Below are 144,179 nucleotides of genomic sequence, written 5' to 3'. Positions count from 1 at the left end.
CTTGACAGAAGAATGGAATTTCCATTCATTATTTCCACTTAATTTTTGATCTAAAAACAATCCTGAAAGTTTTAGCGGAAAATGAGAATGCTAGGATGGTCAAAGTATTGTTCATGAGAGAATAAAAATACTGCTGAAGAAAATATCTATCCTGACCACAGTTGAAGAGACAAAACAAACGTGAAGAGGCTGGAGTCATCCTTAGTGTAATAATACACAAGTAAGTGAAAAACACAGATAGGCAAAGGGACTCGGGTCAAAGTGATGGGATTGGGTGTCCTATAATAAAATCTGGGATCTAATCTGGTCAAATAATCGAACAGAAAGAAATTTAGTAGACCAGGACTGAGGCCAGGAAAAAAACAACCTCCATGTATCTACTACCTAAAATATATGTCACAAAAAAACAACTACTAAGATACATGAAGAAAGAGAAGATAAAACAAACTATAAATTACCAAGTTTTTTTTTTTTTTTAAGAGGCATATAAGATAAAAAGCAGGTAAAGATACTCTCGCAGCCAAGAAAGAAGATTGAACATTTAAGACAAACTGGAGGCAGATTAGTACTTATCCAAAGATCAAGTCAGTTTAAACCTGTCTTCCAGACATTGTTGCTGTTGTTCAGTCGCTCAGTGGTGTCCGACTCTTTGCGGCCCCATGGACTGCAGCACGCCAGGCTTCCCTGTCCTTCACCATTTCCCGGAGTTTGCTCAAACTCATGTCCATCGAGTCGATGATGCCATCCAACCATCTCATCCTCTGTCGTCCCCTTCTCCTCCTGCCTTCAATCTTTCCCAGCATCAGGGAAACATGGTTTAGCAGCAAGAGGAGCTACAGAATTTCCCTTGGGATTCCCAGCCCTCAGGGCCACGATCCCCACATCCTCCACTATTTTAGTATACAGGGGGCTAGCACAGATTGCCAGACACACAGCTACCTATGATATGAGACAAACACTGCTTACCCTGGGATACTGGCGGTGACACACTTCAGCCAGATGCAGCCCAGTGACCACTCCCAGTCGAGCTGCAAGGCTCTGCAGCAGGAGGCCCATGATGGTGGAAAATAGAACAACCCAGAGCAACTGGAGAAGAACAAAGCCCCACCATTACACTCTTGAGCCAACTGGAAGTTCTGGTTTGGTTGTTTGGCAATGGGAATGGGAAACAGTACACTCAGGAAAGAGCCGCATTCAGCAATCCAATGACCTGAGTTTTGTATCACATTCTACACAGAACTTGCTAGGTCACCTTGCACCTTTCTGAGTTCTAGTTTTTCCCATCTGCTGTTTCACTTTTGTTCAAGGAAACTACCTGGGTAAATAAAATAAAACTAAAAACCAACTACGTGATAAACTAGAATTTAAATACAAATCGAAAAGTACTTTTCATCAAAGTGTCAGAGCCAATGAAGAATCAGCATGTAGCCACCAAGGTTTATATCCAATAGGCAGAGCAGAGGAAAAGGCTGTGATGTGCTGTGTGTGTTTAAAAAGGAAAGAAGTCAAAGTGTTAGTCACTAAGTCTTGTCCGACTCTTTGAGACCCCATGGACTGTAGCCTGCCAGGCTCCTCTGTCCTGGGATTTCCTAGGCAAGGATAATGGAGTGGGTTGCCATTCCTTTCTCCAGGAGATCTTCCTGACCCAGGGATCAAACCCGTGTCTTCCTCATTGCAGACAGATTCTTTACTACCTGAGCCACCAGGTAAACCAAAAGAAGGGATGAGGGAAGAGTTTATGTTCACCTTAAATCCAGCCAGTGCTCCAGACTGCAAATCACATTCAATGTTTCCTGGATCCACAATGCTCATAAGAAATCCTGGTCCCGTGAAAGCCCAGAGTTTGCGAAAGCTAAAACAGGAGTGCTGTACGAGAGAGGAAAACAGAGCAAAATGATTGTCACCTCCAGGGGGAGAATAGATACATGCCTGTGTATGGCTGACTCCCTTTGCTGTCCACCTGAAACTACACAGTATTGTAAATTGACTATACTCCAATATAGAAGAAAAAGTTTTAAAAAATAATAATAAAAAAAAGTGTCTCGGAGAAAAAAAAAGATTATCACCTCCAAACTGCTGATCTAATTTATCTATTATTTTATCACATAAAAGGCAACAATATCAGTTTCATAAGAACAAAGAGTTCAGAAGTGGGACATGGGTGGGTCCAAGTTTCTCCTCCATCTCATCCATTCCTTATCAATAACATGTTAGCTCTCTGTACAAATAAGAGCTCTTGTCTTACCTGCCCTTCCAACAGCCTTTCAGTCTAAAACCCCAGCAATAATAGCAGTACCTCTGTGCTCAAACACTACCCAAATGGGACAAAAGGTACCGTACAAAAGGGAACATGAAAATTTCCCTTTCTGGGTCAAAGAATGCTCACTAGTACAACTTGGCAATTTTTCAAGGGCCTCGGTTTCCTTAAAAGTTTCTGTGTACTCTCTACAAAAATTCAGTCTTCAGAGACTGCTTGCCAGAACTGACTCTGAGGTTGCTGATCCTGAGTTATCCAGCAGACATTGTACATAGGTTTTCCCTAGATAATAATATTTTTCTCTAAGGACCTGTCACTAACCTTCTCCTCAGGAACGGCGATCTTCTCATCAAAGTAGGTGGTAAAGGGCTCCTCTGTGTATACCTCGGGGGACTGTGGAATTGAGGAGTTACTGCGGGCAGGGTTGATGGCACCAAGACTGACAGAGACCCCATGGTCTCCAGAAGCACTCTCTGAATTAACAGATTTGAGAAGAAATGAGTTAAAATTAACAGAATACACTGGTATTAGTAATCATCATAGAAATACTGAAATTAAACCTTTTTAATACCTAAATGCACAAGATTAACCTGACTCTATATCAATTTTTGGTTCAGATCAGTTCAATCGCTCAGTCGTGTCCAACTCTTTGCAACCCCATGAACCGCAGCACGCCAGGCCTCCCTGTCCATCACCATCTCCCAGAGTCCACCCAAACCCATGTCCATCATATCGGTGATTCCACCCAACCATCTCATCCTCTGTCGTCCCCTTCTCCTCCTGCCCTCAATCTTTCCCAGCATCAGGGTCTTTTCCAATGAGTCAGCTCTCTGCATCAGGTGGCCAAAGTATTGGAGATTCAGCTTCAACATCGGTCCCTCCAATGAACACCCAGGACTGATCTCCTTTATGATGGACTGGCTGGATCTCCTTGCAGTTCAAGGGACTCTCAAGAGTCTTCTCCAACACCACAGTTCCAAAGCATCAATTCTTCAGTGCTCAGCTTTCTTTATAGTCCAACTCTCACATCCATACATGACCACTGGAAAAACCATAGCCTTGACTAGACAGACCTTTGTCGGCAAAGTAATGTCTCTGTTACTTTATTTTTATTTATATTTCTAATAAATTAATTTTTGAATAGGCAACACATTCACATGGCTGAAAATTTGAGAAATACAAAATTGCTTATGGTGATAAAGCTCCCTCTCTACCCTCTTCCCCGGTCACTAAGCTCTACGTGAGTTTTCAACACTAAGCTCACAAATGGTCTCCCCCTACTTTCACGCTTCTTTTGTACTGCACTGTGAAAGACACTCAGTCATGTCTGACTCTTTGTGACCCCATGGACGATAGAGTCCATGGAATTTTTCAGGCCAGAATACTGGAGTGGGTAGCTGTTCCCTTCTCCAGGGGATCTTCCCTACCCAGGGATCAAACCCAGGTCTCCTGCATTGCAGGCAGATTCTTTACCAGATGAGCCACTGGGGAAGCCCTCACGCTTCTACTGCCACTTGCCAATTTTTAGAATAATTTTCTTCTAAAATCACTGATGTCTAGGGCTTAATATAGAACATCCCTAGACTAGCCGCACTGATAAAGTGAAAGTGAAAGTGAAGTCTTTCAGTCGTGTCTGACTCTTTGTGACCCCATGGACACCAGGCTTCTCTGTCCATGGGATTTTCTAGGCAAGGGTACTGGAGTAGGTTGCCATTTCCTTCTTCAGGGAATCTTCCTGACCCAGGGATCGAACCCAGGTCTCCCACATTGTAGACAGATGCTTTACCATCTGAGCCACCAGGGAAGTCAAAATCTTAACTTTTAGAAGGAAATTGTCAGGCTAATGGGACACTCCAATCTCTACCCCCCACCCATTCTTTTAGTAGGATTTACTCAAAGGATCATCCTTGGACATGATATCTCCATCAGGCTGCCCCCAAAATGAGTAACTTGCAAAATTCTGCCACATTTCAGGCTAAAAACTGAAGTTTCAGGGAAACCACCAAACAGGAACCTTTTGCCACCTGACTAAAACTCTGGTCTGGAAGAAGCACAAGCTCGAATCAAGATTGCTGGGAGAAATATCAATAACTGCAGATATGCAGATGACACCACCTTTATGGCAGAAAGTGAAGAGGAACTAAAAAGCCTCTTGATGAAAGTGAAAGTGGAGAGTGAAAAAGTTGGCTTAAAGCTCAACATTCAGAAAACGAAGATCATGGCATCTGGTGCCATCATTTCATGGGAATTAGATGGGGAAACAGTGGAAACAGTGTTGGACTTTATTTTGGGGGGCTCCAAAATCACTACAGATGGTGACTGCAGCCATGAAATTAAAAGACGCTTACTCCTTGGAAGGAAAGTTATGACCAACCTAGATAGCATATTCAAAAGCAGAGACATTACTTTGCCAACAAAGGTCCATCTAGTCAAGGCTATGGTTTTTCCTGTGGTCATGTATGGATGTGAGAATCGGACTGTGAAGAAAGCTGAGCACTGAAGAACTGATGCTTTTGAACTGTGGTGTTGGAGAAGACTCTTGAGAGTCCCTTGGACTGCAAGGAGATCCAACCAGTCCATTCTGAAGGAGATCAGCTGGGGGATTTCTTTGGAAGGAATGATGCTAAAGCTGAAACTCCAGTACTTTGGCCACCTCATGTGAAGAGTCGACTCATTGGAAAAGACTCTGATGCTGGGAGGGATTGAGGGCAGGAGGAGAAGGGGACGACAGAGGATGAGATGGCTGGATGGCATCACTGACTCGATGGACATGAGTCTGAGTGAACTCCGGGAGTTGGTGATGGACAGGGAGGCTTGGTGTACTGCAATTCATGGGGTCACAAAGAGTTGGACATGACTGAGCAACTGATCTGGACTGAACTGATCCTAAGACCTGCAGTGAAGAGCTTGAGGAAGGGGGAGTGTCACCCTTGTGACAGGAGGGCTCATCGCTGACTAATCATCAGTGTCCCTTGTGTGAATGGAGCAGGTCTCCATGATATAGTTGGCTGGGGGACAGGAGATGGCGATAATATTTGATGAAACAGAGGACAAGAAGGACAATATGGTAAAGTTCTGTTACTGGCTTAAGCGTAATTCCAAACAAAAATGAGTCAATAACACCAAGTTGTAAATTACCATCTGGCATCTTCTGTTCAGGACCCAACACCGTGGTGGATACCTGAGTGCCTGAGTTCACAGAATAGGATTCTGGAAAGGAGAGAAGAGAGGGAGAGGAATTAGCAAGAACAAATTAAAACAAGTTTCATGACCAGCATTCTGTGACTCTGTATGACTGAGCCCTTACTATGTGAAAAGAATAATTGTTCTACTGAATTAGATAACCTTGGAAATAATCACAGTTTTCAGACTATGATTAGGAGATGTTTAATAGAAAAAATATAAAAGTCTTAATCATATTTTTACTGGCAAGACTTCAAAAGAAAACTGAAGTAAAAGCTATTTGAGGGAAGTGGGCAAGTAGTTGGTAATAAGCATCCACGGGAGACAGTGAGGGACCGCGACACCTGGCGAGCTGCAGTCCACGGGGTCGCAAAGAGTCAGACACGGATTAGCGACTGAACAAGACGACAAAAGCATCCACAGAATGGCTTCGAGGCAGTTTCCCAGTCTCTGTCTTTGTCTCCAGATTAACCCAAATATTTAAAAGACTGACTTCCCACCATTTTGATGGGTTTCTAAGGACAGAGATCTTTTAACTCTCTTTGATCTAACTAACAGCTTAAGCTCATATTTCAAGATTTTGGCGGGGGTCAGGGAGAGGGGGAAGCATCTCAGGAGCACACTGGTAGAAGACAGCCACTGTTTCACAGCCTCACCTTTCCCTGAACAGAGACTTCAGCTCTAAGGTTTCAGGTCTCATTCCCAACACTTCAACGCTGAGAGGAAGATGAATAACCAGCCCCGCCCCCCGCCCCCCAGAGGCACCCGGAGGACAAGGCAGAGTCCACAGACCACCTGCGCTTCTCTCCATCAGCAATAAGCAGCCTGGGAAGGAGAGTGCGAGGATCACCCGGTTAAGTTTAACTGGGGGTTAGAGCGGGGATATCAGTAAGTCCATTGGGCCACAGATCTATGGCATATTATCCAGTCAACTCCATCAATAAGGCTAAATTTTTTTTTAATTTTGATCTACTGATTAAGGAATCTACTTCTCAGTTAAGTTCAAACTTCGAAGGGGAAAGGTAAATAATACTAATTGTTAACCACTCCCCTTGAACCCCAATAACTATCCTACTAAAAAACTGAGGAAGCCTCCCCTTCTCTATTCTTTACTAGTTTTTTTCCACCTTGTACCATTATTGCTCCTGTGAAACAGTGCTCTACTTTTCTTTTTAGATATTCTAGTGACATATTCTGGGACTTCCCTGGTGGCTTAGGCGAAAAGAATCCTTTTGCCAGTGCAAGAGACTTGGGTTTGAGCTCTGGTTGGGAAGATCCCCTGGAGAGGGAGATGGCAACCCACTCCAGTATTCTTGACTGAGAAATGCCATGGACAGAGGAGCCTGGTGGGCTACAGTCCATGGGGTCTCAAAAGAGTCGGACATGACTTAGTGACTAAAACAACAACAACAAATTGACATATTTTGTACCTATTTTGCAAAATTACAGAATTAAGACCTGAAAGGGGTGTTAGATTTCATCTGTATTCTGGAGTGTAAAACATACCACCTCTTGCCAAATTAGAAAACATAATCTTTCATCTCTATAGTCACCAATATCAATAACTTTGTTATAATTAACAGTACCCAAGTCCTTCCTATCAGAGTTTGAGCTACCAGATGGTTTCACAAGCAGACCTCAATGTTGCTGACTAAATCCCACCCCTCTCTCAGCCAGCACCTCACCTAAATGGGACTTACACATCTGACCACTCAGCATACCACTTGAATTCCAATCACAGCACAGCTTCTAGACCCCACTCAGAGCATTTTTACTTTAATTTTACATTAATTCTAAGAAGCCAGGATAACACACAAAAAACTAGAAACCACAAATCCGATCTGGGACTATGGCTCTTACATGGAAAATCGTAGGCTATTTATATGAGATAACTTTCATATACTTCAATCACTCTGAAACATTATTGTGAAGATTATTAGGAATTCCCTGGTGGTCCAGAGGTTAGGACTCCACGCTTTCACTACCAAGGGTGTGAGTTTGATCACTGGTCAAGCAATTACGATCCCACAAGTCACACAGCACAGGCCCTCTCCAACCCACCTCCCAAAGAAGAATATTATTATGGGAGTCACCTGGTGGCATAGTGGTTAGGAGTCCAGCCTTTCACTGCTGTGGCCCAGGTTCAATCCCTGGCTGGGGAACTGAGATCTTGAAGCCACGCAGCATCGCCAAAAAATAAACTAATTAAATAAATAAAATAAAATAGGAAGAAGTGCCAAAATGTCTTGAATGATTTTTTTAAGATTAGTGTTATTAATATTATATTAGTAAGAATAACTCAAGTTTCTAATTGCTGCTCTACTCAAGAAGGACCAATTCAATTAGATTAGTTTTGTCTTGATGATTGATATCTGGTTTCAGAAGGCACAGAAGTATTCAATACATTTGAAGAAGATTCCTATTCAAAACAGGCCTTTAAAGGTTATATTTAAAAAGCAAACAATTGAGACAGTTTTTCCCCAAGAATCATGTGTGAAAGGGTGATAGTTTAATAATTTTAAAAAGAAATGTCTGACCACAAAATAGAATAATTGCAATTAGTATTCTAAGTGATTATTCCCATAATTATTTACAGAACTTTTAAACACAAGAGTCTGATCTTCTTTCTGAAATCTCTCTCCAAGAAAGAAAATGGATTCTAGATTTCAACTTCTTTCTTTTTTCTTTTTTTGCTGCGCTGTGCAGCTTGTAGGATCTTAGTTTCCAGACCGAGGATGGAACCTGGGCCTGGAAGCAAAACCGAGTTCCAACCACTGGACCATCAGGGAATTCCCTAGATTCCAACTTTCTCATCAAAACATTGAGTCAACAACTATAATTTTCATTGCTTGCAGTGTCTAGAGAACATAACTAGAGCAAGGAATGGAGAGTCAGTAGGCTCTGGGTGCTGCCCAGTGTTAAGGTCTCCACGAAAATCCAACACCCATACAGAAGCAGTTGAGTTAATATAAGACCACTCTGCTCTCTAGGACCATACCACCAGGTCACTTCAGTCATTAAATTTCATTAAGAAATAGATCAAGTGGAGATACAAGCAACAAGATTCAACCCTGCAGTACTAGGACAGTTATGATTAACAATGTGCCTTGACTTTCTAGCTCTCCCCCAACCACTAAGTGTCACCTTTTCTTAAAGCCAGTAATTTCCTCCTATCAAACAGCCATCGACAGCAGGGGGAAGAAAAGGCACTCACGGGTCAATGTATTATAACTATTTTATCCCATTCCTTATCAAAAAAGTTTTAAGACTGTTTTACAAGATAAGAATGCTAATTACATTTTCTGTCTAAATGTCAAAAGTCTACATATCCTTTGACCCAGCAATTCCATTTCTAAGAAAGCATACTAAAGAAACTAAAGAATACTAAAGAAATACTTGTACAAGAAGCATCAATATGTGCAAGAATATTCCCCACAGCACTGTCTGTAGTGTCAAAAGACTAAGACAACCTAGAACACTCATAGGATGGAACACCGTAAACAAGGCAGATCTAAGCGGATTGACAGGAAACAGTCTCCAAGATACACGGTGAAGTTAAAGACACTCAGAACAGTATGCTATCATTTATGTAGCAAAAGAGAGACACAGAATATACAATATACGTACAAACAAAATCCAAAGGACATGCCAAAAACTGGTAATGCCGTCTCCAAGAGGAAGGAGTGGAGGAGCACAAATGAGGTCAGGCAAAAGGACCTCTCATGAATATACACTGCATACGGTTTTGCAATTTAAAAAAATTTTGCCAAGTAAATATATTGTTTATTTTTAAAAAACATAAAGAACATGCAGATTTACTCAGTTTCCCAACAAACACCTCAGGAATCTTCTGTTTCTCAATGAACACTTCAGGGATGAATCAGTTCTCTCTGATAAGCGTCTGCAGTGGATAACCAGAGATCTGAAGCTGTCGGTGGGCAGGCATATGTAGCCTTAAGCTTAACTTACTAATACTTTGACTTAGTGTGCAAATAGCCATGCTCTGAAATTGTGATTTGGAAGTTTCTCCTGAATCCAAAGAAATTAAAAAATCTTCCCCAGCAAAGTGTTTCCTCACTCCCTAACCTGGGTTAAATGGCCCTCTTTCTTGCTCCCCCAAGGCATCTGCAGCTTACTATGATCATACCATGTTACCCTGAAAGCATTCATTCCCTGATACTACTCTTGCAACTTTTCTGCAAGTTTTAAATTATATCAACATAAAAAGTTATATCCCCCAACACTTACTGCTGCTGCTGCTAAGTCACTTCAGTCGTGTCCGACTCTGTGCGACCCCATAGATGGCAGCCCACCAGGCTCCCCCGTCCCTAGGATTCTCCAGGCAAGAACACTGGAGTGGGTTGCCATTTCCTTCTCCAATGCATGAAAGTGAAAAGTGAAAGTGAAGTCGCTTAGTTGTGTCCGACTCTTAGCGACCCATGGACTGCAGCCTACCAGGCTCCTCCGTCCACGGGATTTTCCAGACAAGAGTACTGGAGTGGGTTGCCATTGCCTTCTCCGCCAACACTTACCAGCTATCATAAACTCTGAATATTTAATTGACAATATTCCAAGTGTTTTCTTAGCATTTACAAGAACTCTGAAGAATAATTTGGATAGCCTAAACCTGGTTTAAAAATTGCCAACAATAAAGTGTGAAATACTGAGTATTAAAATACATACAATTTCAACTTTTCCCCCCCATGGTTTAAAAAAATTGAATTTAAACTAATATTTATCTTATTAAACTCTCTTATAAAGAGCAAAGTCACCCAAAACCATTTCATTGATTTTAGAGCTGTGTTCAGTGTTGCAAAGGTCTCCCTAAAATTAATCTTAGTTTTGGAGAGGAATGTTTTTTGAACGGTCTTCTAATTCTTCTCCCCTTCTTTCACTCCTTTACATAGATAAAGCTGGAGACAGCATTAAGAAGGAAAAGAAGTTTCATAGGGGCAAACAGAAAAGTGTGCATGGAATCAGCTGATTAGACAAATGCAAACAGGAATATTTAAAGCTGAATGGCAAAGCCACCTCTTCTTTCTCTTGATGTTTCCTCAGCCAATGTTCAGTGTTCAACATGCTGGTGACAAAATGGAAACTGCTGAGACAGGCCTTAAAATCATACCCAAGTTGTTTATTAGAGCATAAAAAGGAGTTGTGACTTAAAAAAAAAAAAAAAAACACAGAATTCCATTTGTTTTGAAGAAAATGTAAAGATGTCCAGATCCTTCTAAAATTCTCTTTCCTCTAAAGGTCTACTTTAAGGCTAAAATACTTGATAATCCTGCTGCTGCTGCTGCTGCTGCTGCTAAGTCACTTCAGTCCTGTCTGACTCTGTGCGACCCCATAGACGGCAGCCCACCAGGCTCCCCCGTCCCTGGGATTCTCCAGGCAAGAACACTGGAGTGGGTTGCCATTTCCTTCTCCAATGCATGAAAGTGAAAAGTGAAAGTGAAGTTGCTCAATCGTGTCTGACTCTTCTGACCCCATGGACTGCAGCCTACCAGGCTCCTCTGTCCATGGGATTTTCCAGGCAAGAGTACTGGAGTGGGGTGCCATTGCCTTCTCTGTTGATAATCCTACTAAACCATTATTTTTAGTATAGCTTTTATATTGTATAAGATGCTCTTCATGAAGGTGAGCTCCTGCCCCTGTATGATTAGGAATCAACAAACTAAAATATTCTGTGTTTCAAACAGAGCTCACTGCTGTCTGAACTTATGGATTTTAATAAGGAATATTACTGGCCATGTTTTAGAATGAGAAACGATAGCTTCCTCTGTTTTTCCATTCCAGGTCAATAAAGAAGCATCAGTTTCTGAGTCTTTCCATCAGGATATTTATCTAATTGATTCTGAAACTCAATCTGCCCCTACTAGGGGTGATGAGAGAGAAACCATGTGAATTTCTAAATTATAATTGAGGATGGGAAATTCAGAATTATTTTTAAAATTTTAATACTAAATAATCCCATTTTTCTTTCATAAAAATGATGTTGATATAAAATGACATAATAAAAAAAGATAGATTGGAGACAGATTACATCTACTTCCTGACAAGCTTCCCTGGTGGCTCAGATGATAAAGAATCTGTCTGCAATGCAGGAGACCTGGGTTTGATCCCTGGATCAGGAAGATTCCCTGCATAAGGGACTGGTTACCCACTCCAGTGTTCTTGCCTGGAGAATACAGGCAGAGGAGCCTGGTGGGCAACAGTCCACGGGGTCTCAAAGAGTCAGAAACGACTGAGCAACTAACACTTTCAATGTCTGTCACCTGACAGAAGAACAAAGGGAGAAGCACCTCTGGTGTTAGTTTAAGAAAAAGGCCTTGAAACTCTAACCCTCTCTACCCTAGTGGTTAATATTTCGGTAAGCTGAACATCACACACAAGCACACCCAGTTCATAAATAGTGCTGCTACGGTACAACATGCTTAAGAGCCTGTGCAGAGCTACTGTACAGCATGCTTAACTCGCTTCAGAGCCTCTCTCTTTCTCTCTCTCTCTCTGACACAATGGCCACTGAGAAAGATCATGTCACTGACTTTTTATGTCATGGTAATAATCTCAAAATTGGAGACATCTCAATTAGTCAATCGGAGAACCACAATTTCAACTCAGCACCAAGTTTGCTGTTTCCACTTGACTTAGACTTTTGAAAATCTGTTTTAAGGTTGAAAGGAATATCTGACATGCAGAACATCTAATGATTAAGAAAAAAGAGAAAGAGAAAATGTTAGGCAGCAAGAAGAGGAGAGGGGGTAAGATACAAGGAGGAAGAGTACAGTTGAAAATAACGTCAACTGCCTCGGTGTCAAAGGCAATAACAGTGGGGAGAAATGTGGCCAGGCTGTCAAGAAGTACTGAGTTTTTAGACAAAAATAATCACTCATCAGCCAGAGACTTTAGAATTAGAATGGCCAAATTAATACCCATTAAATAGGGCTCTTCACTTTCTCTGCTCAGCCCTCTGAGGCTTTGCCAGCTTCCAAACCTCCTTGCCTGCTTATATGTCAGGGCCACTAATATCTTACTTTCAGAAATTATAGCTTGGTCTTTGTTCCTCACAAGTCTCACTTTAAGCTTCTCCTGATTTCCTCCCAACCCAAAGTTCACAGCAGTGTATTTCCCTCTGACAGCCCAACCTGGCCTCCTGTCCTGACACAACTATCTCAGAACACAACTCCAAGCTCTGTAAAAATTTCAAAGACTCCTTTGCCTGAAGTAAGGAAGTCTATTAAACCAGTCTGTACCCACTTCTTACTTCAGAAAAAAATGGTTTGCCCTTATACTTAAGTAGCTTTTCTCTTGCAAATGTGAGGAATGATTACCATTAGGTTACATTCAACTTATTTATTCCAGTGACAGATACTGGCTGCCTCCAATGTAGACTGACCTTACAATTTTTAGCACATATGTTCCTCAAAGTTGTCTGTGATAACAGACTATATATATATATATATATATATATATATATATATATATAATTCTCTAGTGTGTGTGCAAGCATGCTAAGTCACTTCAGTCATGTCCAACTCTTTGCCACCCCATGGACTGTAGCCTGCCAGGCTCCTCTGTCCATGGAATTCTCCAGGCAAGAATACCGGAGGGGGTTGCCTTGCCCTTCTCTAGGAGACCCTCCTAAGCCAGGGATCAAATCTGCATCTCCTGCATTTCAGGTGGATTCTTTACCATCTGAGCCACCAGGGAATCAAGACTCATACATTACTCCTTCTACCATTTGGAACCTGCTGAAATTTCAATAGTTAACTTTCAGCCTCCTTTTATTACCTAGGAATTTTATAGACACTTTATTATTAGTGACAGATGAAACAAAAGAAAACAAAAATAACCCATACAAGATGACCTACTAGCAATAAGAACAAAGACAAGACTGAGAACCCTAATTTTCCAGTGTAAGTCTTTACTGGAAACTGATCCTTATGCTAAAAAATGTAAGTTACTCTGACCTTAAATTAAAAAGGGAAGAGGAATTAGACAACAAATATATTTTTATCATTGCCCAACTCTTTTATATTCCATTCTGATGGTATTACAGTTTATAATTCATGTTTATTGTTTTACTATGTCCACGATATTCCCAATGATACCCGTAGGGCTCTTCCTGTGTCTCCAGGGGCCAATAAACATTAATTGTTCAATACATGCTTGTTAAATTATCAAAAGACTAAATGGCATTGGATGGCTGAGAGAGCAATGGTCTAGTTCTTCTGACTCCTTATATTCTGCACATTTAAATGTTCCCTAACCAGAGAGACTCCCATGATAAAGAAGACAACAATAATAAGGCAAAAGGCTTCCCTTTCGGCCTCAAACACTCCACTCTTTAAAGATGTCACTCCCTGTCTTCCTTATATAAACAGGATTCATAAAGACAATATCCTCCACTCAAACCAAGCCAGTATCCAACTTTCAACACTATGCAAGTACTAAGCTGTCTTTATCCAAAGCTAAATAACTAAGCTTATACTACGTGTGTGTGTGTACTCGAAGTTGCTCAGTCGTGTCTGACTCTTTGCGACCCCATGGACTGTAGCCCACCAGGCTCCTCTGTTCAGGCAAGAATATTGGAGTAGGTTGCCATTTCCTCCTCCAGGGGATCTTCCAACCCAAAGATGGAACCTGAGTCTGCAGCATCTCCTACATTGTCAGGTAGGTTCTTCACCACAAATTAGTTCTGAGAAGCTCTCTGCAATGCATATGGAATGTTTCAGAAAGGCTTGATGAAGCCCCAGAACCTTTTCTTTGGGAACCTCTGCTGCAACAAGAAAATAAAATGGCTGGCCCCTCCTTTTCATATTCCAGTTCTGCTCTCAGGTGGGCAGATTCCCTGGGCTGCTTATATACTTACTTGCTGGCTACTTACTTAGCTCACAGTGTGGGACTGCCTCCTCCTTAAGCTGGTTCTTCATTGTGCAGGCTCGGTCTGACTTTTCCCAGGGCGGCTCCTGTCTCTTGCCTCTATATATGGAGACAAATGCGCCTCCCCTTGGTTAGACAAGGCCACTTACCCTGCTCTGGGCAACACATTGTTAAAGACACCACAGGGAATTTCAAGAAGCAAACCACACCCTTCAAAACATAATCAAATTTCTTCTTTGACCTGTCATGAAAAGGAAAGCATTATATATCTTCGGGAGCTTCCAAGGAGGCTCATAGTAAAAAATCTGCCGATCAATGCAGGAGACAGGAGATTTGGTTCAGTCCCTGGGTTGGGAAGATCCCTTGGAGGAGGAAATGGCAAACCACTCCAGTATTCTTGTCTGGAGAATTGCATAGACAGTGGATCCTGGTGGGCTACTGTCTATATAGTCGCAAAGAGTTAGACATGACTGAGAAACTGAGCATGCACGTGTATATTTGCCACTCCTGGATATTAGCAAACAGTTAATTACATTTAAAGACTTTTATTCTAAAATTTCATCTCTGTCTCATTTTGCAGGTGCGAGAGGCCCAGAACAGCCGTAGCACCACAAGATGAAGAAGATTTCTTCTTTTCAGGACTAGAAGCCATCTCATTACAACTGACCTATCTCTTTGTCCTTGTTCTACAGCAGACAAGTTCCCTAAGGCAAAATGGCCTTGGATTGGGTTGGGCTCAATTTGCCGCCTTCATGGAAAAATAAAAGAAGAAATATGAAATCACCTAAGAACTAACCTGTTGCAGGAAAAGTCCCTGTTGTGGTTTGCTGCTGCTGCTGCTGCTAAGTCACTTCAGTCGTGTCCAACTCTGTGCGACCCCATAGACGGTAGCCCACCAGGCTCCCCCATCCCTGGGATTCTCCAGGCAAGAACACTGGAGTGGGTTGCCATTTCCTTCTCCAATGCATGAAAGTGAGAAGTGAAAGGGAAGTCACTCAGTCGTGTCCGACTGTTAGCAACCCCATGGACTGCAGCCCACCAGGCTCCTCCATCCATGGGATTCTCCAGGCAAGAGTACTGGAGTGGGGTGCCATTGCCTTCTCCGCTGTTGTGGTTTAGGACTCCCAAAATAGGAATTCACTTTACAAGGAGACTCTGTCATAGTACTCCTGTGGCCTTTACTCAGGAACTGCTCCCAACATACACACTCCAGTCTTGCCTGCTGGGTCCCCAGTGCACTTACAGTAACATTAATGGAATCCTTACTATGTGTCAAATACCATATTTAGGACATTATAAACAAGAATTGCTCTTCACAATAAATTTGTGAGGCAAGGACTATAATCTTTATTTTGCATATTAGGAACCTGAGTTTGCGGGAGGTTAAGTAATTAGTTACTTAAGGAGGTAAATTAATTAAAGTTAATTAATTTAACAGCATGTTCGTGGTAGAGTCAGGCTTTGAATAAAAATTTGTTGGATCCAAAAGCCAGCACCCCAACTACCAAATCACAGTGCCTCATCTTACACACCTAAAGCAGTTTGCTTCCATTCAAATCTCTAGCTCAGAAATAATTTCTCTTATAAAATCCTATTCGTGTAAGTTCACTGAACATTTCACATTATCATAATAGCCAACTGATTTCTACATAGATATTAATATGTATCTGTATCATGTGTGGTTTTATTTAAATAGGAGACTTTTTCTTCCATGCTCACTTCCCATCCACTCTCCCAGTATTCTTTTTCATGCTTTTTTTTCCCCCTGAACAACTGCTTGAAATTAACTCCTCCATGCATGCCTACTCAGAAGTTCGGTACTGTCTGACTCTTTGCAACCACATGGACTATATAGCAAGCCAGACTCCTCAGTCCATGGGATTTTCCAGGCAAGAATATTGGACTGGATTGTCATTTCCTCCTCCAGAGGATCTTCAAGACCTAGGGATCAAACTCAAGATCCCAAGACCCCCAAGATGGAACAAGAACCACATCTCCTGTGTCTCTTGCATTGACAGGCAGGTTCTTTACCATTGAGCCACCCAGGAAGCCCCCTCCTAAGTCCTCCCACCCCTCCCTTTTTGTTGGAGGACAGAGGGAACAAAAAGCACCCATCAAACTGAGATGGCATCTTGAGACAGGAAAGCAAGACAGGCAGTTCCATATAATCATGTTTCCGTTTATTACATGGTAACTTATTCACAGGGTGGGATTGGGTGAACAATGATCCAGAAGACCTCAAAACTACATTCCACAACTGTCCATTAGGGCAATTTTATTCTTAAACTAGGGTATGGGGGTAGGTGCTCAAAACAGGACCTGTATTCCCAAGTCAAGACTTATGAATGGGTAACTAGTCTCATGGGAATACATCAGCAAAGGCTGTCATTGTTTGAGGATCAACAGAGCATAGGGGCCACCTGATCCTAACGATTATTAAACTACACCTACTAACTACAAAGCACTTGACAACAGAGAAGTGAGTAACAGCACAGCACAGTCCTGGATTGGGTCAGGGTAAAGACAAGAGGAACTTGGGCGTGATGGCGTCAGTTATGCTAATAGTTATACACATTTCTTACCTGGAAAAAACCCTCATTATTATGTTGTTTTTTTAATTGTTATTATTATTAGTTCCATTAAAACCCCTCCTCTAATGAAGCATTTGCTGACTCCCTCCTCCAGGCAGCATTAGCCCTATATCCTGTCTGCTACACAAGCACTTCTTACTCTACTCTAACACCAACTTATTCTGAATGCATTTATTGAAAATCAATTACCTACCAGGCAGAAGATGGGTGGAACACACGCAATACAAATAATATAAGCACAGCTCCTTAGTGGGTTAATATTTTATGCTTTCTTCTCCCACAAAAATATGAGCTTCTCAAAAGAGGAAATTATCTTTGTACACCTGGTATTAACAAAGTCCAGATATATAAGAGGAGCTCCATAACTATGTATAATCCCATTGTTTTAACATGTTACGGCTCGAGCAATGAAGACTAATAACTAGGGTATATCTGTTTATATTTATGTATCTATTTCCAAAATTGAGTCTTTGTATGTTTGTTCAGTTGCTAAGTCATATCAGATTCTTTGCAACCCAATGGACTGTAGCCCACCAGACTCCTCTGTCCATGAATTTCCCAGGAAAGAATACTAGAATAGGTTGCCATTTCTTCCTCCAGGGGATCTTCCCAACCCAGGGACTGAAACTGAGTCTTGTGATATTTTTATCTATCCTAAAAGTATTCTTGTGATAATGCTGGAATGCACTAGAAGTATGCCCTGTGAGAATGAAGGACTTATTACCCCTGTTTCAAGTGGGAATGCTGTTGGCCTCAGGCATGACCTCTTATGCCTCTCTTAGGCAGCCCACATCAAATAACTGATCTAGGTGGGAAGATGAAGATTCACCCCTCTTCTCCCAACCAGGGACAGCTCTGATGGTTGGCTCAACCTGTATCCTACATCACAGCTCAACTCCTGTGCAGACTGCTTCCTTCCTTTCCTTTAGTGTCTATCTCAAGATCACCTCCAAATAACTGACTGCCTCCATCTTGAAGTTGGTTTCCCTTTTTACTACTTCCTGCATCCAGAAACTAATGTATCTGAAAAAGTGATCTGCACTCCTCTACTTCTCCAACACTCTTTTTTCCATCCTTTTGTGACCAACCCCCTAGAAATTACGTTCTCATTAGCTAAATGAGATCATCGCCAAGTAGAGTCAGAAAACCCACTAACTCTTCAACTCTCTCCATCTTTGAAATGTGATACCATTCCTCTTACAACACTTTCTTTGGCTTCCATCACGCTGTGCTGTTTGAGTTGTTCTTTTTGAATTGTTCTCTCTCCTACCTTCACTGGGACTTTCTTCTTCCTACTCCTCACATGAAGGCATTGCTTAGGTTCACTCCTTCATCCTCTTCTAATATTAAACAACCTGTATGCAATTTCAGTGTAATAATACTGAGGACCCAATCAGCATTAGAGACATTCGTAGGGCAGTGAGAGTAAAAACAGCCTCTTAAGGGTAAAATAGACCTGGATTCCAGGTCAAGCCAACTGAGAAACTGTGGGTAAATCATCAAATCTTTGTTTCGTTTCTTTATCTGAAAGGATGCTCCCTATATTTTTTGTTCCCCAAATGCATCGATGTTCCCTTTACCTCCCTGTCTTTCACATGTTGTGCCTCTGCTGCAGCATTCTGGCTCTGCTCATCCTCCATCTAGCTAATTCCTACTTACCACTGATGTCCCACTTTGCTTTTATAAAAAATAATTTTATTTATTTATTTTATTTTTGGCTGTGCTGGGTCTTCTTTGCTGCACAGGCTTTTCTCTAGTTGCAGAGTTCAGGGACTACTCTCCAGTTGCAGTGTGCAGGCTTCTTATTGCGGTGGCTTCTCTTGTTGCAGAGCATGGGTTCTAGAGCACATGGGCTTCAATAGTTACAGCACATGGGCTCTGTAGTTGCAGCTCCCCAGATCTAGAGCACAGGCTCAATAGTTGTGGCTTATGGACTTAGTTACTCCATGATATGTGGGATCTATCTGGATCAGGGATCAAACCCATGTCCCCTGCATTGGCAGGCAGATTCTTATCCACTGGACCACCACGGAAGTCCCTAATGTCTCACTTTAGATGTTCCTCCCTCTAGGGGGGCCATCCCTGGTGATCCAGTGGTGAAAGTAATGTCACCAGTGGCCCTGGTGGTGAAAGTAAAGTCTGATGCTAAAAAAAACAATATTGCATAGGAACCTGGAATGTTAGGTCCATGAATCCAGGTAAATTGGACATGATCAAGCAAGAGATGTTAAGAGGCTTCTCAGGAGGCACTAATGGTAAAGAACCTGCCAGCCAATGCAGGAGACATAACAGATGCAGGTTCGTTCCCTGGGTTGGAAAGATCCCCTAACTAGGAAATGATCACACACTTCATATCCAAGCAAGTATTCTTGATCCATTCAGTATTCTTGCATAGAAAATCCCATGGACAGAGGAGCCTGTCAGGCTACAGTCCATAGGGTCCCAAAGTGTTGGACAAGACTAAAGCTACTTAGCAGGCATGCAAGCAGAAGACAACAATGAACATCAGCATTTTAGGAATCAGTGAACTAAAATGGACAGGAATGGGCGAACTTAATTCAGATGGCCATTATATCTACTATTGTGGACAAGAATCCCTTAGAATAAATGGAGTAACCCTCATAGTCAACAAGAGCCTGAAATGCAGTACTTGGGTGCAATCTCAAAAATGACAGAATGCTCTCAGTTCATTTCCAAGGTAAACCATTCAATATCATAGTAATCTAAGTCTATGCTCCAACCACTAATGCTGAAGAAGCTGAAGGTGAAAGTTTCTGTAAAGACCTTCTAAAACTAAGACAAAAAAAGCTGTCCTAACCAAGGATCCCACCCAGGCCCCGGGGCCCTAGTAGTGATAGCACTTGAGTGCTAACCATTGGACCCTCAGGAAATTCCTTTGTTTTGGTTGTAGATTACCTGTGATAGAAATCCAGTTCAGACTATGCTCAAAGGGAAGTGAATCACACATAACACAATGGTACAGTGAGTTTGGACAGGGCTTCATCTGGGAACTCAGATAATATCAACCAAGCCACTGTCCACTTATCTCTTTCTTTCTAACGCCCTCTTGCTCTGGGCTCTACTTCAGTCCCAGTGTGGTTTATTCCCAGACAGGTTCTGCCTGCATGGTGGGATGGTGGCCACCACCTGCTCTGGGCTGGTGGAATCCTCACCACTAGCAGATAGGTATCTTTTCCCTTATTGTTCCAGCAAAAATCTCAGGGAGGGCTCTGTCTGACACCTAGCTTGGGTTATGAGTCAAGTCCCAAACCAAAAATAGCGGTCAAGGGTGCCTAGGACACAAGCTGACCATTGGAGTTAGAGGGTGAGGCACCCAGAGTAAAAAGAGGTTGGGGAGGAGTCTTCTCAAGAGGTAGGGTCAAAGATTCAGAATGACCAAGTTTCCAAAGCTGAATAGATTAGTTTAGAAAGACATCTCAGTCTCTTCTATTTAATGTCACCAAACAACATTAGGTTGAGGACACACAAACACACATTTGTTCCATTTCATTTCATTCATATAATACAGCATTGAGGATCTACTCTGTGCCAGATACTATTCTAAACACTGGAAAATAGCAGTGGTTAAGACATACAGGGACTTCCTTGGCATTCCTGTGGTTAAGACTTTGTCTTCCGAATGTAGGCTGTGTGGGTTCAATCCCTAGTCGAGGAGCTAAGATTCCACATGCCATATGGCCAAAAACCAAAACATAAAATAGAAGCAAAAGGAGAAAACTGAAAGCATATCAAATATCTTCTTCACCACAGTGGAATGAAACTAGATATTAATTTCGAGAAGACTGGAAAATTTACAGCTATATGGAGGTTAAAAAAACATGCTGTTGAACAATCAAAGAGTCAATTAAGAAATCAAAAGAGAAATTGAAAGATACCTTGAGAAAAATAAAAAAGGAAATATGAACAAACCTAGTGGAGGTGGTGGAATTCCAGTTGAGCTATTTCAAATCCTGAAAGATGATGCTGTGAAAGTGCTACACTCAATATGCCAGCAAATTTGGAAAACTCAGCAGTGGCCACAGGACTGGAAAAGGTCAGTTTTCATTCCAATCCCAAAGAAAGGCAATGCCAAAGAATCCTCAAACTACTGCACAATTGCACTCATCTCACACGCTAGTAAAGTAATGCTCAAAATTCTCCAAGCCAGGCTTCAGCAGTACATGAACCATGAACTTGCAGATTTCAAGCTGGTTTTAAAAAAGGTGGAGGAACCAGAGATCAAATTGCCAACATCTGCTGGATCATCAAAAAAGCAAGAGAGTTCCAGAAAGACATCTATTTCTGCTTTATTGACTATGCCAAAGCCTTTGACTGTGTGGATCACAATAAACTGTGGAAAATTCTGAAAGAGATGGGATTACCAGACCACCTGACCTGCCTCTTGAGAAACCTGTATGCAGGTCAGGAAGCAACAGTTGGAACTGGACATGGAACAACAGACTGGTTCCAAATAGGAAAAGGAGTACATCAAGGCTGTATATTGTTACCCTGCTTATTTAACTTCTATACATCATGAGAAATGCTGGGCTGGAGGAAGCACAAGCTGGAATCAAGACTGCTGGGGGAAATATCAATAACCTCAGATATGCAGATGACACCACTCTTATGGCAGAAAGTGAAGAGGAACTAAAAAGCCTCTTGATGAAAGTAAAAGAAGAGAGTGCAAAAGTTGGCTTAAAGCTCAATATTCAGAAAACTAAGATCATGGCATCCGGTCACATCACTTCATGGCAAATAGATGGGAAAACAGTGGCTGACTTTATTTTCGGGGACTCCAAAACACTGCAGATGATGACTGCAGCCATGAAATTATAAGATGCTTACTCCTTGGAAGGAAAGTTATGACCAACCTAGACAGCATATTCAAAAGCAGAGACATTACTTTGCCAACAAAGGTCCATCTAGTCAAGGCTATGGTTTTTCCAGTGGTCACGTATAGATGTGAGAGTTGGACTGTGAAGAAAGCTGAGCACCAAAGAAATGATGCTTTTGAACTGTAGTGTTGGAGAGGACTCTTGAGAATCCCTTGGACTGCAAGGAGATCCAACCAGTCCATCCTAAAGATGTTGAAGCTGAAACTCCCATACTTTGGCCACCTGATGTGAAGAGCTGACTCTTTTGAAAAGACCCTGATGCTGGGAAAGATTGAGGGCGGGAGGAGAAGGGGACGACAGAGGATGCAATGGTTGGATGGCATCATTGACTCAATGGACATGAGTTTGGGTGAACTCCGGGAGTTGGTGATGAACAGGGAGGCCTGGCATGCTGCGGTTCATGGGGTCACAGAGTTAACATGACTGAGTGACTGAACTGAACGGAACTGAACATACCAAAACTTATGGGATGCAGCAAAAGCAATACTAAGAGACAAGTTCAAAACGATAGATGCCTGCCACAAGGAACAAGAAAAATTTCAAATAGCCTAATTTTAGGCTAAAAAAAAGAACTAAATAAACTAAACTAAAAAAAAAGAACCAATAAAGCACACGATTAGTAGAATGAAGGAAATAACAAAGATCAGAGTGGCAATAAATAAAACAGAGCCTAAAAAGACAATAGAAAAGATCAATGAAACTAAATATTGGCTTTTTAAAAAGATTTAATAGACAAATCTTTAGCTAGGCTCATCAAGAAAAAAAGAGATGACTCAAATGAATAAAATCAGAAATGTAGAGAGGAGACTTTACAGTTGATACCACAGAAATACAAAGAATTGTTAAGTGACTACTATGAGCCAACAAATTGGTTAACATAGAAGAAATGAATAAATTCCTAGAAACATACCACCTACCAAGACTAAATCATGAATAGAAAATCTAAGAGATAGATTACTAGTAAGGAGATTAAATCAGTTAGGAACAATCTCCCAACAAACAAAAGTCTAGGACTAGAGGATTTCACTGGGGAATTCTGTAAAATATGTAAAGTATTAGTACCAATCATTCTCACACTCTTCCAAGAAACAGAAGAGGAAGAAACACTTCCAAATTCATTTTACAAGGACAGCATTATTCAGATACCAAAACCAGACAAAGATGCACAAGAATTTCTGCATTTCTTAGCATACCATTAAAAAGACAAGCCATGGAGTAGGAAAACATATTTGCAAATCACATATTTGATAATGACTTGCAAAGAATTCTCAACACTCAATAAGAAAATAACCCTATTTTTAAATGTTCAGGGAATGCCCTGGCGGTCCAGTGGTTAGGGTGCCACACTTCCACTCCAGGGGGCACAGGTTCAGTCCTTGGTTGGGGATCTAAGATCCTACGTGCCACACAGCATAGCCAAAAACAATAATAATAATAATAAATAAAACGTTCAGAAGGTTTGAACAGACACTTCAAATAAGATACATAGATGGCAAATAAGCCCATTAAAAGATGCTTGATATCATTAGTCACCGGGAGATGCAGATTAAAACTACAATGAGGGACCACAAGACATTTTTTAGGATGGCTAAGATTAAAAGGATGACCACACCAACTGTGGGTGAGGATGTGGAGCAACTCAACCTCTCATACACTGCTGGTGGTACAACCACTTTGGAAAACAGTTTGGCATTTTCTTTAACAGATAAACATGTACCTACCACGTGACTTACACATTCTACTCATAGGAATTTATCCAGGAGAAAGCATATGTACATGTATAAGACTTGTACACTAATCTTCACAGTAGCTTAATTTTTTTAAGTATATTTATTTCTCTGACTGCATTGAGTCTTAATGCGGCACACAGGATCTTTGTTGTGTCATGCGGGATCTTTTGTTGCAACACAGTGGATCTTTCCTCGAGGTTCACGGACTCTTTAGTTTTGACTAGTGGGTTCCAGGCTCAGCAGTTGTGGCGTGGGGGCTTAGTTGCTCCCCAGAAACTTAGTTGCCTGACCAAAGATCAAACCTGATTCCACTGCATTGCAAGGTGGATTCTTAACCCCTGGACCCCCAGGAAAGTCCCCATGGTAGCATCATTTGCAACAGCCAAAAACTGTTAACAACCCAAATGTCCATCAACAGGTGAGTGGATAAACCAATTGTTATAGATCCATACAAAGGAATACTAAGCAGGAAAACCAACGGATGCATGCAACAATATGGATGACTCTCAATTATGCTAAATGAAAGAAGCCAGACCAAAAAATGTAGATATTGTATGATTCCATTAACAGGAATAGGAAATGCAAACTAATCTGTAGCAACAGAAAACAGATCATTGGTGGCCCAGGAGCAGGGAGGACAGGAAAGAGGGGTTACCAAGAGGCAAGAGGTATTTGGGGGAGGTGATAGGTATATTCATTACTTTGACTGAAGCAATGACTTCACGGGTGTGTACATGCATGAAAATGTAACCAAACTAGACAGTTTAAATGTTTGTAGTTTATTGTATGTCAGTTCTACCTCAAGAAAGCTGTTAAGATGGAATATATATTTATAAAATATGTGTAGGGTATAACAAATAATAATGGCTTACCTGGTGGCTCGGTCTTTGAAGAATCTGCCTGCAAAGCTGGAGACCCTGGTTCCATCCCAGGGTAGGGAAGATCCTCTGGAGAAGGAAATGGCAGCCCACTGCAGTATTCTTGCTTGCTAAATCCCATAGACACAGGAGCCTGGTGGACTATAGTCCTTGGGATGGCAAGAATCAGACACAAATTAGCAACTAAACTATGGTAACAAATAATGAAACAACAGAACATTCTTTGTATCCATCACCTGGTTTTAAAAAGTAAATATTCTTTTTGAAAATTTATATGTTCCCCAACCACCCTAAAACCCAGGCTTTCCTGTTTAAAACATACGGATGTCTGGAAACATTTTTTGATGTAAATAAGCTCAGTAATGTAGTACATGCATAAATATGTGTGCTAAGCTGCTTCAGTAGTGTCTTACTCTTTGTGACCCTATGGACTGTAGCCCACCAGGCTTCTCTGCCCATGCGATTCTCCAGGCAAGAATACGGGAATGGGATCTTCCTGACCCTGGGAAAGAACCCGCATCTCTTACCTCTATTATTGAACTGCAGGCAGGCTCTTCACCCCTAGCAGCCTGGGAAGCCCCAGTAATGAAGTGGTTTGGCACAGTTTGAAGGTGAAATTTGCCCTTTAAAAGATGGGGGGGCCCAAAACAGTGATTTAAAAACACTCCCATTTTTGGATTCAATAATAGTAATCTCGACAGACAGCCTCTGCCGAGAATGCAAAAGGGAAAAGTCTTGCTAACTGTGACCAGACAGGCACGTACTTTCATTTCTTTTTTTAAAAAAAGAGGCATAGTGGGGCAAGATGGAACGGAAGTAGGAGGGGGCATGTAGTAATAACTAGGCTTTGGCATTGGCTTGCTGGTGTGGGTTTTAGCCAGGCTTCACCTACAGATCGTTTTCTTAGGAGGGGTCACTGGAAAACAGGCAAGCTGTGAGTACATTCTGCATTTAAAACTGCAGCAGTAGTCTCCAAGCAGGAATGCTGCTGCGGCTGCTGCTGCTAAGTCGCTTCAGTCGTGTCCGACTCTGTGTGACCCCATAGACGGCAGCCCACTAGGCTCCTCTGTCCCTGGGATTCTCCAGGCAAGGATACTGGAGTGGGTTGCCATTTCCTTCTCCAATGCATGAAAGCGAAAAGTGAAAGTGAAGTCGCTCAGTCGTGCCTGACTCTTAGCGACCCCATGGACTGCAGCCCACCAGGCTCCTCCGTCCATGGGATTCCCCAGGCAAGAGTACTGGAGTGGGTTGCCATTGCCTTCTCCCCAAGCAGGAATAGGGGGTTGTAATCAGCTTTCCTTCTAAGGAAAAGCTGGAAACTTTCTCATTTCACTTCATGAAAAATAATGAGGCAATTTCTGCCAAACATCTATTAATTGGATAAAACAGGTCTCTTGCCCAAGATCTGACTTCAGCTGTGTATTTCCAGCACAGCCAGTTCTTCTTTCCTCTGCAGCTGATTGGCTCTGGAGTGTGACCAGAAACCTACTTCCTGCAATTAAAGGAGTCAGCTCTTTGACTGCTGGCCTGTTTTCTTCTCTTCTGAGTGATGGCGCTCACCATTTTTATCCTCCGGCTGGCTGTCTGCATCCTGGCATTTCCCATGTACCTGCTGGACTTTCTGGGCTTGTGGAACTGGATATGCAAACAGTGGTTCCCCTACTTCCTGGCAAGGTTCACTGTGATGTACAATAAACAGATGGAGAGCAAAAAGCAGGAGCTCTTCAGCAACCTGCGGGAGTTCACGGGCCCCTCTGGGAAGCTCTCCTTGCTGGAGCTGGGCTGTGGCACGGGGGCCAACTTCAAGTTCTACCCCTCTGGATGCCAGGTGACCTGTGTTGATCCCAACCCCAACTTTGAGAAGTTCTTGATCAAGAGCATTGCCCAGAACCGACACCTGCAGTTTGAGCGCTTCATAGTGGCTGCCGGGGAGAACATGCACCAGGTGGCCTCAGGCTCCATGGATGTGGTGGTCTGCACCCTGGTGCTCTGCTCGGTGAAGAACCAGGAGCAGATCCTCCAGGAAGTGTGCCGAGTGCTGAGGCCGGTGAGTGCGGGCATGAGGAGGGCTGCTTAGTGGCAAGCACATCACCACGGGCAGTCCTCCCAATTTCAGTAGATCAAACACCCTAACATAAAAGTAAAGCTACTAGAAAAAATACTGTTGAATTTTTTAAGAAAAAAATCTTGGAGTGCAGAAGAAGCTTTAAAGAAATAGACTGATAGTACATAAATAAATAAAATTTTAGAACTCCTTCAGGGAAAAGAAATAGATTATAAACAAACTTAAAGTACAAAAAAATTATTAAAATATTTGCTAAGGATGATAGACAATGGGTTAACTTCCTTCATATTAAAAGACATTACAAATCAACAACAGGATTCTTCAATCAATTGGGTTTTTTTATTTTTTTTAATTTGTTTATTTTAATTAGAGGCTAATTACTTTACAATATTGGTTTTGCCATACATCAATATGAATCCGCCACGGGAGTACATGTGTTCCCAATCAATTGTTTTTTAAAAAGAGAAAAAGAAGCAAATTACTGGAACAGAAATATAAAGATAGCCAATATGTGATTTAAATGCTTAGTCTTGCAATTAAAGAACAAATTAAAGCAAGATATTTTATAATGGAATCTTAAAAATAAAACTAACAAGTGAATATAACAAAACAGAAACAAATTCACAGATATAGAGAACGAACTAGTGATTACCAGTTGGGAGAGGGGAGAGGGGAGGAGCAGCACAAGGATATGGGATGAAGAGATACAAGCTACTATGTATAAAATAAATAAGCAACAAGGATATATCCTACAGCACAGGTAAATATAGCCATTATTTTGTAATAACTTTAAATGGAGTATGTTGTCGTTCAGTTGTTCAATAGGGCCCAAATCTCTGCAATCCCATGGGTTGCAACACGCCAGGCTTCTCTGTCCTTTACCGTCTCCCGGAGCTTGCTCAAACTCATGTCCATTGAATCAGTGATACCATCCAACCACTCATCCTCTGTCATTCCCTTCTCCTTCAATCTTTCCCAGCGTCAGGGTCTTTACTAATAAGTCAGCTATTCACATCAGCTGGGTAAAGTTTTGGAGTTTCAGCTTCAACGTCAATCCTTCCAATGTATGTTCACGGTTGATTTCCTTTAGGATTGACTGGTTTGATCACCTTGCAGTCCAAGGGACTCTCAAGAGTCTTCTCCAACACCACATTTCAAAACCATCAATTCTTTGGCATTCAGCCTTCTTTATGGTCCAACTCTCACATCCATACATGACTACTGGAAAAACCATAGCTTTGACTAGACAGACCTTTGTTGGCAAAGTAATGTCTCTGCTTTCTAATATGTGATCTAGGTTGGTCGTAGCTTCTCTTCCAAGGAGCAACCATCTTTTAATTTTGTGGCTGCAGTCACCATCTGCAGTGATTTTGGAGTCCAAGAGAAGAAAGTCTGTCACTGTTTTCATTGTTTCCCCATCTATTTGCCATGAAGTGATGGGACCATGCCATGATCTTAGTTTTCTGAAGGTTGAGTTTTAAGCCAGATGTTTCACTCTCCTCTTTCACCTTCATCAGGAGGCTTTTTAGTTCCTCTTTGCTTTCTGCCATAACGGTGGTGTTATCTGCATATCTGAGGTTATTGGTATTTCTCCTGGCAATCTTGATTCCAGCTTGTGCTTTATCTACTTGGTGTTTCTCATGATGTCCTCTGCATATAAGCTAAATAAGCAGGGTGACAATATACAGCCTTGATGTGCACCTTTCCCAATTTCGAACCAGTCCATTTTTCCATGTCCGGTTCTAACTGTTGCTTCTTGACTTGCATACAGATTTCTCAAGAGGCAGGTAAGGTGGTTCTGGTACTCCCATCTCTTTAAGAATTTTCCACAGTTTGTTGTGATCCACACAGTCAAAGGCTTTAGCATAGTCAATAAAGCAGAAGTTTTTCTGGAATTCTCTTGCTTTTTCCACAGTGCAATTCAGTTCAGTTCAGTTCATTTCAGTGGCTCAGTCGTGTCCAACTCTTTGCAACCCCATGAATCACAGCACACCAGGCCTCCCTGTCCATCACTAACTCCTGGAGTTCACTCAGACTCACGTCCATCGAGTCAGTGATGCCATCCAGCCATCTCATCCTCTGTCGTCCCCTTCTCCTCCTGCCCCCAATCCCTCCCAGCATCAGTGCAATAGATGTTGGCAATTTAATCTCTAGTTTCTCTGCCTTTTCTAAATCCAGCTTCAACATCTGGAAGTTCTTGGTTAATGTACTATTGAAGCCTTGCTTGGAGAATTTTCAACATTACTTTGCCAGCATGTGAAATAAGTGCAATTGTTTGGTAGTTTGAATACTCTTTAGCCTTGCCCTTCTTTGGGACTGGAATGAAAACTGACCTTTTCTAGTCCTGTGGCCACTGCTGAGTTTTCCAAATTTGCTGGCATATTGAGTGCAGCACTTTCACAGCATCATCTTTTAGGATTTGAAATAGCTCAACTGGAATTCCATCACCTCCACTAGCTTTGTCGTGAAGCTTCCTAAGGCCCACTTGACTTTGCACTCCAAGATGTCTGGCTCTAGGTAACTGATCACACTATCATGGTTATCTGGATCATGAAGATCTTTTTTGTATAGTGGACAGGGAGGCCTGGCGTGCTGCGATTCATGGGGTCGCAAAGAGTCGGACACGACTGAGCGACTGATCTGATCTGATCTGTGTATTCTTACCACTTCTTCTTAATATCTTTTGCTTCTGTTAGGTCCCTACCATTTCTGTCCTTTATTGTGCCCATCTTTACATGAAATGTTCCCTTGGTATCTCTAATTTTCTTGAAGATGAGAGAGCTAATTCTTAGGTAGGTTGATGAGGAGTCCAGGGCCCTCAAGGAGGAGAAAGCAACAAAGATTTTGTCTACGTTCCTTCATCTTAGTCACATAAGACTTTTTTTTATTTAAGCATACAGCTAATGATTACACAACAAAACAACTTATCTTGCTCAAGGGCTTGTTTTTCCTTAAACTCTGTACTAACGATTACATAACAACATTATATCTTGCTGGAAGACATATTTCTCCTTTTTAAGAACCTTCTGACTAATCCTGTTATCTTAAAATGTTTGTTTTTTGGGGTCTGATAAGACCATTCTCTTGTTAACAACCATTTGAAAAGGTACATAAGGCCTTGATAAGACTAGTGGGGCCCTCTCTGCCCCCTTCTGATATCTGTGTCAGAAGCTTTCTCTACCCCTCTTTCACTGTAATAAAATGTTTGTCAGGAAGCTCTGAGTGGACTAAAGCTGAGTCTCTGAATCTGAAGCAAAATTCTCTCCATTGGAGATCACAAACCCGACACTGTTCACCATTCACCACATGCTGTCAAAGAGATCTCTAGTCTTTCCTATTCTATTATTTTCCTCTATTTCTTTGCATTGTTCACTTAAGAAGGCTTTCTTATCTCTCCTTGCTATTCTTTTAAACTCTGCATTCAAACGGGTATATTTTCCTTTCTCCTTTGCCTTTAGCTTCTCTTCTTTGCTCAGCTATTTATAAGTCCCCTTCAGACAGCCATTTTTCCTTTTGCATTTCCAAAACCACTTTTCGTACAATGATCACCACTTCCTGTACAATGTCATGAACCTCTTCCGTCCATAGCTCTTCACTCTGTCTATCAGATCTAATCCCTTGACTCTATTTGTCATTCCCACTGTATGAGCATAAGGGATTTGATTGAGGTCATACCTGAATGGCCTAGTGGTTTTCCCTATTTTCGTCAATGTAAGTCTGAATTTGGCAATAAGGAGTTCATGATCTGAGCCACAGTCAGTACCTGGTTTTGTTTTTGCTGACTGTATAGAGCTTCTCCATCTTTGGCTGCAAAGAATATAACCAATCTGATTTCTGTATGGACCCTCTGGTGATGTCCATGTGTAGAGTCACCTTGTGTCGTCAGAAGAGGGTGTTTGCTATGACCAGTGCGTTCTCTTGACAAAACTCGGTTAGCCTTTGCCCTGCTTCATTTTGTCCTTTAAGGCCAAACTTGCCTGTTACTCCAGGTATCTCTTGACTTCCTGCTTTTGCATTCCAGTCCCCTATTATGAAAAGGACATCTTTTTTTGGTGTTTGTTCTAGCTATAAGGTCTTGTAGGTCTTCCTAGAACTGTTCAACTTCACCTTCTTTGGCATTAGTGACTGGGACATAGACTTGGATTATTGTGATATTTAATGGCTTGCCTTGGAAACAGAGATCATTCTGTTGTTCTGAGATTATACCCAAGTACTGCATTTTGGACTCTCTTGTTGACTATGAGGGCTACTCCTTTTCTTCTTAGGGATTCTTGCCCACAGTAGTAAATATAATGGTCATCTGAATTAAATTTGCTCATTCCTGTGCATTTTAGTTCACTGATTCCTAAAATGTCGATGTTCACCCTTGCCATCTCCTGTCTGAGCACTTCCAATTTACCTTGATTCATGGACCTAAGATTCCAGGTTCCTATGAAATATTGTTCTTTACAGCATCAGACTTTACTTTTACCACCAGACACATCCACAACTGGGCATTGTTTCTGCTTTGGCACAGCCTCTTCATTCCTTCTGGAGCTTTTTCTCAACTCTTCTCCAGTAGTATACTGGGTGCCTACTGCCCTGGGGAGTTCATCTTTCAATGTCATACCTTTTTTACTTTTCATTCTGTTCATGGCGTTCTCAAGGCAAGTAACTTTGCCATTCCACTGAAGAAGGGTAGAGGGGCAAGACAGGAGTGTGGGAGAAGAGATACAAACTACTATGTATAAAATAAATGAACAATAAGGATATATTCTACAGCACAGGGAAATACAGCCATTATTTTGTAATAACTTTAAATGGAGTATAAGCTATAAAAATTCTGAATCACTATGTTGTATACCTGAAACTAATATTATAAATCAACTACACTTTAATTAAAAAGAAAGTAAAGCAAGATGCTACTTTACCGACTATTCTATCAGAAACTTTTAAGTTCAATATAGTGTTGGGGTAGGTTTGGAGGACTGGATACCCCAGTTGGAAGAAGTGTCCTCTTTGGAGGGCAATTTAATAATATTAAATTTTCAAGTACACTTACTCCTTCATCCAACAGGAATTTATCCTATAGCTATACTGTATAAATGTGCAAAAACTCATTTATATGTGAAAATATTCATTACAGTATTTGCAACACCACAAATTGAAGTGAAGTGAAGTTGCTCAGTTGTGTCCGACTCTCTGCGACCCCATAGACTGCAGCCTGCCAGACTCCTCTGTCCATGGGATTTTCCAGGCAATACTACTGGAGTGGATTACCATTTCCTTCTCCAGGGGATCTTCCCGACCCAGGGCTCAAACCCAGGTCTCCCGCATTGTAGACAGACGCTTTACCATCTGAGCCACCAGGGAAGTAAATACCCATCAGTCAGAGGCTGTTAAGTAAATTTTCACATAGTATAAAGAATTTCTGTGCATCTGTTAAAAAGAACAAGGAAGAGTTACCTATGTTGATATGAAAAAAATCCTCGACTTAGTATTAATTTAAAAGGTAACAAAAACAGAATATTATGTAGAATACAAGTCCATTTGTGTGTGTTGGGGGAAGAATATACCTATATAAGTAGTTATGTTAATGAGAATGATACATAAGAAACTATTAACAGTTACCTCTTGGGAAGGGAATTGGATGAGGGGAAAGAATTATTTTTCATTTTATACCTCTTTGTATAGTTTGAAATCTTTATACCTATATGTAATTTTCACATATTACCTTTATTGGTTATTTAAAAATTAGTTTTACAGTATTTTCTAAATATAGGTGAACATACATTAAGTGTGAACATCTTAACATTTGAATTTACTATTCTAGGGGAAAAGGATGTTCTATAATTCCCAGTTTTATTTTCTAACAGAGGAAGTTCCTCAGGAAGAAAAGGACTTGAAGAAAGTGTTTTGAGACAATAATATACAATCAAATCTAGTATCCCTGGGGTCCCTCTCTGCCCCCACCACAGATAACAGAATCTACACAAGTTCAAGTCACTTATATAAAATGGTGGACAATCTGCATATAAGTTATGCACATCCTCCCACATACTTTAAATCATCTCTAGGTTACTTAGCATACCTAATATAATGTAATTGCTACGTAAATAGTTGCCAGCATGTGGCAAATTCAAGTTTGGCTTTTTTGTAACTTTCTGGATTTTTTCCAGTTTTTTCGATCTGTAGCTGCTTACTTCTGAGGACATGGAACCTATGGATACCGAGCGCTTTGCTGTGCTTAGTCGTTCAGTCGTGTCCGATTCTTGGCAACCCTATGCACTGTAGACCACCAGTCTCCTCTGTCCATAGGGATTCTCCAGGCAAGAATACTGGAATGGGTTGCCATGACCTCCTCCAACGGATCTTCCCAACCCAGGGATCAAACCCAGGTCTCCCACATTGCAGGCAGATTCTTTACCATTTGAGCCACCAGGGAAGCCCAAGAATACTGAAATGGGAAGCCTATCCCTTTTCTGGGGGAACTTCCCAACCTAGGAATCAAACTGGTGTCTCCTGAATTGCAGGTGGATTCTTTACCAGCTGAGCTCCCAGGGAAGCCATTGATACCAAGGGCTGAGGGCCAACTGTAATTCTGTCTTTGGCTCAAGGATAGGCCAACATCAAAATAGTATCTGAAAAATGTCTGATTCTGATACTCACATCCTGGATCCTTCTGTCCTAAGATTGGGCATTAACTGGCACAGTTAGGAGACATTTTGCTTATAGTGCTACTAATCTCACGCTTCTGCAAAGCAAATAATGATCACCTCAGGTTTAAGCACTGAGAATGCTCTTAGGGGATCATATTCTTCCTTTAACTCCTACAAAGCACCCCCTCACTGCTGAATAGAACCAGGGACTTTCCTACATTCTCATTCACCCCATCACGCATTCCTTAACACAGGGACTGTCTTCATGTTGGGTTGGGGAAACAGACCTAGGGAAGTTAAGAAACTTGCCCCACATTACACAGCCAGCAGATCTGACTTTAACGCACATATTCTTCTCACTGCACCACAGTGCTTATCACTGGAGCTTTGTATTGCTCCAACTTCAACATTTCTATCATTTTTGCTGGCTATTCTCCCTCTGCCCATCCCCTAAACACTGGAATTTCTATTTTGGTTCTAATTTTGCTTATTTACACTCCCTGTGCAATCTCATGCCCCCCCAAAGTTTTCAATTATCTTGTACATAGATGGTTTCCAAATCTAAGTATCAAGCTCAGATCTCTCTTCTAACTCCAAATGTTCAAGTCCAGTTGTCTACACAGCAGTCACCTGAATGGGTAACAGGCATCTCTAACATAACCTGTATAACCCAGAGCACATCAGCAACCTCCCAGGCACAGGTCTCCTCTTCTCCTCTGGCCTCTTCTATGGAGAAATTTTTTTTCCACTAGGAAATTTCAAGTTTTCCATTCCTAAACACAGGTCTCATGCTTGCCCACAGAATTAGGGGGAACTCCCTCTCTAAACTCTGCTTTGGACAGTCAAGACTAGGGAAGCTAGAAGAGGCTAAGGAGAATGGGACACTCACCATGGGTTTTAGAGGTACTCATTGGTCCCTTTCCTCCTTCTCCCCGCAAGATGTAGATAAGTAGAAAACTTCTGAAGACTCCTTAATAATGTATAGCTACTACTGTGTCCAAACTTGACCTGGACTGTCCCAGATGAAAGCAGCAATTGCTGTTATATGACAGTTACTTACACACAGCATCCACAGATTGAATAAAATAACTAATGACAAAATATTATCATGAACTGCTTGTAAACAGCCAGTGGGAATTTGCTATATGATGCAGGGACCTCAACCTGGTGCTCTGTGACAACCTAGAGGGGTGGGATGAGGTAGGAGATGGGAGGGAAGTTTCAGAGGGAGGTGACATATGTATACCTATGGCTGATGTGTGTTGCTGTATGGCAGAAACCAACACAATATTGTAAAGCAATTATTCTCCAATTAAACAAATCAAAGGAAGAAAAATGTTATCATGAATTTAGTAAGACTTTTAGATGGCTCCATATTTTTTTTTAAATTTCAACAAACCAAAAATGTATGCTTTTATTTTAAAATTTTTTCCCTATTTTGAAAGTTAATTTGTATTGAAGTATAGTTGCTTTACAATGTTGCATTAGTTTCTACTGCACAGCAAATAGAATGTCTTTTGGATTTCAGTCCCATGCAGATCACCACAGTGCACTAAGCAGTGCTGTACGATATGTTCTCATTTGTTAGGTGATTCAGTTTTTTTAATTACTCCTATCATTTACATTCTGTGACAATGGTACAAAATATAAAACATGGTTATTTAGCACCAAGCAGTGCTTGGCATGGATTCAGATTCCCACAGGTTTGCAAAGCAGAGCCTAAGAACAATTTTCAGATAAAATTAAAGTTTATTTTAAAATGTAATTAAAAGGCAAACAACAAATGGGGAGAAAACATTTGTAGTGTACATAGTCTAACTATACTAAAAGCCTTTACAGATCAGTAAGAAAAAAGCCAACAGCCTATTAGAAAACTGATAATGGACATCAAGAGACAAATCAGAAAAGAAGAAATCTAAACAACCAATAACATTTAGTAAAAGATGTTAGGATTATTAAAGATATGCATGTTATCAAAAATACCACATTACATACCAAGTTGATCAAAAAATGTATCGATGAGCATTTATTGGAAATGGGCACTCATATCTGTTGCTGGTATGAATGCAAATTGCTGCAACTTTTCCAAAGGGCAGTTTGAAAACAGGTTTCTCAGGTGGCTTATTGGTAAAGAATCTGCCTGCCAATGCAGGAGGTGCAGATTTGATCCCCAGGTTGGGAAGATCCCTTGGAGAGGAAATGGCAACCCACTCCAGTATTCTAGCCTGTAAAATCCATGGGCAGAGGAGATTGATGGGCTACAGTCCATGGGGTCGCAAAGAGTTGGAGGTGACTGAGGAACTGAGCACACAAGCAATTTGACAACCTGTATCAACAGTTGGACTTCCCTGGTGGCTCAGTCGGTAAAGCATCTGTCTACAAGGTGGGAGACCCGGGTTCGATCCCTGGGTCAGGAAGATCCCCTGGAGAAGGAAATGGCAACCCACTCCAGTACTATTGCCTGGAAAATCCCATGGACAGAGGAGCCTGGTAGGCTACAGTCCATGGGGTCGCAGGAGTCGGACATGACTGAGCGACTTCACTTTCACTTGCACCAGCAGTTTTAAAAAGGCACAGACTTTTGATTCAGCAACTCTACTTTTTAGCAAGTTATTTATTTGGAAACAATTTTAGATGGTCATGAACACTTATGGGTAAGGATGTTCACTGTAACAGTATTTAGAGTAGTGAAAACCTGGAAATAGTCTAAATGAGAATGGTTAAATAGGAGATGGTAACTTTAGTGATGTGAAATACTGTGTAAAGATTTTGTATTGTTTCTTTTTTTTGTAAAGATTTTCTAAACCATGTTTTAGAATAATACTCAAATACATAGATAAAAGAAAAGATTATAAAATAGAATGTATATTCCAATCCTAGTATTAGGGGGAAAATACATATTCATATAAAAGTACATACAAAATCTTAACAGTAGTTATCTCGAGGTAATGAAAGGTGGTTGACTGTTTTTATTTGTAAACTTTTCTCTATTTTCTAAATTTTCTAAAATAAACATATTGGTGCGACAGTATTACAAGCCTCTGGAGTCAGACAACTCAAGTTAAAAACCTGGTTCTGACATTTGTAGGTTGTATGATGTTGAGCAAGTTGTTTATCTTCTATGTGACCATTTCCTTACCTGTGAAAAATAGGAATGATAATAATATTTACCAAAGAAGTGCATTGTGACGATTAAGTGGATTAACATGTGACAAACAGGCATTAAGGATAGGCTCTTGACTACTTTAAATTGCTTTAAATTTTAGCTATTATTATCTATTCCTCTATGAACAGACAGTATAGACTGGCAGCTCTGTAGACAATCTGACAGAAGATGATACTATTAACCACAACGGTATCGTAGTAAGCTTGGATTTCTCCATGTCTTCTCATGAAGTTGGCCTCTAGGGCCACCGAAATCTGACATTTAGTCAGCTTATAAATATATATAATCTGACATATAATAAATATAATATATAATCTGACATTTAGTCATCTTGTTTTCCCCACACTAAAATCCTTGGTGTATTTTGTTTTGTTTTCCCTTTTCTTTCTCAGAGAGGAGATTTTTATTTCACGGAGCACATATTAGGTTGGAGTAAAAGTAATTATGGTTTTACATTTTTGAAATTTGCTGTTTGATATTAGAATATGTTCTTAAATATGGTTATGTTATACATCATTTTAATGCACATTTCTTGCTTCGTTATTTTGCTAATGACTTTTTGTGTTTTTCCCCCAAAACTTTAAACTTTTTCTTTTGTATTGGGGTATAGCCAATAGAAATGTTGCGGTAGTTTCGGGTGAACAATGAAGGGACTCGGCCACACATATACATGTATCTGTTCTCCTCTAAACCCCCTCCCATCCAGACTGGTACACAACTGTTGAGTAGAGTTCCATGTGCTATACAATAGGTCCTAGTTGGTTATCCATTTGAACATAGCAGTGTGCACTTGACCTTCCCAAACTCCCTGACTCTCCCTTCCCCCTGACAACCATAAGTTTGTTTTCCAAGTCTGTGAATCTCTTTCTCTTTTGTAAGGAAGTTCATTTGTTTCATTTCTTTTTAGATTCCACATATAAAGGATGTCATACAATATTTCTCCTTCTCTGTCTGACTTACTTCACTCAGTATGGTACTCTCTAGATTCATCCATGTTGCTATAAATGGCATTATTTCATTCTTTTTAATAGCTGAGTAAGATTCCATTCTGTATGTGTACCATACCTTCTTTATCCAGTCCTCTCTCAATGGACATTTAGGTTGCTTCGATGTCTGACTATTGTAAACAGTGCTGCAGTGAATATTGGGATGCATGTGACCTTTTGGGTCATGTTTTCCTCTGGATGAATGTCCAGGAGTGGGATTGCAGTGTCATAAGGTAGCTTAATGCAGGAGATACAGGTTTGATCCCTGGATCAGGAAGATCCGCCAGAGGAGGGCATGGCATCCCACGCCAGTATTCTTGCCTGGAGAATCACATAGATAGAGGAGCCTGGTGGGCTTCTGTCCATAGGCCTCAAACAGTCTGACACAACCGAAGGGACAGTACACAGAGTGTAAGAGGCTCCCTTTCCCCCACACCCTCTCCAGCATTTGTTGTGAATTTTTTAATGACAGCCATTCTGATCGGTGTGAGGTGATATTTCATTGTAGTTTTGATTTGCATTTCTCTAATAACTAGCGATGTTGAAAATCTTTTCATGTGCCTGTTGGCCATCTGTATGTCTTCTTTGAAGAAATGTATATTCAGGCCTTCTGCCCATTTTTTCAGTGGGTTGTTTGTCTTGAAGCTGTTAAGCATCATAAGCTGTTTGAAAAGTTTGGAGACTAATCCCTCAGGGGTCACTTGCAAATATTTTCTCCCAATATGTAGGTTGTCTTTTCATTTTGTTTATATTTTCCTTTGCTGTGCAAAAGCTTTTGAGTTTAAGTAGGTCCCAGTTGTTTATTTTTTGTTTTGTTTCCATTATTCTGTGAGATGGATTTAAAAAGATATTGCTGCGATTTATGTCAGAGAGTGTTCTGTATATGTTTTCCCCTAGGAGTTTTATAGTGTCCAGTCTCACATTAGTGAGACTCTCTCTTTAATTAATTTTGAGCTTATTTTTGTGTATGAAGTTAAAGAATACCATGATCAAATGAGATTCATCTCAGGGATGCAAGGAATTTTCAATATCTGCAAATCAATGTGATAGACCACATAAACAAACTGAAGAATAAAAACCATACAATCATCTCAATAAATGCAGAAAAAGCTTTTGACAAAATTCAGCACCCATTTATGATAAAAACTCTCCAGAAACTGGGCATAGAGGGTACATACCTCAACATTACAAAGGCCTTATATGACAAAACCACAGCTAGCATCATACTCAATGATGAAAAGCTGAAAGCATCCCCTCTAAGATCAGGAATAAGACAAGGATGTCCACTCTCATCACTTTTATTCAACATAGTGTTGGAAGTCCTAGGTACAAGAATCAGAAAAGAAAAGAAAAAGAAGTTAAAGGAAATCTAAATTGGAAAAGAAGCTAAACTATCACTATTTGCAGATGATATGATACTATACATACATACAAGATCCTAAAGATGGTACCAGAAAACTACTAGAACTCATCAGTGAATTTGGTCAAGTTGTAGGTTAAAAAATCAATACACAGAAATCTGTTGCATTTATATACACTAACAATGAAAGATCAGAAAAAGAAATTCAAGAAGCAATTCCATTTACCATCACATCAAAAAGAACAAAAAACCTAGGAATAAACTTCAGTTCAGTTCAGTTCAGTTGTGTCTGACTCTTTGCAACCACATGAATTGCAGCACATCAGGCCTCCCTGTCCATCACCAACTCCCAGAGTTCACTCAGACTCGTGCCCATAGAGTCACTGATGCCATCCAGCCATCTCATCCTCTGTCGTCCCCTTCTCCTCCTGCCCCCAATCCCTCCCAGCATCAGGGTTTTTTCCAATGAGTCAACTCTTCACATGAGGTGGCCAAAGTACTGAAGTTTCAGCTTTAGCATCAGTCCCTCCAAAGAACACCCAGGACTGATCTCCTTTAGAATGGACTGGTTGGATCTCCTTGCAGTCCAAGGGGCTCTCAAGAGTCTTCTCCAACACCACAGTTCAAAAGCATCAATTCTTCAGTGCTCAGCTTTCTTCACAATCCAACTCTCACATCCATACATGACTACTGGAAAAACCATAGCCTTGACTAGATGGACCTTTGTTGGGAAAATAATGTCTCTGCTTTTGAATACACTATCTAGGTTGGTCAAAATTTTCCTTCCAAGGAGTAAACATCTTATAATTTCATGGCTGCACTCACCATCTACAGTGATTTTGGAGCCCAAAAAAATAAAGTCTGACACTGTTTCCCCATCTATTTCCCATGAAGTGATGGGACCAGATGCCATGACCTTAGTTTTCTGAATGTTGAGCTTTAAGCCAACTTTTCCACTCTCCTCTTTCACTTTCATCAAGAGGCCTTTTAGTTCCTCTTCACTTTCTGCCATAAGGGTGGTATCGTCTGCATATCTGAGGTTATTGATATTTATCCTGGCAATAAACTTACCGGCAATGGCACCCCACTCCAGTACTTTTGCCTGGAAAATCCCATGGATGGAGGAACCTGGTAGGCTGCAGTCCATGGGGTCGTGAAGAGTCAGACACAACTGAGCAACTTCACTTTCACTTTTCACTTTGATGCATTGGAGAAGGAAATGGCAACCCAGTCCAGTGTTCTTGCCTGGAGAATCCCAGGGACGGGGGAGCCTGGTGGGCTGCCATCTATGGGGTTGCACAGAGTTGGACACGACTAAAGCGACTTAGCAGTAGCAGCAGCAAGGACAAAAAAGACCTATACTCTGAAAATGATAAGATACTGATGAAAGAAATCAAAGACATAAACAGATGGAAAGATATACCATGTTTGTGGATTGGAAGAATCAATATTGTCAAAATGACTATACTGCCCAACGTGGCAATCTACAGATTCAGTGCAATCCCTATCAAATTACCAATGGCATTCTTCATAGAACCAGAACAAAAAATTGCAAAGTTTGTATAGAGACAGAAAAGACCCTGAATGGCCACAGCAATCTTGAAAAAGAAAAATGGAGCTGGAGGAATCAGGCTCCCTGACTTTATACTATACTACAAAACTATAGTCATCAAAACAGTATGGTTCTGGCACAAAATTAGAAATAGAGATTAAAGGAACAAGATAGAAAACTCAGAAATAAACACATGCACCTATGGTCAATTAATCTATGACAAAGGAGGCAAGACTACACAATGCTGGAAAGACAGTCCCTTCAACAAATGGTGCTGGGAAATCTGGACACTCACATGTAAAAAAAAAAAAAAGTAGAAATCATCCTTTGAATGTTGATCTTTTCCTGGGCTAGCAATATGTGGTATGTGATGATGGACAGCAGCAGTTCCCAGTCAGCCTTGCCATCATGAAGGAAAACAACCAAAACACTTACAACCACTCTGTGTACCCAGCCATTCTGTTTTTCACTTTCAGTACAATATTCAATAAATTACATGAATATTCAACACTGTATTATAAAATAGACTTTGTGTTTGATGATTGTGCCTATCTACAAGCTACTGTAAGGATGCCAGGCATGTTTAAAGTGGCTAGGCTAAGCTGTGATGTTCAGTAGGTGCATGGGTGCATACTCAGTCATTTCATTTCTGTCCAACTCTTTGCGACCCTATGGACTGTAGCCCACCAGGCTCCTCTGTCCATGGGATTCTCCAGGCAAGAATACTGAAGTGGGCTGCCATGCCCTCCTCCAGGGGACCTTTCTGACCCTGGGATGGAACCCGCATCTCCTGCATTTCCTGCATTGCAGGTGGACTCTTTACCGCTGAGTCACTGGAAATACCTGTTCAGTAAGTAAGGTAGTATTGAATGAATTTTTGACTTAATGTATTTTCAACTTATGATGGGTTTATCAAGATGTAACCCGATCATGAGTTAAGGAAATATACATGTCTCTTTGTCAGCTAATCAACTCCAACCTTTAAGTTCTTGTGTCTGATTTTTATAGATTTTTCTGTTTCTTCCATCACTGGGTATCCTCAGAAACTTCTGCTTCTAGTATTCTGTGCTGACAGAAGCTAGATACCCAAGCTAAAAGAACTGTGAGTCAATCCAGAGTTAAAAAGCTCTGAATGAAAGACTGGGCCTACCTATATATTTGAGAGTGTTAACTTTGTGGTGTTCATGCTCTGTGGCTTGTTGCTGGCTTTCTGATGTGTTCCAGATGCTAACATTGATAGTTAAGTAAACTCTAGGTTCAAGAAATATCAATATTATTATAATTGTATCTGGAGTCTTGGCTTCTATATCCTTTCCCAACATATATTTAATACATTCACACTTTTAACAAATACTATATGTTATGTGGGCTTAAAAACACACACACAAAATCTAAGCACCAGTAATTTGTTTTAAAAGCTAAGCTTTCTCTTCCTTCTCTTTTGGATACTTTAGCTGCCCTAAGCATTATGATTGCATACTTCAGCCATGCCTCTTTCCTTGTGTGTATTTTGTCTGGGAACTATTCAAATAACTTATTTACCCCTGGGAGGCCAATTCTTTTCCTGCCAGAGAGGAAGAGGGGCACAGCTGGGATGGGGAGGACCTGACCCTACTTCCCTGCCCCTGGATAATTCATTATTATTATTTGGGGGTCTTTTTTATAAATTAAATATATAACAACTGCTAAAAAAATAAAATAAAATAATTAATTCAGATATATATACAGGGAACTATACTCAATATCATGTGATAAACCATAATGGAAAAGAATATGAAAAAGAAAATATATGTGAATAACAGAATCGCTTTACTGGAGAAATTAACACAACATTGTAAATCAACTATAATTCAACAAATTTTGAATATATATATATGTATAAATCAGACATATGTAAGTTTGTGAGTAATTCCACAAAAACTTCTAAGTAGGTATAAGTTGTATGTTTTCATTAAATGTCACTACAAATCTAGCAACTTTATAGGTCTCATTATTTACATATCAAAAAAAATCAAAATTTAATTTTATGGTAATATTCTGTGTTTAAATGTTCCACTTAATTTGATTAAGGCTTGTAAAAGCAAGAAATGGAGCCAAATAATTTTACAGTGATTTCTTCATCTTCTTTAGCATATTTAACTAGAAAAACAATTCAAGAGATCAGTATCACTTGAGCAGATCACTATAATGAACAGAGATTATTCACTGTGTCTGTTGTAAATTAAATGTTTTCCCAGAGACATTTAGAGTGATTAAAGTAGAAAGATAAAAATGTTTCCAACTAGACTCAATTATATACAAACTATAGACACTGTATGGAAAGCAGTAAAGGTTCTGACTTTAATCTCTAAAAGAAACAAAACAAATTTCAGTAAGAACAGAGTCTTGATTTGATAAGGGAAGAGAGACAAGTTTTTGCTAGAAAAATAAATGGTAAAGTTTGTATATATATTATTGAATAGTTTCTTTCACTAAGAAAGAATAGAATTCTGTTCTTTCACTAAGAACAGAAAAGAATTCTGTTTCACTAAGAATATCCACTAAGTATTTTCTGCCACAGGATGGAGTTTCCTGTGCAGATAATTTACAGAATATTTCAATTTCTTACATTAACTTGTCATTATAATTGATTTATATTGTTTAAAATCTCATGATCACTGCTAAGGTCTATGTGTACATTATATATATTTAAACTCTGTGTCAATAGATTATTTGTTTTTGCTTCTTTCACTTAGCATTTCATTGTAGTATGTTAGTTCTTCCTATACTTACAGTTTTTATATAGCTCTGCAAGGAGATCCAACCAGTCCATTCTGAAGGAGATCAGCCCTGGGATTTCTTTGGAGGCAATGATGCTGAAGCTGAAACTCCAGTACTTTGGCCACCTCATGCAAAGAGCTAACTCACTGGAAAAGACTCTGATGCTGGGAGGGACTGGGGGCAGGAGGAGAAGGGGACGACAGAGGATGAGATGGCTGGATGGCATCACTGACTCAATGGACGTGAGTCTGAGTGAACTCCGGGAGTTGGTGATGGACAGGGAGGCCTGGCTTGCTGCGATTCATGGAGTCTCAAAGAGTCAGACACAACTGAGCGAGTTAACTGAACTAAACTGATGGTGGTTTTTCCTCTGTTTGGGCCATTTGGGTTGTTTTGTTTTCCCTCATATATTATTGTTGTTCAGTCACTCAGTCACGTTCGACTCTTTGAGACCCCATGGATTGCAGCATGCCAGGCTTCCCGGTTCTTCACAGTCTCCCGGGGTTTGCTCAAACTTATGTCCATTGAGTCAGTGATGGCATCTAACCCTCTCATTCTTTGTTGCCTGCTTCTCCTCATACATAGTGCAGCCATAAACATCTTTGTATCAACTTCTTGACTTTTCCTTTACTTACTTCCTTGGAGAGTATGTTCCCCAAAGTAGAATTTCCAAGGCAGGAAGTACATTCAGTTTAATATCACTTATTATACCTTTCCAGAGTTCTTTCCAGAAAGATTTGGCTGAACTTATAGAGCTTTCAGCATTGTACCTATTTATGAATGTACCCGCCATCATCGTTTTACTGTTATTTGTTTTTTGCTGTTTTTGTTTGTCATTTTAACTTCAATTTCACTTATTGCTAATCAGCCTTCCAAATATACATATAAATTTGATTCTTCTAATTTCCACTTATTAAATGGACTCTGAGAGAATAAATATATCCTCACCAACCAGAGACAAACACGTGCCAACACAGTTAGTCAAAACTTGCTATCCTTCATGAACACCAATGGTATTTCTGTATACTAACAACAAACATATGGAGACTGAATTTAAAGACAGGAGACCATCCACAACCACTCTAAAGAAAATGAAATGATTGGGTATAAGCTTCACAAAACGTGTACAGAATCTGAATGCTGAAAAATATAAAATGCTAATGAAAGAAATCGAAGAAGACTTAAATAGAGACTATTGTGTTCACAGATTATAGTCTTTTTCACTTCACTAGATTTATTTCTTATTTAACATAAATAACAAGTAGAGAGGAATAAAGTCAAAACATCCAAAAGCTAAGAATGCTGAGATTTTGGTTGGTTGACTCACTGGTTAAGTGACTTATCCCAAATAAAAGTCTTGCAGCTTATAAATTTGAAACCATGTGTCAGGAAAATTACTATACAAGTTACTACACTATACAATTCAGGTTTTTCTGGGAAGAGTCAAAACTGCAGATACTGAATCCATGAATGAAGTATTCTTTGGTATCCTGCCTGTTTATCTTCCAAGTAATGATCCCTTGGAGAGCCCCTTTTCAATTCTCTAAGTTCTTGGGAATTTTAGCCTGCTACTTAGTTCAGTTCAGTTCAGTCGCTCAGTCGTGTCCGACTCTTTGCTACCCCATGGACTGCAGCACACCAGGCCTCCCTGTCCATCACCAACTCCCAGGGTTTACTCAAACTCATGTCCATTGAGTCGATGATGCCATCCAACCAACTCTTCCTCCATCATCCCCTTATATAATCTCTACTTTTGCTGCAGTTCATGGGGTTGCAAAGAGTCAGACACCACTGAGCGACTGAACTTTTTTAATTTACAGGGATAGCAGGCCTTATGACTATGGTGTCCTATAGTCAAGTTAAAATAACAGAAGAGATCAGAAAATGTCCATTCATCTTTTTCACATGAGAGATGCTGCCCAAGGATTTGTTGTAGGAGCTGTGACTCTAGGTAACCTGCTTAATTATCTTTTTATTATTCATTCATTCAAATTAGAGAGTATTTGTATTCATTCATTCGTTCATCTATATTCATTCATGAATATTGGATCAAGATGATTAATGGAAGAGGAGTGGTAAGAAAGACAGTGATCTTTACTTGGTTGAGGTTGCTGCCCAGTTATAGGCTTAATGTCTTGGTATTTTAAGCACTGAAAAACAAAACAAAACAACCACTCAGTAGGCAAAAGGTACAAAATTCCAGTTATAAAATAAATAAGTGAGATAAGTGATAGGGGTGTAATGTACATCATGGTGACTATAGTTAATAATACTGTGTTGCATTGAAAGGTACTAACACAGTAGATCTTAAAAGTTCTCATCAAAAGAAAGATTTGTAACTACGTCTGGTGATAGATGTTAACTAGGTTTATTGTGGTGATCATTTCTCAATACATACAAACACAGAATCATTATGTTGTACACTATAATGTTATATGTGAAATACACTTCAATTTTAAAAAGGAAAAACCCAGTAGAGAACTAGATTATAGTTTGTATTATCCTCTATAATACAAGGAGCAGTGAATAGTTTGTACCCTATATAACTGAGCTATCCAGCTTGAGCAACAGGCAATTTTTTAGTAGTCTATAAATTAAGTGATATTTACACAGTCAAACCCAAAGAATGAGCATAAAATTATATCAACAGCTAAATCAGATAGTTCAGGTAGACAAGGAGTCTACTTTGGGACCTAAACTACTTAAGGATTTTTGGTCTACATTAATGAGAACAAGTCACAATGTTCTCAGTTCCCCTTCATGATGTGCAAAGTAGAATCAGCCTGAGTAGGTCTAGGACTATGGGATGATGGGTGTGGGGCTTGCATATAGGGAGTTACATGGTAATTATCTTCTTACTATGAGCTGTGATATGTGAAAGAAGTGAAAGTGTTAGTTGCTCAGCTGTGTCCGACTCTTTGTGACCCCATGGACTATATAGCCTGCCAGGCTCCTTTATCCATGGAATTCTCCAAGCAAGAATACTGGAGTGGGTTACCATTTCCTCCTCCAGAGGATCTTCCCAACCCAGGACTGAACCCACCCCTCCTGCATTGCAGGCAGATTCTTTACTGTCTGAGCCACCAGGTCTTGAACAAAATACACCAAGAAACTTTAGTACAAAGTAATGTGTTCTTCTTGTCATTCAGCAAACACTTATTGAGCATGTGCTATGTGCAAGGCACTGTACTGGTTTGGAGATAGAAGTAACTCCCCACCCTCAAATAGTTTAGTCTCCTTTGGGAGACAGACCAAGAGCAGAAGACAATATAAAGTTAAAGGTACTACAAGATAACACAGGTTGCTATGGAAGACAAGCACAAAGGAAGGGCATTTAACTAGGGCTGAGAATCCAGGGGAGGCTCCTCTAAGGATGTGAACCATGTGATACCCCAAGAATATGGAGGAATTAACTGAGCAGAGAAGGAAGTCAGGACTCTGGGTAGAAGAGAAAACAAAGGACATAGAGGCATGGCATGTTAGTGGAATGCTACATAGCTTGGTATGGTAGGTGAATCAATCACTGTTTGAGGAGACTATAGAATTATTAGTAGTAACACAGAGTAATAGAGTTAGTGTACATATTTAGATTTATTTAATTGTGATGATCTTGCTTATTATGTATTAAGAGCTGGGACCTGAAGTGGTCAGAACAAGCAGTTAGAAAGAAATACTAGATGAAAAGTGAGAGAAGCAAGAAAAATCTGGACCCTACAGGATGACCTAGAACAGATTGGAATCATTGTGGATTTCTCACCATCTGTAAGCATCCAAAGTAGATGCTGGGAGTGACATAGAAAAAGCTAATGCCCCTTAATCCTGGAGCTAAACATGGACCTGAACAAGGAGTCAGAGAACATGAAAGAGGAAATTCAGCAAAAGCCATAGTAGCTGCAGTCCTAATTGTTGCCCCATTCCAACAAGGTGGGCCAGCACATAAGCAAAAATAGGCTGCAAGAGTATCTTTCCAGGTTCAAAGAACTTGGCTGCTGCTTTACTTCTGCCTTCTGGTCTCATGCAGAATGTCACCTGTGCAGATTTCCAGGGAATGAAACTGTGGAACTTAAAAAAATGCACAACGTGAGAGTTGAGAATTGAGGTTTATTTGGGGCAAAATGAGGACTGCAGACTGGGAGACAGCACATCAGATAGCTTTGAGAAACTGCTCCAGAGAGGTTGCAGGTGAGGTGGAGGAAGTGAAGTGAAGTAAGTCACTCAATCATGTCCAACTCTTTGTGACCCCATGGACTGTATAGTCCTTGGAATTCTCCAGGCCAGAATACTGGAGTGGGTAGCCTTTCCCTTCTCCAGGGGATCTTCCCAACCCAGGGATCAAACCCAGGTCTCTCGCATTGCAGCAGGATTCTTTACCAACTGAGCCACAGGGAAGCCTGTGTGGGGCAAGGGTAGTATATATTTGATTTTGGTGAAGGGGGAATACATGCAGTCAACACATACTTTTCCAGAAGGTTTCTGCTAGTCTCATGAGCTTTCTGCTAGTCACAAGGAGCAGTCATCACCATAAAGAATTTTAGTACTTTTCTAGATGAGGAGATATAAGAATTGGACTCATAAAATCTGCTTCTGAAAAATCCGAAGACCTGTCTTGCCAGTATTTCCCTAAGCACAGAGTGCCTCATTTCTGCTCTGCACCCTAAACTCCTTTCAGGGGGTGTTGAAAACTGGTAGCACATGATTTAATCCCTGTAGAGGCAGATGCCAAGTGGCAATCTGTAGTTGACAAAAGGAGAGGAATTCTGGAAAACCTAGTTACAGTTTAGCTAAACTGACGCAGTACAAATCTACCACTGTCTACCCCTCATGGACCTGGCATCCATATATACCTCTCTTAATACATTTACCTTTAAACAAAGACAATGGCAAAATCACCCATGCCTTGTATAACCAAAAACATGCTCTCTCTCTCCCAAAGGGGATACAAGTCCTTCTGTCCATCTTTGGGTGATGCTGATTTATCATTGAGCTGAGTTGTGTTCCTCTTTGACATCCTATGACTTAAATCCTGAGATATGAGGTTAACTACTATTAACACTTTTTATATTAGATGGTAGATAAATGGAAGTGGCAAACAGAAAAACATTGGTAGATGTGTACACAAGTGTATTTATATCAAAAAAAGGAAGAAATAATCATAACTACCACAGTCTTTGTTTCTGAAACTGGTCAGATGATCATGACTTGTATTATAACTATGTTTTTCCACTAGCCATTTTATCTATCTTTGCCTTCAGAAAGCATCTTGGCTATTCATGGTTATTTGACTGTGGTGTTAACCCAAACATTCATTCTTGAATGATCTGGGTCATTAAATCATCTTTCCTGAATTGGATGTAATTTTTTACCTTCTTTAATCACAGGACATGGGAGTACTAAGAAATACCCAAGAAAGTATACATTCCAGACATACTCCTCCTTACCCTAAGTATATAGAAGCAATTTCCTCTTAACAGATAAGATCAATATAATGGACTGATTACATTGGTTTTTTACAATGGACACATGGCTATGGTTTTTCCAGTGGTCATGTATGGATGTGAGAGTTGGACTGTGAAGAAAGCTGAGCGCTGATGAATTGATGCTTTTGAACTGTGGTGTTGAAGACTCTTGAGAGTCCCTTGGACTACAAGGAGATCCAACCAGTCCATTCTAAAGGAGATCAGCCCTGGGATTTCTTTGGAAGGAATGATGCTAAAGCTGAAACTCCAGTACTTTGGCCACCTCATGCGAAGAGTTGACTCATTGGAAAAGACTCCGATGCTGGGAGGGATTGGGGGCAGGAGGAAAAGGGGATGACAGAGGATGAGATGGCTGGATGGCATCACCGACTCGATGGACGTTGAGTTTGAGTGAACTCCAGGAGATGGTGATGGACAGGGAGGCCTGGCGTGCTGCGATTCATGGGGTCGCAAAGAGTTGGACATGACTGAGTGACTGAACTGAACTGAAATGAACTGAACTGATGTGATATCCTGTGCAATAGGGAGATGATCAAGGTCCTATAGACTAGATTCTGGCATAGGGCTAGAGAGTCCACACAGCCCCAAGTGAACACTGGAAGTGTACTGCTGGCCCTGCCAGATGAAACAAAACTGCTCCTGAAGGTCTTTACTAAGGTGTACAGAAAGAAAGCAACCCATAAGATTAACAGCTGCAAACCAAATAGTAAAAACTGTGTTCATTTGCCATAGCAATGAAACCACACCTCTACAGTAGCTGCAATTAGATTGATCACCTGATTAAGTTTATAGAAATCCATTATCACAGTGCCCCACAAATGTGATTATTTCCCCCTTCCTCTTGAACAAGCACCCTGCTGAATAGTCACAGCTTCCTTGAGGAAGACTAGAAGGAGAATTTATATAGTATTTGCATTTTTGGCTGTGGAGTAAGGTCTTTCCTTAAGGACATCTGTCCTCGCCTTTACTGCAGGGCCTTTGGGTCTATGAATTGACTCAAATTTGGGAATTGGTTGAGAGGCCATGGCTTTCTACTGTGATGATTCAAGTCAAACTTTTGTTCATCAAACCTAGAGCTTTTCTGCTTACATGCTGCTCAACACTTTCAACTCTAGGTACATGATAATGACTTAGCCAATGTCAAAGATCTTTTTGGCTTAGACTGTTCTGATTATTGCTTAAGATTTGCTGCCCATAACAATAATCATACTTTCCTTGTCTTTGCCAAATACATGCTGCTGCTTGACCCCTGCCAACCTACAATCTCATCATTCCCACTGAATTCAGGAAGCCCAGAAATTGCCACTGTCATTTCTGACTTACAGAAAATCACTACCATATACCTCTTCAAGGAGGCCAGGGCTCCCTTCACAAATGTATTACTTACAGCTTTCAGAAGGAAGGAGATATATTGAGGGGGTGAATGAGCAGGCTAAAGCTTCCCATGTGTCTCAGTGGTAAAGAATCCGCCTGCCAATGCAGGAGACACAAGAGATGTGGGTTCGATCCCTGGGTCGGGAAGATCCCCTTGAGGAGGAAATGGGAATCCACTGCAATATTCTTGCCTGGAAAATCCCATGGACAGAGGAGGGTCACAAAGATTCAGACGCAAGTGAGCACACCTGCACACAAGAGCAGGATAAATTCAGTCTAACATTCCAATGTCCCTAAGCCCTGAATACCTTCCTTTGTGGCAAAGTTTCTCCTACTCAACCCTACTGACATTTTGGACTGGGTTGCTCTTTCTTGTGGAGGATCGTCCTGTGCATTTCAGAAAATTCAGCACTATTCCTGGCCTCTACCCAACTAGATGCCAACAGTACCCATCCCACTGTGACAATCAAAATGTCTCCAGATAGTTCCAGATTTCCCTGGGGAATACAATGCCCCCAGTAAAGAAGAATCACCGTCTACCATGGAAGTATCCTAACAAAGTTCTGGTATTTCAGCTTCATTAACGGAGACTACCTGTTGGTCCAAGTTTCAGTCATTCTAAGACTGAGATAGAAAGACTGTTTCTCCTGGCAAAGGAGTGTCCGTAAGCTATTGGCATTGGAGGATCCATTTTCATTGAAATCTGCCTGTATGTCCCCACCTCAATTTTCAGAGTCCTGCTCCTTCCAAAGCAATGCCCTAAACTTTGACATAAGAGGTGTTGTGCGGTAGGATGTTTAATCTGTGTTGTGAGTAACCACGAGATTAGCCTTTCTGTATATTTTTCAGAAACATCAATCTCATGGCTACAGGAATTAAGAGTTTCTTTTTGGAAAGTCACAAAACTTTCAGGTCCCTCACACAAACTTGAGCTGGGAATTAAAAGCCATGAGCCTATGGACTTCTCTGGTGGTCCAGTGGCTAAGAATCCAAGCTCCCAATGCAGGGGGCCTAGGTTTGATTCCTGGTCAAGGAACTAGATTCCACATGCTGAAAAAGACCTGGTGCAGCTAAATAAAGAAATAATATTGCTTCTCAAAAAAAAAAAAACAAAAAACAATGCTTGAGCCCATCATATAGTTTTCCCAAGTTCTCCAGCACACTTAGAAGTAATCAACTGTATTATACTCCTTGTTTCCACGAAATGTTCTGTGGCAGTAAATACTTGCTCATCCAAAGCCTTGCTTACTATAGGCACCTGATTAAGGGTATCTGCAAAGTGATGATTTTTTTAATGTTTTGCTAACACAAGCCATGAACTGCCAGCATACTCTTTGCCACTGGAGCAGGGAAAAAAGACCATTAATACCTTTAAAGCATCAGAGAACAAACTCCAGATAGCCCAGAAGGAATCCTCAGAGTTATGCATCTCTGGAAGCTTCTAATGCCAAATTCTGTATCAGTCTGTTTGTTAGGGAAAGCACACTGACTCTAACCACCCACCCTGGCCAGGCACCATAGTAACCATTTGCGTGAGTTATTTTACAACAGGAGGGCCTAGTAAGGAATGCAGCACTAATAAGCCACCACCAACCTGAAGAGTTCCGGAAAGGTCAAAAGGAGATACCATGTGTCTGACCACATCCCAAAATCCTTCTTGCTGGTATCCTGCGGGGAGAGAGCTCCGCCCCTGGCAAAGGTCATGAGGAAGGAGGCTTGGCCTATGCAAAGGCGAGATCAAGCCTCAGGAGTCTCCCTGGAAATTCTCGAGCAATCTACCCCCAAAACCAGAGTCTGCCTACTTTCTGCTTTGTGCCTTCACCTACACCTCTGACTTTACGGGGGCTGTCCCCCACTACCTCTCTGAAAAAAGAGTTAGCTTACAGCTCCAGTTAATAATTCCTGGGTGTGACAGTGTTTCAACCTACAAACTCCTTTGGAAATCCTCTAGCCTGCCTGAATAGGTTTTTCCAGCCACATGTGATTGCTCAGAGCCTCCCAACTGTGAGAGGCATGAGATGTTCTAAACTGTCTAAACACAGATTCCTTTGAGCAGTTAAAAGATTGATTAGAAATTGTATTGGTGAAGGATTTTCACTTTTTGGGCCAATGTTTGCTGCTAAGTTTCCATATCCCTTACCTGCTGTGTCCCTGGCAGTGTATTGATTAATATAATTGGTGTAAATAGTAGCTTTAGTATTTGTAACCTGGGACCCTTGAGTTAATTATTTTTCTTGTTATAGCCCCCCACACCTTTGCTCTGTAGGAATGCAACTTTATCTAATGCTTTTGGAGGGTGGCGCTTGACTTATCACCTTTGGAGAAAAATAAGTTTTCTGAAGAAAGGGTCTTAAAATGTTAACAGGCCTCCGGGCCAGAAGATGATGCAAATCACATAAGCTTTTGCATATGATAAGTTTGCAGGAAGAAAGCCTGGCTTGCTGCATGACTCTACCCCTTCCCCCATTATCCTCTATGCATAACTTAAGGTATAAAAACTACTTTGGAAAATAAAGTGCGGGCCTTGTTCACCGAAACTTGGTCTCACCATGTCGTTCTTTCTCTTACTTTCTGGCTGAATTATTCAGCCTCTTTTCTCCACTGAATTTCCTCACTGAGCTATCCTTATTTCAGTCTCTTTTCTCCACTGAATTTCCTCACTGAGCTATCCTTATTCTATTAGTCTTTATATCCTTAATTAAAGTTTGATTAAGCAGTTGTTTCCTGATCCTCGCCGACGCCGTCCCCACTTCGAATTCCCTGGACCCACCGGGGCTGGACCCCGGCAGTATCCATCTTGGCTGAGCAATGCATGCACCACCAGGAGGAATTCTGAGTCAAAATGATTGGCCAAAGACAATGTGGAAACTAATCCCACTGCCATAAAACCCAAGACTGGGAACCACAAGGCAGAGCAGTTCTCCTGGGTTCCTTTACCCTACTGCTCTCCGCCCAGGTGCCCTTTTCAATAAAATCTCTTGCTTTGTTAGTTTGTGTGTCCTCTCAGACAATTCATTTGAGTGTTAGACAAGAGCCCATTTCTGGGCTGTGGAAGGGGTCCCCATTCCTGCAACAAATGGTGACTCTGGTAGGGAGTCACCATTTGGTGACTCTGACTACTTGGGGTACTCAGGGACCAGTTCGCCTGCCAATGGACCAGACCCAGCGGCTGCAACCAGGACCCTTTTGTGCCTGGTCTCTTTCTGAAGCAGACAACTCACCAGGGTACCCCGACCATGTAAGGAACGAGAGACTTTATTGACCCCTCTCTTTCCTTCTCTCCCTCTTTCCTCTCCTTAACCCTTCCTATCCTATACTTTTCTTCTAGTCCCCTGGTCCTAATGCAAGAATCTGGTCAAAGGGCCTCAGCCTGACTGAGGATCAAAGGCTGATCACCTCTACTTGGCAGAGAACTCAAATTATGGCTCTGTTCTGCCTGGTTTCTGGCTTGAATTCTGGTTTTGTTCTGGTCTGGCCTGGACTGGTTTCTGGTAGGGCCAAGTTCCAGTCCTCCCTTCTCTGGAGGCCCAGCATAAGGTCCTGTAACACCTGGGTTCTGCAGGTGGCAGGAGACGTCTGTAAGGCCACCCCTTTTGTCCCCCCCTCAGGCCTCCCTCCCCCTCTTCTTTCAACCTGGCTTCCTTTCCTCCCTTTGAAATCTTTGAAGACCTAAGCTATTTTCATTTACTCTATTAGTACTTGGATCTGAAGTTCTGTATCTCCATAGGAGGCTTTCTGAGAGACTGTCATCTTGTATTTAAGGGAACGTGCGATTAGGACTGACAGGTCTGTGTGTTTCATACTTCGTGTTCTGTGTTATGATTTGCAATGGCCATTTTGCTTTGTGTGAACACCATTTTATTAGACCTGCTGCCATTCTGTTTAGACCTCAGAGAAAGTTGATTTAGGTAAAAGTCCTAAAAAACTGGTTCCAAAATTTTTGCATATACGGTTAGTAAAAGCAAACTTGATCAAACAGCTTTTTAGAATTCTGACCCTGAGATCAGAAAATCAAGTACTTTCTTGAAAATCAAGAACTTGATTTTCTCTCCCTATGCCTTGAGACCAGGGCTCTCAGGAACACTTATCCAGACCACCTCTAATTCCTGAGACTGAGGGGAAAACGGGAAGAAGCCTTTAAATTTTTTATTTATTCCAACTGTTATTTATAAATTAGTGAATTTTATATTTTAATATCTGATTCATGACTAAGTTTAGAAAATGAAGCTAGATCTTGCATTGTGTCTATCTGAATATGTGTATGTCTTTGCATGACTTTCTTAGCCCTGAAAGGTTTTAAGAGTTCATCTGAGATTGTATAAAATTTCAGCAAAGCAAAAAAGTCTATGATCAATTATGGTTTTATAAATCATCAGGCCAAGTTTATTGAGACCAGACCTATTTCATAAACAAACTGGTCTTAATTTGGTTATGTTTGGTAATGAGGGTGGTTTTAGGGAGAAAAAGATGTTTCAGTGAATATTAAATCCCAGTTTGTTAATGGAGGTCTGTGTCAGACTCATTTCCTGGATAGTTCTTTGCTATTATGCAATATTAACATAAAATTTAATTGAACATTTAAAGAACACCCCTAAGTTTGTTCCTGAAACTTATCTCAGTAATCTTTAGACAAAGATCAAATGCCTCACAACCTGCAACCAGGACTGGAAAAAGACATAATTTAAGAGACTGTCTCCAACCTGGATGGTTTTTATCAGGTACTCTTAACTAGCTCATGCACAGTGAAATTGAAAGGAAATTGACCTTAGATTAATTCCCACTTTCAAAGGCTCCTACTCTGGACTGGTCTATAGGGAGAACAGCTGACCTGAACTCACCTCAAAATGACACTCAGAGGAAACTGCACTACACTAGGAAGAGAAGACGACATCAGAGATAGACAGCTTGCCCAGGATCCTCAGTGTGATTTGTATGATCATTCATGACATTTTCTTGACTTCTTAGACCTTTACGTATGAATCAAATGTTTTTCTATCCTAGGCATGATTCTATGCTAGTTTTAGAAATCAATCCAATTGTTGGGTTTGTGGCCAATTACCAACATTTGAGGAGAAGGCAATGGCACCCCACTCCAGTACTCTTGCCTGGAAAATCCCATGGACGGAGGAGCCTGGTGGGCTGCAGTCCATGGGGTCGCTAAGAGTCAGACACGACCGAGCGACTTCACTTTCACTTTCACTTCACCAGCATTTAGTTCTGGGTTACTTTGGTGAATTTCTCTTCTCCAAGGCTCTAATTGGTCAGTTCTGAGGAAATTTACTTTAAAAGAAAAATCATAGTCATGTTCAGGTCACTATTGATAATGCTAGATGGGATTCCCTCACCTGTCAATTAATAATGCCTGCTCTAACCCTGGCCATAAATTTGAGTTTTCTCCTATTACTCAATCTCAATCAGGGCAACAAGCAAAGTTTAAGCCAAGAAATAAAATCTCTCACAATAATGGGATGGATTTATGTAGATAACACCAGGCTATGAATACTTAAGTTTAAAGTCTCCTCTATGTTGGTAACAAATCATACTAAGGATAATCAATCTAATAACACTAGGAAACTGAGCTGTGTGCCTTATGGACAATGTCAATATGTAATTTCCCTGGAAGAACAGACTAAGGCAGATAACCTGCAATATTACTGGCCTGCTGTTGGGGGCCAGAGTGAGGTACTCTGCCCATGGCAAAGGTCATGAGGAAGGAGGCTCGACATACGCAAAGGTGGGATCAAGCCTCAGGAGTCCCCCTGGAAATCCTCGAGCATTCACCCCCATAACCAGAGCCTGCCTACTTTACTACTTTGTGCTCTCACCTACACCTCTGACTTTACGGGGGGCTGTTCCCCACCACCTCTTTCGGAGAAGGAGTTAACTTAGAGCTCCAGTTAATAATAATTCCTGGGCGTGATAAGAGTGTTTTAACCTACAAACTCCTCTGAAGGTTCTCTAGCCTGCCTGACGGGCTTGTCCGGCCACATGTGATTGCTCACAGCCTCCCAACCGTGAGAGGCATGAGATGCTTTAAACCTTCTAAAAACAGGTTCCTTAGAAAAGTTAGAAAACTATTAGTATAAGTATAATGGGCTGATTAGAAATTGTATTGGTGAAGGGTTTTTCATTTGTTGAGCCAATGTTTGTTGCTAAGTCTCCATATCCCCTGCCCTTACACACATTAATGAATATATAGAAGAAATAAGTATTAACCTTTGATATTAATCACGTTAGACCTTAGGCTAAGTAAATTCTTTCCTTAACTAAAACCCACTACACCCTCACCCTATAGGAATGTAACTTTATTTGGGTGGCGTCTGTTTTAAGAATAATCACCCCTGGAGAAATAAGTGTCCTGGTTGACTGACCACTGTCACAAGGACAGGGTCGTAAATTGTCAGCAGGCCCCCCTGGCCAGAAGATGATGTAACACCCCTAAGACCTCTGTATACATTTGTGTGAAGCACCTGACTTTAATAAAAGTCAGGACTGCTGTCCCCGTGTGACTTTTGTATAACATCTCAGTGTATAAAAACAGACTCTGGAAAATAAAGAATGGGGATCAGTTCCTCGAAATACTGGTCTCCCCATGTCGCTCTCTCTCTCTCACTCTGGTTGAGTCTCCATCTGGAGCGCGGAACCCACCAAGCTTACTAATTTTGCCTGGGCTTCTAAGATCCGACCGGGGAGGCCTCAGTGTCTCCTCTCCTTCAGGAGAACGGAAGGATGCCTGCGGCCTACGTAAGTGGTGCAAGCTTCTTGTCTTGAAGTTTTATTGGTCCCCCGCGTAAACCAAGCTACTCAGCCTCTTTTCTCCACTGAATTTTCCTACTGAGCTATCCTTATTCTATTACTCTTTATATATTTAATTAATATCTAATTGAAGCTATTGTATCCTGACCCTCGCCGACGCCGTCCCCGCTTCAAATACCCTGGATCAGCCGGGGCTGGACCCCAGCAGCCTGCATCTAATGGAAGTTCTTGGCTTAATTCTTACTTATGACTTTACTAATACTGCTACTATGTTATTTGCATTTTTCCTATTTTACAAAATTGCTCTTTCTTACCTTACCAAATGTGTGACTGAGCCTCTAATAAAATAAAATATAGTTCCACATGAGATCAATGATTATAACAGTGTAACTCTAGATATGGGAAAAAGCAACAAAAGGAGGTTTTCCTGGACCAAGAGGTTAGTAAGATAGGTGGTCTAGAGAATTCTGGATGCTGTTCTATGGCCTAGTCCAGTAACAGCACATTGAGTGGCCTATCAGAAAGATGTCTGACAGACCTGAGAGTCAGCATTCTAATTACTGTGGGACAAAATAGTCATGAAATGACCCCTCCCCCAAATCACGGTCAAGTTTATGACCATGAAGGGGCCCTGCCAACTGGAAACTGCCACTTGCCATTTACCTCTACAAAGGTTAAAGCATGGCCACTGCAGCTGCTGTCCTTCAACATGCCTGAAAGGAGCTCAGGGTACAGATCAGGGAAACTGCTGTTTCCTGGGAAAACAGAACTCTGCTCTGGGAAACTCTGGCAGAACAGGCCTTCAGGTAGTTAGATATTTTCTAACTAGTCTTCTTCTAAAGAAGACTTCACAAGTCCCAATTCTTGCATCTTCTCATACCTAGAGAAACACTGACATCATTAATGGTGACATCTGCTCTGGCTATTAAGGAGAATATTACAATTAAAAGTCAAAATAGAGTAGCTATGGTTCAAACATTCAAGGAAATTACTAGGTGACACTATGGGTATAATTTCAGACTAGTCCTTGTATGGATAAGAACTTGAGTTTTCTGAATTGTGTCAGACTTAGATGCCACCAGATATTCTCAAAACAGTGTCTGCAGGCAGCTAGTAACTTCAACCTTACTTTTTATAAAACAAACAACTGGCTACAGGCTACAAGTGTCCCCAAAGTGCCAGGTCCAGACTGGGTTTAATGCCTATTGTTCTAAAAAAATGAGATTTATTTTGTCTCTTTTAAAATTCCTTATCATGAACTCCTTAGGCAAAATTCAGATTTAAATTGAAGAAAGTAGGGAAAACCACTAGGCCATTAAGGTACGACCTAAATCAAATCCTTTACGATTATACAATGGAAGTGACAAATAGATTCAAGGGATTAGATCTGATAGAGTGCTGGAAGAACTATGGATGGAGGTTCATAACGTTGTATAGGAGGCAGTGATCAAAACCATCCCCAAGAAAAAGAAATGCAAAAAAGGCAAAATGGTTGCCTGAGGAGGCCTACTAACCCTACTAACTATCACCATATGGATACTGTTCATGATTGCTCCATGTATTGTCAATTGTTTAACCCATTTTGTTTCTGCACAGGTCAACAAGCTACAAAATGCAATGCTAGTTCAACAAGGATATATAAATATCCAACCGCAGAACATATCTTACTCACCCTTAGATGGACACCACTATAAGGGCTCTGAGGCCTAAGACTAGTAAGATGGGGAGGCCAGATACCCCTTGCCATCCCAGCTCAGCAGGAAGTAGCCTGAGAGACCTCCACACCCCTATAACCAAAGAACTGGGCCTCCCATCTCTTGAGAGGGAAATGTTAGGTAATTAGAATAGAAAAAAGGAGTCCCAAATGGCGGTGGCTAAAAGATAAACGGAAAAGCCCATGAAAATGGAACAAAAGAAAATCCGCAGACCAGAGTGAGAACCTCAGGTGAAACAATATGCCCCCTTCCTGGCCAGCCCTAATTTGCACAGGGCAGGCGAGGGAGGAGGAGACAAAACGTATAAAAAAAGGGAGCCAAGATACATTGGGGTCTCCTTTGGGGTGGCCTGCCCTCATGCCTTGAGGGTATACTATCCTGTTTGCCGAATAAAACTCTGAGCTGTAACCAAGCTGTAACACTGGTTCACCATTTCAAATCTTTGTTGTGGAGAGACAGAACCAAGGAAATTACACACTGTCTCAACAGGATCAGAACTCTGGGGAACTCCTACATCTAAGAAGTAGCATGGGTGCATACTCAACGGTGTCCAACTCTGTACCCCCATGGATGGTAGCCCACCAGGAATTTTTGTTCCATGGAATTTTCCAGGCAAGAATACTGAGTTGGTTCAAGTAGGCTGCCATTTCCTACTCCAGGGAAACTTCCCAACTCAGGGGTTGAACCTGAGGTAAGCAAGGGATTAATCAGTTCAGATCATTTAGTCATGTCTGACTCTTTGCGACCCCATGGACTGCAGCATGCCAGACTTCCCTGTCCATCACCAACTCTTGGAGCTTACTCAAACTCATGTCCATAGAGTCAGTGATGCCATCCAACCATCTCATCCTCTGTCGCCCGCTTCTGCTCCTGCCTTCAATCCTTCCCAGCATCAGGGTCTTTTCCAATGAGTCCGTTCTTTGCCAAACTATTGGAGTTTCAGCTTCAGCATCAGTCCTTCCACTGAATACCCAGGACCGATTTCCTTTAGGATGGACTGGCTGGATCTCCTTGTAATCCAAGAGACTCTCAAGAATCTTCTCCAACACCACAGTTCAAAAGCATCAGTTCTTCAACACTCAGCTTTTTTTTTTTTTTTTAAACTTTACAATATTGGATAAGAAAGCTGTGGTACATATACACAATGGAGTATTACTCAGCCATTAAAAATAATACATTTGAATCAGTTCTAATGAGATGGATGAAACTGGAACACTCAGCTTTCTTTATGGTTCAACTCTCACATCCATACATGGGATGGGAAAACCATAGCTTTGACTAGAGGGACCTTTCTTGGCAAAGTAATGTCTCTGCTTTTTAATATGCTGTCTAGGTTTGTCACAGCTTTTCTTCCAAGGAGCAAGTGTCTTTTAATTTCATGGCTGCAGTCACCATCTGCAGTGATTTTGGAGCCCCAAAAAATAAAGTCTGTCACTGTTTCCATTGTTTCCCCATCTATTTGCCATGAAGTGATGGGACCAGATGCCATGATCTTAGTTTTCTGAATGTTGAGTTTTAAGCCAACTTTTTCACTCTCTTTCACTTTCATCAAGAGGCTCTTTATTTCTTCTTTGCTTTCTATCATAAGGGCGGTGTCATCTGCATATCTGAGGCTATTGATATTTCTTCCAGCAATCTTGATTCCAGCTTGTGATTCATCCAGCCCAGCGTTTCTCATGATGTACTCTGCATACATGTTAAATAAGCAGGGTGACACTATAGAGCCTTGACGTACTCCTTTTCCAATTTGGAACCATTCTGTTGTTCCATGTCCAGTTTTAACTGTTGCTTCTTGACTTGCATACAGATTTCTCAGGAGGCAGGTCAGGAGGCCTGGTAGTCCCATCTCATTAAGAGTTTCCCACAATTTGTGGTGATCCACACAGTTAAAGACTTTGGCATAGTCAATAAAGCAGAAGTAGGTATTTTTCTGGAGCTCTCTTGCTTTTTCCATGATCCAGAGGATGTTGGCAATTTGATCTCTGGTGCCTTTTCTAAATCCAACTTGAACATCTGGAAGTTCACAGTTCACGTACTATTGAAGCCTGGCTTGGAGAATTTGGAGCATTACTTTGCTAGCCTCTGAGATGAGTACATTGTGTGGTAGTTTGAGCATTCTTTGGCATTACCTTTTTTGGGGATTGGAATGAAAACTGACCTTTTCCAGTCCTGTGGCCACTGCTGAGTTTTCCAAATTTGCTGGCATATTGCGTGCAGCACTTTCACAGCATCATCTTTTAGGATTTGAAATAACTCAACTGGAATTCCATCACCTTCACTAGCTTTGTTCATAGTGATTCCTAAGGCCCTCTTGACTTCGCATTCCAGGATGTCTGGCTGTAGGTGAGTGATCACACCATCGTGATTATCTTGGTCATGAAGATCTTTTTTGTATAGTTCTTTTGTGTACTCTTGCAACCTCTTCTTAATATCTTCTGCTTCTGTTAGGTCCATACCATTTCTGCCCTTTATTGTGCCCATCTTTGCATGAAATATTCCCTTGGTATCTCAATAATTGTGTCTAATAAGCACAGAGAAATGAGTCCTATAGTACTCTCTGAAACAGATAGTTATTTCCATAGATACAACGATTCAAATTTAAACATTTTTTGGCTTGAATTTTATGCATCTTTGATAGTTACAGTACTATTTCTTTAGAAAGTTATGCAGACATGTGCCTTATTTTTCTATCTGATCAGGATGAGAAAATGAACTTACTGACCCTTTAGGTTCTGTTCACTCAGTAGGTATTAACAGAAAGTGTCATAAATAAACCAGAAGGAAAATGAAATAAATGTTAAGTTTAGACTACCTAGTACATTACTTTGCCAACAAAGGTCCGTCTAGTCAAGGCTATGGTTTTTCCTGTGGTCATGTATGGATGCGAGAGTTGAACTGTGAAGAATGCTGAGCGCCGAAGAATTGATGCTTTTGAACTGTGGTATTGGAGAAGACTCTTGAGAGTCCCTTGGACTGCAAGGAGATCCAACCAGTCCATTCTAAAGGAGATCAGTCAGTCCTGGGTGTTCTCTGGAAGGAATGATTCTAAAGCTGAAACTCCAATACTTTGGCCACCTCATGCGAAGAGGTGACTCCTTGGAAAAGACTCTGATGCTAGGAGGGATTGGGGGCAGGAAGAGAAGGGGACGACAGAGGATGAGATGGCTGAATGGCATCACCGACTCGATGGACTTGAGTTTGAGTTAACTCCTGGAGTTGGTGATGGACAGGGAGGCCTGGCGTACTGCGATTCTTGGGGTCGCAAAGAGTCGGAAATGCCTGAGTGACTGAACTGAACTGACTGACTAGATAGCTGATGCCTTGACAACTGTTATGGAATGTATTTTAAATCTGCCACTCCCTATCTTGCTTTGGGTATGAACATTTGCTGATGTCCCTGGAATTCACAGAATCAGCTCTTCCTCAGGCTATCCTCCCAGGCCCTTCCCCCTTTCTGCAGAGCCCTAGGACCTCATCCTTGGGGAAGATGTACATCTGCTCATGTGCCTAAAGATAGCTAATTCATCCACTCAACGGTAAATTCCTAGAAGCAGGGAATACGATCCATTCATCTTCCTTTTTATCAAAATACTGAATACAATACTGAGTACAGTACTGAATACAGAATACTGTGTACAATACTGAATATATGTTTTCTAAGTGCCTATTTTTTTTTTTTTTTTAAGTGCCTATTTTTTAAATCTCAAGATCTAGCCAATCTTCCCACTTTCCCTTCTCACCACTATCTTAAAATTCAAACTTCACAGTGGCACAGTAACATCATAAATTCAGATTTATACTGATTCTAAAGGGTTCTTGGATTTTGGGGTTTTTTTCCCTCTAGAGTCATTTGTATGATCCAAGCCAAAAATGAATACGATAAAGAGTGTTTGTTTTCAATTGTAGGTTAGTTTTAGAAAAAATACAAGTGATGCAATTCAGTGTTTGTTTCTTACGGATATTCTACTAATATACATCTTTTTGTTTCTAGGTGTTCTTTACTTTATAAGGATTACTCTGTAAGGATTACCAAAAAATGAAGTTACACACAAGAAAAATAAGGCCTTCTGAGAAGTCCCTATGAAGAGTGAATTTTCAATATATAGCAAATTATACTGCAGAAGTTCCCATCAGAATTCGTATAGCCTTCAATTGTTTAAGACATTGATTTCCAAATCAGTAATCATAGTCAACTCAAAAATACCTTTGTCTTTTAGAACCTAGGACATGATGTTCTCACTTAAGAATTTTTTTATTTTCTAGTTAGTGGCAGAAAATAATCTATATTATGCCAAATCGATCTGAAAATTAGGAGTTATATAATGGCTACAGAAAACTTTTCACTATCCATATTAAATGTGATGCTCTATTCACTCAATTCTCTCCAAACAGGGCAAGGTAATTAAGGCTTTCATAAACTCCTTTTTAGAATGGGCAAAAATTAATTCAGAGGAGAATGAACGGCCATGTTTTTATTTAAATTTGGTTCAGCCCAGAGGCCCCCGGTGGGAGTGCACGTGGCTAGCACAGAGCTTGTGCTGGGTAGCGTGCTGTCTGGGGCTCGGTGAATTAAAAAAAAAAAAAAAACCTGGTTCATTACTCTGCACCTCACTCTTATAAAGAAATTTGACTCATTTACCACAAACATAAATATCTAAGATTTAAATATTTGTGTATTCATCCTTATACTTCTTAAAAGTATTTTTGGGAGTACAAAGGAAAATTGCTAAAAAAAATATCCCTTTTCCCTCATATGGCAGTATTGTGGGAGATGTGGTATGACACTGCAGAAAACACAAGAAACAAAGATAATAAATGTTAAGTATACCTGAGGCGTCAAGCTCCTCTGTAAGCCTTAGGGTTCTAAAAACTAGCTCCATCTTGCTAAAGTCATAACTGCTATGCCTAAGATCTCTTGCAACTCCAGGCCTGGGGAAGAAAACCAAAGAGGGGAAAAAAAAGTACCCACTGAGATAAAAGCAAGAATGCACTATTAAAAAAAAAAGGGTGGGGGGATACTATAATATGATCTGTAGTGCTGATTTCCTCTTCCTTGATGTTTTCTGTACTGGAGAAATTATTCTGACTGGAAAGTGAAGTCTAGTGTTTGGGGAAGGGAAAGATGCAGGAATACTGGATACTATATCTACATTCTAGACAACATTAACTCACTGCTCTATGTTATATACACTTTTCTCTAGGGCATAGGGTAATTCTTTTTAAAGTTGCCATCTGTACTCACCATGAAGCTCTTCAAGCGCCACCAAGAGACATACATGTTTCAGTCAACACTGTCCCGTTTAGGAAACAGGCAAGGAAAGAATCCAGCTACTCTATTTCCCTAGAGTAAACATTCCAGCAGTTGGCTCCAATGTGTTCCATGAGAGTCAGGAAAATTTAAGACTGAGGCCATAGAAATGTCATCCTTCATACTGATTATACAATGAAAAGATACTTCTAATCAGGCTACCACAAAGATCCCCCTCTCCCAAAAGATTCTCAACATTAAAAATAGATGAACTGTTTAATCAGAAATGGGCTCTTCTCACAAAACCCAAAAGACTCCAGAATTTTACAATAATCTTACTCTGAATATACTAATGTAATTCTTGCTTGAAAAAAGCAGTGAAAAAAATTAAGAGTAGTTATACATAAGAGCTCAGCAATTATGCTTAAATTAAAATGTAAAATCATTTATGGAGACGAGCTAAGTATGCAGGATGCCCATTTACCCACATTAGCTTGGGCAAAGAGGGGAGGTCATGGAGGGAAGACCCTACAGATACAAACCTGAATGTGCACGGTACTTCTGGGGCAAAGGCTTGGTGCTTAATATCATAATGTTTAAAAACTGAGAAGGCTATTTTCATTGGCTGCTGTAATCTCTGATGCCTCACTGACTAGTTAAACTATTGGGTATGCTCTGAATGCCTTTTTTATTAGGCCAGCACACAGTTATGTAGCAGCAGCTGCTCAATAATGTAGTATGCAGCAGCAGCTGTTCAATTCAATACTGAGCAGCTGCTCAGTATTGAACTGCATTTTTCTGAAACTCTGGGTATACACTGTCAGAGAATCCTTTTAAAATTGACTCCACAGTGTTAAACCTTAGGAATTGAGTGAGTATGTACATCTAGGTTAATCTTAAGACTGAATATATTGGGACTTCCCCTGAACATATTGGGTTAAGGCTCTCTACTTTCACTGGAGGTGGATATCAGTTGGATTCCAGGTGGGGAATCCCGCATGCCGCCCAGTAGGGTCAAAAGGGGGGAGATTGATTATATTACTGTCTATATAAGCACATATCATAGAAATCCAGATTTGTAAATCATAATGATTAAATGCTCTTAACTTAGCAAAAACATCTACCCAAGACTCAATCTTTAAACATCAGTCTCCTCCACTGGTTTTGGCATGACCTAGTTTTTGCTTTATATCAAGTTTTCTGATTACAGGAGTTGTATGACCTGAGGGGTATACTTATAAATAAATTTCTGCAAACTCTAGTCTATTCCTAGTAACATACAATTAAAGAATGGAGATAAGCTACAGAAATGCCCCCAAGAACTTAATCTCTGTTTAACCAACCACCTTATCTTTCTCATGAGCTGTATAACAGGATTTTTTTTTTTGCTTTTTTCTTTCCCCAAACATTCTCTGGTAATGAAACTACTGAGAAATGAACATCTGGACACTTGCCCAGGGAGGGAAGAAAAACCCAACAAACTGATTCATCTAGAGTTGCTGTCTCTGTATAAAGAAACCAAAACACTGAAATTCATTTTTTAAGTCTCTTTTTCAAATAAGAGCTGATAAATGATGTTAATTCAGTTTTACTTTTAAGATCACAAGCTCTCTAACCTGGGATGCAAGGCTGTTGCTCTTATCAGAAATTTCAAAGGCCACGAAGTAGAAATGAGGGATTTTTAAAGAATCATCTTGGAAAAAATATCCCTGACACTCAGAGGATCAAATCATTACAAATCAACAAAGGTGATGTCTGGATTTTTTTTTTTTAAGTCTTACTGAAAGGTCCTAAGTTTTAAAATAAGGCAGCAAGGTTTACGCTGAAAGAGGAAAATGATGCTCAAACATACAAAGGCTGCAGGGCTTGCAAACTCAGTGTCTTTGGGGCTGGGAGAAAAGGAGAGAAGGCACAGACTGTATTCCATTAAGAACAGATAGCTGCCATTCAGTGTAAGCCAACTGCACTTCCATTAAGGGGTGTGAGCCTGGTGTTCAGAATCCTCTGACTTTTCAATCAGATCAATAGGCAGAAACTTTCAAGTTTTAGGTATTAAATGATGTATTATAAAAATTTTATGGAAAAAAATCCTGGTTAGGAAGAGGAGTCAAAAAAAACTCTATAATCCACATGTGGGCAGGCAGTTTGTGACAGTATCTTCCAAGTCCCAGTCTACTTCTAGTCTCATACTACTTGGTATAAATAACTTTAAATGCTTAGCATTCCCTAGGAGAGTTGCATTCGAAATATTAGAAATACTTCCAAAGGCTATTAGGAATAGACTTTGGCCTAGAAATGGTGTTTGAGTATTAATGGAAAAAGTGGGAAGAAAAACTGGGACTATACACATATTAGAAAGAAAACTAATATCTCCATTATCTTCTGTTGGGCTTTATAAAGTTCCGTGTTAGAATTCTTTTTATACCTAAAGTGCTAGAATGGGCTGAGTTCCAAGGCAGCATGGAAAACGATCATTGGTTAAAGAATGACCAGAATCCAGAATGACTTCTGGATATTGTTACTAGGTATTAAGCTCTTTGGAAAATACCGTCATATCGCTGAAGAAAAATTCAAGAAAAACAACAAGAAAGAAAATAACAATCACAGAGCATGCCAGCAACCAGGATGAAATACAACTGCCGGATAAAAGAAATGTTTTCTTTGGAATTGATGTGCTAGTATCAGTAGCTACCAAGGATAGGTCGATTAAATCCAAGTCAAGTTCAACTGGCCATAGTCAAGTATCACTTTAAAAATCGGTCTATTTGACCAGTTCATTCTGAAAAAGAGCAGTGCTCTTTTTCCTTTGTTACATGTGATTTAGACAAAATAAATATGGTTTATCTGAACAAATTTGTTTAAAAAATACAAAATATCATTTTTATATAAAACTCTACCCAAACCAGTAAGTTCAGGTTTACATAAACACACACACACATATATTTAATCCCAGAAGTCCAGGCACAAGCCCATAGGGGTGTGTGGCCACCACAGGCTAATCATTTAACTCCGGCAGCTGTAGGACTGTTGTGAGGTGGTGGGTCTCTGGCCTACACTTAACAGCTGTCAGCTTTACCACTGTGACAAAATCTACCCTATGAGGAAATCTGTACCTTTTGTTCAAAACATCTGAACAAAACTCACGACTGAACTAACAGAGAAATGTTAACAGGACACTTGGCACAAAAGGACTACGAGAAAGTGGGTCTTCTATAGTCCCTGAGGCTGCCCGTCATCTAGACACAAGTGAGTCAGCGTCCACGGTGTTCAGAAGGTAGAGTTCAGGTTGAACTGTCAATCCCAGATGGTGCTGAGGACAAAAAGATGGAAAAGAGTTAGACTGATTTATAAGTATTTAAAATTGGCATTCAAGTATCTATAATCAGCATATAAAAGTAGCTCTTATTTCAGTTCTGCTATACTGATTTTCTTTCAGAAAATAAATGGCTTATAAATATATGAATGGTTTACGACATATATAAAATAACTGACAGGAGCTGAAATAGTTAAGGATTTGTTAAATGCCAAATACAAAATTTTCACTTTAACTATTCTTGTGACATACTCTACCTCGGCATGGGTGTTTCTGATCAGGATATTAAGAGCAAATGTACTGTGAGCTTTTATACCTTAATATCAAGTGTGTTAGAACTCAAATTTCAGGGAATTCCCTGGTGGTCCAGTGATTAGTACTTTGTGCTTTCCCTGCTGAGTGTTCGGGTTCAATCCCAGGTCAGGGAACTAAGATCCCACAAGCTGCACAGTGCAACCAAAACAGAGAAAAGAAATCAAATTTCAAATAATCTAAATCCCGAGCCCTGTTATCTGGGCTCTATTATCCTTTGGCACCTGAGCAGAGAAAAGTCTTCCATTTAAAGAAAGAAACAACATGGCATGTGCTAAGGGAACAGGAAAAAATCTATGGGTCCCGAACACTTATCAGACTGAATAAGAAGTACTTCAGCTGCTTTTACAACACACTGCCAGACACTTCTCTGGTGGTCCAGGGGTTAAGAATTCGCCTTGCCAGGCAGAAGACATAGTTTGACCCCTGGTCAGGGAACTGTGATCTCACATGCCTGGGAGCAACTGAGCAAGCTCTAGCTCTGGAGCCCACAAGCAGCAACTAGAGAGAAGCCTGCGCACGGTGACAAAAGATCCCTTGAGACGCAACCAAGACCCAGTGCAGATCAAAAATAAATATGAAAACAAAGCAAAAAAACATATTGCCAGACCCACTCCTGGAGACTTAATCCAGATGGTTTGTACTGGCATTTGTGAAGATGGAGCTTACCCTGTTTTTCTTCTCTGCATTCACCGTGGGACAATCACTGAGTCTCCTTTTAGCCCTACTGGTATTACCTGGGATTTTAGGAATGTTGTTGCCCCTGGTAACAGCCTCTTTTGGCTCTTTCAGTTACCTCATCTGTAATTTAGAGGCTGATTTTTTTGTTATAAGAATTAAATAAGACTATGAATAGGCAGGATGCTGAATGCACACAATAAATTAACAGTATGCATGCGTGCTAAGTCACTTCAGTCATGTCTGACTCTGACCCTATGGACTAGTACAGTGTAGTGGAAAAGGCACTGGGGCTGGGATCAAGCTCCAACTATGCCACTCCCTGTGACCTTGAGCAAGTCATGTATCCTTCTGAAGCCTTATCCTACTCATTTGTAAAACCAGAAAAAATGGTACATTTGAAAATGCCAAGGACATTAATAAGCTACCACATTTTGTGTGTGTGATGTCTGTGCTCAGGCGTGTCTGACTCTTTGTGACCCCATGGACTATAGCCCACCAGCTCTTCTGTCCATGAATATTTTTCCAGGCAAGAATACTAGAATGGGTTGCCATTTCCTACTGTAGGGGATTTTCCCCAATCCAGGGATCAAACCCACATCTCTTGTTTCTCCTGCACTGACAGGCAGATTCTTTACCACTGCGCCATCTGGGAAGCCTAACTCATTTAGGTCTTCGATATTTTTTTAGACATTAAAAATGCCCATCAGAGGATTGTGATGACTGTAAGAAGATGAGACAAAATGGAGCCTGTGATAAAAACTATTCTCAACTATCAGGCTAGCAATTACTGAAACACACTGGCCTTAGGGCAGAATAACAGCACTTCACCTTTCACACAAATTTAGGGTCTTATGACTTAAGGTCTTAATAACCAAGAGCAATTATCAGATATCGGGCAATTCACTGCAGCCTATTCTCAAGGTGGTGGGGTGGGCTTGTAGTAAGCAAGGGCTGCATTTTTAGTCCTATGACCTCCAGATTATATCACTTGATGACTTAGTAGAGAAAACTCCTTCTTTGGATAAGTTTGTGGTATTGCTTGGGGACACTGAGAACTGGGGCTAAATGGCAGAGGAATTGGCTAAACCTTTCAAGGGCACAGGGCTATGGAAATGAATAAACTATCAGTTCTTAGCTATTACTGGCCCTGCCCATTTTCTACACCTACCAGAAAAAGCATTCAGGTACTTTTGAAAATTTAGCACAGGCCAAACAAAATTAGCCTATCAATTGGCAACTTTTGACCTAATGTACTATAGCACTCTTCAGAGCATTAAGAAAAGTATCTTTGATATGGTGCTATTCTGGATGCTGCTAGACACCAAAGCTTGGTGTCTTAAAATGTATACTACAAAGTGTATACTGTATATTGTATAGGATGGTTGGTAATGGTAACATGGGCTCTAGAATTAAGCTAGTCAGGTTCAAAGGTCAACTGCCCACTTACTGGTGATATGTTTTAATTTTTGGTCCTTCAGTTGCCTTATCTATATCCTTTTGTTATAAGAATTACATGAGATCATGTGAGTGCTTGGGCTTCCTAGGTGGTGCAGTGGTAAAGAATCTTCCTGCCAATGCAGGAGGTGCAAGAGTCTCGAGTCTGATCCCTGGGTCCGGAAGATACCTGGAGGAGGGCATGGCAACCTGCTTCAGTATTCCTGCCTGGAAAATCTCATGGACAGAGGAGCCTGGCAGACTATAGCCCATGGGGTCACAGAGTCAGACACGACTGAGTGCCCCCCAATACACACACACACAAACGTGAGTGCTTAGACACCCAACTAGCATGCGTTAGTCATTTTTAACAGTCCCAAGCTAAGGTGTCAAAAGAAGGTGACACATCTGGACTCACTGGTCCTGTCCGTGGAAGAAACAGAAAGCACTGCAGAGGGCAGAGCTAAAGGAAATGTCTAAAATCAGGACCTTCAAAGTGTTATGCATCTTATTTTAGTTCTGAAATTAAACCCAAATAAAGAGTTCCCTAGTGGCTTAGTGGTTATGACTCCAGACTTTCACTGCCACAGGCCCAGGTGCAATCCCTGGTCAGGAAGCTAAGATTCCATAAGCCACATGGCACATTTAAAAAAAAAAAAAGTAATAAGGGAGGAAGGACAAATGTAGAACAAAACTCTGAGATAATTTCTATGGTGTAACTTACAGTATTCAATTCCTGTAAGACAGACAGGGGAAGCTTGCAATAGACAAAGGGAAAATGAAGCTCTAGTGACACTCCTGGGACAAACTAAGTGACTTAGCTTTTCCTGCCGTGTGTTTGGTGACAAGCCTAGCAGGTTACTGTGTCTGAGCTTGGTCTTTGTATTTATATCTGGTCTGCTGTCAGGAAGCATTTAACAGGAGGCTTCCTGTGTGCTGTTTTGGATCTGTCAGGAATTCTCTGCTCCTTATTAATTCCTGAATACTCAGGAATTAAGAGGAGAGGCAAGCCTCTCCTGGGGGCTGAAGAATCCAGGCATTTCCTTCATTAGTTTTTCTATACAGTGATAAGTACCCTCTTCCTTCTTGTGAATCATATGGTAAAAGTGATTGTTTACAAGTCTAATATGGATCGCCTATGTTTTATAAGTCTGGAATTTTAATCTTTATCTTTGCTGAGAATAACTACCTTGTAAGACAGTATAAATGCCCACACCATGTTGATTAAAACACCTTTGCTCCATCAGAGCTTTGGTCCCCGTGTCTTTCTCACTCTCTCACTCTCCCTTTTTCAGGCTGATCCCCTGGAATGCAGAGGCTCTCTGAGTTCACTTTCCTGCCCAGGCTTCTAAGACCCTCTTGAGAAGGCGCTCTGCGCCTTCACCCCATCGAGAGGGTGCCTGAAGCCTTCGTGAACAGAGCAAGCCCCGTGCAGGGGCTTTATTGGCTTTCTGCGTAACCAAGGAATATCAGCCTCTTTCTCTCTCCTTTACTTTCTTATCAGTCGACTCCGGACCACCAGGTTCCGGTCCATTAAAGGACCTCAACAGTCTGCCAGAATGCTTTCATATCTAAGCTAAACAATTTTCATTTCTCTTTTCAAATACACATACTTTTTGTTGGCAGCATATACAGAATATAAAAGCCTACCTCAATGGTGAAACAAGACTACAGACAGAAAAATATTCAGCTTAGAGCAGAGAAATGCAAAATGACCATTTTTTTCAACTTTAAATATAGTAACGATGTAATCTTTACCAACAGCAAAACTAACTAAATCGGTAGTAGAAATTAGTGTTTGTTGTCGACAATTCATGTCTTCTCAGAACTAAACGTATGTTGAGGCTTGAACGCTGTAAATTTGAACCTTGAGGGTCTGCTCCCACACAGATTTTTTTTTCAATATTAAATGCTACAGAAATACATGATCCCAAGTCGGGTGAATTTGAGAATGCAGAATCACAGATTCAGAGGAACACTGGACATGAAGGGCTGAGTATAAACATGAAGAGCTAACTATAGATTACAGGCCAATTATTTTTTTTATTCCACAGAGGGTCAGCATCCCTGGATATCCAGGTGTAAACTGTATTTCTCTAACTCTTACAAAGAGAAGAATCACTAACACTGTGGGTCTAATGTGTTCTCCAGGTGGTAGTTGATGTTTCAGTATTTCAAACGTGTTGAGACCCATTAACAGAGTATTTTCAAGGTTAAAAGAATACCCAGGAAACCAAATTGAAAAAAGAAAAAAAAACTTTTAAATGACAAACTAAGTGTACATATTGTTAAATGTCACTAAAAGCTCATTTTAACAACTCCCAAAACCACTAACGGACCTCACAGGAGCCAAACTGCAGCTCTTCCCCATCCCTGTTAATTCCCAGTATGCTGTAGCAGCAGTTATTTTATGCCACACAGACTGCATATGCTGGCGCTGGAAGATTTCAATTTCAAATGTTGTTTACTGTAGCCAAAGTACTGGCTGAACAGAAAGTACACTTTACATGTGAGAGCATCTGATGGAATATATAGCATGAGGGTGTTAACACTGTAAAAATACTACACATATAGTGATATAAACAGCAGCTTAACTGGGAAGAAATTTTCCATCACTGCAAGTCATATATATAACTTTAAAAAGAAAACTAGCAGCTTTTACCTGGGTTTTGAAACATCTGTATATCTGAGACTGACCGGACCTACCCAGACTTTGGGGAAAAGTAAATGTTCGTGTACTGTCTTTACAAAGAACTTTGTCAACATGGCCCTCACCTACTGAGGCCAGATGAGAACTTAAGATGTCAGTCCCCAGTTATTTTCAGAGTGCCCTTGTAACCAGTTTAGGGAATGATATTAGGGAAAGAAAGGGATGTGAGGAATAATGGCTAGGGAATTTTCCTCTCATGATTCTGTGTTATGTCACTGGAAGGGTTGAGGTAAAGGTATGGTCAGTGGAACACATCAGTTTACCCTTAGTTAGCGAGTTAATGTTACTCAGTCGTATGTTACTCTTTGCGACCCCAAGGACTGTAGCCTGCCAGGCTCCTCTAACAATGGGATTCTCCAGGCAAGAATACTAGAGTAGGTTGCCATTCCTTTCTCTGGGAGATCTTCCCAACCCTGGGATCAAATCTGGGTTTCCTGCACTCCAGATGGATTTTTTACCATCTGAGCCAACAGAGAAGCCCCCAGTTTACCCTTAATGAGATATAAAACAGTCCATTCAGTCTGCGCTTTATTGGAAACAATGCCTTTAGGGGCTCAGGTGAAGAGAGAATATCAATCAACAGGAATTACAGAAGGAAGACACCAAAATGAAAAGTCCTTTGATTGCATTCCCATTACTGTTCTCACCAAGTCAGTGGCTATAAAAGAATGCATTATTTATCTCCACCAGACAATGTGATCGAGAAGGCAATGGCACCCCACTCCAGTACTCTTGCCTGGAAAATCCCATGGACAGAGGAGCCTGGTAGGCTGCAGTCCATGGGGTTGCGAAGAGTTGGACACGACTGAGCGACTTCACTTTCACTTTTCACTTTCCTGCATTGGAGAAGGAAATGGCAACCCACTCCAGTGTTCTTGCCTGGAGAATCCCAGGGACGGGGGAGCCTGGTGGGCTGCCATCTATGGGGTCGCACAGAGTCGGACACGACTGAAGTGACTTAGCAGCAGCAGTAGCAGCAGACAATGTGATTTGGTTTGAGATAATCACATGGTGTCAGGCTCCACATGTAAAAATGTCAGAAGTGGCTGAAGAGCAGCAGCTCCATGCTGAAGGGACCCATTTCCTCTGACTCCAGAGCTCCACCATCTGGTCTCAAAGTTTTTCCCTCTGAGGGAATGGCTGAAGAGAGGTAGCCCAGTGCAACCCTGCAGAGAGAACTTGGCAACCAGTGACACCAAAGGACTCACTGAGAGGGAGCGAGCTTTCCAACGCTTACATCCAGAGCTCCTGAGATTGCCTTGCAAGTCGTCTTGGGCATGCTTCAGAAAAACATGACAATTCTGGTAGAAGGTGTTTTTTAGGAATAAAACAGATGGCTCCTTTTCTTCTTCTCCTCACTCTAATGTCTCTTGAGAACATCAGTTCATAAATGCTACCATCTTTTTCTATCGCTACCCTCCTGGAGGAGGAAGGGGAAGGTTTCCCAAGTCTAGTGTTCAATAAGAAATACCATCAGGAGAGCTCTGTGCTAATATGAGAATTATTAAAATCAGGACTCCAAAGAAAATTTTGATAAACTCTTTATTTAATCTCTGCAGAAAACTGTTCAAGTGATTTTCTAACAGATTAGTTACCATCCCCTACAAGTGAGTTTTACCGTATGTCCATATATCATCTTTTTTATGCTTTCTCGTCCCTCTTAACTGCCACTGAGAAATTTAAAGTGAAAATAAATTAAAAGAATCCTGAACCTGATAGGGGTAGATTATCTCATGATTTTTATTAATATGGATCAAGCCACCCTAGTTGAGATTTAATCTTTTATAATTAAAAATTTATTACTTTATAATTAAAATAATCCAGAGGACTGCTGGTACCAGTGCCCCAGTCCCTGCAGTGAGCCACTGCTGACCCACGCCTCTAGAGGAGACCCTCCAACACTAGTAGATTTCAACACTAAACTTGCACAATGGCTTTGAAACCAAGAGTCGTAGATTTTGAGGAATCCTGAAACAAACTCTTTACAATAATCAAAATTGTAGTCATGTTGGAGTACGGAAAGAGAGCAACGTGGAACAATCTCTTCTCGTATCCTTCAATGGCACTGACACCTCCATCCATCAGAGAGATAGGTTCATAAGCTTGTTGAAAAATGAGAACAGGTTTAAGGTTTTCTAAGTGGAAGAAAATTCCAGTGTGACACTTTGCAAATATATTATTGTTCACATTTCTAAGTTCATTGTCCATATGTAGCAGTCAAAAATCTTTGCTAACCTTTTATGCAATAAACACTTTACTGAGCACTTAATATATCTTAGGCACTACTTAATTAAAATTAAATTGAAAATAAAATCAAATTTTATTATAATTTAAATAAATTAAATTGAAAATAAAATTAAAAGACACTTGCTCCTTGGAAGAAAAGCTACGACAAACCTAGACAACATATTAAAAAGCAGAGACATTATTTTGCCAACAAAGGTCTGTATAGTCAAAGCTAGGATTTTTCTAGTAGTTATTATCGATGTGAGAATTGGACCATAAAGAGAACCGAGCACTGAAGGATTGATGCTTTTGAACTGTGGTGTTGGAGAAGACTCTTGAGAGTCCCTTGGACTGCAAAGAAATCAAACCAGTCAATCCTAAAGGAAATCAACCCTGAATATTTATTGGAAGGACTGGTGCTGAAGCTGAAACTCCAATACTTTGGCCACCTGATGCGAAAAGCTGACTCATTGGAAAAGACCTTGATGCTGGGAGAGATTGAAGGCAGGAGAAGGGATGAGATGGTTGGATGGACATGAGCTTGAGTAGGCTCCAGGAGTTGTTGATGGAAAAGGAAACCTGGCATGCTGCAGTCCATGGGGTCGCAAAGAGCTGGACGAGCAACTGAACTGAACTGAGACACTACTTTAGGTTTTGGGAGTATAGCTATGAATAACACAAACTGCTTTCCCTTGATTCTACTAAAGGAGATAAGACATTAAACAGATGTAAAGAAAAAACAATTATTCAAAGGGTATGCATAAGGAAAGTATTTCGCAGCCTTTAAATGCACTGTCATTGGATAAACTAAACTTGCACACGTATTCTGTACTTTGTATTATAAAAAATTTGTTGAATTACTAAATATGTTTTTTTAACATATAGTCAGTCTTTCTCACAATCTTACATAGAGGATTATGCTTCAAAAAGATAAAAGAAGCTGGCCCTTGGGCAGCAAGAGTTCAAAGTTGTTTGAGAGAAGCAGACGTCAAGTTGTCAAGGATCCTACCTAATCCAGTTCCCAGGTTAGAGTTCAGAGAGAAAAATAATGCCATCTTTCAAACACACACAACAAAGCCTTTTCCAACAAACAGTTGAGTCCTAAATGCAGTCTGTGCAACACATACGTCTGGCTATGTTCACACAGTAAACCATAGAAACACTGATGGTACCTGCAGACAGTGTTTACTTAGTGTAGCCATGGATAGCATCTTCGCTCAGCAGGACTTCAGAGATGCTTACCGTGTGTGTCCAGAGTCCAGGAAGGACATGCCCAGTGCAATGAAACACTGCCAACCCTGAAAGAAAACACAGTCATCATTCACCAAACTCTGTGGAGAGCCCTAGCCCGCTGCACCGCCCACATTGCACTGCTCAGATGCAAACTTCTTTGTTGTGCTGATTTCGATACTCAGTTCCCTTTGTTCCTACTGCTCGGTGTTTGCTTCTTTTATCTGATTGGGAGAGTTCCAAGAATACCACTTTTGTTCAGGCTTATCACATTCCTTGCACTACGGGGAATGACTGACTAATAAAATCGCGATAGTCTCCTGATTAAACAGTAGTACTTCACTGTAGAATCAGTGCTCGGCCTTAAAAGTAGGTCTTCAACAATTCTATAGTGTCAGGCTGACTGAGAACAATTCAGCACATCTGCATGAAGGAAAGATCCCCTTAACTTCTACAGCATTTTCTTTGGGTGGGGGTATGTGAGTCTGTCTGTCTGTCTGGGACTTTGAAGTGAAAGCCCGAAATCCTAATGACTATACCACCAGAGAATGCCTTGCTGCGAATTTTTAAAACAATTTCTGTCAAGACCATACTCAGTTACTTGGGTTTCCTTAGAGTAAGTCCCTATATTACAGGCTCATCATAATCTTATTTTGCCCATGGTTCACTCAGGAGAAAAAAAGAAGAGATGTATCTACTCAAGTCATAATTTTTCAATATTTACTAAAATGTTCTCCCAATCAAGTACCTACCCTGTGGCAGATACTGGCATGGGAACTACTGCTGCTAAGTCGCTTCAGTTGTGTCCGACTCTATGCAACCCCATAGATGGCAGCCCACCAGGCTCCCCCATCCCTGGGATTCTCCAGGCAAGAATACTGGAGTGGGTTGCCATTTCCTTCTCCAATGCATGAAAGTGAAAAGTGAAAGTGAAGTCGCTCAGTCGTGTCCGACTCTTACTGACCCCATGGACTGCAGCCCACCAGGCTCCTCCATCCATGGAATTTTCCAAGCAAGAGTACTGGAGTGGGTTGCCATTTTCTTCTCCAATGGATGAAAGTGAAAAGTGAAAGTGAAGTCGCTCAGTAGTGTCTGACTCTTACTGAACCCATGGACTGCAGTCTACCAGGCTCCTTCGTCCATGGGATTTTCCAGGCAAGAGTACTGGAGTGGGTTGCCATTGCCTTCTCCAGGCATGGGAACTAGGTCAGTGTTAGAAAGATGAGCAGGGGGTTTCCACCTTCCAGCCTTGCCATTCTCTGTAGCAGATACAGTATAAATTCTGCTGTCCCTAATCCTGAACCCTGTGTTTTTTAGAGAAACCTGTGTAGAACAGGGAGGTGGATGTGTTGTAGCTATCACTGCTTTTCACTGATATAAGTAACATTATAGATCTGCAAAATAGAGAAAGAATATATCCATAATTCCACCATCCTAAGGCATCTACTCTTACCATTTTTACATAATTTGCTCTAGACTTTTGATACTTTTTTGATTATCTAGGTATACATAATTCTGCATTCCTTTTTTACAGAGCTATGTTTTATAACCATCATTTTTAATAATTCTAGAATAATTCAAAGAGAGAATATCACTATTTACTAATTTCAACATTGGACAGCTATTAAATAGTAGAGCTGGGCAGGGCTGTGAACCCACATGTGCTGCCCTCCAAAGATCTGAAATCACATGACACAGCTCCCTTCTCCAGCCCCATCTTTTACCACTCTCTACTTTCTACACGGCTGATCTTTGCGTTTTTCAAACATACCACACTCTCTTGTTAGGAAGTATTAGGAATGGAAATCAGATGGAATGACAGAAAAATGACAGCATTTAGGAACCGAGGGAAAATTTATGGCTAAAAATATTCTTTAGTCACAGCTGGTTTAACGATTTCATGTGAATTGTGTCAATAACCTGAAGATAGCTAGCTATGTGCTCTTTTGGGTCCTTTCTCTTCTGAGTGTTAGCCCCCCTTGACCACCCCTGCCCCTTCCAACTGGACTTACCAAGTAAAACACAAAGCTCAGATAAGCTACGCTGACCACTGCAGCCACCACATACAATACCATATGCCCTACATCCTGGACATAAACCACGACAAAGTACATGTTGATGGAACAGATGATAAGGACCACGATACCGCCCACGATCCTCAAGCCTCTGTAAAAGAATCAGCACAATTATCGGTGGAATAGTCCACCCTGTCCACAGATGGAAAAAGACACTGTATCTCCTTAGGCAGGAGTAAGCAGCATTTCAAAATAAACTTAAAAGTAGATCTTATGTCCCAGATTAGGTTAAAAGGGTCAAAGTTACGCAATGTTAGGGAGAAAGAAATGCTTCCCTCCCCGTGGTTCAGTCAGCTAAGAATCTGCCTGCAGTGCAGGAGACCTGGGCTTAATCCCCGGGTTACGAAGATCCCATGGAGAAGGGAATGGCTACCCACTCCAGTATTCTTGCCTGGAGAAGAACGCCATGGTCACAAATTACAATGGGTCACAAAGAATCAGACACGACTGAGTGGCGCACACACACACACACACAGAAAGAGGAAAAATAGTGTTACACTATCAAATAATCCCTATTATTTAATTCCCTAAAAATGACACAAGCCCTAAAACTGCAAAAAGTCTTGAGTCTCTAGAGATGAAACAAGTCATTTCAAATATGCATATCCTTTAAAGATGTACAGAAAAGGTATTAGAACAAAAAATATGCTTCCCCTCCTTTGTTACATACACAATCTCTATCTTCATTTTTTTTAACTTTTTAAAAATTGAAGTAGAGTTGATATACAATGTTGTGCTTATTTGTTTTTAATTTTTGGCCATTCTCTGTGGTATTCGAGACCTTAGTTTCAGGGAAGTCCCCAGTAGTCTCTATTTTCTAAGACGGAGATTGAAGGGGCAGCTCTAGCAATCACTTCTTAAAGCATACAGCTCCCCTAGAACTGATTTTCTGACTGGCCTATTTGATGAAGATACTCTTCCCCCAAACATCTTTGGGAACTAAAAGAAACACACTCACAGTCCATTGGCAAATTCGCTCATGACCGGTCGCAAGCTCGTATATGTTAGAATGGGTATGAGAGCAAAGGGAAGCTGGAAAAGAGAAAACTAAGATCAGACAAGACTATGGAGGGTTCCTGTAAAACCCCAGAGAGCAGCACTCTTAGCAAAACAGAACCACAGACCCTGCCTCACCTACTCTGTGAGAAATGATTCCTGTCATCACAACATGCTGGAGGGTTATGTGGAAATCTGTAACATGAACCTAGCATCAATTATGCTCATAGTGTCTTTAATAAATTTGTATCTGCCAAATTTTCTTAACCTCCATAAAACCAAGGAGTGTCTTATACATTATTTAATGTTTGCTTGGATTAACAAACAATAACATTGTGTTCTTTGTGTAATTACCGTTTATAATTCCCATTCAACAGGCTTAGAAAAAAAAAAAAGTCATTTCTAAAAGCCTTTGAGATGCCAGAGATTTCATATGCTTTCACTGTAGACCAAGAATGTGTCCTTTCTTCCTCTGAATTTTCCCCACACCCACACTAGGCTTGGTACCTAAGGGCAATACAGAATGCCTCCTGACTCAACGGGATGTGAGTTTCCCCAGCTCCCTCCTCACCTGTAAGCTCTGAAGAACATTCAGGATGTCATTCAACCCTGTTAGATGCTCCATGTCTTGGAAGACAGCCACAAGCAGAGCGGGGATGATGGCAATAGAGCGGGTCAGACTCACTCGGGCAAAGCGTGACCACTTTAGGTTCAGGAATCCCTGGAAGAAAACACAGAAACAGGATGAATGTCTGGAAGAGGAAACAGAAAAAGGTCTGGGGAGGTTCGGGAAGACCTTAGAGGCATGGGATTAAGAAAGGACAAAAGGGCAACGTCCTCTTCCTCTCGTCTATCCCAGTCACAGCAGCATGTACCTCCATGACAAACTGGCCAGAATAGGTTCCTGTCACAGTGGAGCTCTGCCCCGCAGCCAGGATCCCCACCGCCCAGATGTAGAGAGCGGCAGGCCCGAAGTAACACCCCAGCACAACACCCTGGAGAGGCAAGGGAGAGAGATCACCTGAGACAACACCCCATAGTGCTCCTCTGCGTCACCTCTCCCCATTCCTGGCTACACACCCACCTCTACCAAGCGCTGCGCTGGCACTGTCCCAGAAGTTAGACTCGGGTCCTGACCTCATTCTAGAGGCTTTCAACCTAAATTCTTCTGGATGGGCCCCCATTCCTCTTCAGCCTAGTCCCTTCTCTTCTCTAGGCTCCTAAAGCCTTTATCCTCAACTTATATGTTAACTATTAAAACAAAGTCTACATTTCCCAAATTATATTCCTTAATACAGTATTCTAGAAGACGGTGATAGAAATGGAGATAAAGTGCAAATGAATTCTGGAGATGCTGCATACTATTTATTCTACTCTTGGAGTTCACCATGTACCTGGCATAAAAGGGACAGAGAGGTCCCAACAAAGACCACTTTCCTGGGACTTTCCTGGTAGTCCAGTGGTTAAGACTTCATGCTCCGAATGCAGGGGACATGGGATGATCCCTGGTCAGGGAACTAGATCCCACACGCCACACAGCATGGTCTAAATAAATAAAGTCTCCAGCCACAAGGATGAGGGGTTGGGGAGGAGAACAAATATATAAAAAAAAAAAGACCACTTTACTAAGAACACTTTCTTTGATGCCAATTAACACCTATAGCACAAAATGCTATCAACACAAGTTTAAGAATCACGGATACAATTCATATTTTCAGCTGATCTTATATTTCCTTCCATAATCCAAAAGGCTTGTCTGGCAAGGGACCTCTGAATAACAATACTCAACAATCCAGAGAAGATATGCTGAGCTCTGAAGTGAACCCTCAGAAAAGACCAGATACTATGCTAAGAATCTTGATTCAGGGACAAAGATCAGAAATCTGAACAGGTTTACCCCTTTGTAGATGTCCACAGCCAGTGTTGAGTTATCGTCTGGGAAAAGGTGAGTGTGGGGACTGCTGCTGTTTTTACAGACTGCAACCTGGAACCAGAGCAGTTTAGGAACGACTTTTAATTTTGAGGTCAGGACTCAAATTAAGAAGACCTCTCCTACAGCTCACACACAGGTCATCTAAGAGACAGATGCTAAAGGCAAGAAACTGGACATGGATTCTGATGAGAGCAGAGACTGGCCACAAATATGAGAGGACACCCAGAATAGGAGCCCTTAGTCAAAGCAGAGACGGAAGTCAGAGGTCCTATGATGGGAAAAAAAGGAGTCATCAAAACCAGACTGGCAATCAGGAGTCACGAGGACAGAGAATTCAAAGTGACAAAACAGCCTGCCTAGCCACAGATTCTGTTTTCTGTGTGTTGATTCCTCCCAACCTGTCATCACCAGTAGGACTGGCACGCAGCCAGTAGTTGGTAAACAGGAAGGGAAAGGGGATGAGAAAGAGCAAACAGATGTGAAGCCACTAACAACAGCAAGAGGCAACCTTTGTCCGAGGAAAACCCCCTTCCCAGTCAAAAGCTGGGAAGGATGGGCTGAGCTGCACCACAGCCCCGGAGTGTAAACCACGACTGGAGCAATGATTTAGTGGGCAGCACTGAGATCTATTTCCTCTGCGCTCTAAGTCACTGTCACGTTTTCCTGCCCCAGTCAGCTTTTCTCTTTACCCTCGCACTCACTACTACCCATGTCCCTGGCTTACTTACCACCTGCTCGTTGGTTTTCTCAAAAAATGCTTCCGCAAACACTGAGATGACACAGGTGTTGATGATAAAGGAAACAAAGAGAGCAATGCAGCAGTCAATGAAGAAGTACTTATTGGCTTCTCGAACTTCCTGCCTTTTGGCTCGGTCTATATGTCTGGACTAGAGAGGTAACAGCAAAAGTCAGTTTTTTTAAACTGTTGGAACAAGTTACTTGCAATATTTCATGAGTATGGAGTCCACTGAAAGTCCTCAATGGCAAACAACTGATCACATGAAATGTGTGCGATTCCGCTTACATCCCGGTTTACTGAGTAAGAAGTCATGACCCTGTGATGATATCACACATCCCCAAACTGGAAAAAGTGACCAAGTGACTTCTGAGCCCTCAGTTACTGTGGCTGGAAGAACTGCTGACCTACAAAAACAACCCGATTTCAGACCTAAGCAGGAGACAACCTTAATGACAAAAGTCTCTGAAATCTCCCAGCTAATGATTGTGTTGGACTGACTGGTAAAAGCCAGGTTGGGCTTTTTTCCCCTGACCACTAGGGGGCCATTCAGGCTTCTGAGATTTAAAGCTGGGAAACATGGTACATCTTCAGTATTTTTAGGAGGGATTTTAGTCTCTTCTCTATGGGGTCTGTTATCTCTGGTCACCTTGTGATAAAAACAGAGTCCAACTGTGTGGAGGCCAACTGTCGAAAAACACTGTGCTCCTTCAGGGCTCTAACAGTTGTAAACTAAGTGTGTGTCCCTTGCAATTAAAGGAAAAGGTCCCATGAACTACACAGGCCACTGAGATGAGAAAGGTCTTGCTCACCTTGACTAAGGCAGAATGCAGGTATATGTTGTGTGGCATGATAATGGCGCCCACGATGGCCACAGCCTGCATGATCTGTGGGGTACGACAGCCTGAACAGGATGGCAGGAACATGCCTTTGAGGACCTGGGTCTGGCTGGGTTTCACTGTAACATACTACACACAAACAGAACAGCTATTAGTCTTTTCTGGAACATGAGACTAGGGAGTAACACAGTACTAGAAAACACTGCATCTTTACTCCTTAAACCCCTTCATCAACAACTACACAGGAAATGAGGAACACAGAACCACCCAAAAAAAACCAAGCAGCACAGTTCAGAGAATTTAGGACTGGAGTGTCCAGACATTTCATATTGTATTTTATATATACAAAATAGACGTGTAGAGAATGCAATTAATATTCTAAAGCAACAAACAGCTGCTAACGGCCTTATTGATATTAGTGCCACAATAACTCCTGTCAGACATACCTTAGAATAGAGTCAATTCTTGATTACTCACACTAACCATGCTTCTGTGCTCACCACGTATATAAAAAGCACTTATGCTTACCACTAGCATCTGCTGAGACTCACTCAGAAACACTTCTCATACACACTTTTTTCCTGGTTCAGCATTTCCCTTGGAAGCCTTAGACCAAGGTATATCATCTACTCAGAGCAGATGTATTGTTAAAAGCTTACTAGCTAGGGCAATAAAGAGAAGTCAGTTTATAATAATTGGACATAGAAAGGTGCTGGGTTTCACTTCACTACATATAATGGTAGAGTTAGTTTTAACCCAGTGGAGTGTTGGGACTGGGGCACAAACCAGGAAATAGGCCCTGTATCCCCTATAGTTCATTGCTACAATACAGAGACAGTCCAAGCTGCAATTACTGTCAACCAGGATGAGCAAAAACAGAATCCGTTTAGGTAACAGCCAAGAATAACCCTGCAACCCCTTTCCTAACCCTCTCCAAGGCTGTTCTGTTATTGGGATGGCCAACCTGGGAGATTAGTTTGGAAAGTTCCAGAAATTCTAATCAATTGAACTAACAGTCCCTGCAGGTCTTCCTTGGACACTAGTCTTTACTACAATTCATTCCTTTAAAATTGGCATAAGGTTGAATTTGGCTTTTTGTTAAAACCTACTGTCTCTTATAATAAAAGAACAAAAATCTTGTTTTAAAAAGCTAATAAAAAAATAAAGTTAATGAATAGCCTGTAATACTCACCTCATAGCCAAATGTGAGGGCCATAACAGTGAAGATAAAACCAAAAAATGCTTCTAGCTTTCGCAAACCTGAAGGGGAAAATGTAGCAGCGAGTCCACAGAAGGCAGATTTCCCCGTAAATCACATCATGGAAAGCAGCTCCTCTGACTGACCCCTCCATTCCCATGTTCCTTACCATAGTTGTCCAAAAAGAGAAATGCAAATGTATCTGCAATGGTGATGAGAACTCCACCCCATAGTGGAATCCTAGGTCAGAGATGAAAAACAGAGATTTAAGGGAAGAAAAGAAACATTGAGAATGACTCTTTTCCCAACAGTTCTCCAGATATCTGACACTTGCAGGAGCAAGGACTTGGAAAATGGATCCATGGTAAGCAGGCCAGGCCCTGGGTAGCTTAGGATCACAGCACTAAATGAAACAATTTGTTGTTGCTGTTCAGTCATCAAGTTGTGTTCAACTCTTTGAGATCCCATGGACTGCAGCACGCCAGGCTTCCCTGTGCCTCACCATCTCATCTCCCAGAGTCTGCCCAAGTTCATGCCTATTGAATCAGTGATGCCATCCAACCATCTCGTCCTCTGTCGCCCTCTTCTCCTTCTGCCATAAATCTTCCCCAGCATCAGGGTCTTTTACCAATGAGTCTAGCTATTCGCATCAGGTGGCCGAAGTATTAGAGCTCAGCCTCACCATCCGTCTTTCCGATGAGTCTTCAGGGTTGATTTCCTTAAGATTGACTGGTTTCATCTCCTTGCTGTCTAAGGGACTCAAGAGTCTTCTCCAGCACCATAGTTCAAAAGCAGCGATTCTTCGGCACTCAGCCTTTTTTTTGGTCCAGCACTCACATCCGTACATGACTACTGGAAACACCATAGCCTTGACTATAAGGACCTCTGTCACTAAAGTAATGTCTTTCTTTTTTAACACACTGTCTAGGTTTGTCAAAGTGAAACAATACATTCATTCAAACTTTGTCTAGTATTTCAGACATTCAGGACACAAAACTGAAGAGCACTGGTCTTCTCTCTCAATGACCTCACTTGGGATAAACTGACATACAAATTAATTATAATACACACTGCCACATACTGGATAACACAGGTATGTATTACTCAACATGAGAACATGAAAGATACAGAGCCTACATCTGCCAGGAGAAAGGAAGGTAGTTTCAGAAAGGTTCTACAGAAAAAATAATACTTGAGTGAATCTTGGAAATTGAAAATGACTTGTGTTTTTCTTTTTATGTTGTTGCTTAGTCTCTAAGTTGTGTGCAGTTCTTTTTCAACTCCATTGATTGCAGTCCACCAGGCTCTATCCATAGGACATCCCAAGCAAGAATACTGGAGTGGGGTGCAATTTCCTTCAGCAGGAAATCTTCCCAATTGAGGGATCAAACTTGTACCTACTGCTTCACAGGCAGATTCTTTACCACTAAGCCACCAGGGAAGGACTTTTGTTTTTATACTTGTTTTGAAATCTCACAAAACATTGATTACTTTCTAGAAGACAAACCTCTCACCTGCCTGCAGACAGGAGATTGATCGCAATAGCTGAGCCAATAACTTCTTGCATATCTACACCAATGATAGCCAACTCCACCATCAGCCACAGAAGGATTCGTGGAACCTAAACACCAAACAGCAGAAAGATATGGTTCTAATTAATCATTTCTAAGAACTTACCCCATAGTTTAGAATTCACATTTTGGCAGTGATCCATAAACAGTCCTTTATTAAACCTTAGGTCTAGAGATGAAGGACCAGAACTCAGCTTTGGCCCCTTGATGGAGAGGGCCAGGCTGCTCTTTGTGGCAGAGCCTATGAGTCAAGGTCAGGGCAACAGCTGATGTCAATTTCTTCTCCTTCCATTTCACTTGACAGAAAAATGGAATTTCCATTTATTATTTCCATTTAATTTTTTTTTGCCTAAAAACAATCCTAAAATTCTTAGGGGGAAATGAGGATGCTAAAATGGTCAAAATATTGTTCAGGAGAGAACATAAATACTATAGAAAAAATATCTATCCTGACCATAGCTGAAGAGACAAAACAAACATGAAAAGGCTGGAGTCATCCTTAATATAATAATGCACAAGCAAGTGAAAAGACAGATATGCAAAAGGGACTCAGGGCAAAGTGTTGGAACTGGGTGTCCAATAACAAAATCTGGAAGATAATCTCGTCAAATAATTAAACAGAAAGAAATTTAGTAGTGCAAGCTCATTGAGGCAGGGGGCGGGGGGCCGTGGGGGGACCACTTCCATGTACCTACTACTGAAAAAAAAGTCACAAAAAAACAACAGCTGAGATACATGAAGAAAGAGAAGCTAAACAAACTATAAATTACCAGGTTGTTTTTTTTTTTGAGACGCATATAAAAACAAAACAAAAAAAGGCAGGTAAAGATACTCTCTCACAGCCAGGAAAGGAGATTAAACTTTAAGAAAAAACTGGAGGTAGATACTTATCTAAAGATCAAGTCGGTTTAAAGCTATCTTCCAGACCCTGTGTCTATCCATTTGTGACTTAAGCAGGAACAAGAAAGACCTAAATATCCAGAAGGAAACTATGGAGGACAGTGTAAACTCCAGGGTCAAGGTAAAATGAAAAAGCATCATTAACAAATTCAAAGATCCTGCCAAACATGCCCTAGTAAAAGAAAAAAACTCACTTCAGATTGACAGCAAAGACAAACAAAAAAGAAAATATGCATAATGCAAAGTAATGGAGTAATATGGATGAATGAAAAAAAAGCTTTAGATAACAGCCCCGCCCCTTTGTGGACTAGGCCCCGCTTGGTGCCAAAAGGCATAGTAAAAGGTAAGTGTTTACTCACACAGAAACGTCTAAGCAAACTTTCTGGTAAATGTGAATCTCATTAGATTTTGAAGGAGTGCAGAAACATGGTTTAGCAGCAAGAGAAACTACAGAATTTCCCTTGGGACTGCCAGTCCTCTGGGACACAGATCCCCTCTTCCTCCACTATTTCAGTATGGGGGCGGGGGGAGACGGTGGGACAGCACAGGTTGCCAGACACACAGTTACCTATGAGTAACAGACAAACACTGCTCACCCTAGGATACTGACGGTAACACACTTCAGCAAGATGAAGCCCGGTGACCACTCCCAGCCTAGCTGCAAGCGTTTGGAGCAGGACCCCGACAATGGTGGCCAACAGAAGAACCCAGAGCAGCTACAGAAGAACAAAATCCCAACATTACACTCATGAGACAACTGGAAGTTTGGGTTTGGTTGTTTGGCAATGGGAATGGGAAACAGTACACTCAGCAAAGCGCCCCGTTCAGGGATCCAATGACTGAGTTCTCTATCACATTCTGCACAGAACTTGCTAGGTCACCTTGCACCTTTCTGAGTCTTAGTTTTTCCCATTTGCTGTTTCACTTTGTTCAAGGAAACTACCTGGGTAAAATAAAATTAAAAACCAACTACATGACAAAATAAAGTTTAAAAACAGATGGAAAAGTACTTTTCACCTAAGCGTCAGGGCCAATGAAGTATCAGCATGTAGCCACCAAGGCTGATACCCAGCAGGCAGAGCAGAGGAAAAGGCTGTGGTGCGCTGTGTGTGTTTAAAAAGGAAAGAGGGAGGACTCCATGTTCACCTTAAATCCAGCCAGTGCTCCAGACTGCAAATCACATTCAATGTTTCCTGGATCCACAACGCTCATAAGAAGTCCTGGTCCCGTGAAGACCCAGAGTTTACGAAAGCTAAAACAAGAGTGCTGTACGAGAGAGGAAAACAGAGCAAAATGAATGTCACCTTCGGGAGAGAATGGATACACATGCATATGTATGGCTGACTCCCTTTGCTGCCACCTGAAACTGTCACATTGATAATTGACTATAGTCCAGTACAGAATAAAACGTTAAAAAATAATAATAATAAAGTGTTTCTTGGAGAAATAAAAAAATTATCACCCACCTCCAAACTGCTGATCTAATTTATTATTTTATCACATAAAAAGCAACAGTATCAGTTTCATAAACAAAGGATTTCCAAAGTTGGACATGGGTGTGTCCAAGTTTAATTGCCATCTATTCCACAGCTTATCAATAGGACAATCAACTCTGTCCAAATAAGAGTCCAACCCTTCTCTTACTTGCCCTTTCCAACAGCCTTTCATTCTAAAACCCCAGCAAGAATATCAGTACTATCCAAATTGGACAAAAGGCACCGTAAAAAGGGAACCTGAAATTCTCGTTTCTGGATCAAAAAATACTCACTAGTACAACCTGGCAAGTGTTTTTCAAGGACCTTAGTTTCCTTAATAGTTTCCATTTATTCTGACTACAAAAATTCAGTCTTCAGAGATTGCCTGCCAGAACTGACTCTGAGGTTGTTGATTTTGAGTTGTCCAGCAGACTCTGAATTCATAGGTTTTCCCCAGATAATAATGTTTTCCTCCAAGGACCTGTCACTAACCTTCTCCTCAAGAACAGCATTATTCTCATCCAGATAGGTGGTGAAGTGCTCCTCTGAGAGGCCCCCGGAGGACTGAGGAATTGAGGAATTACTGTAGGCAGGGTTGAGGGCACCAAGACTGGCAGAGTCCCCATGGTCTCCAAAAGCATCCTCTGAATTAACAGTTTGAAAAGAAATGAGTTAAAATTAACAAAATACTCTAATACTAACAATCATCTTAGAAATACTGAAATTAAATCTTTTAATACCTAAACACATAAGACTGACCTGACTCTATTTCAATTTACTTTATTTTTATTTATATTGTTAATAAATTACATTTTGAATAGGCAATACATTCACATGGCTGAAAATTTGAGAAATACAAAAATGGTTATGGTGATAAAGCTCCCTCTCAGCCCTCTTCCCCGGTCACTCAACTCTACATCAGTTTTCAACATTAATCTCACAAACGGTTTCCCCCTACTTTCACACTTCTATTATCATTTGCCAATTTTTAGAATCATTTCATTTTCTTCTAAAATCACTGATGTCTAGGGCTCAATATATAACATCCCCAGACTAGCCTCACTGATAACCTAAAATCTTAGCTTTTAGAAGGAAATAGGCTAATGGGACACTCCCCTTTCCACCCTCCATCCGTTATTTGGTAGGATTTACCGAGTCGATGGACATGAGTTTGAGTGAACTCCGGGAGTTGGTGATAGACAGGGAGGCCTGGCGTGCTGTGATTCATGGGGTTGCAAAGAGTTGGAGACGACTGAGCGACTGAACTGAACTCAAAGGATCACCCTTGGACATTATATCTCCATCAGGCTTCCCCCAAAATTGGTAACTTGCAAAATCCTGCCACATTTCAGGCTAAAATCAGAAGCTGCAAGGAAACCACCAAACAGGAACCCTTTGCCATCTGACTAAGATCTGCAGTGAACAGCTTGGGGAGGAGCGTAGTTATCACCCTCAGGACAGGAGGGTTCATCGCAGACTAATCATCGGTGTTTCCCTTCCTCCTGCATTTTGCTGCTCATTTTAAATGCAGGGAGACAGAGGGTCTGAGAGAAAAGTGTTAAGGGACAAGAAAGTTAGGAAACTCAGTGTGTGTAGCCATCAAATGGTTATTTTTAACCACAAAGCTCTAATCTCAGGGTTACCAAGATATCTTTGCAGTTTTCTTTCTATAGGGAACTGACTCATTTTACCTTAAGTGTTACTGAACTAAGGAGGAAATTTACAGAAAAAGAATGCTAAGTCTAGAGAAATTTAGAATCAGGAAGGATTAGTCAAAGCACAGTCTCATTAAATACTCTATAAGGCGCTAGTTCAGTATTTTCCTGCTGCATTCTCATCTGAAGCAGCCTAACTACCCTAGCGAAGAGTTGACTCATTGGAAAAGACTCTGATGCTGGGAGGGATTGGGGGCAGGAGGAAAAGGGGACAACAGAGGATGAGATGGCTGGATGGCATCACCGACTCAATGGACATGAGTTTGAGTGAACTCTGGGAGTTGGTGATGGACAGGGAGGCCTGGCATGCTGCAATTCATGGGGTCGCAAAGAGTTGGACACAACTGAGCGACTAAACTGAACTAAACCACCCTAGAGGTTTTTATGCCAGGCTGCAAGTTATACTGCCTTTTCAAGTACTCAAAGTGTTAGTCGCTCAGTCGTGTCCGACTTTCTGTCACCCCATGGACTGTAGCCTGCCAGACTCCTCTGCCCATGGAATTCTCCAAGAAAGAATACTAGAGTTGGCTGCCATTTCCTTCTCCAGGGGATCTTCCCACCCCAGGGATCGAACCCAGGTCTCCCATACTGTAGGCAGATTCTTTAACATCTGAACCACCAGGGAAGCCCTAGCTAAGCACTACTGCTTAAGAAACCAAACTTGAAGCTAATCTTAGCTCATCTCAGAACCGGAAATAAGTTATGAGGGAGGTCTCTGTGGTTATAAATCCATTGCATTTACAGCCTAAGGCACCAGGTGGTGACCCCTGAATGGAGCAGGTCTCCATGATATTGTTGGTTGGGGTACAATGGTGCTTTAGTCCGACTCTTGCAACCCCGTGGGCTGTAGCCCGCCAGGCGCCTCTGTCCATGGATTTCCCAGGCAAGAATACTAGAGTGGGTTCCCATTTCCTTCTCCAGGGCATCTTCCTAACCCAGGAATCGAACCTGGGTCTCCTGTGTTTCAGGCGGACTCCTGCACTGCAGGTGGATTCTTTACCGACTGAGCTACAGGGAAGTCCCAGAAGATAGGAAATGCAGACAATTTTTGATGGGACAGAGGACAAGAAGGACAATATGGTAAACTGTTACTGGCTTAAGCCTAATTCCAAATAAAAATGAGTCAATAGCACAAAGCAATCAATTACCATCTGGAACAGGTATCTGAACAGAAGATGCAGGACCCAATACTATGGAGGATACCTGAGTGTCTGAATTTTTAGAACAGGATTCTGGAAAGGAGAGAAGAGAGGGAGAGGAATTAGCAAGAACAAATAAAAACAAGTTCAAAACAAGCATTCTGTGACTCTGTATGACTGAACCCTTACTATATGAAATGAATAACTGTTCTACTGAATTAGATAACCTTGAAAATAATCACAGTTTTCAGAATATGATTAAGAGATGTTTAACAGAAAAAAATGTAAAAGTTTTCATCATGATTTTGGTGGCAAGAATTCAAAACCAAACTGAAGTAAAAAGTATTTCAGGGAAGTGGGTTTTAATCAGCCTCCACAGAGAGGTCTGCAGGCAATCACTCAATCTCTGCCTTTGCCTCCAGATTAATCCAAATATTTAAAAGACTGACTTCCCCTCATTTTGATGGGTTTTTAAGGATAGAATCTATAACTCTTTTTGATCCAACAAACAACTCAAGTGAGCTCAAGTTTCAATTTTCTCAGAAGCCGGTGGTGAGGGTAGGGGTGCGGTGGGGTATCTTCTGGAGTGTAAAACACAGCACCTCATGCTAATTTAGAAAACATAGGAACTCCCCTGCCAAAAAATTAATTGATTAAATAAATAAAATAAAATAGAAGTGCCCAAAAGTGTTAAGAGCAGTTATTTTTAAAATAACATTATTATTAACATTGTTATTATTATAAAAAGTTTCTCATTTCTGACCTACTCATGAGGAACCAATTCAATTATTACAGATTATTTTTGTTGTGATGACTGATATCCTGTTTCAGAAGGCACAGAAGTCTTCAATACAATTGAGGAAAATTCCTATTCACAACAGGCCTTGAAAGTTTATCTTTAAAAAGTAAACAATCGAGATAGTAGTGTGCTTTTTCTCCAAGTATGAAGTGTGAAAAGGTGCTTGGAAAATAATTTTAAACAAAAGTATCTCAAGACAAAATGTTAAATAAATTAAAATTTAAATAAATTTTTACTATTAGTATTCTAAATGATTAGTCCCATAATTACTTACAGAGCTAATAAAACACAATAAGTCTGATCTTTTCTGTGAAATCTCTGTCTAAGAGAGAAAATGGATCCTAGATTCCAACTTCTTTTTTTTCTGCTGTGCCATGCAGCTTGTAGGATCTTAGTTCCCAGGACAAGGATGGAGCCCCAGCCTGACAGTGAAAGCACTGAATCTTAACCTCTGGGCCAACAGGGAATTCCCTAGATTCCAACTTTCTCATCAGAACATCAAGTCAGATTTCACAAAATTATATGCGTGTCCATTATTTGTTTTTATACCTTATTCAACATTCCACACTGTATTTAACTGCCTTGAGCAGCTTCAGCTTCATGCAACAATCTTGGCAAACAGTCTTTTCATTTTCATTCTATTACAAATATTTTCTAATTTTCCTTGTTAAGCCTTCTCAGGTACACCCATCATTTAAAAGTGGACATTTAATTTCCAAATACATGGGATTTTGTTTAAAGTATCTTTAATATTAATTTTTTTAATATTAATTTTTTATTTTGATACTAATTTCTCATTTAAATGCTTTTTTCTCTGCAATCACCTCCTCTGTTTTTTTCAGAACATATTGAGACTTTCAAAGGCTAAGTCGAAGATTTCTCTTGGTAAATGTCACATTGCACTTGAAAATATGTGGGTTATTTGCAGTTTATCTTTCGATATTGATTTGTAACATGATTCCACAGTGATAAGAAACAGACTCTGCATGATTTTAATACCTTTAGATCATGAAATTTTTGCACATTGTTTCATGTTCCTGGATATGTTCCAGTGTCTCCTAGTTTACAGTCTATGGGAGCTTGAACAGAATTTGTATCCTACTGTTGCGTGAAAATTATATAAATCTTAATTATCTTGAATTGCTTTTACAGTGCTTTTCAGGTCTATTGTATCTTTCTACTTTTCTGTATATTCATTCTATTCATTTGGAGACTTTGATATTGAAACTCCAGCTAAAAATCTTAATTCATCTAGTAAAAAAAATAATTGAATTTACACCATATGTACTTCAGTCAAATCAGGCCAGCATATTATGCATGAAACAATGTTCTTTTTTGTAAACTCAAAGTTTCTCATTTTGCGATTAGGTCCCAATTCTGCTACCTATATAAACAGCAGCTTTTTGGAAGGAGAGAATCTCAAGACAGAAGTCTTTCATTAGAGCCTTCCAAGTAGTAGCAAGAGAACCTGAGAGAAACTTTTAAGCTCACATAAAGAGCGTAAGTCTGTCAGCAGATATTTCTGTTTATATACACAATAAGGAAATAGGGGATAAAGGTATCTTTGATTTCACAGCACCCACCCAAGCTCTTAGCATTAAAAGTCAAATATTAGAAAAGATGCTGCTTTGTAAAAACCAGTGTGTAACCTCGTCACTTCACTGAGTCAAAACTGAACCAAGGACTTCCCTGGTGGTCCAGTGGTTTGAAGAGTCCACTTTCCAACACAGGGGATGCAGATTTGATCCCCGGTTGGGGAACTAATATCCCACATGCAGAGAGGAAACTACTGAGCCAGCACCACAGAGAGACGTGAAGGCATCACAGCTGAGACTCGATGCACTCAAATAAATAATAAACAAAATAAGTAAATGTTTAAAAATGTTTAAAAGATACCAAAGCTGCTTGGTATCTCTGTGTACATTCTAAGGGATTACTGCTGATTTTCTAACAGTAGAGTAAGATTTATGTACAGCTTCCCCATTCACTAACAAGAAGTATAGCCAGGCTGCCCAAAAATTCTCCACCCAAGTCCCACAGCCATCCTGGAAAAAGGAGGAACCAAGTACGCTGCAATCATGGTTTGGGGGGCATTGACTTCAGAAAAAAAAAAAAAAAAAAAACTGGCCTAGGCCAAGACTATAAATGAAATATCATCCAATAAAAAACTAAACAGTCAAAGAAGTTTTCATTTACCCAACATAGCTATCATGGACAGACCCAGTACTGCATAGCTGGAGTTTTCCATGTAGTCTTAGTTAATGATAAAATAAACTCAGCAGAGAGTCTATTGTCACAGGTAATCATACTATACCCTCAGGTAATGAATGACAAGGATAAAAAACAGGCCTAAGGGTTCACGGGCAATAGGTTCAGGGGATCAGAATTCCTTTATTGTGGAATCTTTTAGGGGAAAGAAGGCACTTACAGGTAATAATAACAAAAACTCCTACATGCTAGGAAATGTTCTGAGCACGTTATGCATATTAATTCAATACTCACCATCAGCTCTTTACCACTGATATTATCAATCCCCATTTTAAGCATGTGGAAACAAAGGAACAAAGAGGCTAAGAATCTTGCTCAAAGGTTTACAGAGCCAAGACTAGTTGGGGTTCAGATTCCACAGGAATCAAGGGAGAAACACAAGGTCCCCTAGTTGCAGCAATATTCACTACAACTATGGCCAGCAAAAGTTTCTGGAAACCTGTCTCCTCTTGCCTCGCATTCCATAGAATTTTTGCTTCTGATTTTACTTTAAAGAGGTGTCACATTCCCTTAACTTCGTAACACTCCTTATGAAAGCAGTGGACGGTATGAGAATATCTTTACACGCTGGAAAACTCAAGTCCAGGTTACTCAACTTCTTCAATGATGCTCTTTGAAAAAGTCTGATATATGAAGAGAATTGGGGGAAACCAATTGAAAACAAAACAAACAAAACAAAACAGAATGTCCAAAAGTAAACATAGCTGCAACAGCACGAACCTATGAAACCGAACAGATGTCGAGCAGCCAGCCACCCTTCTCACACACGGAGTGCGTTGCCCCTACAAAAGTTCCTGAGCCTGGAGGCTGCACAAACAGCCCTAAAACCGATCTACACAGCAGGACTCAGCGGTCTGTCCAGGCCCTTCACACGAAGAGGCCCTTCTTGGATGTCGCCCGTAGTAAAATGAGTTCTTTCGCTGAACTAGGGCGGCGGGAGGCCCAGGAAGCGGACGGGGCATCAGGGCTCCGAAGATAACAAGGAGGCCGAGGGGACCTTGCCCCTCGTCCGTCGGCCTCTCCCGCGGCGTGAAGCGGGGTCAGCAGACCTTCGACCACGGGTCCCGGGACCGCGGCAGGTCCGCCCAGGGGTTCAGCCATTTTCTCTTCAGGTCTCTTTAGGCCGCGGCGGGGAAGGGGCGAGGCCCCTGCGACCTCCGGCGTTCACTTCCCGCTCCCCCTCCCGGCGCCCTCCTCTCGCTCTTCCTTTGAAGAATGCAGCTCCTTCTGGAACCCGCGTCCAGGCCCTCCAGCCCGCGCCGCCCCTCGCAGACCCGCCTGGCGCCCCGCAGGCCAAATACTGGCCGCGGCGCCTGCTCCCAGGCTGGCCCTCGAGCCGCCCGGAGCTCGGGAAAGCGGGGCGCCCGCGTGACCCCTGACCTGGCCCGCTGCCCCCCTTACCGGCTCCGCAACCACCTGACAATCGGTCCCCGCTCCAGCGGCTCCATATCCCTGGAGCCAGCCCCACGCCAGCCTCCCCCTACACGCCCTGCGGCTGACCCACAGGATCGCTGCCGCACATTCCTTTGGGTTGGATTCTTCATATTCGCCGTGGGGCCAAAGCGCGTGGCAGGCTGACTACTGACCCCGAGTCTCCGCCCACTCCATGCTGACTGGGGGCGGGGCCACGGAGGCCTGGGCGGGAGCTGTCTGCGGCGGAGCTAGTGCTGGAGCTGGTCCAACCCACACTGTCTTGTGGAGTCTCCCACCCCGCTAGCAACCTGCGGACGAGTACGGTTCCTGCTGTAGCTCGCCGTGGCCTCGTTAGGCCCTGGAAGACAAAATCATTTCTTCTGAGACACGGCTCTATGAGAATTCCAGCTCCACCCTGCCAAGTATAGCCACCTCCCGCCCCCAGAGCCACATCATAGTATCTGCTGCCCCACCAAGAGCGCCCCACACCTGGGAGGAACCGCGAAGCATCAGCTAGTGCAGCCAGTTCGACTGCATCAGGTGCCCTATTCCGAAGTCTCGGCAATGAATTTTCCTTTCTCCTACTCAGCTGCCTCGCTTCTTCTCCCAAACTTTATTTTCCACCTACCCAAAAGCAGTTCCGCTCCATTCCCAGTTTCAATCGCACATCCCAGTCTTTGTCTGAAGATGACGACCAGGCTAGTGGTGCTTCAGAAGGGAGAAAATAGTCTGACTAACCACCCTAATTTTCTACAATGTCCTTTACAGCTGCAGAAACATTCTTAGACCTCTCTCTACCGGCCCCCACATCGCCCCCATAACCGCTTTCCTTAAAGGTAACCAAGCGTATCTAACCAAGTCATAGATCTAGAGAAGAAAAGCATAAAACCCTCCAACATCTTTCTTCGTGTAAAAACTGCTAGGAGAAATTTTTATTAGTTGATAAAGGAGTCCAAGAGAAGAGGAAAGGAGAGTAAACTGCAAAAAGCAAAATCCAAATAAAGGACAAAGTACAAGCAAATTCAGGGACCCAAAAAACTGGGCTGAGAATCATCAAACATCTGATACAGGTGGGTTTCCATAGAGAATTTCTCCTAGAGAGAAAAGAAAATGCACAAATTAATTCTGAGAATCTCTCTGCAACACATATGGGGAGTTTCAGAAAGGCTTAATGAAGTCCCTCCAGAACAGAACCTTTCCTTTGGGAACGTCTACTGCAACTAGAAAATAAAATGGCTGGAGCCTCCTTGTCGTGTTCCAGGTCTGCTCTGGTGGGTAGAGTCCCTGGGCTATTATATGCTTATTGCTGGCTACTTACTTAGCTCACAGTGTGGGGCTGCCTCCTTCTTACTCTGCTTCTTCATTGTGCAGGCTGGGTCTGACTTTCTCCACTACTGCTCCTGTTTCTTGCCTCTATATATGCAGAGGAGTGCACCTTCTCTTGGTTAGACAATGCCTCTTATGCTTCTCTGGGCAACACATTGTTAAAGATACCAGAGGAAATTTTAAGAAGCAAATAACACTCTTAGAAGTATAATCAAATCTCATCTTTGACCTGCCCTGAAAAGAAAAACTTCATATATCTGCCATTCCTGGATACTAATGAACAATTAATTGCATTTGAAAACTTTTATTCTGAGATTTCATCTCTGTCTCCTTTCGCAGGAGCTAGAGTCACAGAACAGCATAGCATCACAAGACGAAGATGTCTTTATTCCAGGACTAGAAGTCATCCCACTACAATTTGACCTATCTCTTTTCTCCTTGTTCTACAGCAGACAAGTTTCCTAAAGCATACCTGCCTTAGACTGGGTTGGGCTCAATGTACCTGCCTTCATGGGAAAATAGAAGAAAAAAAGAAGAAATACGAAAGCAGCCAAGAACGAACGTGTTTAAGGAAAAGGCCCCGTTTTAGTTTAGGACTCCCAAAATAGGAATGCGTTTTACAAGGAGAATCTACCATAGCACCCCTGGCACATTTACTCAGGAATTGCTCCCAACGTACACACTCAAGTCTTGCCTACTGGGTCCCTGCTATTCACTTAGAGTAACTGACAACATTAATGGAATTCTTACTATATATCAAACACCATATGTAAAATGTTATAAATAGGAATTAATCCTCACAATAAATTTGTGAGGCAAGAACTAAGATCTTAATTTTGTATATTAGGAACCTAGGTCTGAGGGAGATTAAGTACTTTGCCTAAAGACCCACAAGTGAGTGATAGAGCCAGGCTTTGAATAAAGATTTGTTAGATCCAAAGAGCCAGCTCCCCACTACCATACTATAGTGCCTCCATCTAAAACAATTTCCTTCCATTCAAATCTCCAGCTTGGAAATGATCCTCTTTTATAAAATCCTATTCATGTAAATTCACTGAACATTTCACAGTACCACAATAACCAACTGATTTCTGTATAGATGCTAATATGTATCTGTATTGTATGTGCTTTTTATTTGAACAGGAGACTTTTCCTTCCATGCTCACCTCCCATCCACTCTCTCAATATTCTTTTTCAAGCTTTTGTTTTCCCTGAACTGCCTGAAATTAACTCCTCCTGTTTGTACCTGCTCAGAAGCTCAGTCCTGTCTGACTTTTTGCAACCCCATGGACTACATATAGCCCACAAAGCTCCACTGGTCTATGGGATTTTCCAGACAGGAATACGAAGAAGGTTGCTATTTTCTCCTCCAAGGGATCTTCCTGACCTAGGGATCTAATCTGCGTCTCCTATGTCTCCTGCATTGGCAGGAGGATTCCTTACAAAGGAGCCACCTGGGAAGCTCTCCAAACTTCTCCCACCCCTCTCTTTTTGTTGGAGGACAGAAGGAACAAAAAGTGCCCATCAAAATGAAATGGCATCTTGAGACGGAAAGAAAGACAGGCAGCTCCATATAATCATGTTTCAGTTTACAATCAGCATTACTATGAACAAAGCTAGTGGAGGTGATGGAATTCCACCTGAGCTATTTGAAATCCTAAAAGTTGATGCTGTTAAACTTCAGCACTCAGTTCAGTTCAGTTCAGTCGCTCAGTCATGTCCAACTCTTTGCAACCCCATGAACCGCAGCAAGCCAGGCCTCCCTGTCCATCACCAACTCCCGGAGTCCACTGAAACCCATGTACATTGAGTCGTTGATGCCATCCAGCCATCTCATCCTCTTTTGTCCCCTTCTCATCTGGCCCTCAATCTTTCCCAGCATCAGGGTCTTTTCAAATGAGTCAGCTCTTAGCATCAGGTGGCCAAAGTATAGGAGTTTCAGCTTCAACATAAGTCCTTCCAATGAACACCCAGGACTGATCTCCTTTAGGATGGACTGCTTGGATCTCCTGCAGTCCAAGGGGCTCTCAAGAGTCTTCTCCGATACCACAGTTCAAAAGCATCAATTCTTCAGCACTCAGCTTTCTTTATAGTCCAACTCTCACATCCATACATGACCACTGGAAAAACCATAGTCTTGACTAGACGGACCTTTGTTGGCAAAGTAATGTCTCTGTTTTTTAGTATGCTGTCTAGGTTGCTCATAACTTTCCTTCCAAGGAGTAAGCATCTTTTAATTTCAAGGCTGCAATCACCATCTGCAGTGATTTTGGAGCTCAAAAAATAAAGTCAGCTGCTGTTTCCACTGTTTCCCCATCTATTTGCCATGAAGTGATGGGACCGGATGCCATGATCTTAGTTTTCTGAATGTTGAGCTTTCAGCCAACTTTTTCACTCTCCTCTTTCACTTTCATCAAGAGGCTCTTTAGTTCTTCTTCACTTTCTGCCATAAGGGTGGTGTCATCTGCATATCTGAGGTTATTGATATTTCTCCCGGCAATCTTGATTCCAGCTTGTGCTTCCTCCAGCCCAGTGTTTCTCATAATGTACTCTGCATAGAAGTTAAATAAGCAGGGTGACAATATACAGCCTTGATGTACTCCTTTTCCTATTTGGAACCAGTCTGTTGTTCCATGTCCAGTTCTAACTGTTGCTTCCTGACTTGCATACAGGTTTCTCAAGAGGCAGGTCAGGTGGTCTGGTATTCCCATCTCTTTCAGCATTTCCCACAGTTTATTGTGATCCACACAGTCAAAGGCTTTGGCATAGTCAATAAAGCAGAAGCCGATGTTTTTCTGGAACTCTCTTCCTTTTTTGATTATCCAGCAGATGTTGGCAATTTGATCTCTGGTTCCTCTGCCTTTTCTAAATCCAGCTTGAACATATGGAAGTTCACGGTTCACATATTGCTGAAGCCTGGGTTGGAATATTTTAAGCATTATTTTACTAGCGTGTGAGATGAGTGCAATTGTGTGGTAGTTTGAGCATTCTTTGGCATTGCCTTTCTTTGGGATTGGAATGAAAACTGACCTTTTCCAGTCCTGTGGCCACTGCTGAATTTTCCAGATTTGCTGGCATATTGAGTGCAGCACTTTCACAACATCATCTTTTAGGATTTGAAATAGCTCAACTGGAATTCCATCGCCTCCACCAGCTCTGTTCATAGTGATGCTTCCTAAGGCCCACTTGACTTCACATTCCAGGATGCCTGGCTCTAGGTGAGTGATCACACCATCGTGATTATCTGGGTCATGAAGATCTTTTTTTTACAGTTCTTCTGTGTATTTTTGCCACCTCTTCTTAATATCTTCTGCTTCTGTTAGGTCCCTACCATTTCTGTCCTTTATTGTGCCCATCTCTGCATGAAATATTCCCTTGGTATCTCTAATTTTCTTGATGAGATCTCTAGTCTTTCCCATTCTATTGTTTTCCTCTATTTCTTTGCATTGATCACTGAGGAAGGCTTTCTTATCTCTCTTTGCTATTCTTTGGAACTCTGCATTCAAATGGGTATATCTTTCCTTTTCTCCTTTGCTTTTTGCTTCCCATCTTCCCATCTCCTTTTCTTTTCACAGCTATTTGTAAGGCCTCCTCAGACAGCCATTTTGCTTTTTTGCATTTCTTTTTCTTGGGGATGGTCTTGATTCCTGTCTCCTGTACAATGTCACAAACCTCCATCCATAGTTTATCAGGCACTCTATCTATCAGATCTAGTCCCTTAAATCTATTTCTCACTTCCACTGGATAGTCATAAGGGATTTGATTTAGGTCATACCTGAATGGTGTAGTGGTTTTCTCCACTTTCTTCAATTTCAGTCAGAATTTGGCAATAAGGAGTTCATGATCCGAGCCACAGTCAGCTCTTGGTCTTGATTTTGCTGACTGTATAGAGCTTCTCCATCTTTGGCTGCAAAGAATATAATCAATCTGATTTTGGTGTTGACCATCTGGTGATGTCCATGTGTAGAGGAGTCTCTTGTGTTGTTGGAAGAGGGTGTTTGCTATGACCAGTGCATTCTCTTGGCAGAACTCTATCACCACTCAATATGCCAGCAAATTTCAAAAACTCAGCAGTGGCCACAGGATGGGAAAAGTTCAGTTTTTATTTCAGTCCCAAAGAAGGGCAATGCCAAAGAGTGTTCAAACTGCCACACAATTGTGTGGATTTCACATGCTAGCAAGGTAATGCTCAAAATCCTTCAAGCTATGCTCCAACAGTATGTGAACCAAGACTTCCAGATGTACAAGCTGGATTTTGAAAAGGCAGAGGAACCAGAAATTAAATTGTCAACATCCACTGACCATAGAGAAAGCAAGAGATTGCCATAAAAAAAAAAAACTACTTCTGCTTCATTGACGACGCTAAAGCCTTTGATTGTGAGGATCACAACAAACTGTGGAAAATTCTTCAAGTCATGGGAATACCAGACCACCTTTCCTGCCTCCTTCGAAATCTGTATGCAGGTCAAGAAGCAATAGTTAGAACTGGACATGGAACAACAGATTAGTTCCAAATTGGAAAAGGAGCACATCAAGGCTGTATATTGTCACCCTGCTTCTTTAATGTATATGCAGGCTATATCATGCAAAATGCCCAGCAGATGAAGCTCAAGCTGGAATCAAAATTTCCAGGAGAAATATCAATAACCTCAAATGTGCAGATGACACTACCCTCTTGGCAGAAAGTGAAGAGAAACAAAAGAGCCTCTTGATGAAGCTGAAAGAGGACAGCTATTAAAACTGGACATTAAAACAGCTATTAAAACAGCTGTTAAAGAGGACAGCTGGCTTAAAACTCAACATTCAGAAAGCTAACATCATGACATCCTGTCTCATCATTTTATGGCACATAGATGGGGAAAATGTGGAAACAATGACAGAGTTTACTTTCCTGGGCTCCAAATTCACTATGAACAGTGACTGCAGCCATGAAATTATAAGATGCTTGCTCCTTGGAAGAAAAGCTATGATGAACCGAGACAGCATATTAAAAAGCAGAGACATCACTTTGCTGACGAAAATCCATATGGTCAAAGCTATGGTTTTTCCAGTGGTCATGTATGGATGTGAGAAATGGACCATAGAAAAGGGTGAGAGCCTAACAATTGATGCTTTGAAACTGTGGTGCTGATGGAGACCCTTGAGAGTCCCTTGGACAACAAGGAAATCAAAGCAGTCAATCCTAAAGGAAATCAACCCTGAATATTCACTGGAAGGACTGATGCTGAAGCTGAAGCTCCAATACTCTGGCCACCTGATGGGTACAGCCAACTCATTGGAAAAGAATCTGATGCTGGGAAATATTGAGGGCAGGAGGAGAAGGGAACAACAGGGGATAAAATGGTTGGACATGAGTTTGAGCAAACTCCAAGAGATAATGAAGGACAGGGAAGCCTGTCATGCTGCAATTCATGGGGTTGCAAAGAATTAGACACTACTGAGTGGCTGAAAAACAACTTACAAAGTGAGATTGGGCAATGGTCCAGAAACATGGGTGACTGAATTCCACACCATCCAGGAGCCATTGGGACAATTATATTATTAAAGCAGGGTATTAAGTTAGGTGCTCAAAATAGGACCTGTGTTCCTAAGTCTAGATTTATGAGGAGTAACTACTTTCCTGGAATACGTCAGCAAAAGGTTGTCATTGTTTGAGGATCAGCAGAGCATAAGGGCTACAAGACTTTAAGGATTATTAAATGATACTTATTAACTACAAAGCTCTTGGCAACAGAGATGTGATTCAGTGGACTGTACAGTCTTGGGTTGGGTCAGTGGAAAAACAAGAGGACCCCTAGGGGCCCAAGATTGCATCAGTTATGCTAACAGTCATACATCGTCCTTACCTGAGAAACTCATTACTGTTGTTGTTTTTATCCTTACGACTATTAGTTCCATTACAATATCCATCTCTCTTGAAGCATTCCGGGACTCCTTCCTCCAGGCAGCATTATACATTCTGCCTGCTACCCAAACACTTCTTACTCTACCCTAGCACTAAATCATTCTGAATATACTTACTGAAAATCAACTACATACCAGGCAGAAGATCAGTGGTATAGATACAACACAAATAAGATAAGCAGAATACTTTCGTGGGTTAATGTTTTTGTGCTTTCTTCTTCCACTAAAATGTGAGCTTCTCAAAAGCAGCAGGTATCTTTATATACCTGTGAAACAGAGCAGCAGCGTTAGGCCCTTGATCCCTACCTCCTACCCAATGTCTTCTGCCTGCGTTTTGTCTGCAGAGAACTTTAGTCAAAGAATAAGTTTAATCTGAGAAGTGAGAAATGCGAAAACAAAGGAAAACAGTCAAAGGACGCCTAATAATAATAATGTAGTCATTAAGCATAGTGAAGGACTTTTAATTCCTTCTCAAGGACTGTAGATAATATTCTGAGCCATATCCTGTGAGCTGTCTTATAGATACTGAAACTCCAGGTGGAGAAGTTAACTACACAATGACCAGGCTGTACCCACAACATGAGCTGCCACAATTCCGAGAACTGGCCTTAAAGAAATCAGACCCCTGAACTGAAGATTAACTATACCTGAAACAATCAAGAGACTCTAGTCAGATTACCAAATGACCAATTTGAAGATGACTGTCAGAGTGAACTCTGCTGCTTCTGTATGTAGTCCCCTCTTTCTGTCTATAAAACCTCTTACCTACGGGGAGAGGGGTCAACCTTTGGACAGACGAATACCCCTCAACTCCCAGTTGCCAGCGTCTGAAATTAAGCATACTTTTCTTTCCACCAACCTGGCTTGTTTATTGGCTTTGAGTTGTGAGCAGCCAGACCTGGCGTCTTTCTGGAACACCTGGTGCTAACAAAGGCCAGATATATAGGAGGTGTTAAGTATAAATATATCATCCCATTTTTAAAATCTGTTGTGGCTGTCAGGCAATGAAGACTAATAATTAGACTATGTCTGTTTATATTTATGTATATATTTCTAAAATTGAGTCTTTGTGTGTGTGCTTAGTCACTAAGTCATATCCGACTCTGTGTGACCCCATGGACTGTATGTAGCCCACCAGTCTCCTCTGTCCATAGAATTTCCAGGCAAGAATACTGGAGTGGGTAGCCATTCCCTTCTCCAGGGGATCTTCCCAACCCAAGGATCAAACCTACCTCTCCTATGTCTCTTGCATTGGCAAGTGGATTCTTTACCACTAAGCCAACTGGGAAGCCCCCTAACTCTTCCCTCCCCTCCCTTTTTGTTGGAGGACAGAGGGAACAAAAAATGCCCATCAAACTGAGATGACATTTTGAGACAGGAAAGCAAGACAGGCAGCTCCATATAATCATGCTTCAGTTTATTATTAATACATGGTACTTACTCACAGGGTGGGATTGGGAGAAAAATAATCCAGAAGCTTTCACAACTGCACTCCACACGGTCAAGGGGCCAATTGGACAATTTTATTGTTAAACTAGGATATGGGGTAGGTTGGTCAAAACAGGACATGCATTCCTAAGTCAAGATTTATTAATGGGTTACTAATGTCATGGGCCCAGTGATTATCAAACAATACCTATGAACTACAAAGTACTTGGCAACAGAGAAGTGATTCAGTGGACTGTACAGTCCTAGGTCAGGTCAGTGGAAAAACAAGAGGACCCCTAGGGGCCCAAGATAGCATCAGTTATGCTAACAGTCATACACCTTCCTTACCTGAGAAACTCACTATTGTTGTTGTTTTTATCGTTAAGACTATTAGTTCCATTAAAATATCCCCCTCTGTTGAAACATTACAGGACCCCTTCCTCCAAGGAGCCTTAGCCCTACATTCTGCCTGCTACCTGAATACTTCTTACTCTACCCTAGCACTAAATCATTCTGAATATACTTAATGTAAATCAACTTCATACCAGGCAGAACCGACTTAGTGACTACACCACCACCACCACCACCACCAGGCAGAAGATGGGTGGTACAGATACAACACAAATAAGATAAGCAGAATCCTTTAGTGGGTTAATGTTTTTGTGTTTTCTTCTCTGACTAAAATGTGAGCTTCTCATTGGGGCAATTATCTTTGTACACTAGGTGCTAAAAAAGGCCTGGTATATAGAAGGTGTTCCATAAACGTATCATCTCCTTTTAAAAATATATTATGGCTGTCAGGCAATGAAGACTATTCATTAGAATATTATTAGAATATTAACAACAACAACTGTTTATATTTATGCATATATTTCCAAAATTGAGTCTTTGGGTGTGTGCTCAGCTTATAAGTCCTACCTGACTCTTTGCAAACCCATGGACTATAGCCTGCCAGGCTCCTCTGTCCATGGGATTCTCCAGGTAAGAATACTGGAATGGGTTACCATTTTCTCCTCTGGGGGTTATGACCCAGGGATCTTGACCCAGGGATCCAATCCATGTCTCAGTCTTCTTTCCAGCTCATCTGTTAACCTCCCCACCATGGAACTCCTTCACTCTAGTTGAATTTCATATTCTCTTCATCCTGAACACATGCTGGGCTTGCCAGACCCTGCACCTTGGCTCCTGCTGTTACTTCCACCTGCACTTCCAGTATTGAAATCTTGTCCATTTTTCAAAATGTAACTCAATGTCACACACCCTGTAAACCCTTCTGTGATTCTCACGGGATGTGAACATTACCTTGGATGTGACTTTATATATCTGTGACCTATAATGGTGCTTTTCAAACTGAGTCTCAATACATTATTGGATTATGAAATCAGTTTAGTGTGTCACAATCCGAATTTGTAAAATCAAAATTTGTAAAAATGGAATAGTAATTTGTGATCTCCAAACAAGAGGATTTAGCTTCAGGATAAGGGACAAAGTTCCAGACACTCAGGACTTCATGTGGAAGAAAATTTATTACACTGAAAAAGACAGAGAAAGCTTCTGACATACACTTCAGAAGGGGGATGGAGAGTGCCCCCTCACTAGTCCCAGCAAGGGAGTTATATACTTTTTCAATTGATTATTAACAGTAAATCAGAAGAGTGTCTCAAGGTTGTAAAGGTCTTACTGGACCCACTCCCACAATATACATTTTAAAATGACAGGCTTATTCAGAAGGTTCTTAAGAAGGAGAAACATGCCCTTGAGCAGGATACATTGTTGTTATATAATCCTTCACAGTAATCCAAGTCTATACCCCAACCAGTAATGCTAAAGAAGCTGAAGTTGAACGGTTCTATTGGACTTCCCTGGTGGCTCAGATGGTAAAGCGTCTGTCTACAATGCAGGAGACCCAGGTTTGAGGCCTGGATTGGGAAGATTCCCTGGAGAAGGAAATGGCAATCCACTCCAGTACTATTGCCTGGAAAATCCCATGGACAGAGGAGCCTGGTAGGCTACAGTCTATGGGGTCACAAAGAGTCGGACACGACTGAGAGACTTCACTTTCACTTTCATGAAGATCTACAAGAACTTCTAGAACTAACACCAAGAAAAAAAGATGTTCTTTTCATCACAGGGGGCTGGAATGCAAAAGTAGGAAGTCAAGAGATACCTGGAGTAACAGGCAAATTTGGCCTTGGAGTACAACATGAAGCAGGGCAAAGGCTAACAGAGTTTTGTCAAAAGAACACACTGGCCATAGCAAACACCCTCTTCCAACAAGACAAGAGATGACTCTACACATGTCATCACCAGATGGTCAATACCAATATCAGAATGATTATATTCTTTGCAGTCAAAGATGGAGAAGCTCTACACAGTCAGCAAAAACAAGACCAGGAGCTGATTATGGCTCGGATCATGAATTCCTTATTTCCAAATTCAAACTTAAATTGAAGAAAGTAGGGAAAACCAGTAGACCATTCAGGTATGACCTAAATCAAACCCCTTACAATTATACAGTGGAAGTGACAAATAGATTCAAGGGATTAGACCTGACAGACAGAGTGTCTGAAGAACTATGGATGGAGGTTTGTGACACTGTACAGGAGGCAGTGGTCAAGACCAACCCCAAGAAAAAGAAATGCAAAAAGGCAAAATGGCTCTCTGAGGAGGCCTTAAAAATAGCTGAGAACAGATAAAGGAACAGGATAAATGCCCACCAAACCAAACAAAAGAGGAAGAGATAGGGAATCTACCTGATAAAGAATTCCGAATAATGATAGTGAAATTGATCCAAAATCTTGAAACTAAAATGGAATCACAGATAAATAGCCTGGAGACAAGGATTGAGAAGATGCAAGAAAGGTTTAACAAGGACCTAGAAGAAATAAAAAAGAGTCAATATATAATGAATAATGCAATAAGTGAAATTAAAAACACTCTGGAGGCAACAAATAGTAGAATAACAGAGGCAGAAGACAGGATTAGTGAATTAGAAGATAGAATGGTAGAAATAAATGAATCAGAGAGGATAAAAGAAAAACGAATTAAAAGAAATGAGGACAATCTCAGAGACCTCCAGGACAATATTAAACGCTACAACATTCGAATCATAGGGGTTCCAGAAGAAGAAGACAAAAAGAAAGACCATGAGAAAATACTTGAGGAGATAATAGTGGAAAACTTCCCTAAACTGGGGAAGGAAATAATCACCCAAGTCCAAGAAACCCAGAGAGTACCAAACAGGATAAACCCAAGGAGAAACACCCCAAGACACATATTAATCAAATTAACAAAGATCAAACACAAAGAACAAATATTAAAAGCAGCAAGGGAAAAACAACAAATAACACACAAGGGAATTCCCATAAGGATAACAGCTGATCTTTCAATAGAAACTCTTCAAGCCAGGAGGGAATGGCAAGACATACTTAAAATGATGAAAGAAAATAACCTACAGCCCAGATTATTGTACCCAGCAAGGATCTCATTCAAGTATGAAGGAGAAATCAAAAGCTTTTCAGACAAGCAAAAGCTGAGAGAATTCTGCACCACCAAACCAGCTCTCCAACAAATACTAAAGGATATTCTCTAGACAGGAAACACAAAAACGGTGTATAAACTCGAACCCAAAACAATAAAGTAAATGGCAACGGGAACATACTTATCAGTAATTACCTTAAACGTAAATGGGTTGAATGCCCCAACCAAAAGACAAAGACTGGCTGAATGGATACAAAAACAAGACCCCTACATATGTTGTCTACAAGAGACCCACCTCAAAACAGGAGACACATACAGACTGAAAGTGAAGGGCTGGAAAAAGATTTTCCATGCAAATAGGGACCAAAAGAAAGCAGGAGTAGCAATACTCATATCAGATAAAATAGACTTTAAAACAAAGGCTGTGAAAAGAGACAAAGAAGGTCACTACATAATGATCAAAGGATCAATCCAAGAAGAAGATATAACAATTATAAATATATATGCACCCAACACGGGAGCACCACAGTACGTAAGACAAATGCTAACAAGTATGAAAGGAGAAATTAACAATAACACAATAATAGTGGGAGACTTTAATACCCCACTCACACCTATGGATAGATCAACTAAACAGAAAATTAACAAGGAAACACAAACTTTAAACGATACAATAGACCAGTTAGACCTAATTGATATCTATAGGTCATTTCATCCCAAAACAATGAATTTCACCTTTTTCTCAAGCGCACATGGAACCTTCTCCAGGATAGATCACATCCTGGGCCATAAAGCTAGCCTTGGTAAATTCAAAAAGATAGAAATCATTCCAAGCATTTTTTCTGACCACAATGCAGTAAGATTAGATCTCAATTACAGGAGAAAAACTATTAAAAATTCCAACATATGGAGGCTGAACAACACGCTGCTGAATAACCAACAAATCACAGAAGAAATCAAAAAAGAAATCAAAATTTGCATAGAAACGAATGAAAATGAAAACACAACAACCCAAAACCTGTGGGACACGGTAAAAGCAGTCCTAAGGGGAAAGTTCATAGCAATACAGGCACACCTCAAGAAACAAGAAAAAAGTCAAATAAATAACCTAACTCTACACCTAAAGCAACTAGAAAAGGAAGAAATGAAGAACCCCAGGGTTAGTAGAAGGAAAGAAATCTTAAAAATTAGAGCAGAAATAAATGCAAAAGAAACAAAAGAGACCATAGCAAAAATCAACAAAACCAAAAGCTGGTTCTTTGAAAGGATAAATAAAATTGACAAACCATTAGCCAGACTCATCAAGAAACAAAGGGAGAAAAATCAAATCAACAAAATTAGAAACGAAAATGGAGAGATCACAACAGACAACACAGAAATACAAAGGATCATAAGAGACTACTATCAACAATTATATGCCAATAAAATGGACAACGTGGAAGAAATGGACAAATTCTTAGAAAAGTACAACTTTCCAAAACTGGACCAGGAAGAAATAGAAAATCTTAACAGACCCATCACAAGCATGGAAATTGAAACTGTAATCAAAAATCTTCCAGCAAACAAAAGCCCCGGTCCAGACGGCTTCACAGCTGAATTCTACCAAAAATTTAGAGAAGAGCTAACACCTATCCTGCTCAAACTCTTCCAGAAAATTGCAGAGGAAGGTAAACTTCCAAACTCATTCTATGAGGCCACCATCACCCTAATACCAAAACCTGACAAAGATCCCACAAAAAACGAAAACTACAGGCCAATATCACTGATGAACATAGATGCAAAAATCCTTAACAAAATTCTAGCAATCAGAATCCAACAACACATTAAAAAGATCATACACCATGATCAAGTGGGCTTTATCCCAGGGATGCAAGGATTCTTCAATATCCGCAAATCAATCAATGTAATACACCACATTAACAAATTGAAAAATAAAAACCATATGATTATCTCAATAGATGCAGAGAAAGCCTTTGACAAAATTCAACATCCATTTATGATAAAAACTCTCCAGAAAGCAGGAATAGAAGGAACATACCTCAACATAATAAAAGCTATATATGACAAACCCACTGCAAACATTATCCTCAATGGTGAAAAATTGAAAGCATTTCCTCTACAGTCAGGAACAAGACAAGGGTGCCCACTTTCACCATTACTGTTCAACATGGTTTTGGAAGTTTTGGCCACAGCAATCAGAGCAGAAAAAGAAATAAAAGGAATCCAAATTGGAAAAGAAGAAGTAAAACTCTCACTATTTGCAGATGACATGATCCTCTACATAGAAAACCCTAAAGAGTCCACCAGAAAATTACTAGAAATAATCAATGACTACAGTAAAGTTGCAGGATATAAAATCAACACACAGAAATCCCTTGCATTCCTATACACTAATAATGAGAAAACAGAAAGAGAAATTAAGGAAACAATTCCATTCACCATTGCAACAGAAAGAATAAAATACTTAGGAATATATCTACCTAAAGAAACTAAAGACCTATATATAGAAAACTATAAAACACTGGTGAAAGAAATCAAAGAGGACACTAATAGATGGAGAAATATACCATGTTCATGGATTGGAAGAATCAATATAGTGAAAATGAGTATACTACCCAAAGCAATTTATAGATTCAACGCAATCCCTATCAAGCTACCAACAGTATTCTTCACAGAGCTAGAACAAATAATTTCACAATTTGTATGGAAATACAAAAAACCTCGAATAGCCAAAGCGATCTTGAGAAAGAAGAATGGAACTGGAGGAATCAACCTACCTGACTTCAGGCTCTACTACAAAGCCACAGTTATCAAGACAGTATGGTACTGGCACAAAGACAGAAATATTGATCAATGGAATAAAATAGAAAGCCCAGAGATAAATCCACGCACATATGGACACCTTATCTTCGACAAAGGAGGCAAGAATATACAATGGATTAAAGACAATCTCTTTAACAAGTGGTGCTGGGAAATCTGGTCAGCCACTTGTAAAAGAATGAAACTGGACCACTTTCTAACACCATACACAAAAATAAACTCAAAATGGATTAAAGATCTAAACGTAAGACCAGAAACTATAAAACTCCTAGAGGAGAACATAGGCAAAACACTCTCCGACATACATCACAGCAGGATCCTCTATGACCCACCTCCCAGAATATTGGAAATAAAAGCAAAAATAAACAAATGGGACCTAATTAACCTTAAAAGCTTCTGCACATCAAAGGAAACTATTAGCAAGGTGAAAAGACAGCCTTCAGAATGGGAGAAAATAATAGCAAATGAAGCAACCGACAAACAACTAATCTCAAAAATATACAAGCAACTCCTACAGCTCAACTCCAGAAAAATAAACGACCCAATCAAAAAATGGGCCAAAGAACTAAATAGACATTTCTCCAAAAAAGACATACAGATGGCTAACAAACACATGAAAAGATGCTCAACATCACTCATTATCAGAGAAATGCAAATCAAAACCACTATGAGGTACCATTTCACACCAGTCAGAATGGCTGCGATCCAAAAGTCTACAAATAATAAATGCTGGAGAGGGTGTGGAGAAAAGGGAACCCTCTTACACTGTTGGTGGGAATGCAAACTAGTACAGCCACTATGGAGAAGAGTGTGGAGATTCCTTAAAAAACTGGAAATAGAACTGCCTTATGACCCAGCAATCCCACTGCTGGGCATACACACTGAGGAAACCAGAAGGGAAAGAGACACGTGTACCCCAATGTTCATCGCAGCACTGTTTATAATAGCCAAGACATGGAAGCAACCTAGATGTCCATCAGCAGATGAATGGATAAGAAAGCTGTGGTACATATACACAATGGAGTATTACTCAGCCATTAAAAAGAGTACATTTGAATCAGTTCTAATGAGGTGGATGAAACTGGAGCCTATTATACAGAGTGAAGTAAGCCAGAAGGAAAAACATAAATACAGTATTCTAACGCATATATATGGAATTTAGAAAGATGGTAACAATAACCCTGTGTACGAGACAGCAAAAGAGACACTGATGTATAGAACAGTCTTATGGACTCTGTGGGAGAGGGAGAGGGTGGGAAGATTTGGGAGAATGACATTGTAACATGTAAAATATCATGTAAGAAACGAGTTGCCAGTCCAGGTTCGATGCACGATACTGGATGCTTGGGGCTAGTGCACTGGGACGACCCAGAGGGAGGGTATGGGGAGGGAGGAGGGAGGAGGGGTCAGGATGGGGAACACATGTATACCTGTGGTGGATTCATTTTGATATTTGGCAAAACTAATACAATTATGTAAAGTTTAAAAATAAAATAAAAAAAAAAATTAAAAAAAAAAAAATAGCTGAGAAAAGAATATAAGCTAAAGGCAAAGAAGAAAAGGAAAGATATATCCGTTTGAATGCAGAGTTCCAAAGAATAGCAAGGAGAGATGAGAAAGCCTTCCTCAGTGATCAATGCAAAGAAATAAAAGGAAACAATAGAATGGGAAAGACTAGAGATCTCTTCAAGAAAATTAGAGATACCAAGGGAACATTTCATGCAAAGATGGGCACAATAAAGGACAGAATTGGTATGGAGCTAACAGAAGCAGAAGATATTAAGACGAGGTGGCAAGAATACACAGAAGAACTATACAAAAAAGATCTTCAGGACCAGATAACCACAATGGTGTGATCACTCACCTAGAGCCAGACATCCTGGAATGTGAAGTCAAGTGGGCTTTTGGAAGCATCACTGTGAACAAAGCTAATGGAGGTGATGGAATTCCAGTTGAGCTATTTCAAATCCTAAAAGATGATGTTGTGAAAGTGCTGCACTCAATATGCCAGCAAATCTGGAAAACTCAGCAGTGGCCACAGGACTGGAAAATGGCGGTTTTCATTCCAATCCCAAAGAAAGGCAATGCCAAAGAATGCTCAAACTACCACACAATTACACTCATCTCACAGGCTAGCAAAGTAATGCTCAAAATTCTCCAAGCCAGGCTTCAACAGAACGTGAACCGTGAACTTCCATATGTTCAAGCTGGATTTAGAAAACGCAGAGGAACCAGAGATCAAATTGCCAACACCTGTTGGATCATAGAAAAAGCAAGAGAGTTCCAGAAAAACATCGGCTTCTGCTTTATTGACTATGCCAAAGCCTTTGACTGTGTGGATCACAATAAACTGTGGGAAATGCTGAAAGAGATGGGAATACCAGACCACCTGACCTGCCTCCTGAGAAATCTGTATGCAGGTCAAGAAGCAGCAGTTAGAACTGGACATGGAACAACAGACTGGTTCCAAATCAGGAAAGGAGTACATCAAGGCTATATATTGTCACCCTGTTTATTTAACTTACATGCAGAGTACTTCATAGGAAATGCCGGGCTGGATGAAGCACAAGCTGGAATCAAGATTGCTGGGAGAAATATCAATAACCTCAGAAATACAAATGACACCACCCTTATGGCAGAAAGTGAAGAAGAACTGAAGAGCCTATTGATGAAAGTAAAAGAGGAGAGTGAAAAAGTTAACTTAAAGCTCAACATTCAGAAAACTAAGATGATGGCATCCGGTCCCATCACTTCAAGGCAAATAGATGGGGAAACAATGGAAATAGGGAGAGACCTTATGTTTTGGGGCTCTAAAATCCCTGCAGATGGTGACTGCAGCCATGACATTTAAATCACTTGCTCCTTGGAAGAAAAGCTATGACCAATCTAGACAGCATATTAAAAAGCAGAGACGTTACTTTGCCAACAAAGGTCCATCTAGTCAAAGCTATGGTTTTTCCAGTAGTCATGTATGGATGTGAGAGTTGGACTATAGAGAAAGCTGAGCGCAGAAGAATTGATGCTTTTGAACTGTGGTTTGAAGAAGACTCTTGAGAGTCCCTTGGATTGCAAGGAGATCCAACCAGTCCATCGTAAAGGAAACCAGTCTTGAATATTCATTGGAAAGACTGATGCTGAAGCTGAAACTCCAATACTTTGGCCACTTGATGGGAAGAACTGACTCATGTGAAAAGACCCTAATGATGGGGAAGATTGAAGGCAGGAGGAGAAGGGGACAACAGAGGATGAGATGGTTGGATGGCATCACAGACTCAGTGGACATGAGTTTGAGTAAACTTCAGGTGTTGGTGATGGACAGGGAGGCCTGACGTGCTGTAGTTTATAGGGTCGCAAAGTGTCTGACACAACTGAGCAACTGAACTGAATAGAGTTTAAGACGAGTTTGTAAAAACTTCTTATGTGACTAAGATGCAGGAATGTAGGGAAAAAAAGATTTGTCCTTTTCTCCCCCTGGGGACCTCTGGCCTCTCTATCAAGGCTATTAACCCTCTCTATAGGAACAAACTATCAGAGAATGTCAAAAGTACTAAAGTAGGTATTATTTTGTGAAACTTTATTTTTAATAATGTGTTTGCATGTATGTGTGTGTGTGTGTACTGGGTTGCTGTAGAATATGTTTTTTACTGTAGCAGTCAAAAAAGGTGGAAAAACAGCACTTGATACAAAGGCATTATTTCAGTCAGCCAATAACAAGCTCCTTGATGAGCAAACTCTACCCTTACAATTAGTGAGGTCGAACGCTCCACTCGGAGCCTCCACTCATTCAGGGAGTTGCCCTAGGGATTAAAGGACTCAAGGCAAAGAGCAAGGTCCTGTCTCTAAGAGCGGTGCTTTTCTATTAAGAGAGACAAAGAAAGGCAGATGTTCCCTGGCTGTCCAGGGGTTAGGACTCAGTGCTTTCACTGCCAAAGGTATAGGTTCAATCCCTGGTTGGGAACCAAGATCCAGGAACCCATGCAACATGGTAAGAAAATCTTTTTAAAACATTTTTTAAATAGAGACAAATCCAGAAAGAAAGTCTTCAGTTATTTAAGTAGCTGAAGTGCCATAGACTGGGCCTTGGGATTTAGAGCCAAAGACCTACTTAGCATTCTTGCTCTGCCAGTTATTAGCTGTTTGTTGTTGGATAAATTGATTGATTTCTCTGAGCTTCAGTTTAGACAACTGAAAGAATAATCTATACCCAACTGTTGGGGGCCAGAGTGAGGTACTCCGCCCATGGCAAAGGTCATGAGGAAGGAGGCTCGACATACGCAAAGGCGGGATCGAGCCTCAGGAGTCCCCCTGGAAATCCTCGAGCACCTACCCCCATAACCAGAGCCTGCCTACTTTACTACTTTGTGCTCTCACCTACACTTCTGACTTTACGGGGGGCTGTCCCCCACCACCTCTTTCGGAGAAGGAGTTAACCTAGAGCTCCAGTTAATAAAAACTCCTGGGCGTGACAAGAGTGTTTTAACCTACAAACTCCTCTGAAGGTTCTCTAGCCTGCCTGACGGGCTTGTCCGGCCACATGTGATTGCTCACAGCCTCCCAACCGTGAGAGGCACGAGATGCTTTAAACCTTCTAAAAACAGGTTCCTTAGAAAAGTTAGAAAACCATTAGTATAAGTATAGTGGGCTGATTAGAAATTGTATTGGTGAAGGGTTTTTCATTTGTTGAGCCAATGTTTGTTGCTAAGTCTCCATATCCCCTGCCCTTACACACATTAATGAATATATAGAAGAAATAAGTATTAACCTTTGATATTAATCACGTTAGACCTTAGGCTAAGTAAATTCTTTCCTTAACTAAAACCCACTATACCCTCACCCTATAGGAATGTAACTTTATTTGGGTGGCGTCTGTTTTAAGAATAATCACCCCTGGAGAAATAAGTGTCCTGGTTGACTGACCACTGTCACAAGGAGAGGGTCATAAATTGTCAGCAGGCCCCCTGGCCAGAAGATGATGTAACACCCCTAAGACCTCTGTATACATTTGTGTGAAGCACCTGACTTTGATAAAAGTCAGGACTGCTGACCCCGCATGACTTTTGCATAACATCTCAGTGTATAAAAGTAGACCATGGAAAATAAAGAATTGGGATCAGTTTCTCGAAATACTGGTCTCCCCATGTCGCTCTCTCTCTCACTCTGGCTGAGTCTCCATCTGGAGCGCGGAATGCTTACTAATTATGCCTGGGCTTCTAAGATCCGACCGGGGAGGCCTCAGTGTCTCCTCTCCTTCAGGAGAACGGAAGGACACCTGCGGCCTACGTAAGTGGTGCAAACTTCTTGTCTTGAAGTTTTATTGGTCTCCCGGATAAGCCAAGCTACTCAGCCTCTTTTCTCCACTGAATTTTCCTACTGAGCTATCCTTATTCTATTACTCTTTATATCTTTAATTAATATCTAATTGAAGCCATTGTATCCTGACCCTCGCCGACGCCGTCCCCGCTTCGAATACCCTGGATCAGCCAGGGCTGGACCCCGGCACCCAACCTCACATACTTGCGTTACAATCAAGTGATAGATATACACAGATTATTTTGTAAGCTATAAAAATGTTGTAATGTCTTAGGCAAAAATTTGCATGTGTTATTTAGTAAACAAGTGAAAACTGATGTAGTATAAATTATACAGCTAAATGGGCATTAGACATGTTTTATTTATTTATTTTTGGTTGCACCTCGAGGCTTACAGAAATCTTAGTTCCTCAAGCAGGGATAACACCGAGGTTCCAGCAGTGACAGCATTGAGTCTTAACCACTGCACCACCAGGAAATTCCCTTGTTTTGGTTTTTGATAACTAGTGATAGAAACCCAATTCAGACTGTGCTCAAAGGGAAGTAAATCACACATGTAACCCAATGGAACAGCAAGCTTTGGGCAGGGCTTCATCTGGGAACTCAGATGGTATCAACCAAGCTGCTGTGCACTTGTCTCTTTCCTTCTAACCTCCTCTCACTCTGGGCTCTACTTCAGTCCCAGTGGGGTTTTATTCTCAGACAGGTTCTGCCTACATGGTGGGACCACAGCCACCATCTGCTCTGAGCTGATGGAATCCTCCCCATCAGCAGGTAGATATCTTTTCCCTTATTGTTCCAGCAAAAGTCTCAGGGAATGCTCTGTCTGACACTGAGCTTGGGTTATAAGCCAAGTCTCAAACAAAAAATACTGGTCAAGGATACCAAGAACACAAGCTGACCACTGCAGTTAGAGGGTGAGTCACCTGGACTAAAAAGAGATTATGAGATGTCTTCTTAAGAGGTGGAGTCAGAGGTTTAGAATGACCGAGTTTCCAAAGCTGAATAGGATTAGTTTAGAAAGACATCTCAATCTCTCCTATTTAATGTCACCAAACAACATTAGAATAAGGACACACAAACACATGCTTGCTGTATTTCATTTCATTCATTTAACACAGCATTGAAGATCTACTCTGTACCAGATACTGTTCTAGACACAGGTAGTGGTGGTTAAGACATACAGGGACTTCCCAGGTGGTTCAATGGTTAAGACTTCGCCTTCCAATGCAGGCTGTGTGGGTTCAATCCTTGGTAGGGGAGCTAAGATCCCACATGCTGTGAGGTCAAAAAATCAAAACATAAAACAGAAGCATATGGAGAAGGGGGAGGCAGAGGATGAGATTGTTACATAGCATCAGTGACTCAATGGACATGAATTTGAGCAAACTCAGTGAGATTGTAGAGGACAGAGTAGCCTGGTGTGCTACAGTCCATGGGATCTCCAAGAGTTGGACACAACTTAATGACTTAACAAAACAGAAGCCATATTATAACAAATTCAATACAGACTTTAGTCCACATCAAAAGAAATTTTTAAACAAACAACAAAAAATACAAACTTCCTGCTCTCAGGGAACTTCTGTTGTGGGGGTGGGTGAAAACAAGTCACTAAGTGTACATCAGGCAGTGATAAATTCTATTTTGGAAATAAATTGAAAGAGCATGGTAAGAAGGAGCTAGAGCCAGAGGTAGGAGATAAGGACAATTTAGAGGGGCTGGTTAGGAAAGACCTCACTTTGAAGGATAAACCTGACTGAAGTGAGAGAGCAAATCATAGGAATAGCTATCTAGATGAAAACTTCCAGCAGAGAGAAAAGCAAGTGCAAGGACCCTGAGACAGAGCCAATGACTTCCTCCTGAGCAATGTGTGTTCATTTAGTAACATATATATTCACATGTGTATGTGAATATATTAATCCTTTATTTTCTTATATTAGAATATTTGATAGTGATATTCTGAGACAGAGATTAAACTGTAGAATGATTTAATATTGATTCAGCTATTTGAGACATTGATGAATCTTGCTGAAAGTGCAGATATGCCTAGACTGAGAGTACCCTGAAGCAGGGGCTTCCTTTTCCCTACAGAAATTGAACGCAGGAGAAGCTCAGTGAATGGGCCAGGTGGAGTAATGAGCCACATGCCACAGTGAATACTAAGGCCAATGGTAGAGATCCCGGGTGACCCTGCCAAAGCTGGGTGTGGAGACCTTCCCTCCAGGAGTGTCCTTACCTCTGTCCATTTGCTCTAATTGCTGTGCACGAGTCTGGGAGCACAAAGCGGCTCCTGAGGGTGGTTTCTTCTGATGCTGTGTAAAGGTCCCTAATTCAGAATCAAAGACTAACACAAAGTAAAACTTCCTCTAATCTTGAGCCGTGGCAAGGGTTATGTTGCCGTGAAGAAGAAAAGCTTGGGGTGGGGTGTGTGTGTGGTGGGTAAAAGGGAGGGGAAGAAGTCTGAAGGCAAGAGACATGCCCTCCCTAATTGGTCAGTAACAGTTTCCCTGAACTTGGAACCCCCATAACCAGTTCCTACTAGGCTCTGTTCTTCACCCAGCAAGCCTCTTTTCCTTGTATTGCAGTGACTTCTGGCATATTTGATATTAATTCTTTACTGTCTGCAGTAGCTAGATTGGTCTATCTCTTCTTTATTGTCATATATATATGGCCTCTGCTTATCTCTTTTTTCATAGAGTGTGAATTCTTAGACCGTGTTCATGAGCAATGCATTCTAAATTTATTTCAGTGTCTACCTTAATTGCTCATTGCAAGTAGGCCCTGATAAAGGCTTTTTGATGAAGATTATGACTGTGGTGATGTTTATGGCACTAGAAATCACAGGCTCCTTCTGGTAATTTTGGGATACTGCTCCTCTCTCCCACAACTTGGTTTCAAGCTGGGCTTGCTTGAAACCTTCCAGTGTTCAAGAAGGTCAAGAAACCTGGGTTCTTCCTTAACTTCACCAACAACTTCTATGTGATTCTATATGCCTCACTTTCACAATCTTCTGGTGCAAGACAAAAAAAAAAAAAAGCTCACAGGACTTGAAGGTAGGGGAGAGAGGTAAAGTAAGAAAGTAGAAAATTAAAAAAAAAAAAAAAAGTAGATGTGGAAGAACTTTAAAAGTAGGACATAACTGGGGGGAGAATGGGTTTATGTACATGTATGGTGGAGTCCCTTCACTGTTCACTGAAAACTATCACAACACTGTTAATTGGCTATACCCCAGTACCAAATAAAAAGGTTTTTTTTAGGATCCTATCTCAAGTCTACACCTCCCTTCTTTCAGGGCCAGCTGAAAGAAGTGTGTCTCTGAGTGTCTCTGAGACACTCTTCCTTCTCCCCACAAGCATAAATTTTCTTCCAGGATTCTCAGATTCTTGGTGTGAAGGGTGAAGAACCACCCTATGTATCATCTTTTGCAGAGATTCCTCCCAATGTCTCCTTTTACCTGATCGTTGCCACTTGCTTCTTCTTTATAGGCTTTCAAATAGCTAGTTTTCTAAGCCTGGAGCTTCATTTATGTTCCCATTCCGTTGTTTCTAAGAGAAAGACTCAGAGGGAGGAAGTAAGATGTCTAGAATGTCAAAGACTTCTCACTAGAGAAATGTGGTGAAGAAGCAAATGGTGAGCGCCAGAAGCTTCAGAAGACAGAAAAAGAAGGCGAAATATGCTCCAGGTGGGTGAAAAACCTAAAGTTGTAAAACAAAACCTTTAAAATTATCTGAAAAAAAAAAAATAGAATAGCTCATGATCTAATTTCTTATATCAAATTTTGAAAAATGGACAATTTCTATAAAATTAACAAAGTTAAAACATCCTACATAAAAGACATCTTAAACAAGATTAAAACATAAGTGATAGGGAAATGGGAAGAAATTATCTGCAACATATATATTTCTAACATACATGTTAGAAAAAGATGGGTATCTGTAAGGAATTCCTACAAACCAATGACAATGACAATAAAAATAGAGATAAACAACCAAATAGAAAAATGGACAAAAGGTATGAAAAAACCATTTCCAGAAGAAGAAATACAAATAACCAATAATATATGTAAAAAACTGGTCTACATCTCTAGTAACTGGGGAAAGGCAAACTGAACCAACAATGAGATCCATTTCACATCTATTGGATAGCAATAACCTAAAAGTTTGACTTTGCTGAAAAATGTCCTTATGGTCAACCCTCGCTCCTTGGAAGAAAAGCAATGAAAAACCTACACAGTGCGTTAAAAAGCAGAGACATTTCTTTGCCTTACAAAGGTCTGTATAGTCAAAGCTATGGTTTTTCCAATAGTCATGTATGGATGTGAGAGCTGGACAATAAAAAGGTTGAGCACTGAAAAATTGATACCTTCGAACTATGGAGCTGAAGAAGATTTCTGAGAGTCCCCAGGACAGCAAGGAGATCAAAGCAGTCAATCTTAAAGGATATCAACCCTGAATATTCATTGGAAGGACTGATGCTGAAGTTGAAGTTCCAATACTTTGGCCGCCTAATAAGAAGAGCCAACTCATTAGAAAACACCCTGATGCCAGCAAAGATTGAAGGCAGGAGGAGAAGGTGATAACAAAGGATGAGATGTTTGGATGGCATCATCGACTCAATGGGCATCAGTTTGAGCAAACTCCGAGAAACGGTGAAGGACAGAGAAGCCTGGTGTGCTGCAATCCATGGGGTCACCAAGAGTCATAAAAGACTAGTGACTAAACAACAACAACAGAAGGAGAAGGGACAGAGAAAGGACCCAAGAAAATGTTTGAAGAAATAATAGCTAAAAAGTTCCCCAACATGGAAAAGGAAATAGTCAACCAAGCCTAGGAAGTGCAGACAGTCCCAGACAGGATAAACCCAAGGAGGAGACACTGAGACACATAGTAATCAAAACTGTGAAAATTAAAGACAAAGATATTAATAAAATACTAAAAGCAATAAGGGGAAAATGGCATATAACATACAAGGGGACTCCCATCAGGTTATCAGCTGATTTCACAAAAGAAATTCTGCAAGCCAGAAGCAAATGGCACGATATGTCTAAAGTAATGAAAGGGAAGAATGTACAACCAAGAATACTCTACACAGCAAGACTCTCATTCAGACTTGATGGAGAAATCAAAGGCTTTTCTATGTTGGATGGTTGATCTTGGGCCTGCAGGGAGGAAGCTGGCCACAGACTCCTCCAAATCCACATTTCTTTGCCTCCAAGTCTTACGTGTCCAAGGACAGGAAACCACAGACACGCCTCTGTAGGAGAGTCATGTAGGTTCAGTTGCTCAGTTGTGTCCAACTCTTTTCGACCACAATAGACTGTAGCCAGCCAGGTTCCTCTGCCCATGGAAACTTCCAGGCAAGAATTCTGGAGTGGATTGCCATTTCCTCCTCTAAAACACTTTCTACTATTTTGATTATGTAACTATTATACACTTAATATCTTTGTATCATGATCAGTCAACAGAAAATAATAGAATTCTATATCACTAAAACTATGATTTCATAGAAAAACTTGTAATCACTTTTAAAAATCCAGATGCATAACAGAATTATCTTGGAATCTTTTGAAAAATGTAAATGCCCAAATTATTGCTATTCTTCTCCAAAACTCCAGATGTGTTTCTAATGAGCAGCCATGTTTAAAAACAACTGGACTATATGATAATCTTATACTTTTATCTAGTTTGTTTCACCTTTTCTATTTCATATTCAGTGCTCCCATTTCATTTCACTTATGTTTTCCAGTTTCTCCATCTCTTTTTTGTTGTTGTTCTTTCTCAAGCTTTTATCAAGGATGATAGAAAAGCTTGTGTGTGTGTGTGTGTGTGTGTGTGTGTGTGTGTATATACATATATACATACATACATATATACATATATAGTATGTATATGTATGTATTTTAGAAAATTTATGACTTTTGACTAAAAAAATTTATGACATTTTAATTCTACTTGTTTGACTTAGTATGAAAAGAATGCTAGATTTCTAATTTATATTCACTCAAAGCTTTGATATAGTTCTATGTATTTTGGCATCTAGGGTTAGTGCTAAATGTCTACAAAATGTATTATCCTAGTGATTTAAAAAAAATTCAAATGAGGTTGGAAACTTTTAATCCAATTCTGAGAATATAAGGAAATATTTTTTAAAATAAGAAATTAACAAGTGATACACTCTGTGTGTGCTAAGTCACTTCAGTCATGTCCGACTCTGTGCGACCCTATGGACTGCAGCCTGCCAGGCTCCTCTGTCCATAGGATTCTCCAGGCAAGAATACTGCAGTGGTTTGTTGTGCCCTCCTCCAGAAACAAGTGATACAGGTATGACCTAAATCAAATCCCTTATGATTATACAGTGAAGGTGATGAATACATTCATGGGATTAGGTCTGGCAGACAGAGTACCTGAAGAACTATGGATAGAGGTTCATAACCTTGTACAGGAGGCAGTGACCAAAACCATCCCAAAGAAAAAGAAATGCAAGAAGGCAAAGTGGTTGTCTGAGAAGTTTTTACAAATAGCAGAGGAAAGAAGAGAAATAAAAAGCAGAGGAGAAAGGGAAAGATATGCCCAAATGAACGAGAATTCCAGAGAGTTCCAGAGAATAGCAAGGAGAGATAAGGCCTTCCTCAATGAAAAATGCAAATAGAAGAAAACAATAGAATGGGAAAGACTAAAGATTTCTTCAAGAAAATCAGAGATATCAAAGGAACATTTCATGCAAGGATGGGCATGATAAACCACAGAGACAGTCAGGACCTAATAGATGCAGAAGAGATTAAGAAGAGGTGGCAAGAATACACAGAACTATACCAAAAAAGTCTTAATGATATGGATAAACACGATGGTGTGGTTACTCACCTAGAGTCAGACGTCCTGGGGTGTGAAGTCAAGTGGGCCTTAGGAAGCATTAATAGGAACAAAGCTAGTGGAGGTGATGGAATTCCAGTTGAGCTATTTCAAATCCTAAAAGATGGTGCTGTTCAAATCCTAATAAGTGCCGCACTGTATATGTCAGCTAATTTGGAAAACCCAGCAGTGGCCACAGGACCGGAAAGGTCAGTTTTCATTCCAAGCTCAAAGAAGGCCAGTGCCAAAGAATGTTCAAAATACTGAACAGTTATGCTCATTACCCATGCTAGTAAGGTTATGCTCAAAATCCTTCAAGTTAGGCTTCAGCAGTACTTGAATTGAGAACTTCCAGATGTACAAACTGGGTTTAGAAAAGGCAGAGGAACCAGAGATCAATTTGCTAACATCGTTGAATCATAGAGAAAGCAAGGGAATTCCAGAAAAACATCTACTTCTGCTTCATTGACTATGCTAAAGTCTTTGACTGTGTGGTGTTGGGGTCCTTTAATGGACCGGAACCTGGCAGTCTGGAGTCGACGATAAGAAAGTGAAAGAGAGAAAGACAGAGAGAGAGAGAGAAAGAAAGACACAGGGACCCAAGCTCTGATGGAGCAAGGGTGCTTTATTAGCAGAAATGTAGGCTTATATATCTTTAGTAAGATGATTACTCAGCTATTACACAGGATGACATTTTATCAATAGCCACAATATGGATAGTCTAATACATACAAGGTTGCTGATGCTGAAAAGAGTCACTGTAGGGGATTCTTACATGTCTCATCCTATGACCTCAGTCCTGGGAACAGTGTGCTGTTTCATTTGTTCCCTGAATAGGAACTGATAAGGAACAGAGAATCCTTGAGAAATAGAAAACAGCATGCAGGAATCCTCCTGTTAAATGTTCCCTGACAATTCCCCCTTATTTATTATATCTGTAAAAAGGGTCTTGACTAGTTGAGTCTGTTTAGTTTTAACAATTTTTGCATAAAGGCAATGGTAAACAACAAATATAATTGTAACAAAAGGAAGGGGAACACAAGCTTGTATGAAATATGATTGATTATAATGAAAGAAATAGTTATTATGACTACGATTGGTCTCTGTGAAATGTCTAGTCCAAGTTTTAAGTTTTTTGGTGTTCGCAGCAAGTTTCCAGATGTCTCATTGTTCAGGCCCAATCTGTTTATTGAGGACAATTCAAGGATGAGGGGGTGTCATTCCATCGTCAAACCAGCCAAGAAGTCCTTTGTCATGCTAATGTTCCATCGTAGTATTAGTAACTTTTCATGTTACTTGAGTAGCATAGTCATACATAGTATTGTTAATATATCATCTGAGCACTTAGATAACCACATACCATGGGGTCCCCAATCGATAATGGTGTGATTAGCCATAAGCATTAATTTTCCTGATTTTGGAAATCCTGATTTTGGATTCTGGTCCCTTTTGATACCCTTTTCATGTCTAACTGTCTACCTATTTTTCTTCTCAGGCATTTGGGAACCCAGTCTCAGGGGAAAGGGGGCGATGACTGCTCTGGCTTCTTCAGGCTGTACAGGGACGTCATGGGGTTCTGGGTTCCTTTTGCCTGTTCTCCGACAGGGTGCATTAACAGAGGGAGATGAGAGTCCATGGAATGATAAGATGACTTGTTTCAGCATTGTCTAGGTGTTGGTCAGGGAATATTCTTGTCATACTACCATTTGGAGATTTGTTGTATTCTGGAAGAAACAAACTTAACAAGAAAGTTAAAGGTACATGGCCCATAGATTAATATAAGTAGAAAAGCTGTTCAGGGACCACCAGGAGAACTAGGCCCAGACATTGGTTCATGACATTAGTGTTTCTCTAGGTGTGAGAAGATGCAAGAACTAGGGCTCATAAAATCTTTACCTGAAAACATCTGACTGTCTGAAGGCCAGTCCTTTTGGGTTTTTTCTCAGAGCACAGAGTGCCTTATTTCTGATTTCCACCCTGCACTCCTTTCAGGGGGTGTTGAAGGTCAGCACCTTGTAGTGGTCGTGATGTAATCTTTGTAGAGGCAGCTGGCAAGTACCAACTTCCAGTCAGCAGGGTCCCTTCATAGCCACATATTTGACCATGTTTGGGGGGCATTTCACGGCTATTGTGTCTCGCGGTGTTGGGAAGGCTCATTTCCAGGTCTAGGGAAGATTTCATTGATAGGCCACTCAGTGTGCTGTTATTGGACCAGGCCTTGCAAGTAGCAAAAGTCTCTGGACCACTGTCTTACTAGCCTCTTGGTCCAAGAAAATATTCCCTCTTGTTGTTTCTTCCCATATCTAGAGTTACATTATTATAATCATTGATCTCATGTGGAACTGCATATCAGCATTATATCATAGGCTCAGTCACACATTTGTTAACATAAGAAATTCTTCCGAAACAAGTGACATAGAAAACAATATAGCTATAGCTAGCAGTTATTAGTAAATTCATAAGTCTTAAGAAACTTGTATCATGCATAAAACTCTCTTCTACTTGCCACAAACCTTTTTTACACTTTCTGTATTTATCTGTAAGTCATACTTCTTTTTCTGTTAATAAAATGTACCACATATAGAACTTTCTTCTTGGGTTTCACTTTCCACAAACCTTTTTTACACTTTCTGTATTCATCACGTTATCTGTTCATTAATAGAACAGTCATCTATAAGCCATATTTCCTTCTTTTTCTCTTAATAAAATGTACCACATGTAGAACTTTCTTTTTGGGTCTCACTTTTCACAAACTTTTTTTTCACTTTCTGTGTTTATCACTTTATTTGTCTATTCATAGAATAGCCATCTACAAGCCAATTCCATTTCTTATACGCTTTTTACTGAAAACATGCATCTTACTTTCTTTCAGAAACCATGAACTGTTGTTTAGCTCATTTATAAATCAACCTCAGCAATATTATCCAGAGACAAAGACATACATTGAGACATATATATATATATGAGACATATACATATATATATTGAGACATATATATATATCCAGACAGACATATATATATATATATATGTCTCTCTCTCTCTCTCTATATATATATATATATGTATATATATCCAGACAGACAGAGGTCTCATAGTTTTCTGCTTTAAGATATAAAAGGTCTGTTTGTCCCCCCCCCCCTTTTTTTTTTCTGGCTTGAAGTTATACTAATCTGTCTAAGGCTGACATCTCAGGGCAAAGTGGGTTGTCTATTTCAATAATGTGATAAGAGTTAATTATAGGCTTTTACCTAGGCATGTTTTTGTTATATCAAGGTTGGAGCTGTTGGGTCAGGAAGTCCTGTGGGAGAATGAAGAGAAGGGAGTACAAATAATTTTAGAGGTAAATCTAGTCTGATGCGAGTACGAAACTGTTTTTGTAATTTTTTTTGCACTAAATAGAGTTTCTCTTGTGTCTCTTGAGAAAGTGAATGAGGGCTATTTAAATTAGGATCTTCTTTCATTAACTTTTTTAAGGTCTGTTGCTGCTGCTGCTGCTAAGGCACTTCAGTCGTGTCTGAGTCTGTGCGAGCCCATAGACGGCTGCCTGCCAGGCTCCACCATCCCTGGGATTAAGATCTGTTAAGAGATGTCATTTGCTAGATTTTCTTTTTATAACAAAAATAGGAGAATTTCAAGGAAAGCAAGTAAGTCTAGCAAAGAAGAGACTTTTGGATTTGTGCCCACTGGCAGATGAGGAGCATTTGGAGCAGCTGGGGTATGATTAGTAGGAAATTTTTGAAATATTTTATGTTGTTCTAATTGGGCCTTCTGTAAAGTTTTATCATCTAATTCATATTTATGTAACAAGTGTTCTGTCTGTTGTCGAATATTGTGAGGGCTAGAATTACCTTGAAATGGCAGGATTACAGCTTTAATGAGAGCTCATAGGGGCCAGAAATCAATTGGAATATTTTTTCTCCATCTGGCAGCTCATTCAACATTTTCTTTGACCCAGTGCCAAATTTCTAAATCAAAACTGTCTTTATCAGGGAATCAGGGACTATGTTCGACTACTGTTTGAAGGCAAGGCTCTATTCGTTGGTGTGAAACCAAAAGTCCCTGAACTTTAAGCAAATGGTGAAGTAAAGTAGAGAAATGATGGGGCTTTCCAGCCGTTTGACCCGTGTCTTAGTACTTACCGACCTCAGTAGGTCCCGACTTCAATAGGCCCTGAGTCACTCTGTCCGAAATGCCGTGTATACCAGATCCCTGTTCTGGATGCCACTTGTTGGGGTCCTTTAATGGACCAGAACCTGGCAGTCCGGAGTCAATGATAAGAAAGTGAAAGAGAGTAGGGCAGTCCTAAGATGGCGGAGGAATAGGATGGGGAGACCAGTTTCTCCCCCACAAACTCATCAAACAAACATTTGAACCCTGAGTAAATTCCACAAAACAACTTCTGAATGCTGGGAGAAGCCATCAGGCACCCAGAAAAGCAGCCCATTGTCTTTGAAAGGAGGTAGGAAAAAATATAAAAGACAAAAAGAGAGACAAAAGAGGTAGGGACGGAGATCCATCCCAGGAAGGGAGTCTTAAAAACGATAGGTTTCCAAACACCAAGAAACACTCTCACTGGAGAGTCAGTGGTGAGCCTTGGAACCTCAAAGGGCAACATAACCGGGAGGAAAAATAAATAAATAGTTAAAACCCACAGATTACATGCCCAATGGTAACTTCCAGCGGAGAAACAGCGCAGACGCGTGCATTTGCTACTAGCAAGCAGGGACTGGGCAGGGAGGCGCGGGCTGCATTGCTTAGAGTAAGAACCAGACCTGAATGCCCCGAGGGCAATCTGAAGGAACTAACTTGAGATAGCAAACCAGACTATGGGATAGCTACCCTGCGAAAAGCACTAACCTAAAACGCTGCCAGGCCCACGCACAGAACAAAGGACTGAACAGAGCTAGCCAGCTGTGGACCAGTCCATCCCCCACCGGAGACAGGCAGGCAAGGGCAGCCAGAGCCAGAAGTGGGCAATCACGGCTCCAGAGAGGCATCATCTACCAAACTGCAAGCAGGCTTTGTTGCTAACCAAGACTTCTTGGGATTCTGGACAGTCAACATCTGCTTGAGAAGGTGCACCAGTTGTACACCCAGAAAACCGAGCGGCAGGGACCGGGGAGGCGATAAGTCGCAGAGACTGTGCTCGACAAACACCTGGTCACCTGTCAGGAAGCATATAACAGGAGGCTTCCTGTGTGCTGTTTTGGATCTGTCAGGAATTCTCTGTTCCTTACTCAGGAATTAAGAGGAGAGGCAAGCCTCTCCCGGGACTGAGGAATCCTGGCATTTCCTTCATTAGTGTTTCTATATGGTGATGAGTACCCTCTTCCTTCTTGTGAACCATACTGTAAAAGTGATTGTTTACAACTCTCTCTCTCTTTAATATGGATCGCCTATGTTTTGTAAATCTGGAATTTTAATCTTTATCTTTGCTGAGAATAACTACCTTGTAAGACAGTATATATGCCCACACCATGTTGATGAAAACACCTTTGCTCCATTAGAGCTCTGGTCCCCATGTCTTTCTTTCTCTCTCTCTCTCTCCCTCTCTCTCTTTTTCAGGCTGATCCCCTGGAGCACAGAGGCTCTCTGAATTCACTTTCCTGCCTGGACTTCTAAGACCCTCTTGAAAAGGCCCTCTGCACCTTCACCCCATGGAGAGGGCGCCCGAGGCCTCTGTGAACAGAGTAAGCCCCGTGCAGGGGCTTTATTGGCTTTCTGCGTAAACCAAGGAATATCAGCCTCTTTCTCTCTCCTTTACTTTCTTATCGATCAACTCCGGACCACCAGGTTCTGGTCCATTAAAGGACCTCAACAGTCACCTGAGCTGCTCGGACGTGGGAAGGGCACAAAACGCAGGCCCAACCGAGTCTGTGCCTCTGAGGACTACCCGAGTACCTGAACCTGAGTGGCTTAGGCCTGGGAAGCGTACACAACCCAGGGCCGGCCTCAGACAGTTCCTGGCAGAGCAACCTAGAGCCTAAGCAGTGTAGACAGGGAAAGTACACACGCCGTGAGCAGGGGCAAACCCAGTGTGGCCGAGACACTGCGAGCACACGCCAGTGTTACTTGTTTGCAGTGTTCCTCCCTCCCCACGGCACGACTGAACAAGTGAGCCTAAAAAAAAGTGACCACCACCGCCCCCTTGTGTCAGGGTGGAAATTAGACACTGAAGAGACCAGCAAACAGAAGAAGCTAAAACAGAGGGAACTGCCTTGGAAGTGACAGGTGCAATAGATTAAAACCCTGTAGTTAGCACCAACTACATAGGAAGGGGCCTATAGATCTTGAGAAGTATAAGCCGGACCAAGGAACTATCTGAAAATGAACTGACCCCACACTGTAAGCAAGAGCTCCAGAGAAGTCCTAGATATATTTTTACTATTATCATTCTTTAAATTTAAAAAAAAAATTTTTTTTAATTTTTAAGTCCTCTATTACTTTTTCATTTTTATAACCTATTATTAATTTGCAAAAAAGACCCTCTTTTTAAAGCAAACTTCAAATATATATATTATAATTTTTGTGACTCTTTTTTTCTTTAATATTGTGTTTTTGAGAATCCAACCTCTACTCTAGATTTTTAATCTTTGCTTTTTGGTATTTTTTTTAAATCAATTTTGTACCTTTAAGAACCCAATTTTCAGTACCCATTTTTACTTGGGAGCGAGATTACTGGCTTGACTGCTCTCTCCCCCTTTGGACTCTCTTTTTTCTCCACCAGGTCACCTCTATCTCCTCCCTCCCCGTTCTCTTCTCTACCCAACTCTGAATCTCTTTGTGTGTTCCGGATGGTGGAGAACACTTAGGGAACTGAGTACTGGCTGGATCTGTCTCTCTCCTTTTGATTCCCCCCTTTATCCTCCTGGCCACCTCTGTCTCATTCCTCCCTCTTCTCTTCTCTGCGTAACTCTGTGAACATCTCTGAGGGATCCAGACTGTGGAGAGCACATAGGGAAGTGATTACTGGCTAGTTTGCTCTCTCCCCTTTTGATTCCCCCTCTTCTCCCCCTAGTCACCTCTATCTCCCTCCTCCCTCTTGTCTTCTCCATGTAACTCTGTGAACCTCTTTGGGTGTCCCTCACTGTGGAGAAACTTTTCATCTTTAACCTAGATGTTTTATAATTGGTGCTGTATAGATGGAGAAGTATTGAGGCTACTGTAGGAAGAAGACTGAAAACCAGAGGCAGGAGGCTTAAGTCCAAATCCTGAGAACACCAAAGAACTCCTGACTCCAGGGAACATTAATCAATAGGAGCTCATCAAATGCCTCCATACCTACACTGAAACCAAGCACCACCCAAGGGCCAAGAAGTTCCAGAGCAAGACACACCACACAAATTCTCCAGCAACACAGGAACATAGCGCTGAGCTTCAATATACAGGCTACCCAAAGTCACTCCAAACCCACTGACATCTCATAACTCATTACTGGACACTTCATTGCACTCCAGAGAGAAGATATCCAGCTCCACCCACCAGAACACCGACACAAGCTTCCCTAACTAGGAAACCTTGACAAGCCACCTTTCCAACCCCACCCACAGCGAGGAAACATCACAATAAAGAGAATTCCACAAACTGCCAGAATACAGAAAGGCCACCCCAAACACAGCAATATAAACAAGATGAAGTGGCAGAGAAATACCCAGTAGGTAAAGGAAGAGGATAAATGCCCACCAAACCAAACAAAAGAGGAAGAGATAGGGAATCTACCTGATAAAAGAATACTGAATAATGATAGTGAAAATGATCCAAAATCTTGATAACAAAATGGAGTTACAGATAAATAGCCTGGAGACAAGGATTAAGAAGATGCAAAAAAGGTTTAACAAGGACCTAGAAGAAATAAAAAAGAATCAATATATAATGAATAATGCAATAAATGAGATAAACAACACTCTGGAGGGAACCAACAGTAGAATAATGGAAGCAGAAGATAGGATAAGTGAGGTAGAAGATAGAATGGTAGAAATAAATGAATCAGAAAGGAAAAAAGAAAAATGAATTAAAAGAAATGAGGACAATCTCAGAGACTTCTGGGAAAATGTTAAACACCCCAACATTCGAATCATAGGAGTCCCAGAAGAGGAAGACAAAAAGAAAGACCATGAGAAAATACTTGAGGAGATAATAGTTGAAAACTTCCCTAAAATGGGGAAGGAAATAATCACCCAAGTCCAAGAAACCCATAGAGTCCCAAACAGGATAAACCCAAGGTGAAACACCTCAAGATACATATTAATCAAATTAACAAAGATCAAACACAAGGAACAAATATTAAAAGCAGCAAGGGAAAAACAACAAATAACACACAAGGGGATTCCCATAAGGATAACAGCTGACCTTTCAATAGAAACTCTTCAAGCCAGGAGGGAATGGCAGGACATACTCAAAGTCATGAAAGAAAAGAACCTACAGCCCAGATTATTGTATGAGATTACTGTATTCAGATTACTGAATGAGATCCAGCAAGGATCTCATTAAAATATGAAGGAGAAATCAAAAACTTTACAGACAAGCAAAAGCTGAGAGAAATTAGCACCACCAAACCAGCTCTCCAACAAATGCTGAAGGATCTTCTCTAGACAGGAAACACAAAAGGGGTGTATAAACTCGAACCCAAAACAATAAAGTAAATGGCAACAGGATCATACTTATCAATAATTACCTTAAATGTAAATGGGTTGAATGCCCCAACCAAAAGACAAAGACTGGCTGAATGGATACAAAAATAAGACCCCTATATATGTTGTCTACAAGAGACCCACCTCAAAACAAGGGACACATACAGACTGAAAGTGAAGGACTGGAAAAAGATATTCCATGCAAATAGAGACCAAATGAAAGCAGGAGTAACAATACTCATATCAGATAAAATAGGCTTTAAAACAAAGGCTGTGAAAAGAGACAAAGAAGGACACTACATAATAATCAAAGGATCAATCCAAGAAGAAGATATAACAATTACAAATACATATGCACCCAACATAGGAGCACCACAATATGTAAGACAAATGCTAACAAGTATGAAAGGGGAAATTAACAATAACACAATAATAGTGGGAGACTTTAATACCCCACTCACACCTATGGATAGATCAACTAAACAGAAAATTAACAAGGAAACACAAACTTTAAAGGATACAATAGACCAGTTAGACCTAACTGATATCTATAGGACATTTCACCCCAAAACAATGAATTTCACCTTTTTCTCAAGCGCACACGGAACCTTCTCCAGGATAGGCCATAAATCTCCTGGGCCATAAATCTAGCCTTGGTAAATTAAAAAAAAATTGAAATCATTCCAAGCATCTTTTCTGACTGCAATGCAGTAAGATTAGACCTCAATTACAGGAAAAAACTATTAAAAATTCCAACATATGGAGGCTGAACAACATGCTGCTGAATAACCAACAAATCACAGAAGAAGTCAAAATATGCATAGAAACGAATGAAAATGAAAACACAACAACCCAAAACCTGTGCAACACTGTAAAAGCAGTGCTAAGGGGAAGGTTCATAGCAATACAGGCATACCTCAAGAAACAAGAAAAAAGTCAAATAAATAACCTAACTCTACACCTAAAGCAACTAGAAAAGGAAGAAATGAAGAACCCCAGGGTTAGTAGAAGGAAAGAAATCTTAAAAATTAGGCCAGAAATAAATGCAAAAGAAACCATAGCAAAAACCAACAAAGGTAAAAGCTGGTTCTTTGAGAAGATAAATAAAATTGACAAACCATTAGCCAGACTCATCAAGAAACAAAGGGAGAAAAATACAATTAGAAATGAAAATGGAGAGATCACAACAGACAACACAGAAATACAAAGGATCATAAGAGACTACTATCAACAATTATATGCCAATAAAATGGACAACTTGGAAGAAATGGACAAATTCTTAGAAAAGTACGACTTTCCAAAACTGAACCAGGAAGAAATAGAAAAGCTTAACAGACTCATCACAAGCATGGAAATTGAAACTGTAATCAGAAATCTTCCAGCAAACAAAAGCCCAGGTCCAGACGGCTTCACAGCTAAATTCTACCAAAAATTTAGAGAAGAGCTAACACCTATCCTACTCAAACTCTTCCAGAAAATTTCAGAGGAAGGTTAACTTCCAAACTCATTCTATGAGGCCACCATCACCCTAATACCAAAACCTGACAAAGATGCCACAAAAAAAGAAAACTATAGGCCAATATCATTGATGAACATAGATACAAAAATCTTTAACAAAATTCTAGCAATCAGAATCCAACAACACATTAAAAAGATCGTACATCATGACCAAGTGGGCTTTATCCCAGGAATGCAAGGATTCTTCAATATCTGCAAATCAATCAATGTAATACACCACATTAACAAATTGAAAAATAAAAGCCATATGATTATCTCAATAGATGCAGAGAAAGCCTTTGACAAAATTCAACATCCATTTATGATAAAAACCCTCTAGAAAGCAGGAATAGAAGGAACATACCTCAACATAATAAAAGCTATATATGACAAACCCACAGCAAATATTATCCTCAATGGTGAAAAGTTGAAAGCATTTCCCCTAAAGTCAGGAACAAGACAAGGGTGCTCATTCTCACCACTACTATTCAATATAGTTTTGGGAGTTTTGGCCACAGCAATCAGAGCAGAAAAAGAAATAAAAGGAATCCAAAATGGAAAAGAAGAAGTAAAACTCTCACTGTTTGCAGATGACATGATCCTCTACATAGAAAACCCTAAAGACTCTACCAGAAAATTACTAGAGCTAATCAATGACTATAGTAAAGTTGCAGGATATAAAATCAACACACAGAATCCCTTGCATTCCTATACACTAATAATGAGAAAATAGAGAAATTAAGGAAACAATTCCATTCACCATTGCAACGAAAAGAATAAAATACTTAGGAATATATCTATCTAAAGAAACAAAAGACCTATATATAGAAAACTATAAAACACTGGTGAAAGAAATCAGAGGACACTAATAGATGGAGAAATATACTGTGTTCATGGATCGGAAGAATCAATATAGTGAAAATGAGTATACTACCCAAAGCAATTTATAGATTCAATGCAATCCCTATCAAGCTATCAACGGTATTTTTCACAGAGCTAGAACAAACAATTTCACAATTTATATGGAAATACAAAAAACCTCGAATAGCCAAAGTAATCTTGAGAAAGAAGAATGGAACTGGAGGAATCAACCTGCCTGACTTCAGGCTCTACTACAAAGCCACAGTCATCAAGACAGTATGGTACTGGCATAAAGACAAAAATATAGATCAATGGAACAAAATAGAAAGCCCAGAGATAAACCATGCACCTATGGGCACCTTATCTTCAACAAAGAAGGCAAGAATATACAATGGAGAAAAGACAATCTCTTTAACAAGTGGTGCTGGGAAGACTGGTCAACCACTTGTAAAAGAATGAAACTAAAACACTTTCTAACACCATGCACAAAAATAAACTCAAAATGGATTAAAGATCTAAATGTAAGACCAGAAACTATAAAACTCCTAGAGGAGAACGTGGGCAAAACACTTTCTGACATAAATCACGGCAGGATCCTCTATGACCCACCTCCCAGAATATTGGAAATAAAAGCAAAAATAAACAAATGGGACCTAATTAAAATTAAAAGCTTCCGCACAACAAAGGAAACTATAAGCAAAGTGAAAAGACAGCCTTCAGAATGGGAGAAAATAACAGCAAATGAAGCAACTGACAAAGAATTAATCTCAAAAATATACAAGCAACTCCTGCAGCTCAATTCCAGAAAAATAAATGACCCAATCAAAAAACGGGCCAAAGAACTAAACAGACATTTCTCCAAAGAAGTCATACAGATGGCTAACAAACACATGAAAGGATGCTCAACATCACTCATTATCAATTCAGTTCAGTTCAGTTCAGTCGCTCAGTCGTGTCCGACTCTTTGCAACCCCATGAATAGCAGCACGCCAGGCCTCCCTGTCCATCACCAACTCCCGGAGTTCACTCAGACTCACATCCATCTAGTCAGTGATGCCATCCAGCCATCTCATCCTCTGTCAACCCCTTCTCCTCTTGCCCCCAATCCCTCCCAGCATCAGAGTCTTTTCCAATGAGTCAACTCTTTACATGAGGTGGCCAAAGTACTGGAGTTTCAGCTTTAGCATCAGTCCTTCCAAAGAAATCCCAGGGCTTATCTCCTTTAGAATGGACTGCTTGGATCTCCTTGCAGTCCAAGGGACTCTCAAGAGTCTTCTCCAACACCACAGTTCAAAAGCATCAATTCTTCGGCGCTCAGCCTTCTTCACAGTCCAACTCTCACATCCATACATTACCACTGGAAAAACCATAGCCTTGACTAGCCAGACCTTTGTTGGCAAAGTAATGTCTCTGCTTTTGAATATGCTATCTAGGTTGGACATAACTTTCCTTCCAAGGAGTAAGCGTCTTTTAATTTCATGGCTGTAGTCACCATCTGCAGTGATTTTGGAGCCCCCCAAAATTTTCACTCATTATCAGAGAAATGCAAATCAAAACCACAATGAGGTACCATTTCACTCCAGTCAGAATGGCTGCTATCCAAAAGTCTACAAGCAATAAATGCTGGAGAGGGTGTGGAGAAAAGGGAACCCTCTTACACTGTTGGTGGGAATGCAAACTAGTACAGCCACTATGGAGAACAGTGTGGAGATTCCTTAAAAAACTGGAAATAGAACTGCCATACAACCCAGCAATCCCACTTCTGGGCATACACACTCAGGAAACCAGAATTGAAAGAGACACGTGTACCCCAATGTTTATCACAGCACTGTTTATAATAGACAGGACATGGAAGCAACCTAGATGTCCATCAGCAGATGAATGGATAAGAAAGCTCTGGTACATATACACAATGGAGTATTAGCCATTAAAAAGAATACATTTGAATCAGTTCTAATGAGGTGGATGAAACTGGAGCCTATTATACAGAGTGAAGTAAGCCAGAAGGAAAAACACCAATACAGTATACTAACGCATATATATGGCATTTAAAAAGATGGTAACAATAACCCTATATGTGAGACAGCAAAAGAGACACAGATGTATAGAACAGTCTGTTGGACTCTGTGGGAGAGGGCAAGGGTGGGATGATTTGGGAGAATGGCATTGAAACATGTATAATATCATATGTGAAACGAATCGCCAGTCCAGGTTCAATGCATGATACAGGATGCTTGGGGCTGGTGCACTGGGTTGACCCAGAGGGATGGTATGGAGAGGGAGGTGGGAGGGGGGGTTCAGGATGGGGAACACGTGTACACCCGTGGTGAATTCATGCTGATCTATGGCAAAACCAATACAATATTGTAAAGTAATTAGCCTCCAATTAAAATAAATAAATTTATATAAAAAATAAAAGTGGACCTTTAATTCCCAAACACATGGGATTTTGTTAAAGTATCTTTAATATTAATTTCTCATTTTGATACTAATTTCTCATTCAAATGCTTTCTCTCTGCAATCACCCTCTGTGTTTTTTTCAGTCTAACTTTATTGAGACTTTCAATGGTTAAGTCAAAGATCTCTCTTAGTAAATGTCACATAGCACTTGAAAGGAGGAGGCAATGACAACCCACTCCAGTACTCTTGCCTGGAAAATCCCATGGACGGAGGAGCCTGGTGGGCTGCAGTCCACGAGGTCGCTAGGAGTCGGACACTACTGAGCGACTTCACTTTCAGTTTTCACTTTCATGCATTGGAGAAGGCAATGGCAACCCACTCCAGTGTTCTTGCCTGGAGAATCCCAGGGACGGGGATCCTGGTGGACTGCCATCTATGGGGTCGCACAGAGTCGGACACGACTAAAGCGACTTAGCAGCAGCAGCACTTGAAAATATATGGGTTATTTAAAAATATCTTTTGATATTGATTTCTAACATAATTTGACAGTGAGAACAGGTTCTGTATGATTTCACTACCTTTAGATCATGACATTTTTGCACATTGTTTCATGTCCCTGAATATGTTCCAGTGTCTCCTAGTTTACAGTCTATGGGAGCGTGAATAGAATTTGTATCCTATTGTCGTGTGAGGGGCTTCCCCTGGTGGTTTAGATGGTTAAGAATCTGCCTGCAATGCAAGAGACTCGGATTCGATCCCTGGGTGGGGAAGATCCCTTGGAGAAGGGAATGACTACCCACTCCAGTGTTCTTTCCTGGAGAATACCATAAACAGAGGAGCCTGGTGGGCTATAGTCTACAGGATCACAAAGAGTTGGACACAACTGAGTGATTAAGTATGCACTGTTGTATGAAAATTTTATAAATCTTAATTATGTTGAATTCATTCACAGTGCTTTTCAGGTCTACTATATCCATCTACTTCTCTGTATATTCATTCTATTGATTTTTTAGAGTTCGATATTGAAATGCCAACTAAAAATCTTAATTTATCTACTTAAAAAAACTAATTGTAATATATAGTAGAGCTATATGTAAGTTTGTTCTGTATTTTCCAAGTCTCTTATAAATGTGACATCATACTTTTATAATTTAAAAAAATAAAAAATTAAAGCAAAAAACAAAATGAAGGATAAAAAAATAAAGTAGAAAGATAACAGTGTTTCCAGCTAACCTCAATTATACACAAACTACAGAGATACTGTATGGAAAGCAGTAAAAGTTCTGACTTCAATCTCTAAAAGAAACAAAACAAATTTTAGTAAGAATAGAGTCTTGATTTGATAAGGACAGAGAGCCAATAGATAAGGTACATTTCTCAATGTACCTACTATCATCATTTTACTGTTATTTGTTTTTTGTTCTTTTTGTTTGTCATTTTAATTTCAATTTCACTTTTCCCTAATCAGCCTACAAAATATATGTATAAGTTTTTGCTAGAAAAATAAATGGTAAAATTTGTGTATATATTATTGAGTAGTTTGTTTCACTTGTTTTATTACGAATGTAAGTTTGTTCTGCCATGGCACTTGTTTCATCATGAATATCTACTAAGTATTTTCTGCCACGGGATGAAGTAGCCTAAGGAGATAATTTATAGAATATTTTCATTTCTTATATTAACCTCTGTCTTTATAATTGATTTATGTTGTTAAAAATCTTATGATCATTGCTAAGGTCTATGTGCACATAACAATTACATGTATTTAAATTCTGTGTTAATAGATTATTTGCTTTTGCATTTTTCACTTAACATTTCATCATATATATTAGTACTTCCTATACTTATAATTTTTTTAGGGCCCTGGTAGTTTTTACCTCTGTTTGGGCCATTTGGGTTGTTTTGTTTTTCCCCATACATAGTGTAGCCATAAACATCTTTGTGTCAACTTCTTGAGTTTTCCTTTGCTTACTTCCTTGGACTGTGTTCCCCAAAGTAGAATTTCTGTGGCAGGAGCATGTTCAGTTTAACGTCACTTATTATATCTTTCCAGAAAGATTTGGTTAAACTTACAGAGGTTTTAGCATTGTACCTGTTTCTCAATGTACCTACTATCATCGTTTTACTGTTATTTGTTTTTTGCACTTTTCGTTTATCATTTTAATTTCAATTTCATTTTTTGCTAATCAGCCTACAAAATATATGTATAAATGTGATTGTTTACTCTGATTCTTATTTCCACTTATTAAATGGACACTGAGAGAATAAAGTTGTTGCCTGGAGAATCCCAGGGAAGGTGGAGCCTGGTGAGCTGCCGTCTATGGGGTCGCACAGAGTTGGACACGACTGAAGCGACTTAGCAGCAGCAGCAGCAGAGAGAATAAATATATCCTCATCCACCTATATAGACAAAGATATGCCAACATAGTCAAAACTTGCTATTCTATGTAAACATCAATCTCATTACTATACACTAACAATGAACATATGGAAACTGAAACTAAAGACATGAGACCATTTACAATCACTCTAAAGAAAATGAAATGATTAAGTATAAGCTTAAAACATGTACAGAAAATATATGCTGAGAAACACAAAGTGCTAATGAAAGAAATCAAAGACCTAAAATTATAGAAAAAAAAATTTTTTAATAAATAAATAAAATTATAAAGACTATTGTGTTCATGGATTGTAAGACTCAATAAAGATGTCAATCTTACCCAAACTCATCTATGGGTTTAGTGTAATTCCTATCAAAATCCCAGCAATATTTTTTAATAGACATAAACAAGCTTATTCTAAAATTTATGTAAAGGCAAAAGTACTAGAATGGCTGAAACAACCTTTTTTAAGAAAAAGTATTAAGTGTGAGTTATCACCCCTACCTGATACTAAGGGTTACTATATAAATATAGCAACCAAGACACTGTGGTATTGATGAAGGGATAGATGCACAAATCAATAGAAGAGAGAATTCCCAAAATAAAGCCACACTTTCATTATGCAGAAGTTTCCTTTATTCTGTCATCATAATACAGCATTTTTGTCTTTGTCACTTTTTTTTAAGTCGACCTTACTCTTTTTAGATATTACAAATATACTGTTGTATTTTCTTCTAGATTTTGTTGATAGTTTTATTTTCAAACTTAATTCTAACTCATCTAGAATTTTTTTGTATTGTTGGTATGAGGTATAAATCCAACTTAGTTCAAATAGTTATTCCCTTATATGTTAAATGATTATTTTGATTTGTTATGGATTAACTTCTCACGTTATTTCAAATCACTTTCTAGAATTTTCCCTATTCAGTTGATTGCTATTCAGTTTTCTGTTTCAGAGTCAACTACATGGAATCTTGGTTGTCACAGCAGGATATTCAGCTCTTGACATACGTAGTGTGTTAGTCTCTTAGTCATGTCTGACTCTTTGCAACCCCAAGGACTGTAGCCTGCCAGGCTCCTCTGTCCTTGGAACTGTCCAGGCAAGAACACTAGAGTGGATAGCCATTCCCTTTTCCAGGGGATCTTCTCGACCCAGGGATCGAACATGGGTTTCCTGCATTGCACACAGAATGTTTCCTGTCTGAGCCACCAGAGGAATACAGAAGTAATTGTAAGGGCTTCCAGAACTTTCTAATATCACAGTTCTTCCCAGAGTCACATGCTTCTCATGCAAATATTCACATATTTTTACCTCTCATTAAAACTCAATATGTCATTTTCATACAAGATGAAAGTTGCTTTCACTTTACTAGATTTACTCCTTACTTAATATTAATAAAAAGTAGAAAAGAATAAAGCCAAATACCCAAAAGCTATGAATGCTGAGATTTTGGTTGGTTCACTCACTGGCTAAGTGACTTGCCCCAAATAAAAGCCTTGAGGCTTAAAAATTTGAAACCATGCATTAGGAAAATTGCTATACTAGTTACTATACTATACAATTCAGGTTTTCCTGGAAAGAGTCAAATCTTCAAATATTGAATCCATGAATGAAGCATTCTTTGGTATCTTGCCTGCTATTTTTCAGGTACTGATCCCTTGAACTGCCTTTTATTCAGTTCTCTACTCTCTTGGGAATTTTAAGCCTGCTATTTATACAATCTCTACTTTTTTAATTTACAGGGATAGCAGGCTTTATGACTGTGGTGTCCTATGGTTTTTACAAGTTAAAATACAGAATAGATCAGAAAACGTCCATTCATCTTATTCACATGAGAGTTGCAGTCCAAGGATTTGTAGAAGCTGTGACTCTAGGTAACCTGCTTAATTTGTATCTTGATTCAGCTGTCTTTGAGAGTATTTTTATTATTCATTCATTCAGATTAGATGTCAGGGAATGTTTAACAGGAGGATTTTTACGTGTTGTTTTTCATAAGTCTTTTGTGGTTTTCTTTGTTAAGCGGAACAGCACGCTGTTCCCAGGAACTGAGGTCATTGTGTGAGACAGGCTTGAATCTCTTTTAGTAAACTTTCTCTTTATGACAAAACTGCTTAGTCTCGATCCCCTTTCTTGAGATATGGATTGTCTCCTGACCTTGTGACCATCGTTAATCCCTTGTTCCCTTGGTGACAGTTGCTGTACATTTGGTTTTCTGATCTTTATCATTGTCAAAAGAAACTTCTCGTACCACAGCCTTTATATTCTCACAGAGAAATCATTAAAACACCTTTGCTCCATCAGAGCTTGGGTCCCGTGTCTTTCTTTCTTTCTCTCTCTCTCTCTCCTTGGCTGGTTCTTTGGAGCGCAGAGACCGTCTTGCTCACTCTCCTGCTCGGGCTTCTAAGACTCTCTCAAGAAGGTGCCCTGTGCCTGCACCCCTCCTCGAGACGGCGCCTGGTGCTTTCGTGAGAGACACAAGTCCTGTGTCAAGGGCTTTATTGGTTTTCTGCGTAAACCAGGGACTATCAGCCTCTCTCTCTTTCACTTTCTTATCGTCGTCTCTGGACTGCCACATCCTGGTCCATTTAAGGACCCCAACAATTAGACAGTATTTTTATTTATTAATTCATTCATATTCATTCATGAATATTGAATCAAGATGATTAATGGAAGAGGAGTGGTAAGAAAGACAGTGATCTTCACTTGGTTGAGGTTACTGTCCAGTTATAAGTTAATGTCTTGGTATTTTAAGCACTGAAAAAAAAACAAAACCTCAGTGGGAAAAGGCACAAAATTACAGTTACAAAATAAATAAATCTTGGGTATATAATGTATAGCATGGTGACTATAGTTAATAATGTTATATTGCATATTTGAAAGTTGCTATGAGTACAGATACTCAAAGTTCTCATCAAAAGAAAAAAAATCTGTAACTGTGATAGATGTTAACTTGGCTTATTGTGGTGATCATTTCTCAGTACATACAAATACAGAATCATTATGTTGTACACCATAATATTATATGTGATATATGCTTCAATTTTTAAAAGGAATAACTCAGTAGAGAACTAGGTTATAGTTTCTATTATCCTCTATAATAAAAGGACCAATGAATAGTTTGTACCCTATATAACTGAGCTATCCAGCTTGAGCAATCAGCTATTTTTTATTAGTATATGAATTAAGTGATAGTCACACAGTCAAATCCAAAGAATAAGTGTAAAGTTATCTGGTTAATTCAGGTTATATCAACAGCTAAATCAGATAGTCCAGGTAGACAAGGAGTCTACTTTGGAACCTAAATTACTTAAGGGTTGTTGTCTACATTAATGAGAAAAAGTCACAATGTTCTCAGCTCCCCTTCATGATGTGCAAAGTAGAATCAGCCTGAGTAGGTCTAGGATTATGGGATGATGGGAGTGGGGTTTGCATATGTAGTGTGTTAGTGCAATGAGAAATTCTAGATGTACAAGCTGAGTCTAAAAAAGGTCGAGGAACCAGAGATCAAATTGCCAACACCCATTGAATCATAGAAAGAGCAAGGGAATTCCAGAAAAACATCTACTTCTGTTTCACTGACTTTACTAAAGCTTTTGACTGTGTGGATCACAATGAGCTGTGAAAAATTCTTAAAGAGATGGGAATACCAGACCAGCTTACCTGTCCACTGAGAAACCTGTATTCAGGTCAAGAAGCAACAGTTAGGAATGGACATCAACCAATGGACTGGTTTCAAATTGGAAAAGCAGTACATCAAGGTTGTATATTGTCACCCTGCTTATTTAATTTGGATGCAGAGTACATAATTTGAAATGCTAGACTGGAATATTCGAAAGCTGGAATCAAGATTGCCAGAAGAAATATCAAAAACCTCAGATATGTAGATGATACCACTCTAATGGCAGAAAGTGAAGAGGAACTAAAGAACCTCTTGATGAAGGTAAAAGAGGAGAATGAAAAAGCTGGCTTAAAACTCAGCGTTCAGAAAACTAAGATCATGGCAACCGGTCCCATCATGTCATAGTAAATAGATGGGGGGAAAGTGGAAACAGTGACAGAAATTATTTTCTTGGACTCCAAAATCACTGCAGACAGTGACTGCAGCCATGAAATTAAAAGAGGCTTACTCCATGGAAAAGAAGCTGTGAAAAACCTTGACAACATATTAAAAAGCAGAGACATCACTTTGCTAACAAAGTTTCATACAATCAAATCTTTGGTGTTTCCAGTAGTTATGTACGGATGTGAGAGTTGCACCATAAAGAAGATTGAGTACCAAATAATTGATGCTTTTCAGTTGTGGTGTTCGAGAAGACTCTTAAGAGTCCCTTGAAGAGCAAGGAGATCAAACCAGTCAATCCTAAAGGAAACCCTGGATATTCATTGGAAGGACTGATGCTGAAGCTGAAGCTCCAATACTAGGGCCACCTGATGCAAAGAGCCAACTCATTGGAAAAGAGCCTGATGCTGAAAAGATTGAGGGCAGGAGGAAAGGGGGTAAGAAAGGATGAGCTGATTGGATGGCATCATGGACTCAATGGACACGAGTTTGAGCAAACTCCGGGAGACAGTGAAAGCCAGGGAAGTCTAGTGTGCTGAAGTCCATGGGGTAGCAGAGTCAGACATGACGTAGTGACTGAATAACAATAGCATGGTAATTATCTTCTTAGTATGAGCTGTGACACCTAATTGAGCAAAATAAAAGGAACTGTACTACGAAGTAATGGTTCTGCTTTTCATCATTCAGCAAACACTTGTTGAGTATGTGTTATGTTGAAGGCACTGTGCTGGTCTAGAGATATAAAGATAAAAGTAGCTCCCTACCCTCAAATAGTTTAGTCTCTTTAGGGGAAGACTGAGGGCAGGAGAAGACAATATAAAGTCAAAAGTACTAGAGTAAGATAACACAGTTTGCTATGAACAAGCACAAGTTCAGTGCAATTGCTCAGTCATCTCTGACTGTTTGCAACCCCATGGTCAGCAGCATGCCCAGGATTTTCTGTCCATCACCAGCTCCCAGAGCTTACTCAAACTCATGTCCATCAAGTCGGTGATGCCATTCAGCCAGCTCATTCTCTATCATCCCCTTCTCCTCCTGCCTTCAATCTTCCTCAGAATCAGGGTCTTTACCAGTGAGTCAGTTCTTTGCATCAAGTGGCCAAGGTATTGGAGTTTCAGCTTCAGCATCAGTCCTTCCAATGAGTATTCAGGACAGATTTCCTTTAGGATTGACTGGTTGGATCTCCTTGCAGTCCAAGGGACTCTCAAGAGTCTTCTCTAACACCCCAGTTCAAAAGCATCAATTCTTTGGTGCTGAGCTCTCTTAATGGTCCAACTCTCACATCCATATATAACTACTGGAAAAACCATAACTTTGACTAGAGGAACTTTTGTCGGCAAAGTAATGTCTCCGCTTTTTAATATGCAGAGACATATTGGTTGATCATTGAATGGTTTGCCTTGGAAACGACAGATATCATTCGGTTGTATTTGAGATTGCATCCAAGTACTGCATTTCGGACCCTTTTGTTGACTATGATGGCTACTCCATTTCTTCTAAGGGATTCCTGCCCACAGTAGTAGATATAATGGTCATCTGAGTTAAATTCACCCATTCCAGTCCATTTTAGTTCCCTGATTGCTAGAATGTCGATGTTCACTTGCCATCTCCTGTTTGACCACTTCCAATTTGCCTTGATTCATGGATCTAACATTCCAGGTTCCTATGCAATATTGCTCTTTACAGCATCGGACCTTGCTTCTATCACCAGTCACATCCACAACTGGGTATTGTTTTTGCTTTGGCTCCATCCCTTCATTCTTTCTGGAGTTATTTCTCTACTGATCTCCAGTAGCATATTGGGCACCTACCAAGCCGGGGAGTTCCCCTTTCAGTATCCTATCATTTTGCCTTTTCATACTGTTCATGGGGTTCTCAAGGCAAGAATACTGAAGTGGTTTGCCATTCCCTTCTCCAGTGGACCACATTCTGTCAGGCCTCTCCACCATGATCCATCCGTCTTGGGTGGCCCAAGCAGTAACGCTGAAGAAGCTGAAGTTGAACGGTTCTATGAAGACCTACAAGACCTTTTAGAATTAACATCCAAAAAAGATGTCCTTTTCATTACAGGGGACTGGAATGCAAAAGTAGGAAGTCAAGAAACACCTGGAGTAACAGGCAAATTTGGCCTTGGAGTACAGAATGAAGCAGGGAAAAGGCTAATAGAGTTTTGCCAAGAGACTGCACTGGTCATAGCAAACACCCTCTTCCAACAACACAAGAGAAGACTCTACACATGAACACACCAGATGGTCAATACCGAAATCAGATTGATTATATTCTTTGCAGCCAAAGATGGAGAAGCTCTATACAGTCAGCAAAAACAAGACCAGGAGCTGACTGTGGCTCAGATCATGAACTCTTTATTGCCAAATTCAGACTTAAATTGAAGAAAGTGGGGGAAACCACTGGACCATTCAGATATGACCTAAATCAAATCCGTTATGATTATACAGTGGAAGTGAGAAATAGTTTTAAGGGACTAGATCTGACAGACATAGTGCCTGATGAACTATGGACTGTGGTTCATGACACTGTACAGGAGACAGGCCTTACAAATAGCTGTGAAAAGAAGAGAAGTGAAAAGCAAAGGCGAAAAGGAAAGATATAAGCATCTGAATGCAGAGTTCCAAAGAATAACAAGGAGAGAAAAGAAAGCCTTCCTCAGCAATCAACGCTAAGAAATAGAGGAAAACAACAGAGTGGGAAAGACTAGAGATCTCTTCAAGAAAATTAGAGATACCAAGGGAACAT

At 40.6% G+C, this 144,179-nt stretch overlaps 3 protein-coding genes and 1 non-coding gene across 24 annotated transcripts in view; 1 reads left to right on the top strand and 3 right to left on the bottom strand.

Annotated features, from left to right (window-relative positions):
* The window catches only part of LOC112441543 (natural resistance-associated macrophage protein 2-like), a 21,944-nt gene extending 7,571 nt beyond the window's left edge, over window positions 1-14,373 (bottom strand). The window contains exons 1-4 of the mRNA XM_059887245.1: window positions 14,328-14,373; window positions 5,396-5,467; window positions 2,575-2,730; window positions 1,747-2,090 (exon numbers count right to left, since the gene is read on the bottom strand). Of these exons, the coding sequence (XP_059743228.1) occupies window positions 1,747-2,090; window positions 2,575-2,730; window positions 5,396-5,467; window positions 14,328-14,373 (618 nt within the window). The remainder of the gene's footprint in view (window positions 1-1,746; window positions 2,091-2,574; window positions 2,731-5,395; window positions 5,468-14,327) is intronic.
* Window positions 14,374-25,832: 11,459 nt separating this feature from the next.
* On the top strand, window positions 25,833-26,509 carry LOC781439 (N6-adenosine-methyltransferase TMT1A). Its single transcript, XM_059886891.1, has one exon. It carries the CDS (start codon window positions 25,967-25,969, stop codon window positions 26,492-26,494), a length of 528 nt encoding a protein of 175 aa, XP_059742874.1. The 5' UTR covers window positions 25,833-25,966; the 3' UTR covers window positions 26,495-26,509.
* A 38,577-nt stretch (window positions 26,510-65,086) lies between these two features.
* Window positions 65,087-95,900, bottom strand: LOC512464 (solute carrier family 11 (proton-coupled divalent metal ion transporters), member 2-like). 21 transcript variants are annotated; one of them, XM_059886318.1, is made up of 18 exons: window positions 95,796-95,900; window positions 90,007-90,090; window positions 87,636-87,787; window positions 86,815-86,934; window positions 86,265-86,384; window positions 84,712-84,818; window positions 83,367-83,437; window positions 83,192-83,259; window positions 81,973-82,128; window positions 81,153-81,311; window positions 80,389-80,475; window positions 79,367-79,486; window positions 79,063-79,212; window positions 78,454-78,527; window positions 77,433-77,586; window position 76,724; window positions 75,433-75,488; window positions 65,087-66,824 (listed from the first exon to the last, which is right to left on the bottom strand). In XM_059886318.1, exons 1-18 carry the CDS (start codon window positions 95,839-95,841, stop codon window positions 66,747-66,749), a joined length of 1,803 nt encoding a protein of 600 aa, XP_059742301.1. In that variant the 5' UTR covers window positions 95,842-95,900; the 3' UTR covers window positions 65,087-66,746.
* A 23,977-nt stretch (window positions 95,901-119,877) lies between these two features.
* On the bottom strand, window positions 119,878-120,008 carry LOC112446869 (small nucleolar RNA SNORA38). Its single transcript, XR_003034955.1, has one exon. It is a non-coding gene; the product is annotated as a small nucleolar RNA SNORA38 (small nucleolar RNA).
* Between the last annotated feature and the right edge of the window lie 24,171 nt (window positions 120,009-144,179).

The sequence above is a fragment of the Bos taurus genome, chromosome 5, assembly GCF_002263795.3.
Source record: "Bos taurus isolate L1 Dominette 01449 registration number 42190680 breed Hereford chromosome 5, ARS-UCD2.0, whole genome shotgun sequence".
Lineage (NCBI taxonomy): Eukaryota > Metazoa > Chordata > Mammalia > Artiodactyla > Bovidae > Bos > Bos taurus.
Note: the sequence above shows the minus strand (reverse complement) of the source record. Positions and strands in the feature narration are given on the sequence as shown.

Excerpts from the sequence above, each read along its gene's own strand:
- LOC781439 (XM_059886891.1), top strand. The coding sequence starts at position 25,967 with ATGGCGCTCACCATTTTTATCCTCCGGCTGGCTGTCTGCATCCTGGCA.
- LOC512464 (XM_059886318.1), bottom strand. The coding sequence starts at position 95,841 with ATGAAGAAGCAGAGTAAGAAGGAGGCAGCCCCACACTGTGAGCTAA. Across the intron at positions 86,385-86,814 it reads GAGCACTGGCTGGATTTAAG|CTGCTCTGGGTTCTTCTGTT; the intron begins GTGAACATGGAG and ends GTTCTTCTGTAG. Across the intron at positions 79,487-80,388 it reads CTGTGGACATCTACAAAGGG|GGTGTTGTGCTGGGGTGTTA; the intron begins GTAAACCTGTTC and ends TTGCCTCTCCAG.